The 142,027-nt window shown below is 46.4% G+C and overlaps 1 protein-coding gene across 7 annotated transcripts; it reads left to right on the top strand.

The window, feature by feature from the left end:
* The first annotated feature begins 31,206 nt into the window (after positions 1 to 31,206).
* On the top strand, positions 31,207 to 131,550 carry TP63 (tumor protein p63). 7 transcript variants are annotated; one of them, XM_064721060.1, is made up of 14 exons: positions 31,207 to 31,283; positions 49,562 to 49,690; positions 50,418 to 50,550; positions 82,670 to 82,924; positions 110,127 to 110,313; positions 111,963 to 112,078; positions 112,370 to 112,479; positions 112,724 to 112,860; positions 113,865 to 113,947; positions 114,893 to 115,029; positions 125,183 to 125,340; positions 126,223 to 126,367; positions 127,186 to 127,279; positions 128,512 to 131,550. In XM_064721060.1, exons 1-14 carry the CDS (start codon positions 31,222 to 31,224, stop codon positions 128,806 to 128,808), a joined length of 2,043 nt encoding a protein of 680 aa, XP_064577130.1. In that variant the 5' UTR covers positions 31,207 to 31,221; the 3' UTR covers positions 128,809 to 131,550. The 7 variants fall into 7 exon arrangements, with proteins under 7 accessions (XP_064577130.1, XP_064577129.1, XP_064577126.1 ...); XM_064721056.1 differs by lacking the exon at positions 31,207 to 31,283 and adding an exon at positions 45,977 to 46,108 and having other exon boundaries at positions 112,724 to 112,848; XM_064721054.1 differs by lacking the exon at positions 31,207 to 31,283 and adding an exon at positions 45,977 to 46,108.
* Positions 131,551 to 142,027: the final 10,477 nt, after the last annotated feature.

Here is a 142,027-nt window from a genome sequence, read left to right as displayed (position 1 = left end):
CTCCCCATGTTACCTCTCTCAGTCTCCTGGGATTTTCAGCCATTGTAAATTCAGGGATGTGGTAGGATGTCCATGAGCTGGGAAGGAGGAAAAGGTCCTTCCAACTCCTCTTGAGTCTCAAGGGCACAGTTGCTGAAAATCCAGTTCAGTGGCCCCAGCCTTTGCTTTGATGGTCAAATCTGTAAGGAGACACTGCAGGACAAGAAAATGCTGCTTAAACCACTTTGTTGACCTCAGTTTTTATTTCTGCTTCCACCTTCTGAGGCTGGAAAGCCTCACAGATAATGCACTGGCCATGAAGACTGGTCACTTTGTGTCTTTCTGTAGCTGTTGCTGGGTTTGGAGCTGGTTATACTGCTAACCCTGCTGGCGAGAAAGGTATTGTTTCAGGCTTGGATGCTACAAGAGTATTTCCATGCATAAATAATGATTGAGCTGCCCAAAATAGCCCAGGACAAGACCACCCAACCCACAGCTGATGTATAAGTCAGAACTGAGGGTCAGCTCCAGCCTCAGCTGAGGGGTTGCAGCTGCTCAAAGGTGGTGCTGGGTACCTGGTCCAGTAAATCCCTCCTCAACAAGCCTGGTTTCCTCAGGGAGAGCACAGTCCCAGTGTGCTCTTCTCTCCCTCCAGCAGGTGTTTGGAACACATGAGCAGAGTGGGGCAGTGCTGCTGTCCAGACCCTCCTGGTGAAGCTGCAGCCTGCTTGGGCAAGGCCAGGGTGTGCTGGGGGGCAGCAGGGCAGTGGTGGCAGGGAGACCACAGGCTGCTTTAGGAGCTGATGCCCAGCCAAGCTGCAGCTTTGGCAGGAGGACAAGCAGGGCAGGCAGGAGGCTCTGCAGGAAGCTGAGACCCCATGACACAGCAGTGAGGAGAGGAACCTGCAGCCCTGAGGTCACTCTGTGGCAGCTGGGGTTCACTGAGGCTCTCAGGCCAGGCTGGCTCACAGCAAGCTGAGGGCACTGTGTGACCCTAACGTGACCTGCCTTTCTTTCTAACCCAAGAGCATGAACACTTATTAAATTTTCTATGTCTGGTGGGAAACACCATTCCTCAGCAGCTAGAGCTGATGCAAGAATGCTTTGTGGAAAGTAAAAATTCAACTGTAAAACACCCTGCCCATGCAGTGGGAACTCGCAAAAGTGTTAGCCCAGGGTTGCTTTGCAGCAGAAAGTGGAGCTATCAGACAGGGCTGTATTCACAAATGCAAACCCAGCAAAAAAGAGAAAGTGACTGTGTTTTCTTGAAAGCATTTCCAACACTTTAGTCTTTATGGGTTTTCTGTTCCCTCCCTCCCCCATTGTTCCTCTCTTCCATTTCTCCATCTCTTTCTTTCTCTTCCTTTTGGATGCCAAGTTATGCCTGTTTGTCCAAGCATCCCTGCAAATCCCAGTCTGAAACCAGTCATATCATGTAAGAGCCTCATTTCACTCCATCCAAACCGTGGTCCTCAGAGGGGTCAAACTGGCTGGGGCCAGGAGCTGGATGTTCCTTTGCTGTGCTTGGCCCAGTGCCTGGAGCTTCTTGCTACACCAGAAGTCATCACACACCCTCTCCCTTGAGAAAAATGACCTCGGGCCATGCCACCATCCCCAGGTTATCCCCTGCTAATTGCAGGACATCCTGGGGAAGATGGTGGCGTTTACACCTTTGATCCCAGTGCTGCAAGGCTGGGTTCTCTCTCCTGCAGGCTCGGGAGAGTGTAGGTGTTTGCTTTAGGCTACGATGACATGAGAAATACCTGAGTGAGGCGAGGCGTGGGTGTATTGGGGCGTGACTCAGAGGAAGTCAATGTACAGGGATTTGTTTTGTGTGCAAGAGATCTATTCACTTTAGTTACCAGCATGGGTGTAATTACCTCTTTTTTTTTTTTTCTACATTTTATTATTTTGATTATTAATCATGGCTTAAGAATGGCTGAACCAATGAAGATTATGTATGCAATTTCAAAATGTCCAAGATACATATTACCAAGGGCTGATTTGAGAGAGCCAGGGAATTTGATGACACTTCTCTAGATTCTGATGAGAGACCAATGCAAATCAAAGGGGCTGGTAGCCTGGGGCAGGATATCTTTCTTTAGAAAGAGAATAGTGAAGGATATACTTAAAATTGGGCTTGGAGTAATCTTGTCAAGACAACTGTGGAGAACATCTGTATGGAAAGAGCAAGATTCAAAGAAAAGGAAGCTGCTTGCTTAATTAATCCAGATGTCCTTGGATTTGGAGTTGGACCTCTTTTTCTCTTATTTCTTTTAATTGACAAGATAAAGTACAGTTCTTATACAGAACAAGAATCGCTCCGAGGTTATTCAAGTTTGCAGAACCCTTAGTCTTGTCTTAATACACGCAGAGTCAATCTCTCTACAGGAAAAATCTTGCCACAGTTTGGGGCCCTATTCTGGTTCTGGACCCCTCAGTTCAGGAAGGACATTGAGGTGCTGAAAAGGGCAATGAAGCTGGTGAAGGGTCTGGAGCACAAGTCTTGTGAGGAATGGCTGAGGGATCTGAGGGTGTTCAGCCTGGAAAAGAGGAGTCTCAGGAGGGACCTCATCCCTCTCTGTAACTCCCTGAAAGGAGGGTGCAGCCAGGTGGGGGTCAGGCTCTCCTAACAGGCAACCAGCACCAGGATGAGAGGACAGTCTCAAGCTGAGCCAAGGCAGGTTTGGGTTGGACATTAGTAAGGAATTCCTCACAGAAAGGGTAATTAACATTGGAATGGGCTGCCCAGGGAGGAGGTGGAGTCACTGTTGCTGGAGGTGTTTCAGCAAAGAACTGGATGTCCCATGGTCTAGTTGACATGATGGTGTTTGGTCAGAGGTTGGACTCAGTGATCTCAGAGGTCATTTCCAACCTAATTGTGACCTGATTCCATGATTCTGTGTTCCTGTGATGTGCCAGTAGAGCTGCTGTGGTGTGTCTAGAACAAATCTGAGGAATGCACAAGGACCACACAGCCCTGCTGCAGGAAAGATCCTCTTGTCACCACCCTGCTGCATTCAGCAGTGAGATCACCACAGTAATACAACAATTGATGCCAAACCAAGTCAGCAAGCAGGTTGCAAATCCTATAAAAGTTAACTTGAGAGAAATATTACTTCAAAGCAAAGGGTAATTCATTTTCCGAGAAGAAGAGGGTAGATTGAAGTGAGAGGCCCATGAATCATGCTGCTTGTAATTTGACTTCTGCCCCAGTTTGAGACTAAAATCACCATGTTAGGAGGTGAGTCAAGAGAAGCAGCTGGGCTGTCTTGTGCTGATCAAAACCAAAAAAAGTTCCTACAAACTGTGCAAGCCTGGAATGTTCTAATAGGCAGGTTCAGAGAATCTGATAATGTATTTCTGTTCCTTTGGAAACTCTAAGATGTGTTTGCATTCATCCTAAGAGGGAGAAACAGTGTCAAGATATTCAGGAAATAATGAGGGGATATTTTACAAGTGCAGTATGTTGGTCTGGATATAGTCTATAAAACTTCTGTAATATATTTGATTAAAATGAAACTTTTATTTGGTCTGCAAGTATTAAGAATTCTGAAGCAATTCTCAAAAGTTGGTTTAAAATGAAAGGTTTTGGTTTGCTTAAAAATTCCAACTCAAATTGTACTTGAGCCAAGACGGGCAAGAGCAAGAGTGAGGTCTGGAGGTTTCTGTCATGGGAAGAACTGGGTGGTTTTTCCATGGTAGGACATAAAATGGTCAGCTGGATACATGAGACAGTATGTGCAGGCTGGTAAAGTGCCATTTCAGTGTGCTAACCCTGTTCAGAAAGAGAGTGGGTTTGCACAGCAATGCCTGGAGCTGTGACCAAGCCACCTATAGAGTAAAGCTGGTTGTGTGCATCAGCAGAGGATGATGTGCTTGCACTGCCCTCACGGGTCATGCCAGCCCAAGGCTGCCCCGTGCTGAGCTGCTTGGGCATCTCTGCACCCACTGCACTGACACATCTGTGGCTGCTGTGTGGGAGGAGTGACACTCCCACTGCAGCCTGGATGCTTGTAGGTCTCCTGGAGAATCAACCAATCTTCTTCCCTCGCTCATTTCCAGGGCTGTCACAATGAGGCGCCAGCATCTTCCTCTTTTTTATTGCTGGAAGAATGCATGTCACTGCTGATGCTGAGGAGTTCTCAGCCTGTAGTACAGAATAGATGAAATTACAAAAGTCTCTTATCAAGGACAGAAAAGGGAAAGAGACAGAAAGAGGCCAGTGCTGGTGAGTGTCAGGCACAGTGTGGACTAGGAAAACTTCCAAGCTCATTCTTGCAGTTTGTCAAATCCCTGGTTGACTTTTCCGCAACTCATTCCTTGTACCTTATAAATAATACTTAAGTCAACGCAGACAATTGTGGCTACTGGTGAAAACCACAGAGAGCAGCTAAACACAATGGAAATTACTTATTCCACCATTTGGTTTTACTTTGGAGCAAGCAAAAAACTTATTAAAAGAAATGAGTCATTTCTTTTTTTCATCTGTCTTGGCTTTTGTCTGCTCAACAACATGTCCTTTTTGTGTGTCGTTGTGGTCTTGATGTTTTTTTGCTGTTTTTTATTTATTTACTTTTTTCCTGCTTTGCTTTCTTGGTTTATGATTGTCTCCCAATGACAACTGCTAGCACCACAGGGCTAGAACCTGGTAAAAGACAAAGCAAAACCACCATGCCTTTGGGGAAATGACTCTGCTACCTTGCCAAGAAACATGTTTGGCTGGTTTATAAGCCAAGGTGGAGTTGGAGTTCTCTGAGCCCTTCTGCCCTCCTTGAGAGATGTCAGGTGGGAACCTCAGCAAAGCTAATATCTTGAGTAGCATCTCCAGGGTTGGGTAAACTGGTTCAGGTAGAAGAAACTGCAGCTCAGAGTGAACCTTTGCCCATTTCTTGATGGGCTGAGCCTAAATTTTGTCTTCTTCCATCTCAGAAATCTAAACCTGGAATATGCCTGTCCTCAGAGCTTATCCTTCACAAACATTGAGAAATGTATAGCTGGTATCTTAAAATCTTCCTCCTGCACGTCTGCCCCTCTGCCCTGCCTTGAGGCTGATTGTTTGAACCTGAGCCAGAATTTGCTCTATGCACACCCATCCCAGACTGGTGTGGGCTTCAGGCCTCCAGCAGAGATTTCCTCCCCACAGGACCACAAACTGCTGTGTCCCTCTGGCTCTGCCAGGAGGATGTTAGAAAGTAGGGGCTGTGGGGATGCATGTGGTTAGCCCAAGCAGCCTCTTGTCATTGTTGGAGAGTCTGTGTGGTTTTTGTGAGGAAAGGGATTCATAGTCTTCCTCTGAGTTGACTTAGAAAAAATAGAGGGGCAACAAGGAGAGGTTTGTTTTTGCCCTTAGGGCAATCCTGGTCCATGAAGAATTGGTCTTTGCACAACAGAGTTGTTTTTCAGTTGTACCAGCCCTAGCTCATTGCTGAAAGGGTCACAAGCTGCTCACCCAGCCTTTGTCCCAGCTGCTCTAGGAGGAAGAACAATTAGCCAGGTTTTGTAAAATGACACTTGGTGTAGGGAAAGATGATCTGCCTGTTACCTCCACAGAGGTAACCTGTTAAAGCATTGGTCCCTCCCAGGTCATGGAGAATGGGAAGCACAAGATGGCCCAGTGATAAAGAGATGCCCAAGGAAAGGAGCCTGCAGGGATGTGGCTGCAAGAGGACATGTAGTGTACAGATGGAAGGAAGGGCTACAGGACTCAGAGCAATGGGAGAAGGCACAGAAAAGGGAACAGCTTCTGACAGGGTCATCAGAGGCATTTGCTGGCTCAGCATCTTCTGACATTTCCCAGCCATGGGAGAAAATGGTGAGTGATGAAGAGCAGGGCTATGTACTGTATCCCTGAAATCTGGGATGGGCTCTGGACTGAGGATGTCTGTGTACATTTTGTCAGCAAGCCATAATGAGCAGGACAACATCAGGATTTGTTTTAAATTAAATTAAGAATTTTGGTTTAAAATGTCTCAAATCCAGACTGCTCCAGTCTCTTGTCTTATTTTGCAACTGCAGCTGAATCTGTAAATTCCTGATGCCTCTGCCAAAGGGATGGAGGCACCCTTAACTGCTGCTCAAGCCTATAACATCAGCAGCTCTTCTAAACAGAAATCAAAGTCCTTAAGTTAGCAAAATAATGCTCCTCTGGCCTGAAACTCAGCTCAGAAAATGCTTCTTGGGCTCCTTATGCAGCTGCTGCCCTACTGCAAATCTTCATAGAGCAGAGAGCCTTCTGTTTATATTTTTGCTTGCAGTTGGCAGGGGTTGGCAGGTTATCTGAATACTCTATCTCTGTCTATATTTGCCTACTTCTGATCTGTTGACAGTATAAGAGTGTCAATATTTTTTTCCTTGTAAGGTGATATAAGCAACTGCTTAACTGTTGACTCAACTGAGGATTACTAATTCCAATAGCTAGTTAACAAATCAGCCCACACTCCAGGGAGAAGGTAAGTGCCTGCCACTTCTGAAAGAGCCCTGGGAAGGCAACAGTGATCAGTTGCTTGGAGCCCAGGGCTAAGCCAGGGTGGAGCACAACGATGCTCCCTTTGGGAGGTGGCTCACCTGGCCAAGAGATAACCTGGGTGGGGCAGGAGCAGGAATGGTGCTCCATGGGATGCATTATTTCTTCTTCCAGTTCTTTTCATGGTAGTTTCCAGTTACTCTGCATTTAAATTGTGGCAAGTAACTGTTGGATTGCCTTTTGTTCTCTTAGCATGGTTTTATAAAACTTATCCATCTTGCTTGAATCTCTTCAGAGAGAGAATGGGAGAGCAGGCTGTAGTTAAGGTTTGTAAAAATGTTTGTAGGGAGATTGCCAGCCCCAATCCCACCTGGCTGGGTTATAGTGAGGGTTTTTTGCCATGTGGTAGCTGTGGAGTGCTTTTAAGAAACATGTGCTGAGCTGTCCTCCTCCATGCATAGAGGCATTGGCTCTGAATGTGCAGAGTGTGTGCAGCACCTGTGCCTGCTCAGTAGTCTTTCCACTCTAATTCTTATTTTTAGTAATCTTTGAGATACCAGAAAATATCTCACTAGAAATCTCCTGTTCCATTTCTCTTTGTCTTAAAATGCTATTGAGATGGCCATGAGAACGTGGCACAGGCTGTGACTGAATTTATCTGGCTCTGCTTTCTATTTGTTCTGCAATTATCTTGTAAAACACTGTGTGTGCTTTTAGGTGTGTTTTGTTTTTTTCTCAGCTCTGCTCATCCCTTTCTTTTTCACATATGCACTTACAGTTAATGTTTTCTAATGGAAATAATGTCCTGCAAAGGTCTCGGGTTGAGGGAAACGGAGGAGCTGTGTGTGAGCTCTTTTCATTACACTGGAAATGAGTGTTGATCAAGTTCCACTGGGGTATTTTCATGTAACAATAGCCTGGAGAAAAGGGGTTTTTTTGTCTTTTTTTACAGTTCTGCCATGTGTGTGAGCAAAATGAGCTTAAAATCTAAATAAAAGGTGCGGTGGTGGTGGGAGATGCCCATCTTGGCAGTTTGGGCACATGTCCACATTGCTCTGTTAATAGTTAGTCTGGTGTCCCTAGCTTTCATGAATGTTTTTACCAGCTTCTGTGGAAAATGCCCCAAAATTATCAAGCCTATTCTTATTTTCTGTCAATGCTGAGCGACATCCATTGTACCTACAAAGGTTGCATTTCAGCATTCAGTTACCCACCCAAATGCCCAGTGACACATGAAAAGCAGCTGGCAGCTCTGCAGGATCAAAGCCACAGTTTAGTTACAGGTACTGCTCATCGCCAAAAATTCTGGCTGCCTTGCTGTTTCACACCACCTTTTACATGTGAAAGGACTTCTCACAAGACAAAGAGTGGGATATAGGAAATATTGTCCCTGTTCCTCTGGGGGGGAACTATTGCCCAGACAATTTCATCCATGCATCTGAGGTTGTGTGAGGAGCCTGTAGGGAGCTCTGAACTGCAGTGGAGTGTGAGAACGTCACCTCTTTCTGCACAGCTGGGACAGTCACGGTGTGGATGTGACAGAGGGAGCTGTGCACCAGCTCTGTGGTCAGCCCAGGAACAAAGAAGCTTCTCAAGACCCTCTAGGTCAGTGCAGAGACACAAACTGCACCTCCTGGTGACTCATTCTGGGGCTGTTTTGAGCACTGAAGACCTTCAATTTACAGACTCAGCTGCAGTTTCAAAATAATCCAATAGAGCTGGATTTTGGGCCACTTAAAGTCAAATCCCTAATTTGGATTAATATAAATCTTGATAGTTTGAATCCATTATTTCTCTTTCAGTGATTAAAAAGTTCCTATCCAGGTTGGTTGGGAAAACTGTTTGCTCCTTACCTTCTTTACAAGAACAAGTATTTCCCTGCTTATCTCACTGAAAATCATCTATTTCACATTCATCATCTGAATTCAATTAAAAATAACCTGCAGCTGTAATTGTTAAGGGCTTTTTTTAACTGAACTCCCTTCATCCCAGAGCATGTGGGATTTCCCCCCTACAATTTTAAGAGCAGGTGGTCAGTGGGAAATTCCTATAAGCTCCTCAGTGTAGGATTGCTCTTGGGGGCTGTTCTCAGAGTATCAGATGTGATTTAGCATTCATCCCTCCAAAGCAAAAGACTGATTAATTCCCTGCTGCCCTTTCTATCAATACTTGACACAAGCTATGTGAAAAGGGGGGTTATGGGGTGCAGACCATCCCTGAGTTTTCCAGAGCATGTGTAGGATGCTTGCAATAGCCAGCCAGAGCATCCTCCTGCAAACACAGTGCAGGGGCAAGATGTGCCACAGAACCATTTTGGTTCATTTTGAACACACAGAATAGAAGTTCCCTGAAAAACTTGTGTGACTGGCACAGTTTATATCATACAGCCATTAGAAGTGAATGGTTTTCGAGAGTATGTAAGCATTCATTTGTCATCCATCTCTTATTGTTAATGGGAAGCTTCCTGTTAAGAACTGGGTGAGGCATTGCCTTGCAGAAATGTGTCCAAGCAGCGTGAGAGATTCTTGCTTTTGTTTCTGCTTTGTGGGAACTGTGCAGTGTCTGCAGCTCAAACTGAACTTCTGCAAAATCCACACCTCAGTCATGGAGACAGAACTTACTGTAGATGAGAAGAATGTGATTTGGCTTCAGTTGTCTTAGCTTTTCTATCCCCTGTTCTTTTTTCAGGAATCTTGGTAAAATGTGCCATCCTTTTTTTTGTGTTTAATTAGAGTGATTTTTTTTTTTTGTGGAAACTCAAGGCTCAGTGGTTTAACTCTCCTCTCTGACTAATAGCAGAGAAAAATGTTAAAACTTGTTACTCTTTCTTTTTATTCAACTTGGCACGTGAGGAGAAATAGTTTACTCAGAGAAAATTTGGCAAGGGAGTTATCTTGATTTCATTCAAGGTCTTTGAGTGTTGTAATGAAAATGGGTTTTGATTAGACAAAGTTAAAAGCCCTTGAAATTCTAATATGTACAATGTAAGAAGTGGAATCCTTCTCTTGCAACCTGTCATCACCGTGTAAATTTGAGCTCTTGGTACCTCTTTCACTGGCTTTGAAAAGGCTTTGAATCCAAGAGCTACTCTTAGAGAAAAAGGCTTCTGCTGTCTGCTTGTTTACTTGACAACGTGGTCTTTCACTTGTGGTCCACGACAGAGACACTGTGCATGTGCCACCCCACTGAAATAGTGTGGAGCAACGCTCCCCACAGCCTGCTCTGAATTAGGGATCTGCTTGCACATTCTGTCACTTTTCAGCTGGAGAAGCTCCATTTCTGCTCCAGCTAGGGAACTTGGCCTCCCCCTCCCCTGCTTCCTCATCCCTTAACGCAACACTAAAAGTGATGCTAACTTAGAAAGGTACTTGGCATCCAAAATAGCACACCCACACTGGAGCCTGTCCAGATTTACATCTCCAAAGTAGCTAATGCTATGCCCACCGATGACTTTTATCAGTGGCACAGTGGGTGTCCCTGACATCCAGGGATACATCTTCACAGCCATTCCCTGGAGCAATGTTTGGCTCCTGTTCCCACGTGTGTCCCTCCCAAAGCCCAGCTCAGTTTCACTGCAGTGATGCTCAAGTGGTTGCAATCAGGGCTGCAATCACAAAACCCACCTTGTGTCCCTTGTGTCTTGCAGGGCTTCCCTTGCACGTGCACATCTGCTTCGTGTGTCCCCAGGCCAGCCCTGTCCCTGCAGCAGGCACAGGAACCCAGAGCTTCCTTCTGCAGCAAATCCACCCCCAGATCCCTCTCATGCCAGTGGGAAAGCAAGGCTTGTAAAATGAGTGCTTTTCCAGGCTCTCTTTCTCCATGCTGAGACAGCCCATGACATTTTTCAATTTTAACAATGGGCAGCTGGATTTGGTGATTGGCAGACAATGAAGTCAGATTTCCTAGGGCTTTGTCTGGTGGATAATGAAGGACTGGCTTTGTTTGGGTTTTTTCCCAAAACTTTCTTTCGCCTACTGCATTATATTGGGGCTGCAATGTAATAATAAGCATTATATATGCAAACAGAGAGATCCCCTGATGAACAAAGGGATCCTCTGCTGCTCAATAAAATAGTCTCCCAGGTGGCTACTTCTCCTACATCCTAGTTTTGTAGATGTTCTCATTAAGATTAATTTAAATCTGATGAAGGCTGAACCACTTGCATTCTTCCCTTTAAAGAACATAGGGCACTCATGTTTTCTACCTACCTGATCACCAGGCAGCATAAAATTTGTAAGAATTGGGAATTTTCCTGAGTATCTGTCAGCAGCAGTGGGAACTAACCAGTTCCAAAAGGAAAGTAGGGAAGTTGTAAAGGCAGAGGGAGGAAAAGCATGTTATTACAATCTTCTTCAAAGGTTTCTTCCAAAGACAGTACCACCTTCTGCTGAAACCTTTGTAAGGAGAAATGGGAACAAAGCATTCAGACACTGTCATAGTGCACCAGACCCTGAAGAAAGACACCTTAACTGTTCTCTGGAGGTTTCTGTATGTGTGTTGTAGGGATGCAAAATGGAACACATACTTCTTTTTCTTATGCTTGAGAAAATGGCTCAGTTCTTGCAGGTCTGTCTCTCTCTAGTGGCTTACATTTCCTGTCCTGTTCCCCAGCACCACCACATATCACCCCTACACAGAATGGTTTTCATTCACTGATTCCTAGAAGGCCTTACCAGGTTAAGAAGAGCTTACCAGGTTAAGAAGAGCATGTGGATGTGGTTGGCATACAGATCTTATCTGAGCCAAGGCCCCACTACAGCTCTTTGCCCCTTTCCATCTCTGTCTGATACCTCTTAAGGGATGTGTGTGCATCTCCTAGTGCTGCTTGAATCCCAAGCTACAAGGCTTTACAGAACCATCCAAAGCAGTCCAGTAATGTCCCTTTACTCTGTGCTGATCACATGGCAATTTCAAATGACTGGAGCATTTCACATTTTTGTGTAATCTCCTTAATGTGGGGGCACTTGGGGAGCTCTCGGATTGCAGGGAGTTCAGGGTAACTTGAACTTGTTGGAACACTACAAGTTTCCACAGATCTGAGCGTGGATGTTTGGTGGGGTTGGGAGCTGCAATGCTTGCCTGGGAAATGAGGAGGGGAATCAGCAGGTCCATTTGCCTTTCTGCTGGAGCAGGCATTCACTGAATGAGTAAGGACACTGGCTGTCACCTAGCAGCCACCTTGCAGTGATGAGGGCACAGGGAGAGCTGCATGTGGTGTTTTGCAGAGGTGATATTTCAGATAGAAGTGGATAATGATGCTGCCTGGAAAAGTTAATGTAGGTATTTGCTGAAGAGTTGGACTTCGTTTTACAAGGTTGCCATTCAGTCAGGTTTTATTGACAGCAGATTATTATTGACACACAGATTATTATGTAAATTCTCAGAAATGCTTATCTGTGGTTTGTCACTGTTGATCTATTCACAGTTATAATCTCCTTGCCTCCATAAATTTTTCTGCTCTTGGGAGATGTAAAATGTTATAGGAGTAAAAGTTATTTAGGTGGAGCAGTTACCCTGAGCTTCTTGCTCATTATATTTCCCAGTGAATTTTTGGGAAAAATTTAGGTTTCTGGTAATTTAGTCAAGATTCAAAACAATGAGTTGATGAGTAAAGAGATGAAGCAGTTCTGATAAAAGAGGCAGCTAAGGAGGTGATAATTCCAGCCTCAAAAAAGTGAAGGAAAGGGGAGGAGGAGTCCACTAACTATTGAGTGACATGGCGGTTATCCAGATGCTTCCTGCTCACTTTCTCTCAGAAGCTGGAGCATAAAAGTAAATTTGGTGGCTGTGAAGTGCAGAACAATCCAAAGGAGAGTGCCTGCAACTTGAAGCTGTGCATTTCTTTCCTCTTATCAGAGCTGCTCTTGTCACACTTAGCCATTACATGGTGTAACTTGTTACTAGAGAAAGCTGTGAGTACAAAAAGCTCCTTCCAGTTTAAAATTAGGGACCTAATGAAAGATATATGACTGGGTTATTAAATGCAATATTAACCTCTCTGACTTGACTCTGACTATTCCAGCTTCCTTAAATTAAAGAATGATCAAGTGCTGCAGGTAGGATCCTGGTAAGGCTGGTGTGCTGTAACCCACCCCTTTAACCCAAGGATGAGCCTGGTCTCTCTCCCTTAAGCTTCTCTTTGGGGTCCAACAGAACAGCAGAAAATGTGGGAGGTGAATTGTCCTGTACCAGCTGCAGGATAATGAGACGTGCAAGGCACCAGCTCAGCAGGAAAGATATTGCTGTGGTTGAGATCCCACCACTCCCAAGTGGTGCAGAAGGAAGCCTGCATTGAAAGTTGAGTTCAGCCCTCAGAGGGCAGAACCTTGTGTCAGAATCAGTAGGGATAGGGTGATGTAACAAACTTCAGCCTTCCTCTTGTTTTTTGAAGAAACTGTATCTCCTCCTAGTCCTTCATCCTCTATCTGAATCCCAGAACATGATTCTGTGCCTTGTGTTTGTCCTTGAGAAATCATGAAGAGAACAAATGCTGAGGCCAGGCTGAGTCTGCTCCAGCAGCCAGAGAGAGAGTTTGCAGGGTTATGTGGAACATCTGGGGCTGAACACAGCAGTGACAAAAACCAGATCATGCTGAAATACAATGCTGAATGTGTGTTGTCTGGCTGCAGAGAAGCTGGTTCTCCCTGAGACTATAGTTCTTGAAGCAGAAGACCTGAAGTCCAGGAGGTTTCCTATGTGCCAGCTACCCCCAAGCCTGAGGGCATCCTGGTCCTGCTCCATCTTGGTGGCAGGGTCGGGGCTGCAGATGCTGCCAGCATCCCTGACTCTGTGACACCTGGGAGAGATGTGAGGAAAAGGAGCTTGCTGCCTGCAATAGCTAGACTGCAGCTGATTGTCAAACACAGCCTAATTTAATTAGAGTCGAACTGGATCTTTATTTAATGAGATCTGAGACTAATTAATTTTTGGAGTCACAGTATGAAAGACGCTTTGTTCCTTTTGAATAGGTAATTAAGTGAGGCATATGCAGACAGTCAATGCCCTGCTGCATTTGCAAAGGGTTTGTTCTTCTTCTTATCTTCATCTTCTTTGTATAAGCACTTTGGAATTAGGAATTAATTGTTTTGTTGCTAATGATGTTGGGTGTAATTATCTTGCTTTAGAACGACAGACTTTGTCCAGGTCGTGGGTAGAGAGCAGAAGACAAGCTGCCCAGGATGATGAGTTGTCTTTGAACTTCCCAGAGCTAAAGCTACTTTTGCTCAGGAACAGAGTGGCCAGCTGGGATCCACTGCAGAGTGGCAGGTGACAACATTTCTCAACACCAGCTCCAGCTGGCTTTCCAGTGTGGACAAGTTGTCTTTCATGTGGTTTCTCCTCATCTGGTTCTACCAGAGTTGCATGGTCACACCACAATATTTAGCTGTCTAGTTCTTGGAGAAGGAGATTTTTTTGTCCTTTTTCTTTCATTTGTAGTGGTGCTGTGTGTACCACTGCACTGGATCAGAACAGCTTGGCTGTTTTGATCCTCGCACCCATAAAAGCCTCAGGGGCTCCAACGTTTGCAAGCACAAGGCAGCATCTCCTTAATTGAAGTGACATTCATTTGCAAGCCAGGAATTAATATTTTGAGTTCTGATGTTTATGAATTAATCTTGTGTGACTTGTTCCCCATTGGCACCAGCAAATAACCCACAATGTTCAATATCTAGCAGGTCATTTCCATTAGAAAGCAAACTTGGTGTTTGAGCCCAGCATTTCTTAGCATATCCTTGATGAATCTTTTTTCATTTGTGATGCTCAAGACAGAGGTTCATGGTCACTGGCAGCTGAGTTAGCACATAGATGAGAACAACTTTGATTTTTCTGAGGACCGTCCTTGTCCTGACTATTTTGTGGCCTCTCTTTTCCACCCCACTGCACATTTATGTATGTTATCTATACCTGGGTATGCATCTGCATGAGTCTGAAAAGAAACCAGGTGACATTCCCAAGAGTTTTCTTCCATGTGCACATGTTCTTTGTTGCAAAAGCTCAGTCTTTGAAGGTTGTGGGTTGGTACAAGATCATAGCTGTATGACCAATTCAAGCCATTGACATAGTGTATGTACTAAAACCTCTGACCTCAACTCAACCCATTATTAAAAAAAAAAAAAAAATTGTAACTTCTTGGTGACCCAACTTTATCAGAAAGAAAAGGAATAGTTCAGACTGACAATACATAGAAGCTAGGGCAATGAGAGTGTTTCCCTGTCAGGTGTCAGGATACCACCCTGCCTCATACCTAGGCTGATTTCTTATTTTTTCCTTCCATCCATATCCTTGGAGATCCATTCTCATGTTCCAATGTCTTTCCAAGATTGTAGCAAAACCTCTTCCAGCAGGCTGCTCCAGAATGGCACATATCTTAGGCTTGCAGCACAAACAGGTTAAACCATTTCTGCCAACCCTAGTTTCTACAGCTACATATTCAACTTTGGAGGAGACCTGTACTCAAACACATCATCAGAGGATCTTTACAGCCTTAACTCTGGGACTCCAGACTATCCCCTCTGCTGGGGTCTGTTTGTGCTGAATACAGTTTGCTATAATCATGCTTTTTTATCTTTCATTTCTTAAGGGCTGCTTCCCTATTCCGTGACAGAGTCAATAATTTTTTCCTGCACTTATGAACCTCTTTCTATGCTTTTAGATGGTCCAAACCTCTTGGATTTTCTTCAGCAATTCCCCACAAGAGGCATCTGGTGCTCTTGCCTGTAGGGCACTCTCTAACCACAGGCAGTCGCCTGTGTTAGCTGGCTGCCAAAATGCAAGGCAGTCCTGGCAAAGTTGCCTTCCATTTCATTGAGATTGGAGCCCAAGAAAGCCATGCTGGTGGCCACACCAGCTGTGTGCCTGCTGCAGGAAACCTTGCCCCATATGGCTCTTGCAGGGCAGGGGATGTTTGCAGAAAGGGGCTGCTGTTCCTTTGATCCTTTCCACGTGGCAAACAAGCAGTGACCGCAGGGCTCTTTGCCCTTCTCTTACCCTTTCCAGCTCTGCCCCTCTCCCTGCTCCTGTTCCTGCTCTGCTGGGAATTCCTGAGCTGCCTCAGGCACGGAGAGGTGCATTGGGCTTGCATTGATGTGGAGGGTGAGGTGAGGATGCCGAGGGCTGGAGCAGGAGAGCCTTTGAGCAGGTGCACTGTGGTTAGGGCATATGACTCTCTCCACTTAATCACCTCCGAGCAGGTCTCCACCTATTCCTCCCTCATCTTTTCTGGAAAGTTACTGTAACTTGCATATTTGTGATGCTTTCTGCTGCTGCAAGCAGGATGACTTGTTTACATGCAAATAACTTGCTTTTGGTCAGCTCCTAATTCCAATTATCTAAGGACAGCCTGAATCTGCTGAGTGGCTTCCCCAGCCTGGCTTGCACGGTTCTTGACCTGTGAAGTGCAGGAGTTTCTCCTACAGCCTCTGGTTGTTCTGAACTGATGGGGCACAGAGTCCAGCAGGATCAGACCTGGCTGGATGGAGATGGCAGTGCAGTGTTTGCAGACAGATGTGAGCCCCTGTCTGGCCTGGACCAAAGCCAGCACTGGACTGAGGCATGGCCATGTTGGTGCTGAGTGTATTGGTCTGGGGTCTCAGCCAGACTCAAAAAACTGCACCGCTTTGGGTCCTGAGCTGAATCTTATCTGGCTGGGGTGAGCTTGCCATGGGTCTGCTCAGAGACCAGCAGGACAGCTCAACATACGTCTCACAGACATGGCAAACTTGTCTACAGAATCTAGTAGTTGATCCATCCAGATTGCTCACCATTAATCTTCATCTGGCATCACATATCTTGAGGTCAACAGTGTTGAGCTCAGCCAAAATCAATATAATTCTACATTGTGAGTGTGTGCTCAGTGCAGTGCAGCTGTCCTTGCTATGCAGGGAGCATAACTTCATCTCCCAGAGCGAACATGCTGAATTTATTGCTTGGGATGTTCAGTGAACATGGGGTGGTGGGTGGGGAAAATCCAGGGGTTTGATTCAGAATTTGTGCTATATCTGTGAGTAAGAACACACATCTGACTCAAAGCATGCAGCTCTTGTTTGGGCTCCTGTGTTCCACTGTGCTGCCTCCTCCTCTCTTGGGCTTTGCAGTACAGAACTGCTGGCTCAGGGGTGCAGTAAAGGGAGATCAGGAACAGAAATAATATTGAGTAAAATTGATCATGTGTGGGAAGAAAAACAGGTTTTTATCCTTTTATGCAAGGGGGAGGGGGGATAATTCAAATGAAGAGATTGATTCCCTTTTAACTTAGCTCTTGAAAAATGCCACAGTGAATTATTTGATGTCCTTAAGCAGATCGCCTCATCTGGCTTCCTCACAGGTATTTGCTCACAGTGTCCATGTCAGCCTCAGCACAGGGAAAGTTGTTCACAGCTCTGACTCCTGTGCTAAGAGGGATTTCTGCATATCTGCTACCCAGGCTGCTTGCTTGCTGAGCACTCCCCAGGGCATGAAAAGTGGGAAAATACAAAAAAGGGAAAGATACAGCTGGAGCCTGTTAATTAAACTGAAAACAATGTCCCAGTGGCAAAAACCTTACTGAAGTCAGTGAGAATTCTTTTGTGACTAGAATAAGGACAGTTTCAGCCCAGACCTGGATCCATGTGTCCTGTTTATATTGGTTTTGGGTCATTTAAACCTCTGATGCTTATATTTAGGTTTTTAACTTCATGTTGCACTCTTATCTATGGGCTTCTCTTGTCTCTGGTCATTTCTCAAATAGTTCCTGAATGCGACACCAAAGTCCAAACCAAACAGATCTCTGTGGCAGAAAGGGAAGACACCAGCTTTCAGGATCTTTGCAGAGATAAATAAGACTATGCTTTGCCCAAGGGCATAACTCCACATATGGTTCTGGAAAGCTTTAGGAGGTCTTTGGAGAATGCTAGACTTTGTTCTGCTTCTTCCTTGAGGCTGAAGCAACTGATATTATTTTGCTGTTGCTTTCCTTATGGCCTAAAGTTGAACTAGAATGACAGAGCAGGATTTTCTGGCTCTAGGACCAACTTCAAGGAAGTCATCATGGAGAGTGGCTTCTTTTCATGCATGGTGTCTCCTGCAGGGTTATTCTCACTGTGCATGTTATCACCTTGTGTGATATATAATCACCCAGAGGCTAGGACATGCAAGCACATGGTTATGAATACAGAAACACTGTGATCCCTTGCCCTGATGTCAGAGATAAATACTTTGACTCTGGACTCCATTATATTCTCAGAACCAAACCACTCAGCAAACCTGCCTTGTGATTCCACTCAGCCCTGTCATAATGATTTTAGAAGAAAACCACAAGAAACGTGGTGGTTTTGGGTCCTTGTCAAAGCACAGCAGAGGAGTGTTGGTTGATTACTTTTTAAAAATTCAATTTAACATTACATTCAGAGTGAAAGTCTGGGCGTATACCTAAATGTTAGAAATGTAAAGAGGGTCTTACATATAATTGTGGTGAGAAACCACTGGATATCATTTGAAACTTACTGTGGATGCAGGAGATGAGATATATTTAAATATAACTGTGTGAAATCCCACCATGGAAACTGTATGAGCTTCTGGGTTACTCTACCCTTTCTCAACTTTCTCTTTTGTCTAAAAAGCTATATTCTCTCTGGTACACTAACAAATATAAACATTCACACTTCAGCTCTGTGAATTCAACCTTTTCTTCTCCTCTCCTCTCTGTCTGTGCTTTCCCCAGACACACACATAAACAAAAAGTAGCCCGTGGCATGTACCTGGGCAGGACGTGCCCTCCTCTCCACAACTGGGCACGGACACAGTTGCAGGCAGCTGCTGTGAAACCAAATCTTTTTATGATGAATAACAGCTCTGGAGCTCAGCAGGCATCTGACTGTGACTGGTGAAGGGATTGCTGAGGTCAGTGGCGGCGTGTGCAATTACAAAACACTGGGCAGTTGTCCAGGTGGTTGGTGGAGGCACAAGCACAGCCCTACAGCTACGAGTGTGCTTGGGGCTGTGGACAGGGCAGGGTTCAGCACAGGGCACTGTGGTGGTGGCAGCTCAGGCAGCTGCAGCAGTGTCTCGTGACAGTGAGCAGAGCTCTGCGGAAGTTGACTGAGAGGCTCCAGAGCCTGCAGCAAGCTTCTCCTCCTGGGCTGTCTGACAGCCAGCCCCAGATGTGGAGGGAGAGTGGATAACCATGCTCCCAGATAGGCCAGGTGTGCTGCTCTGGGTGCTTGGGGTGTCTTCATCCAGCCCTCTTCTCTGCTGAGATAATTGTTGTTGCAGCAGGTGTGGAATATATTGGGGGCTTTGCCTTCAGATGCTGCTGAGCACAGTATGATAACTGAAGTCCCACCTTTCTTCATGTGGATGAGAAAATGGCCCATGAAGTGATAGAGCTGAAGCACTTGCAGGGACTTACCCTAGTAGGACGTGTGTGGTGTGAGAGCAGCCACAGCAAGAGGAGCCAGGTGGGCAGCTGGGGCTGAAGCACCTTTAGCATCCACACCAAAAAAACCCCCAGAATTTATGTCAGAGTCCTTTCCCAACGCTGTAACTGCTGATGCATCAGCTGTTCTGAATCATCTGCTCATCTTTCTTTCAAGTCCTTGTGGGACAGGAACATCTGGGTTAGAGGCCACCAGCACACAGCACTGCTGTGGCCCTCTGTGCCTTGGCACAGGGAAGTTTACAGTCCTTCCAAGAGGTGTGACATAGCAAAGCCTCAATTAATAACAGGATCTGCTTCATGGCCAGAGGATCCTCTCCTCTTCCCCAGTGCTTAAAAAGGAGTGCAAAGGGCTCCAGTGAAGCCAACCTTGCACATCATAGATGGAGCTTTCTTAGATCTCTTTAACAGTTGGAATTGTGAAATATTTGTTGCATCTGTAATTAGGGAGTAGAACAGATGGCTAAAGCTTAGTTATAATTAAAGTCTAATGCACAGGAAAATAACCCAATGCAGCCAGTGATTCAGCAGCAACCAAAGAATTTTAATTCTTTTTTTTCTGGGCTTAAGCTTCAATTGTAGGAACTGGGACTTGAGGGAAATTCTGTTGCATCACTTATTACGTAGGGACATGGCTTTATATTAAAGGATGGTGTGGAAAGTTTTGATTGCTATGTATTAAGTTATATTGTGTGGTCTTGCCTACCTTAGTGACTTGAAATCATGTGTGAAAAAGGCATGTGAATCGTTTTAACAACACAGAATCTGCATGTTGCAATTTGTTTTAGAAGAGACTTTCTTAAAACCTGTCTGCCTAGTCATTGATTGCCAATGCTTCAGGTTAAGGTATTTGGAAAGCGGCATTAATTAGGTGCTCTTAGAAAGGAACATATTTTGTTTATAAATCTGTTTTAAAAGAAGCTTTGAGAAATATAATTTAAATTACATTTAACACCACTTTCAAGTAGAGACCTCATGACATGAGGACTGGAAGCCATTGAATAAGTTTCTCATTTCCTGAGAAGCAGAAGACCAGATCATCAGGCAAAGAAACATAGTGTGGTGTTACTGTGAGCTTTGCAGACTCTGGAAATGGTTTATATGTTTGGGGTTGTTTTTTTGCACCCTACTCTTATTAGAGCAGAGTGAGGTCTATAAAACATCCTGCCAGAGGTATGTGAAGCCAGCTCTCCCAGAAGGAGAATATGAATAGTTCTGGAGCATTCCTGAGACTGGAGAAAACAGCAAAGTCCTTATGAGCATTCCCCTTCCTCATCTTCTGAGAAGACTTGCTGGACAGATTCACCTGTATCTCCTGGGATATGGGGACATCCATTGGTCCATTAATGATGCACTTGCTGGGGTACAGCTGCCTGAGAGTCTTGGCAGGTGTCCCCTCCTCCCTTTGCAGCAGGCTGGAAAGAGCAGTGTTAAGGGACAGGTTTGTCTCAAAGCTATCATCAGCCTTGAGTGGCCACTGCTCTTTCAGAACCTGTCCCTGGAGGACCTGGATGGTATCTCTGTGATGGTGAGAATGAAGGCAACAAGGAATGCCAGTTATTTGATATTTATTGTGGATTGTAGGCATGCAGACAGCCCATAACTGCTCAGTGGCCAATCAGCATCCCTTGCATTTTGGCTGTCCCTCAGTGCTGTCTTGAGCCTTGGCAGATTTTGGTGCAGGAGTGGTGTGTATTCTGTGTGGGCTCCACAGGACTTGTAGAGATGCTAGGTTTAGTGGAGTTATTGCTGGGAATGCTTGAGCAGGAGGCAGGTGGTGTTAAGGTTTCAGAACTTGTCCGTTTATCTCGGCTGTTTGAGGGGCCTGGGAGGCCCGGAGGTGGCCCGGAGGTGGCCTTGGGGCAGCCCGCGTATTGAAGGACGAGAAGAGGCTTCAGTTCTTCTTTCTGGTTTTATGTTTATTAATTGTTTATCTAAAAGATGTTCTTTCAGCCAGCAGAGATCTGCTCAGCAGTCAGCCATGGGCACACTGTCCCAACTCCGGGGCAGGCCCCTATCTTTATACCCATTGTGACGTGTACAATATTTATCATTTTTCCCCAATACCATCTATTCTTATAACTCGGTGTACTCTTAGTAATAACCAATAGAAAGGTGCCACCGTGGCCAAAGAAGATGGAGGAGAAGAGGAAGAAGAAGAAGGACAGGACACACCCCAATTCCTCCATCTTACTCCTCTAAACCCCCCTGTACATAAATCTTAAACCTTGTGTCTCACCCTCTAATTAACTAATCCCTTCACCATTCACCCGGTGAAGCCCTCATCCCTGTCGTCTCCTGTGCAGGGTTAAAGTCCAGCTACCAGACCCTTCTGGCAACATTCCAGGAGTCCCGAGCCCCCCCAGGGTCTCGGAGGCTCAGCATCTCAGGACTGAGATATTGAGATCCGACAGAACTGATTGCTGTTTGACCAGCCTGTGCCATGCTTTGGAGCTCTACTCTTAGGAAGGGTGATTTGGGAAAAAAAATCAAACAAAACCACCACAAAAAAATGCAGGAATGTTTCCATCTCTGCACTTGTCTCAAATGTGGACCTAGGGACTAAAATACCCTTGATCTTCAGGGTAGTGCACTCCTGCAAGACAGAGCTGACCTCTGCTTTTACACCCACACAGACCATGGTCTCTAAGTGAATCTGGAGTAGCCCCCTGGAATAAGGTATGGAAAGTTAATGGCCCCCACAAAAGTAGGATTTGGCTCACGCAGCCTTTTGATGCATGGCAATAGGATGGGGAATAGAGGGACCTAGCTCAGTTTCTCTAAAACTCATGCCTGCAGGACTTTCCAGGAGAGCCAATATGCAGGGAGAATACAAAGCACCTCCCTTCACCTTTATCCTTGCTCTGGAGTGCTTCTGATCTGTTACCCCATAAGACAACAGCAGTGAGACCCAGCAGTAAAGGCTCTGTTGAGCACGGTGGAGCCAGTCCCACTGGTACCAGGAGTTTTGGGTGCCACTGCCCAGCTGTCAATAATGCCGAGGGCAGGAATCACCAGTGGCAGGGATCCCAGGTGACAGGGGTCACCAGATGGCAGAGATCCCTGGTGACAGGGATCACCAGTGACAAGGATCCCCAGTGACAGGGATCACAGGATGGCAGGGATCCCAGGTGGCAGAGATCCTGGGTGACTGTGATCACCAGTGACAGAAATCACCAGTGGCAGGGATGCCTGGTGGCAGGGATCCGAGGTGACAGGGATCCCCAGTGACAAGGATCCCTGATGACAGAGATCACCAGTGACAGGGATCACAGGACGGCAGGGATCCCCAGTGACAAGGATCCCGGTGACAGGGATCACCAGATGGCACTGTTACGCACACTCCCTTCCCTCCACGGCGCTGCCTCGGACCAGGCAGCGTTGCCGAGGTTTTTGAGAGGCTGATTGTTCTGATTGTTCAAAACCAACTATTGGTTCTCATTCTTCCCACAGAGTTGCTGCCTGGGGGAGATTTGATCCCCTCAGAAGGAGGGCCTGGGCTTCTCAAATGTGGGATTACCTGTGTGTGGGTACTTCTGGTGTTAGCTGGGTTACCGATGGTGTCACTTCTGGCAGCCTCACCTCCCAGGGATGAGCAATTCTGGCTTCTGCCATCCCATGGCCGTGGGAAAACTACCCCGGTTTGAAAAGCTGAAGCTGAGCTGGGAGTTTGGGACAGGGAGTTATCTTTTGCCTACTACAAGGGTGCAGTGTATGACGTGCTTGGGCTGAGTCACAGCAGAAATTGTTTCTCTTTGGAAAAAGTGAGGTGCGAAGGTTTGATCATATCACATGTGAGGCTTTGTTTTTTTCAGGGATGCATGTATGGTTATTAACATCAAAGCACAAGGATGGGGGTAATGCAAGAAACTCTCTTTTAGTTGTTATCTTCTCCACAAAGACATGAAACACTGGCTCTTCAGCTTTCCTCAGCTTTGCTCTGAGACAGAAAAGAAGGTTTTATTAACTTAAGTGACACCAAACTCTTATTTTATGTCATCTACTCTCAGTGTTTAAGTGGATTTTGTGCTCCATCCTGAGTAGGATGCACCAACGAGCAGAGTTAAGCATATCCCACCCCTAGTGTATTTCAGACTGAAACCCTGGAAAAGGACCTGTGCCCCTAACTTCAGGCATTCTTGGGCTCTATCTGCAGCACAGACAGGAGGGAAATTACTGCCTATGTGAACACACCCACCTTATTGGTGAGCTGGGTTCTGCTGGCTGGGGAGGTGTGGAAGTGCAGGCTTTAGCAGAGGATGTGCAGGTTTGCAACCAGGTCTTCCATCGCTAGTGGTTAATGCTTTAGGGATTTTTGTTTTAATTGCTACTGTTCTTGAACTGGCTTTAATCCCATTAGTTCAGGTATGCCTGCAGGAGCTGTGCTTGCACCTTGGATTGCAGGAGAGACATAGCCTTAATGCTGGGAACTAGAGCTCTGCCAGCCAAGCAGTGAGATTTTGTTGTATCCTGTTTGGAAACGAGAAATTCTTTTGAGACCAATGCTTTTGCATTGAGGATTTATTTTCTGCAGCTGCCAAAAGGCCGGAGAGATTTCTACTTTTGCAGAGCAGGCAGGAGATGGGAAGGTGCAGGAGCAGCAGGGTTGATAGCAGCAACATGACATTGCTACAATTCAGCTCAGCTCTGACTCATGAGGAAGAGTCAGAGGCTGTGAAAGATGAGTGATGCAGCAATAAACTCGGTTTACTGCATTTCTGTGTCTTCCATCGAGGCTGACAGTAAATGCTGTTCTTGTTAGGAACTTTCTCTCTGAGTCAATCTCTCCTCACAGAAAACTTGATTCAGCAAATCTTTTGCTTTGCTTTACGTAGAGGAAGCCTCTTTCATTTGCTGCTGGGCTGGTGCTGCTGGCTGTCAGCAGCACTTCAGAAGCTGATACCCTGGAATTCCATGAACCAGCCTCTGAGGCTTCTGATGTGAACACCTGGAAGATGTGAGCAGAGCGTGAGAAAACTCTGGGATGGGTCTGTGGCGAGAGGATGAGCGTGAGCCTGGGCTAGAGAACAGATGGGAAATTGCAGGGAGCTCCCAGTCCTGGCGTCCTTCCCCACCCCTCACTGCACAGCAGGGCTGGGGCAGACTTTCACCCACAGGGATGTGCTCACTGAGGTTCCTGTCCCCAACCTGGGCCCGACCCTGCAGGGTGTGATGACGCTGTGTGTATTTGTGGCACAGCTCTTGCCAGAATGCCAGACATGTCGTGTGGCAGCTGAGTGGGCAGACCAAGCCTTCCACCTACACAGCCCAGCCACCCCCTTGATATGCAGCCCTGACCCCATGGCAGGGTGCTGGCACCTGTCCTGGGCTGCTCCAGCCTGCAGGCCCGTTCGGGGCCGGGCTGTGGCCCCGCGGTGTCTCGGAACAGCCCTGGAGATGCGGCACAGCTGCGCTGATGTGGAGCAGGGAAATTCCCTCCTCTGCCTCGGGTGGCAGGAGCTTCCCGTGGGAGCTGCACAGTGGCCTGCCAGTTCTCGAGGACAGGGCAGGCTCTCCTGGGGCCAGAGAGAGAGAGAGCTTCCTTTTGGCCTTGCTCCTGATTTATCACTGTAGTCGCTGCTCTGTGTTTTTCCTCCTTCACGTGTGCCTGAATAACCATAAGGCTTGGCAAGGGACATGGAGCAATACTCCAGATTTGATCTCTTATATCTGCTTCCCTCTGCTCCCTCTCCATAGGGCGAAGTGGCCTGGTTTTTAGTAACAGTGGAAAGAAACCTCTCCAGTGCTCACATCTGCTCTCCACTGATGCTATTACCCTTATAGTTAGTTTTGTTTGATGACTCCTCAAAGGGGAGAAAATGGAGACTGCAGCTTCCAAAATACATGGTCGGCTTCAAGTCTGCTCCTCTGCCATCTCCTTCCAGCTTGAGAACAAGGGTAAAAACTTTCTGCTGCCCTGACTTTGGAGAAAACAGACACAGTGTGGCCCTCAGTGGTGGGAATGTCTCCAGGAGAGGGGACATCCATGACTGTACTGAGGCTTAGCCACAGACTGTGGCATAGTAAACTACACCTCTGAGGACCTTGGTGGGGGGGTCAGTGAGATAAAGAGGCTGATGGATTAGAAGTGAGGCCAGCCGCAGGCAAGCTTTTTGGCTTGGCCCAATCCCATGGAAACACACGGAGCTGGTGCTTGCAGGAAGCCCAGAGCACAACTGAATTAACCTGCTGAGATGGGTGCTCTGGGCTTTCTCCTAGAACCAGTCTCTGCCCTGGGACTTGGAAGATAGGAAAGCCTAGAGGAAACAAATGATGCCCTCAGTGTCCCATGGGAGCTGGAAGTCTCCATAAGCATGTGGGAGAACAGGAAAAGAGTAAAAAGTGCTTTGCTAGAAGCTGTGCGGTTGGAGTAGAAAGGGAGGCAGTGGGAAACCCTAGTTGTAGCTGTTCTGGGTTACTTAAAAGTATTAATAGTTTCAGGATTGCTCAAGCAGAGAACTAGGGCAAGCCCTGAAAAAACAACGAAGTTTTTGTAGCTGGTGTAGTTGTAGATGGTGTAGCTGTAGATGGTGAAGGATGAGATCATGGAAGACTTCAGCTTTACCCCTCTGAGGTGGTCAGTCTTCCAGTCCCTGTCATCTGAGCTCCTGCTGAGACAGGATCCTGGGGACAAGCACTCAAGAAGTGGTTTGTGCCTCACAGAAATATCTGTTACCCCTGCAAACTATACTGACCTTTGCTGTGAGTGGATGATGCTGTGACACTACAGATGTGACACAGGAGACACCAAAGGCAACAACCAGAGAGCTCTGAAAGCAGTTCCCATTGTCCTGTTGAGCAAGGCTGGAACAGTGCCCTGCCCTTTGCTTCCTCCTAACTCTGCCTAAGCAGTTGATGGCCAGCATGAGGATTGTGCAGAGCTCCAGGGTGTGGTATTCACATGGAGATGGCAGCTTGAAACTGGTGTATTTAAAGTCCACAGTTGTTGGCACTGAGATGTCCAGGCTGAACAGGAGAAGGATGTGGGGAGTGGTACACTGGGATACCAGATGTGCCTGTGGGGTTGTGCTGCACTGCTGGCTGGCTTGTCATCAGTCCTGGGCCACTCTTGGCCATCAGTGACCAAGCATGACCTGCCCAGATGTTGCACAGATGTGGGGGGAGCTGCTGCTGGGCTCAGCCCCACCAGCAGGTCTGTGCTCCCCAGGCAGGTCAGTGCCAGCGTGGGGGCCCGGGGTGTGAGTGCCCTTCTTTACTGTTTTGTGTCTGCACCAGGGACAAAGGCGCTGGGGGGAACGGGCAGGATCGTGTGTGGAATTGTGGTGGGTTTATTTATTAATTTATTTTTTACAGTTCTCCTCCCATCCCTTGTCTCTCAATATGGAAGGTGCAGGGGTGAAGGCTTGGAAAAAAGCCAGAAATTTGACACTTCTGAAGCAGTGGGATCAGAAATTAGCCAGAGGCAAAATCTGAATTCTTAAGGAAGCTTTTCCCCTACCATCACAGCATTCGGGGAGATCCTCCAGATCCTGTGAGGGTCATACTTCTGTTTCCTCTTTCCCTTCACTGGAGTTACTGAATAGTTGTCTTTGCTTACTTCTGTTCATGAAACTCCTAAAGCCTTAATTCTTTTGAAACCTTTAAACATCCCTAATATTTAGTTAAAATTGAAAAATGTGCTCAAAAGACACGCTGATGTGGCTTTCTCTTCCCTTGGATAGCCAAGGTAAAACATTTTACTGATGGTAGGAGAGAATTATTTCCTTCTCTTCACCTTTTCTAACAAAAAAAATTCCCCAAATATCCCAGAGACTTCTTGCTCTTAAAAGAAATTAATTTTAGCTTAACAAAAAAAAAAAGAAAAAAAAATCCAAACAAACCAACAAAGGACCACAACCACTCCCCTGGAAACCTCAAGCTGTGAATGAATAGTTTCATCCCCTGGCATAAAGGGTGTGTCTGATTTCAGGCAAATCCTGAAGCCAGCAGTTGCAAAGGTGGCTCAGAGCAAAGCATCTTCCTGTATTCTTCAGCTCCAAGTGGTTCAGAGGTTCCCGGAGCCACGGAACAGGGCTGGGAGCACAGAGATGTCAGGAAAGCGCCTCTCCCTTGTGCCCTTTTCAGGAGTGGGGCTCTCACAGCCACCCTGACCTCGGTGGCGGTGCGGGGACCATCGCAAATCCGCCGCAGCAGTCTCCTCCCGGGGATAGAAATGTTTGCCTCTCCAAAGGATAATCTCCCGGTCATTTCAGCGCCAGCCTGGGGCGGGAGCGGGGCACGGAGGGTAACGGGAGAGTGTCCCGCAGCTGTTTCCTGGCTGTTGGTCCGCCGCAGACGTGGAAGCGGCGGAGCGGAGCGAGGCACCGCATTCCTGCCCACCTACACACATGCCTGGTGCGCTGCCTGCTCCGCGGCTGGCTGTAAATCCGCTGTCCAGACAGATCCCCGGCAGCCCCGCTTCCTGCGGGACGCGTGCCTGCAGCCCGCACATCCACCGGCCGCACCGAGCGTGTCACCAGCCCCTCTGCCACTGAAAGGAGCTCCCCTTGCCTCTGCTCCCGGGGTCACAGAGCCCTGGATTGGTTTGGGTTGGAAGGGACCTTAAAGATCATCCAAGTCCCTTGATGGGGGAAGGGACACCTTCCACTAGAAAGGCTGCTCAGAGCTCCGTCCTGCCTGGCCTTCAGCGCTTGCAGGGATGGGCATTAGCAGCTTCTCTGGGCAACCTGTTCCACTGCCTCACCACCCACACAGCAGAGAATTTCTTCTTAAAGTAAAGAATTTCTCCCCAGATAACTTCTTCTTCAATTAAATTTACTAGTCCTCATATACCACCCCCCCCATCCTGAAATCCCAACTCATGTCTCAGGCTCCATCTCCCAGTAGGTTTCCTTTAAGGCAGTGCAAATGAACTTGGCCAAATACCAGGAGCACCGAGAGCCTCCCAGCTATGCACGGGGCACTGGCAATGCACACAGGCACACACCCTGTGCTTGTGTTTCCACTGCTGGCTGTGCTATGCAGCGTGCCTTGCAGCTGAGAGGAGCTGCATGCAACCTCACTGCACTGGTGAATATCCCTGCCCAAATTCCTGGTCAATCAACCATAGCTGTGTTGGCTGTGAGCAGGAAGGCTGTTTGGGTTGCAGGAGAGAAGTCAGGATACTTGCTGGCTTTTGCAGGGGGCTTTTGTACAGCACTGCCACTGGGTTTCCATGGCTCTGTTTTCCAGCTGGGTAAAGCGAAAGATAGATATTCTGAGCTACCTCAGAACATGTCCAGAACTCTGTGGGAGGCTGAAAATGTCCAGTTCTCTGGGAAAAGCAGGCAGCTACTCTGTGCAGTGCCAAAGAAAACCAAATCATGAACAATTTGCATTTACCCAACTCCAGGCATGAGGGGTGGTACAGATCTTAGGCGGCCCCTTTTGAAGTTTTTGGGGAAATGGCCTTGCTAGAAACATCTCTCATCAGTGCCTTGTGAGTGAGAAGAGAGCCCTGCGACAAGCCACTTTTTCTCATCAGAATTATGTGGTGCTGCTTTTTAAAATTGATTTTTTTTCAGGAGAAGTTATTCTTTTGGTGTGAATTGCTAGCTGGAGACTATCACTTAATTGCAGCACTGCAAGATGTGTTCAGCACTGCAAACAGGAACCACAGGATTTTGGGTTTGGGCTGTAACAGACTTGTATTTACTGTGCCTGGGGTACCAAGGCTGTGCAGAGCTAAGGCAGTGTAAAACCAGAGGGCAGCTGCACCCTCAGACAGGGGCCAGCCCAGCAGCAGCAAGGTCAGGAGCTGCCAGTTTTACTTCACAAAGCCCTTGGGATGTGTGATCTGGGCACCTGCTGGGTGAGGAGACTGGCCAATATCAGAAGAGGGTCTGTCTCCAGCTGGGAGTTATTCCCGGCTCCCCAAGCATTGGCCATTGCACCCAGGCCATTCTGGGAGAGACTCTTCTCCAGCTCCCATGAAGAAGGTAGAGCAGGGCTTCTCAAGAACAGCACTTTTCTCATGACATTTCTTTTGCCTTTTAGGTTGAAACCTATGAGGAGAGGCAAACTTTTCCAGGCTGTTTGGAGAGCACACAATGCATAACCCCTCTTCCATGAAGTCAGGCTGGAGGAGGTAACAGCTAATACAACCATGGGCATGGTAGATGAAATCCAAGCAGCTTCTGGTGTTTCTCCACGAGCAAGCACGAAGTCTCAGCAGTGGGTCCAGAGCCCAGCCTGATGCCTGCGTGCATGTTTGGTTATCCATGCCCACATCCATGGGTGCAGATTGAAAGCATGTCCTGGGGTATGGTCTAGGCAGGGAGAGCACTTCCTTGCTGTGTCTGTGGTTAAGGGTGGATGCTCAAGGCCTAGACCAGAGCCAGGCTGGCAGTGTGGACCATGAGTTGGTGTGGCCCTCCTTGCCCATACCCTGGAGGTATTTGCCCACTGCCCCGATTTCAGCAGCAGAAGAGGATGCAGCCCCTCTGAAGCTCTGCCTGGGCTGCTTTGTGCGTGTGCAAACCCTGCTGTGAATCTTTCTCTCTCCTCCCCAGCAGATTTGGAGATTCCCATACCTCTTCCCCAATAAGACAAGCTAAAATTTTTGATGTTTATTCCAGGGTTCAGCCTAAGAGAGAAAAGTGTTTGATATTACTGTTCTTCCCTGGGCCAGGCAGGGGAAGCAGTGTCCAGCAGCAGGGAGGCCTTAACTCCAGTTAATAAACATATCCTTCACTTCCAGCCTCTCTTCCTTGGTGAGAGCCACTTAGTGAAAGCTGCTTGGGCTTGGCTGGGGATCAGCCCTGCGAGTTTACAGGATTCACAATTCACAGATGTTAGAAGCTATCAGGCTGAGTGTGGGTGGAGAATGTCAAGTCTGAAATAGCTCTCCTGCCACCCTGGCACAGGCAGAAAAGAAAATGTTTCCACGTGACGTTCTTCGAACCAACATTTCCTACAAGGAAAACACAGAGGGGAAAAATAAGAGGCAATTGCTGCCATCTCAGAGGGTTCCTGACTTTTGACCCAGGGGTGGCTGGAATTATTGCGGACACTGGCACCAAATATTCACTATAGGTGAGCTATAGGTCAGTCCCTTACACTGCTCCTCATCCACACAAATGTATAGGTCTGCTTGAAGATGCAATCCCTCTGGCGCACAGATATGTGGGTGCTATTTTTTTCCTGCTGGAATCCATTTTAATTTAGCTCCTGATTCATATTTCATTCATTCTCCAAACCCACAAAACCAGGATAGGTTTACAGCCTGTACTATTTGGATAAATCATGGAGGGGGAAAAAAACAGGGGGATAAAACAGGTTGCTTTCCTGAATGACTTTTTGTGTGACTCAAAACAGAATAGAAAAAAAAAGAAAAAGAGGTGGTGGAGAGAGAATTAAAGCCATCCTTTCTTGCTTTTGTGCTGTTTCAGGAAAATCAGATCAGCTTTTCATCTTTGGTAGTTTATTTTGGTGGATTTCACTCTTTTTTCTCTAAGCTTTAATGTGTGACAAAGATGTGATTTCTATTTTCTTACTTTTACTTTCTCCTCAAAGTCATTGAAAATATTGGGGTTTTTTAAATGTGGAAAATGTATGTTATTTAGAGGACACCAGAACAATGCAAAATTTTTATATGATCTCACTTTTTTTTGGAAAAAGTGAAAAGCTAAAAAAGGGAAAAGATTAACAAATATATCTGATAGCTCTCTTGCAGGGAGGAGGGCAGGAAGGGGAGGCAGAGAGGCAAAAGTTTAAAAAAAAGTTATTTTTAATTGAGGAATTTCCCCGTATTTTGTCATTCCGTTTTGAAACTGTGACCACAACAGACTGTGTGAACTGTGTACGGTGGGAGGGAGACAGAAAATTTCCCCAGGCAGCTATAAGCAGGTACCAACCCCAGAGCTGACAAGGGAAGCTTTTAAAGGAGGATGAAATTCAGCACAGGCGCTGCACCCAGCAGAGGAAACTCCGGCCATCTGGAGACGAGGATGACCAGCGGCCACAGCAGTTTGTAAAATTGCAAGAGCTGCCAAAATTAAACTGTGAAGTCAGGCGGGCAGGCAACCAATGACCGGCGAGATCAGAAGTTCAGAGAAGCCCCAGATGAGCTCCCAACAACAAGTGTGGCCAGCGCACACCAAAGTTTATTAAGGATGTTGAGAGGAGGGGAAAATATCTGTGCAGAAGATGCCCAGCTGGCGAGGAGGGAGTGGTGGTGATGCTCGGGTAACGGGACCAATCCCATTGGCCAAGCCCCTGGCAGATCCCACCCATCCGCAAGTGTAAAATAAATCTCTAAAGTTGTACCTCGTGTACCACTTGACCTTATTGCTTTTAGCCTGCCGGCTTTATATCTATTTATTTATTTTATTTCAGTTTGTCCCCAGGGAGGGGCTGGAAGGAAATGAATTTTGAAGCAGCACCTTTCAGCAGCTTGCCGTACTACCCCGATGCCTGCATCCCGCGGTGAGTGACGTAACCCCGCTTATCGCAGCGCTTATCGCAGCCTCCTGATAATCGTTAACTTTCCTGCTATCGGCCGCCGGCAGCTGGGCTGCACGCGGAAAAAATGTGCCGCTCTCTTCATGCTCACTGGAGCTTATTATTATTTTTGGCTTTCTAACAGGTTACTGTTTAATTATAGGCATCCGTTTAAGATATCCCCTTTTCCTCTTTGGCATTAGAGGGGAAAAAAAAATATGTGATAAATAGCACGAAGGCTGATAGTAACTTTCCTTGGTGTTTTGGAGCAGAAGGTTACACTGTGCTTTGGGTAGTACAGGAATGGCTTTAGGTTTCTGTTGTGTGTTTGTTTGTTTCTTTGAGTGAAAAAAACTTCTGGGAATAACACAAGCTGACCTATTGAGCCCTGAGATTTTGGAATTTAAAGGATAAATAATTAATTTAAAAGATTCAGAGAAGAAAAAACTGCCTTCTAAGAGAGAGCAATTTTCCAGGAATATTTTTTTCCTTCTGTCTAACAGCCAGCGTCAGAGCTTGACAACCACTCTTATTTTAGCTTTGTTGTTATGCCGAGTTTTATAACTTTCCAGCAGATAAAAGAGCATGTCCACACGAGGTGTCACAGTATCACATTGTCGGTTTGTTTGTTTCTCCCAATAGAAGATACTATATTTAAGCATGCAAATGACATGTAGATGGTATTTTTCCAGTCGTAAAGTTCGGAGAGGTGAAATCCTCTGGGCACAGTCACTTGTTGAACTCCTTTATAAGACTGGTTTCTGTCTGTGTTTTGTAAAAGCCCTGGCTGGTATCTCACTGGAGCATTAATCCCTGGAAGAGTTAACTATTAACTCTGCACCCTCCACAGCGTGCTGGGGAAGGCTGCCCTGCTGCACAGCTCTGTGTTGGAGAAAGGGCTTGGTCACCATCACCCAGCCCGTGGCACTGCAGGCAGCTTGGTGATGATACCTCGGTTGTTTCCCCACTGTTGTGCTTTGTTACAAGGTTTGTGGGGGCTTTTATCCCCCCCCAACCCGAGTGTTTGGTGGCACTGCTGTGTGAAGGTCCTGGGGAGGAGAGTGGAGACCTGGCAGCGAGGAGGGGCCGCGTTTGGGGCCAGCAGAGGGAAAGGAGAGAGGCTGGGAAATAGCGCACGGTCCTTGGCCGCGCTGCCGGGCACAGGAAGGTGGAATGAAGCCGGGGGTATTGGATTCCCCAGGGAGACCTTCCACAACAGCAGCCCAGGGCTGGCCACGCACATGCAGCCATGCTCTGGCCTCCAGCAAATCCACCCAGCCCTGCTGAGCCTGGCGGGGATGTGCCTGTGGCCAGCAGAAAGTGTGGGATTCACAAGAAAGCAGCACCAGAGCAGTGCCCACTCAGCAAGGTGGGTTTGGGCTGGCAGCTCTCGAGTCTTTAGCACATTGATGTTTCCATGGCTGGAAGCCCCAGCCAGGCAAATTCCAAAAGTGAAAATGAAGAAAAAGGGAAAAAGCAAGAAGATGCACTGGGAAGTGCACCTGAGCTCTGAGACATCTTCCCAGCCTGTCAGCTCCTGCCAGTTTGTATCCCACTTCATGCCAAATAACAGGTTCTGAAAATTGGTGCTGTGGCTCAGGCAAAAAATTCAGCTGGAGCATGAATTAAAGAGAAAAGAATCCATTGGCTGTATTTGGTGGAACTTTTTTAATAAGCCTTTCAACCCCTACAAATCTGCCTCACCCAGCAAGTCAGGCCTTACAGTAGAAATGCTGCTCCTCACCACATGCCTGAGCAGCATGATGAGTTTTTAAGTGACCACTGCAGTGTGGGAAGCCTCAGGACAAACAGAATTTGTGACACCCCTCAGTCATAAAACCTGTCTGAGATACAGCTTAGAGTAACAACATCTCTCAGCTGTTATGCATGTCTGTTTACATGAGCCAAGAGTGGCATTTGTTCAATTGTTAGTGACTGTGCTCTGCCACAGGTCAAAATCAGCTCAAAGCTGATCCCAAAGATATTTTTCTCAGTCGGAGACATAGAGGGTCTTCATCTTTAAGCTCCATTGGCTGCACATTCATAATGTGTTATGTGACATTTCTCTGACTGCTTTAACATTCAATAGTTTCAGAATTGCATTTATTTTACACAGTTTCAAGCACTTCTGCTTTGATGTGGCCAAAATACTTTATTTAGCTAATACCAGTGTGCTTCTTTGCAACTTTAAAATTACATCTAGTAATTATCTAACCAGCAAACTGATAACGTTGAGGTATGCTGGCAAAAAACCAATCGTGAAAAGTGTTTTAAACCCTGTTAAACTGCTGGGAGGGATGCATGCCACACAGATTTCCCTGTAGTTCAGTGTGGAGGGGGAATAAGTTATAAATCCCAGTTAACTCTATGATTTGTGGCTTTGATTTACCCTCTGCTGTTGCTTCATCTACTTACCTCTTCAATTTGGGGATGTGCAGCAGGAGGACACATGGGAGCCAGCTAAAACATTTCCTCTGTCAAGAGGTGAACGCAGAGCACAGTGAGGAGCATTAGTTAATGTGCCTCTATGATGCTCATGTGCCTTATGCCTGCCATTTCACATGCCACTGTGAAATTATATATCCACAGAACACAGTAATTCAGTGCTACAGATGAGGAAAAACAGCTGAGTGCCCAGACTCTGTACTGTATGTGATTAAGTCACTTCAGCCTCTGTCTCAACAGCCCAGCTCCCTCATTGAGGCTATTAAAAATGTGGGTATCAAAGCAAAGCATCACAAAATCATAGGGAATCAGCTGCGTCACAGCCTCCTCCTTCACAGCCCCACTCATTGCTGAGTGCTGGAGATCAGTGCTGGAGCTGCAGCCCAGCTGGCACAGGGGCAAAGGAGCAGTGGCTGCTGAGAAGGGGATGTACATCCTTTTGCAGAAGTGAAGGATGCAAATGTAGGTTGTGACTGCAGTGAGGTTGTTTGGACAGGTGTATCCTGAGTCTGCCCATCTTTCTTCTTCTTAAACAGAAAGAGCTGAGGGATGCTAAAATTCAGCAGACCTTTAACTCTTTCTCCTTCTACTTTCCTTGTAAAGGGAAATCCTTGAAATCAGGAATATACACACTCAGTGCCCTGGCTCTGGGACTTGGGAGGTGCTGCTGTAATGACAGAAGCACCTGCACTGAAGGGCCAGGCCATTGACCCCATGAATTGCTGCCTTGGATGGCACCGTGGGAGCTCATCCTTTGCTGCACAAAACCCAGGTCAACTCTGAGTCATAAAAAGAGCAGATTATCTGAAACGGGTGGGATTTCCACCTTCCAAGAAGTGCCCACCTAGCTGCAGCTGAAAGCCACTAATGTAAGATGAAAAAGGCACTGTAATTATGATCAAAGTCCAGCTGTTGAGAGCTGTGTAATTAGTATCTCTCCCCAAAGCTGCTTTTTTTTCCAGCTAATGCTTGGTTGGGGGAGTGATGTTTACAGATAAGTTACTTGTGTTCTTAGAAATAATGGTCATTAGGCTGTGTTTTACCCAGGAGCCCTCTGCTGTGGGGGCTGTAGGGAATGCACCTGCTGGTGCACTGCACTGAAGTCCTGCCTGCTCTGCCCCTCCCTCTCCCCATGCCCAGGCTAATTGGTGGCCTCAGGATTCCACATCAGTGCTGTGTTGAAGGTGTTCACCATGCCTCACTCTTCCCTTCTGAATGAAAGGGCTCTCACACAAGCTGCTCTTTCTCCTTTCATTTCTCACTTTGTATTCTCAGCACAATGTGATACAGTCCAGCCTCCCAATTCTCGCTAATAACAGAGGAACAGCCCTGAAAACCACTGCTCTCTGCAGCATCTGTGCTGGAAACCTGATTTCTCAGACATGGTCCTGGGTTTTGAGGAAGTTGCTGAAACCAAAAAAATCAAACAAACCCCCCCCAGCCAGGTATGTAGGGAAAAAAAAAAACCTATTTTTAGAAACCAATGAGGAAAACTGTAAGAAATTACTTCAGGGGGGGTATTAGAAATTAGTTGGAATGGAGAGGAGTGTTTGGACCATGCAAACATCATCTATTGGGTGCTAAATCTGGATGGATTGTGGTGAGCAGGGTGCAGTTCCAGGCAGCCAGAGCTCCAGGGTTCAAAGACATCTTTCATCAGGAGCACTGCATGTGTCACTTCACCTTCCCTCAGTGGTTCCCACATGTATCAAACAGGGCTGGTGAGCAGACTGCAATGATCAGACAGGAGTCTGGCCAAGGTCAATGCTGCAACACAGCACAGAAGTGGAAACTCACTGCACCCTGTGCTCATCACTGCCAACAGGCCCCAGGGACACTGCAGGCTTCTGTCCCTTGGGCTGGGAGGGGACAGACCCAGACCAAACCTGCAGTGCTGGCAGCAGAGTGCTGTGCCCCTCATGGCTGTGAATCAATGCTGGAGTCATCCTTTCACTCAGTATCAGCTGGGTGACATTGTGACAGAGATTTGCTAAAGTTGTCACAGGGTCATGTCCCACAGGAGCATCTCATCCCACGTGCAGGCTCTGCAGAATCCTTGCATTTGGGCAGCTGCACATTTTTCCCTTTCCTCATGCTATGCTTTGCTGAGGAATAGCTGAACTCCTGCTATGACAGAGTGGACAAATTTCAGTTGCCTTCACCTATGCAATGGGAGCCCAAATTTGCTGTGTTGGCAGAAAGACCTGAAGTCAAGTAAAGAAAGATGCATGACTGGGTATAGATCTGTTTGCAGAAACAGCCAGTGATCGTGCAGGTACTTTCCAGAGACTCAGAGAGGGCCCAGAAATTGTTGTGAGCAGCTTGTGGTGTGGTCAGGGCAGCTGGTGACCCCTGAAGGAGCAGAATTGGCTGGATGCAGGAAGGAGACGTGAGAAGGTGCTTTTGTTTCTGGACTTTGTGAGCTCTCCTGTGGTAACACTCACAGCTATGCTGCCACCACTGGTAAAAACTCCATGGGGGAAGGACCAGAGCTGGAGGCAGATGCACATGAGGGGACAGCATTCCATGTGCCATATAACTTTTGCAGAGTGGCCTCCTTGGCAGGAGGGCTTTGCAGAGCAGCTCTGCAGTGGATGCCAGCATGGGACCTCTCAGCTGCCTCCAGCACCCCATCAGGCACGTGTGCTGCTCGTGGTGAGGAGGGGAGGGTATTTATCTCATATGTGAGGTCTCTTCTTTGGTCACCGTCCTGTTCTTGCACTGCAATCTTATCAGAAGAATGGGTTTCAATACAGAATCTTTGCAAAACAGCACTCAAGAGTTGCACATTAAACCCTCTTCAGTTCTCTCTTCCTGGCAGAGCCCAAAGTCTGCTTATCCCTGCTGCCCTCCTCCATTCTGTCTCTGCTGCACCCTCCTTACTCCACAGTCACTGACAGGGACAGCACTTTTTCCTCTTCAAAACTGTGGAGGCTTCTCAAGAAAATACCTGTCTGCTTGAAGGTCCTTTTAGTGCTGCTTAAAGGATTAAAGTGGAACCAAACCAACCATTTTTTTTTCTCACATCCCAAAGGACTGCAGGGAGAATATGTGAAATCTTTCACTGGGTCCTTTGTACTGTGAGGAGATAATACCTGATTTATAGTGCCTTGCCCAAATTTCAAAAATCCTGAAGAAATCAGAGAAGCAAGTTCTTAATAGTTCATCTGTTCAGAGGTGTTTAGAATGTTCATGGTAAATGTTATAATTCCGTAATGATTGACATTGTACCTTCTGCTACAAGCTAATTTGCAAAAGTTCCGCTCAACAAACACCAGGATTTTTGCTCTGTTACAAAGCAAAAAGGCTCAGCTACAATTTGGGGAAAAATAAAACCCTCTGCAGTTCAACACGTGTCCAAAAGAGTATTGAAGCCTTGTGCATAAAACATTTCAATAGCAGTAATAAGGTATGGGGGAGGAAGGAGGGGCTTGGATGAGGAAGAAATCAAGGAAACTTGGCTTTCAGTTTGGTGCCTGGCTCTAAGCTAGTTTGGCATTTGTGTGAAAACCTTCCTGGGAACGTGGACATGATGGTGAGAGCCAGTGGTTATTCTGCCATACAAATTTTGACTTCTTTTTACCTTAAAATTTTGTAGCCCATGATCGCCACTGAAATAATCAGAAGGAAAATGTTTTGCTGTAAGAGATTTCTGAGGTTTGACTAGCTCTGCTGGTAATAGATAACATCAGCTCAGACAGTGTCATGAAAACATCTGTATCTGTTCTTAGGCCCTGCTTGGGAGTTTTTGGTGCCTGTTTACAATCACTCCTGTGTAACAAATCACCTCCCCACAGGATTTTGCTGCTGAGTCATTTCCAATCAGGTGTTTAAATGCCACAGGTGGTCTGATGTGATAAATACCAGTACACACAAGCAAGGGGAATTCAGTTAGTGCATGGAGCTATAAAGAGAACAGCCAACTCCCCAAGTGAGAAGGGGGAAACCCTGCAGTAAGTGATCAGGGCTCCAGCAGGTTCTTTGCAACATAAAAATAAGCCTGCTTACAAAACCTTGCCCTGGGAGGTTCAGTGCCTGTGTGGTTTAGTAATGTTGATAGGCACAAAAGTCACTGCAGGCTGAACAAATGCATGGAAAGAAGCTTGAATTGTGCTGCTGAGCTGGATGCTGCAAACAGCAGTGGCTCAGCTTGTATTGCCAGCAGTGTCTGGGGAGCAGGAGCTGGGGAGAAATATCAGTGGGATGGCTGGAATTGCTGTCAGTGGGGTATATGATGTGGTGGCAACAAGTGTGAAACTGTAGTTCAGCTGGCTTTGCGAGTTAACATGGGCATTAGGTGGTCAAATATTGCAGGGTTGAAACTCTCCATGTAAAACAACAAAATTTCTTTACACAGCTTTCCAAGTTTTGTTGCTCATATTTGTGAATTTTCTTCGTAAAATATACAGGCTGGAAACATCATTCCTGTTTTTGATGAAAAAGGTGATGCTCCATGTATTCATAGCTCTGCAGCAGCTACAGCTTTAAGATTATCACAAGCAAAAATCATAAATCACATTAGGTGTGGCAATGTATTGATAAAATTATAGGGAGCCAACCCTGTAATTTCTCAGCACCCGGCACAGTTACAAAAGCAGAGATGCTGTGAGCGCTCCAGGTAGCATTGCCTTACACCAGCAGGGTTCCTGACAAACAGTTCATTTGTTCCTGTCTTCCAGGACTATAATCTGCTCTTAATTCTTTGTCCTTCATCTGCCCTGTCTTGGAGCTATTTTGTGACACACAGGAAGGTTTCTGTAAGTGCTCTTATTTTTGAGAGGAGGATTCTCTGCCCTTGGGCTTAGGAATAGCTGCCCTGCCACAGAGTTGCTACACGCTGAAAAATGCAGCCCACATGTTATTTAGCACAAGAGCTCCTTTTCCTGTAGGAGTATTACTGGTGGCAAGGGTGAGGAGTGGGTATTAATGCTTAGTATCCAAAATACACCAGATTTCACAGGCTGGCTGGGGGGGTAACAGGTTTGGGGAGCTTCAACGAAATTCATATTACAGGAATCTGCACCTAACATCTGCTTTGCTGGTGTTTCTGTTTTGCATTTTAATTATTTACTGAAACTCAGGATGTTGCTGTTTACAGTTTCCTGCTTCTAAAGAGTTCTGGGGACTTTCTGTATTATCATGATGATTTCTGATATTTTTTAAAAATTCAACCGGTGAGAGAAATCTTGTGAGAAGGACTTTATAAGTCCCCTGAGCAGTTCATAAGGAGTTTGTGTAACTAAAGATAGAAGCAGTTTTTGTAAGAGCAGGTACCTTAGGGAGCCAAGTGTCTTACCTGGCTCAACACAAAATGTCACAAGCCTTTTGCAGCAGTCAGTGTGAGAAGCCTCCTGTCCTAAAAAAGAAGCATGTATTTCGTGCTCCCTGTCTGTCCCTCTCTTCTCTCACTATATTTATATGACTAAATGCCCTGCAATGCATAGTTTCCCAGGCCTGAAAATCAGCATGGGCTGCATGGTTTCTCTTGCTTTGCTTCCTCTTGGTGGAGGGACCATCCTGAGACAGCCCATGTGGGATGTCCTCTCCCTGCTGCCTCCTCACAGGGGCCACATTTGGGAAATGCCTGTCCTGTGTGCACTGGGCCAGCAGCAGCTCAGCGCCTGCTGCTCAGCATGCAGGGGTGCCCAGAGCCTTCCTGGAGGCTGCAGCTGCAGCACACCAACCACTTGGCCAAAAACCCAGGAGCTGCTGGGCCACCCTGGCAGAGGCACGATCTGAGTCCTTGACATGTCAAAGTTCAAATCTCAGCAAGTTTAAAAGAAGCTTCACTGTTGGCAGAGTGTGTTACTGTCCTTGGGACCACATGCCCTTAATACTGCTGATAGTGATATGGTGCAAGCAGGGAAGAGGCTGCAGGCAACATGCCAGACTCTGAACAGAGCTCAGAGCATGTTACCACCCCATCAGGAGCCATCAGGGCCACAGCATTCTGCTCTTTGCACCACAGAGTCTCCACCTGTGTTACCCAGCAGGGCAGCCAGGAACTCACAGAGATCTCCCTTGAAGGGCCCTGGATTGGAGGCCCAGCCATACTTGTGATGGACCCCTCATCTGGGGGTTTCTCTCAGGCAAACAAACAAACAAATAAATAAATAAAGCAATTTTTCATTCTGTGTTGTGGTCTCTGTATTGGTGCGATGGAGGTAGACCAGTGAAAACTTACAGATGCTGGTTGCACTCAACACTGCAAAAGTTTGGCAGACAATTATTAAGAAAGTCCCATTTCTGTGGGAAATGCTGAAAGCTCCTTGTAAAAAATAGCAATGAAATCCGGTAGATAATTTTACTGGGTAAATGCTGCGATAGCAGGAAAAATACTAATGACCAAATCTCAAAAGAGGGGGATTTGATTTTGCAAGCCTCAGGAAGATGAGACTTCTGGCCATTGCCTCCCCAGAACTTTGCAATTTTCCTCATTAAATATCTAAAACCACTAGAGAAGTGCAGTGCTGAAGACCTGTCATAGCTGTATTTTTCTCATGACTGACACCTCCTGAAAATTACCTCACCCTTTTTCATTTCTGTGTCTGTTGCTTTATTTCTTTTAAAATTCCCTGGTGCTACAGAGATCTGAGTATCTGAAATTATATGGTTAAGTGGTTTAGGCTGCTTTGGGCACTTAACACTGCTCCTCCAGGAAAAATGAGGGGTCTCCCCATCTTTCTGTGCAGCAGAATTCAACAGCAGAGGTGTCTGAGTTCCTACTGCTCCATGTGCGCCCAGACACCTGCTGCAGATTATTGATGGTGGATGAGTGGGCCATGGAGTGATTTTGGGTTAGGCACTGACCCCAGAGAGACAAAAAATGGTCTTTGTTGTCTTCAGCTGTAGCTGCATCTGGACAGCAGAGGTTGGCATGTGGCAGCAGGGCTGAAGGCAGCACTGACCCAGCGGGAGATGCCTCAGCAGAGAGCTGTGCTCGTCCTCTCCTCTCCTGAGAGGAGGATGCATCACTGCATTCATCCTGCTGTGAAACTACCAGGGCTGTCTGGCTACAAAAGTCCTGTATCAACTTCCAAAGTTAGACCCAAATACATGTTCTCAGATGGGTATTTGAACGAGAGCAGATAATATCTAGTACTCAGACCAAAGAGATTTATTATTTTTTAAAGGGACTTGCAAATGTTTTGTGGCTTCTAGACAGTTTGCCTGTAAAATTTTTCTTACAACACTTATTTTTGGACTTGGACCAAAAATACTTCAGAATTTTGAGGGCTGGGCCTGGATTTCCCACTTGTGCTGCTTTTTAGAAGACTTTCTCACTTACTGCAGTAAAAGATCTCATCTCTGTCCAGCAGCTCTGACTCTTCCTTCTCCAGATGGGCACTGCTTCTCACCACCACTACAATAGGTTTGGGAAAGGGATTGACTGGAAAAGTGAGTTACAAAATAACGCAAATGCTTTTAATTGGTTTTGGGTTCAAGGCTTTCTTAAAATGGATTATTTACATTTTATTTTATTATCTAAATTTGGAAAGTCTTGTTTCCCTGGAGATGCACTAATTGTTAGGAAGTCGCTATGTGCTTTACCAGATTGGGGATTATACCTTAGGAATGGAAAAACAAAGCTGGACAGGTCACCCAGGGGCTGGGGGTTGAGCTTGGGTGTCCTGAGCTGCAGGTTTGCATTCTAACTCTGGGCTTCCCCACACAGGTGGTCTTCTGTGGGTTATGAAGAGTTTGTACCCCAGACTAGAAAGCCCCAATTGCAGTGGGCAGGTGGGGGAATTACTGTGGCCAGGGCTGAGAAAGGGAGTGGGTGTCAGGGCTGAGCAGAAAGGAGGGGATGTCCATGGCACAGCTTCTGAGGATGGATAAGAAGGGGGTGTCAATTTGAGTGGGAGATAAGAGATGTCTGGGAAAGTTCATGAGATGCTGAAGGAAATCCTGAAGGAAAAAAAAAATAATAGGGTTTACAGTTATGGGAGAGAATCTCAAATGCTGGTGGAGTGCTGAGCTGCCTGAAGCCCTGAGGATGAAATCTCTGTTATGCAAAAGTGGTCCCTGTTGTCAGGCTGACAATGATGATATGTAGTTAGCTGATTAGATGAGCTGTTGATAGGAAATGCAGTGGGTTCCTGGGCTGTGGAGGTTCTGAAATTGCTCAGCTTCAGGAAGCCACTCCCAGCCGTTTCCAGGCCATGCAGGGCTCATTCTGGGAACCCTGGTGGCAATGCAGAGGGAGTCTGTTCCTCCCAGAGGGGCTCTGCAGCCAGCATGGGAGCAGCGCACTGGTGTGGGACACAGGGCTGCTTTGAGGGGCTGCCACAAAGCTGCAAATGTTGCCTTCACTGCAGGCAGTCTTACTCAAGATGAAAGGAGATGATGAAAGGAGAAAAATCCCCCTTGTGTTTTGCAGCATGGTGAATTGGGAGGATTACTTTGTACAGCCAGTTTCACTTTCTTGATTACGTCAGTATTGCCTGTGCACTGAAGACTTGAGTCAAGAGCAGCCAGGAAGCTGAGCCATCCCTTCCTACCACTTTCCATTCATCTCACACACATATGCTTCCAAAAGACAAATCTAAGTCACAGAGAGATCAGGAGGCACTGTTAGAGTAGACCCTAGCAGAATACTCAGCATTCCTGTGAGACAGAGCTCCTTTATTTCCTCCCAATAGCATGCAGCTCACAGTTGAAACAGGGTGTGTGCAGGGCAAGCAACCTTTGTCTGGAGAACAGGAGAAGCTAAGAGTCTTCCCTGGTGTGTCCTTGACAGATGCTGTAGGACACCAGCAGTGTCATAGAGCCTTTGCTGCTGCCACTCCCTGTTCCTTCATGTGTTCCCTACATCTCCTTGGCTATTGGCCACTTCTGAGATCAGGGTTCACCCTTCTGGCAGTCAGCTTCTTTCATTTTCTAATGCATATCCTTGTGCGACCCGACCACTTTCTCACTGCTGCCCCTCCCCATAACCTGTGCTGCTGTCCACATCTTTTTGAGAGAGAGCAGATCAGTGAAATGTGGGAACTGGGAAAAAAACTGAACCATAGGTGGAAGTTATATTCTGTCTCAGGAGAATCCGGTGTTGGTGTTTGTTATTCCTTACATTTGTCCTTTCTAATCCATGCATGTGTCAGTATTCTCTTGGAGTTATTTTTTGGGACTGACACATAGGAGCAGCATTATGTGCAAAGACAATCTGAAGGGTTTAAAGAACTTGCTGGAAGTCTAAATTTTAAAATGCTAAACCTGAAAGCTCGGCTTAAAATCGAAAGGAGAATAATGGCTTGTGAGCTCAGTTCAGCACAACCTGCCTCTGCCAGGATGGGAGTCAGTCTCTTTTGGGCTTGTGTAAGTTAATGACCTTGGAATATGGCATCAGGCAAAGAAAGAAGCAGGAAAATGCATTCTACAGCTCAATTCATGCTGGGAAGAGAGGCTGCTTGTTAATGAAGTAGACACAGAAAAAGGTGCAGTAGAGGCAGATGAAATTCAACTGCAATCTTCTCCGAGGGGAAGAATCTGCCTGTCTCCCATTTGGCTTTCATTCTGTCCCCCTTGTTTAGGGGGTAGCAACAAACCTGTTTGATTTCCAAAGGCCTCCAACCTTTGGGAAAGGGTTACAAGGGGGTGCTTCCAGGGTGTGCTCTGCTGGCATAGGGTGGCTGCTCCAGGCTGGGGGACAAGAGCGCTCCGGGGAATTCCAGATGACATCGCCTGCCAGGCGCACGCCTGTCCCGTGCTGCCAGACCCAGCATCCTTCTCCTCTTGCACAGCTGTGAGCTTCATTAGGTACCGATGGCTACAAATCACTGCAGCATTACAATGCAGAGCAGGGGAATTCCAGCAGGACGAGGGCTGCCAAGTTCCTACAGTTTTAACGGTGTGATCTGAACAGGAGCCCCCTCCCCACGCAAAAACTAAAAATACAACTGACTCCAAGATTCAGGCATTTAGGCATAATGCTCATGAACTTTAAATCGTTTACCACTGCTTTTGATGCGCTTCAAGGTGTAACTGGAGAAGGCAGGGACGAGCATGTGGATTGGGATTGCTGGAGCTGAAGCTGCCGACTCCTCTGTGACTTGAATCTCTATCCAGCTCATACCCTGTGGTGGCTGAGGGCTAATGTATTAATGTGTACACAAATGAAGGGATTAAGGGGTTAATTGCTGTATAAATTCAGGAAGAAATATTAGGTTTTAGTCTGGACTGGAATTCTCATTCTACCCTGAACTCTGTGTGTGTCTTAAAGCTGGTCACAGCATTTCTGCAGCCCCTTGATTTTCATTCCTGGGCATCAGCATTTTGGTGTCCGAAGATAAATGAAGTTTGGGAGTTTCTTAGTGCAGGAGGTACAGTGTATACTGTACCAGAAGAAATTAAGGCCTTTCTGAATTTCTCTATGTAAACACCCAAAATCACTAGTTCCTTTTAGAGCAAGCACCACATTGCGACTTGGGTGACCAAGGTTGTATTTATGGCTTGCTGACTAATGGTGAGTAATTCTATAACCTCCTGGTGTCTTCGTTTTCTTACAGGTAATATGGGGGTAATCACACTATCTTCCTTTGTAGAGCACATGAATAAAATGAGACACATTCGATATCATTATTTAGACCTTATTAATAATTTGTTGGATACATTTGTATAATGTGGAAGTGCTGTCTTCATAGGAACAGATGTTTTTCTCTCTGCATCAAGGTTTCCTGAGTACTTCGCTAGCATATTCTTTAGGGCACTGTAACCTGTGAAAAAAGAGAAAAATTTGTAGCTTACAGACAAAGACTTCGCTGGTTCCATCTGCATGTCCACTGACTGAGAACTACAGGCCAACGATAGAAAATTGTACATCATTGATAGACATCTCATAGGGAGAAGCAGAAAGGGACACTGTAGTTTGGGAACAAGCAGAAAGAAAGCTCCGAATAATTTTACTCATCCCTACTATGAAAGATTTTATTTTACAAAATTTTACAGTGTAGCTTTACACCAACATCAAGCCACAAAGCTCTGCACCCAGTATAAACCATACTGATAATTTCTGAGAACTTGCGTACTGCTGGAGAAACACAAACCAAACCAGAGCTCCAGTTTTTGAGGGAAGTTATGAAGAAATGGAGGTACTTGGACCTCTTAAAACCCAACACAGCAGCTTCACTGAGATACTTTATTCATTTCTGGCTTCCTCACAAACCATGATATCACCCCAGAGTAGCTCAGAGTGTTGAAGCACCAAGCCCGTTTTCAATGAAAACACAAAGGAAACCAGCTACCTCTTGGTTGCGACAGCCTTTATTTTTGGAAGGGGGTTGCTGGACTCACACTTGTGCCAGCGGTGCTGGGGCTGCACCCTGTGTCAGATCTGACTCCTATCAGTGCAAGCAGGTGCCATCTGCCTTTAAGGTCCAAAACCAAGAGGAGAGGCTGGGCTGTGCATGCTCAGTCTCAAGCCTGGGTCTTGTTTTCCTCGGGAGCTCGTGGCTTGTCCCCAGTGGTAAGTCAAACCTGGGTGTTTTGGTTTAAGCCCTTTCTAAGAAAGATTGCTTGCAGTGGAAGGTGGTATTTGGGGTGAGAAGTGTTGCTGTGTTACAATAGTTGAGTTTAATGGCTTTCTGTCATTGTTTCCTGGGGTGGTGAGTGGCTTGTTTGCTTTATCTTTAATGTCCTTAATATGAAGGTAGGAAAGGGGGTAATGTGGTGAAGAATGGAAGGATGTGCTTTAGACTGAGCAGCGGGAGCAGAAATGGGCTTGTTTTCTCTCCACTTCACCACCACTTTTATGTCATGCTTGGCAGAGCCGACAGGGCTTTGTTTCCTCCCATGATGGGACACTCACCTCCAGGGAAAGGCAACAGCAGTGTGGCCACAGCTTATGAGAAACAAATACTGTGCTCTTCCCTTTTTGGAAGGGTGAGTTGATTTTGGTTTGGGATTTTTTCTGTAAACTCTGAGCTGGAGTGCTGTGTGGGCACAGATACAGGTGCGTGTTGCTGCTGTCATTGCTGTGTTTCCAGAGATGTCACTCATCAGTGGGGTGGCAAGGGGAATCAGCTGGGGCACATCCCCACTCAGGGGCTGTAATACATCCCCTGGGTAAGGGGGATCAGCTGGGGCACATCCCCTGGGCAAGGGGGATCAGCTGGGGCACATCCCCACTCCGGGGCTGTAACACAGCTCTGCTGGGGCAGTGCTCGCTCAGGAGGCAGCACAATAATCACCGTGCCTGGGGCTCCAGCCCACCTAGTGAATTTGGAGAAGTGCTTTCACCTGGACTCTGGGCTGCTCCTGTTTCAGCAGATAAATGGGAGCTCAGTGGGAGGGCATGGCTGCCTGAAGCCTGTCCTGGGATCCTCTGGCTCAGTGTGCCAGTACTGCACGAAGGAACACTGCTGCTCTTGGTGAGGTGCTGCTTCTGGGAGAAGACTTAACTTGCTATTAATAATCCCCTGGTGGTTTTTAAGGGAGGGGCTTGTGGATGCAATGTCCTATTCAGCTTGCAGTTTGATGGGGGCTGTAAATCCCCCTGTAGTTCCTGGTGCAGTTAATGCTCTCTGTTTGTGAAAAGCATCCTGCCAGATTGTTCAGCAGTTGGTGTGGGGACCTTGCAGACTTTAAGACAGAGACAACCTAGACAAGACTTACTGCTATGCCTTGTTCTGTTCTAGTCAGTATTTTGGTATAAGAGGTTGTGTTCAGTAGTGCTGTTTCGGTGATGGCCTTTGGGATGATCAGATGTAGGTAAAAGGGATGTTGTTTAATGCTTGTTAATAAAAAAAAGCATCTGGTTCATAGAAGCAATTTAAGCAATGCAATCTTATATTTAAATTTAGGCACTCAACAGTTATTTTGCTGAAAGTAGAGCATTTGCTGATGTGGGAAAAGACAATTAACTAAAGTAGTGAAATTTATGCACAGATTTTATATAGGCTTTAGGTGTTTTTTTCCAGTGGAAATTCTGACACTTAAGTATGTGTTTGGTAGAATGAAGCTTCTCCTCTTTGTTGAAGGCTGTTAGTTAAGGAAAATAGCTCTAGGTTTGGATTTTGTTGAGACCACAGGGAAGGGTATAGTTCATCTGGCATGCAGTTTTGAGCTGAACTGAAGTTGGTTTTCTTGCCTTTTGATAGCTCTTTCCTGTTTGAAACCAAACTGAGTTTACTGCAATGCTATGGCCTTGTCACAGCTGCCTTGCCAAGGCTGACTGCCTGATCTTGCTGCCTTCTTTGGAAATAGAGCTGTACAGGTGGTAAAGGTATTGAAGGAGTCTCTGTGAAAACATTAAGCAGTGGACTCCTTGTGCTTGGTATAGGGAAATGTGCCCTTTTGGTCATCAGGTAAAATCTGGCAATGCTTTTCCTAGAATCACTAAGCTAGGAGCTTGTGTGGCTACAGGGATAAAGATGATGTAGCTGGAAAGTGTCCCTCTCTGGAGAAATTCAGAGTTGTGTTTAGCAGAGGGATTCTCCAGCTGTGTCCTTAGGTGGAGCAGTGCTTTCCAACAGCTCTGTTAGCTGCAAAGGTGTAGAGGAACAAACCTGGCTGTATCAGTTTGTGCAGCTGGTATGTCCTGCACTGCTTGGTTGGGGCAGGTTTGTGGAATTGCATCTGAACAGGACCCCCAGGAGCAGAGCAAGCAGAGTGAACTGGGACACTTTGCCTTTTTGAGGCACAACTTTGTCCAGCAGTGAACCAAAGCTGGGGTGTGCTGAGGCATGCAGGAACCTTTTGCACTGAGGTTTTTTTGAAGGAAAGGTCTCTGAGAGAGGTCTGGTTTGGTATAACGCTTTTTCCCTTGAAGTCAGTTCCTGTCTGTGTAGTAATGAAATGTGATTTTTAGTGTACAAGTCAAAAGCAGTTGTTATAAGCGGGAAATAATTGTTAGAAATGAGCACTTTGATGGTTTGAGAGAACCCATTGTGGGGTTTCTCTGCCCATTCCTGGTGGTCAGGACTGGGTGCAGGGTGTTGAGCAATGCCTGTGGTCTGTCTGGGTGTACAGCAGAGGAGGTTGCAGGGCTTCCCACTGTGCCCCTCCAAGGCTCGTGGTGGCATTGATCTGCAGTTTATACAACAGGCTTTAGGCCAGAGCTGTTCTTCTGGGTTTCAGTGTGGCATTCTTGAAAGTGCCTTACCTGACTGAAAGGCTGAAAGGAGCAATTTTGGGTTCTTTGTGGGATAACTGCTGTTCTCAGAGGATTTGTGATTATTTTTTCACATGTAGTGTGAGCATGTGCTCCCATCTGTGAGGCAGAGCTATTACCCATGCATTTCTGCCTTTCATTTTTGTTTCTGGCTGTTTGTGAACTTTTAAATTAGGCTGGAAGTTTTTTCCCTAATCACAAAAAGGATGAGGGACTGAAGTGATGCTTTCACCTATTTTGAGGCATGCCCAGCACTGGCTCCAGGGGGCTTTTAAGCCACTTTTATTTCCTTTAGCTTAGAATAACAATCTGCTCTTTTCTGAGAGTAGAGGGGAGGAAAGCCCAGCTTTTTGCAGACCAGAGTCATCCTCAAAATGAAAGAGGCTATAAAAAATCAGTAAAGAGAGCTAGATACCTCTATGACAGCAGCCAGAAGTAAATACTTCACGAAAAGTGGAGTAAAAGCACTATAGTGTGATCCTGCCTCTGAAACACTCTTTCTTAATTTTGGCAGCTTAATAAATTAGGGTCTTCCATGCAATTTGTTTAGACCATTGTGTTAATCAGGACCAATATGTGCCAAACCAAATATTAGTTCAAGTCTCTTTGGAATTCAGTTGTAACATTGGCTCCTGCCATGGCCATTCCCCTGGCAGAGAATGTGGCTGTTCACTTGCATTGTGCTGAAATAACTCTTCATATGGAAATTTTGCAGGACACCCCCAACCCTGTAGCAGGAAAGGTGGTCACCTGCCTCATACTCTGAAGTTGAACTGAGAGTTTTTGTCAACTGCAAATATAGTGGAGAAATTCCTCCCACCCCCTTTACATCCGTCAAGTATTTTGACATGGGTCTAAAAGCTGCTGTGTTTGAATTTAGAAATTGGCCAGTGGGATGAGAATGTGCAGCTGTGGAAGGCATGAGTGCTCCAGCTCTGTCACTGCTCCTCTTGGGCCCACCTATTTCTGTGAGGCTTGTGGGAGCTTAAGGGGATAAAAATGGCCAAGGTAATTAGCAGATCTGCTGGAAATCAGTTGGTCTGGCTCAGAAATTGGCAGAGGTGAGAAGGCAGTAGACAAGCAGATAAAATCTGATGTGATTTAACTTCTTTCCATAGAAAAGAAAAGAAAAATATTTTATTATTATTCAAGAAAAAAGAGAAAAATAACCAAAAAAACCCCAAACCAAGCAAAACCACAATCCAATACTTAGTTCATGACCTCAATTGCAGTGGCTGGGTGTAGAAGTCACCTAAATCATTCAAGGGCATGCTATTTAGACAGGCAGACAGCCTGGCACAGTGGAATCCCACATTGCTTAGCTGCTTCAGCCACTGCAAAGACTACCTACTTCATATGGGAAATTGATTATTTGAGGGAAAAGGGAAAATGGTTTGTTTGGGTGTTTTTTTTTTTTTTAAGAATCTCTGGGATTCTAATGACACAACATCCCAGTGGACCCTGATGGGCCAATTCTCTCCCATCTAAATGCAGCATCTGCAGCAGTGTGGAATGTGTGTTGTACAGCTGTGAATGTCTCAGGCATTCAGAGTGTCTCCTTTTTCACACAATAGCTTCTATTTATGGGTTTTCATTGAGCTGGACACATTAATTCAACATGTCTTTTTATGTGTGTTTTTCTTTTTTTTTTTTTTTTTGTTTTTTTTTTTTTTTGTTTTTTTGGGTTTTTTTTTTGCTTTTGTTTTTTAAGGTTTGTAGAAACTCCGAGCCCCTTCTCCTGGAAGGAGAGTTACTACCGGTCAGCCATGTCCCAAAGCTCTCAGCCCAGGGAATTCCTCAGCCCAGAGGTGATCCAGCACATCTGGGACTTCCTGGAACAGTAAGTAACCCTTATGTGGAGCATATGGAAGGTGTTTTAGGGCAGGATGCCTCTGTAATTAGGCTGCTCAGGGATTGATGCTGAGGAGTTTGGCGTCTTCTGTACTTGTTGATCAGCTATGGCTGTGCTGGTTGGATGTGTCAGTCTGTGGTGTGTGACAGTTCTGGAGCTCCCCAGAGGGCCTGCACCCAGCTGTGGGCACCAAGTGCAGGGTCAGCAGTGGCACTGATTGTCTGCCAGGCCTCTGGTGCCTGAGCTGGCTTCCTGTGATCGTGGTTGGCATTTCCCCTCAGGAATGGGCTCATCACTCTGTGTCCTGGCTGCATGTTTGCCCCTTGCTGATGCCAGGGAGGGAGAGGAGGTGAAGATGGTGCAGAGTTCACCCTGTCAGGTCCATTGGCTGAAAGAAAGCTGACTCCGTTCCCATTCCTGACTTGCCATGACTGATGCTGAAACAATCACTGCTATAAATCCTCCATAAATTCTGTCTTTGAGTTATCTGACTGTTCTGCTCTTGCCTCAGAGCAAGTGAAGTGTCCCTCAGGGCCCTGTCCTGTTTGGGGCTGCTGTAGTACAATGGTGAGGAGGGGGCTGCTCCTCAGTGGTTCCTGACTTTGCCATGAGACTGGCTCATGGTAATGCCCAAGTCCTGGGCACGGAGGAAGGTGGTGGGGTGGTGGAAAACAGAACTTGGCCAGTTTTAACTCCATTACTGTGTTCTTTCCAGGCCAATATGCTCGGTTCAGCCAATTGATTTAAACTTCATTGATGGCCCATCGGAAGATGGCTCCACAAACAAAATTGAGATCAGCATGGATTGTGTCCGGGTGCAGGACACCGAGCTGAATGACCCAATGTGGGTGAGTAATGCGGAACTTCCTCAACCTTTGGGGTTAGAAGGGGAGATTTTGCAGGAGCTCTTCCAGCTGCATTGCCCCAGGGCCATCTTCCCACCTTGGCTGGCTCCTCTCCTGCAGCAAGAGTGGCAGGAGAGAGGGATGAGGCAGCTGAACTGGCAGGAGAGCTGAGGAGCCTCTTGCACAGGCTGCTCAACCATCCCTGCACTCTCCCTGGTTAGAGCTGGTTTGACCTCAGGGTTAAAATAATTCTGGGCACAGCTGCAATTTTGCTGACCAAGGCCGGAGGTTCTTCACTGGTTTTTCTTCTCTTGAGAGTCATATATGAATGAAAACTTGTTTTCAGACCATGGTTGGATTCTTTTCTCCTCCAGTTTCTTCAGACTAGAGAGTGTTTGTAATGAGTCTTGGCCATGGGTGTCTCAGGGGTATGGCTCAAGACTGGAATGCAGATGAGGCACTGGTGCTTGCTGGTTCATTGCCTTTGGCACTAACAGACTGGCTCTTTCTTAGCAGTAGCTCTTCTGAAGAAGCCAGATGCTTTTCTTGCAGGCTGGAGCAGGAGGTATTTCTGGAGTTTGAGTTGTTCATGTCCTGTTTCTGTTCTTCCTGGGTTTTGTATACTTTGGGGTAAAAATGAAGTGTAGTTTGAAATTTGTGATGGTATCTGTAAATTTTCTTGTGGTTTCTCGGGATGTTTCCATCCTGAGAAACTGATGTTGTTTAATTCCCTGGCTAATCAACCACAATTTTTGATGTACCCAGTGATGGTGTGTTGGCAGTCTGTGTCCTGGTAGCGTTTGTGACCTGGAGGATTGTGTCTGCAAGGAAGGAGCTCCTGGGTCACTCTGGTTGCAGTCCTTGGTGAGGTTTGATCTGTCAGTGGTGTGACTGCTGGGGAGGCTGCAGTGCTCTTCCCTTTCCAGGAAGGTTAAAAAGGGTTAAAAAGCTGCTTTGAGGTTGGGCATGTGCCTGGATAATGTGGTGAACTAATCCAAGTGCACAAGGAGAGGTGACCTATGTCACGTCTGGTTATCTTTTGATTCAGCATTTGCTGGGGTGCAGGCCTTCCATCAGCATCTAGATTTTGGCTTTTTCCACTATTAGAGCACAGCTCCAGTGAAATGGTGTCTCCTCAATAGTTCAAAAGATTCTCCGTGTTTACAGAGGATTTGGATTTTCAAAGTGGACTATAAGGGTCTGTTTCAACTATGTCCTCCTGAAAATCAATTCCCAACAGTTTAAACGTCATTAGCAGTAACTTTTTTCTCCTTCCATGCTCAAATCTGGATGTGTGGCATTGAGCACAAGCTCACCTCCCATCTCCTGTCCCTCCAGGCTGTCTGCAGAGCCCCGTGGTGGCTGCTGGGCTCACTGAAGGTCTGTTCAGTCTCCCCCTGCCTCAGTGGTGCAGTGAAACATGAATGGAAAGTCCCTTCCCCTTGTTCTCTCTGAGCACTGCTGCCTGGGAAGGAGACAAGAAGCTTTCTCTATGCAATTACTTCTTGCTGATGATGAGTTTGAGCCCAGCCTTGCCAAGGGCATTTCTGGAGAGGCCAGGCTGCAGGGTGACTTCTTTTTCAGAAGTGTTTTTCACTGACGTGACAAGCTGAAGGGGGAGCGGGGAAATTCCATCCCATCCTCACCCTTACTGTAAAGGCAGCAGCTCGGAGTGCATTAATGTATGTACATTAATAAATGTTCCAGTTTGTCTTCAGTGGAAGACAGCACCTTCTCTCAGTTGAATGCTGGACAAAAGCCTTCACAAAGAAAAATATGCACTGCAAACCTGTGCAAACAGCCCATCTTTTAAAATGAGGAAAGCTCTTTTTACTCCCCTTACCACCACCACCTCCTCCCTATAAATTTGCAAACATCCCTGACAGGTGACAACTCCCCTTGCAGAGAAGTCTGTGTTTGCTTTGCTGTTTCTGGGGCTCGCAGCGGCTGCAGCTTTCATTGGCAGAGAATGTGTAGCCTGGGGCAAGGTGTTTGCTTTAATCTGAAATACCTTACAACTCTCTTCCCCTCCAGCTTCTCTTTTCCTTTGGATGGCTGCGGGGCACGAGCTTCCCTTGCACCTGTCTCTCCTGTAACCTCAGCCATGTCACTCCCAGACACGAGGTGCTGCACGCAGCTGATTGCAGCAGAGGGTTGAAGAGGGCAGATAAACACAAAGGAATGCAGCAGAAACAGAGGGGCCCGGGGAGATGAGCACTGAGATCAAGGCAGAGTGCTTTATAGTATTACATTTGTCTTAGGAAAAGAGCAAGGCCAGGTTTTCTCCAAAATGCAACACTATGTGAGACTTAAATCAGTGCAGAGCAGTTAAGAGTGGTTTATTTAAAGCAATTGTCCTTGTATGGACTTTAAAGCACTTCCAGTCAGCTTTTAAAATAAGATTTGCACCTTCTTGCAATTTATGGCTGAAAAGTGAAACTTGCAAAGGAAATGTCTTAAAAGATGCTCATCCTTGAGCCTAAGAGTTGTGTTGGTGGAACCTGTGATTTTTAATATTTTTTTTTATTATTTGACTTTTGGGAATACAAGTGCTTGTTCACAACAGAGCTAGTAGTGGGGAAGGAGCTGCAGAGCCTGAAGAAACTGCCAGAAATGGGCTGGAAAATGAGCCCTGTTGAACACCCATCAGTTCTGTTCATTGCCTTGGAAATGCAGCTCTTTGGGGAGAAACCTAGGGAGAACATTGGGACAGAAACCTGACACAGAAACCCCTCTTGTCTGGGCTGTAGCCCTGTCTTTTGCTGAGACCTTGCAGTTCTCATGCACTTGTTTTGAGGAAGAAATAATCTGTGCCTGTGTAAGAAAGGGGTAAGAGAAACTGGTGATCTGCAGTAGCTTGGGATGAAGCGATCTGAAGGGGAGCAGGAAGAGGTTTCTGGCTCTGGTATAACATTAGAGAGTCAGCAACCTTCCCCAGCTGTGTGACCGGCTCTTTCACAATGCCCTGGGTGGCCCGTCCTGGCTGTCAGCTGTGGCCTTTCCTGTCCCCTGGTGTGAACCACAGGCAGCCTGGGAAACCCCAGCAAAGATCTGCCTTTTTTGCATAACTGGAGTGAAGGGCTGGTGGTCCCTGTGGGTGTGGAGAGCACTTACTCTGTGCCATGGCCCTGGTGTGGGACGGAGCTGCGGATCGCCAGGAAGGTGAGCTGCATGTGTGTCCTTGTGGGCCTCCTGCCATTCATTGAGTGCACCAGAGAAGGTGATCCCCAGCCTGTCCTCTGATCAGGGATGTAGCCAGCAGCCGTGGGGTGTGGTGGGGTGATGTCTGGTTCCCTGCATTCAGGATGAACACTGATTGCAAAGCCTGTATCCTGCAGTCCTAGAAATCAGGTAATGTTACAGTGATTTTATATTTGTGTCTGACTGGTTAAATGCCCTGGGGCATCAGGGAGCAGAGGTCTGGAGATCCCTCGCTAGGAGTGGGTGTGTGGCAGTGCAATAACTCCTGCATTATCCTGGAGCCTTCTTAGTGCTGTCTTAGCCTGCTCTACCAGGTGCAAAATTGCTTTCCCTTACTATATCTCAAAAGTCCTGCAAACTCATTGATGCTAAGAGATACTGGTCTGGACCCAAAGCTGTTTTGGGCTAAGGATTTCAGCAAGAGCCTCGTGTAAAGTAAAAGTGTTATTTGAGGGGTTGGCAGAGTTTGAAAATCTTCTGCCACCACCCCAGCAGTGTGGCCAGGCCCTGGGTATGCTGCTGGCAGGAGCCTGAGTGCTGTCCCCAGGGATGGAGCAGCTCATCCCCTCCCCCTGTACATACCTTCCTGTCATGCCCCTGAGCGAGCCTAGCGTCCTCCCTCCCCAGCCCCTTGCCTAACCAGTTCAGTGGAATGCCTGCTCCCCAGACACTGCCTGGTCAGAGTTTTCTTAACCTGGATCCATCCCTCCCCATAAAAGGCAGAGAGAATTCCTTGTTTTTTTTTTTTTTTTTTTTTTTAATTTATTTGTTCTCCTTCATCTTCTGCAAATAATTGTGGGGATTTGCTGTGTGTGGCTTGGTCAGGCAGTGCTGAGCAGACTGGGGGGTGGGTTTCTAACCTGGGGATGATGGTGTGTGTAGGGCTGTGTTTGGGTGTACAGCTCATGGGCTGTGGGTAGCTACAGAAATTTTGGAAGTGCAGTGTGTTTCATGGTTTTAAAACTGAGAGCTTCAGCTCTGTGGCTCTGCTGTTCTTCTTTATGCACAGAGGTGGAGGTAACAGTAGGCTGTAGGGTAGATAGACTGAATGCATTTGGTTTAGGAAATGGAGGTGTTGAGGCTCTCACCCTCAGTCCTTTTACCAATGGCACACCTCAGAGTTGGTGTCTGATGCTTCGCAATGGAAACAAGCAACCTTTCCCATATTTAATCTGCTGCAGGCTCATGAAAGTGCCACCAAACCACCTTGTACACAATACAAGGACCTGGGAATCCAGGCTGCAGCGCAGCAAGCTGTAGAGGAGCTGTTCTGGCCCAAGGTGGCTGCTGGCTCTCTCGTGCATGCTCTCAGCCTTAGCACCCTGTAAATCAGTAATTCATATTTGATAGCCATGCACAGAATTCCTGGTTCCCATCACGTGGGAGCTGTGGTCAGGACCAGCTGTGCACCTGATGGAAAGACACAAAAAGCTCCCCCCCTCCTGTCCTGCACGACTGGTGCATTCTATCCAGTGCTTTAATGTTAAAGTGCAGGCTCTGAACTCTGTTAATTTTAATTGCTTCTTTAAAGTGTTTTTCTGATCAGGAGAAGAGAACTGCACTTGTTGCAAGGTAATGGCTGAAGAAGCAGATGGAAGCTGGTTATGGGGTGGTGGAACTGTGGGATGGAAGGACGTCCCTGTGTGCCCACAGCAGAGTGGGGAGCTGATGTGGTGAGCAGTGCAGGGACTGGCTAACGTGATATGTGCTGCCATGGGCTCTGGCAGCTGCCACAGCCCTGCATTTTGTTGGGAAATGGTTTTGCACCTGGAGGATGAGGCTGATTTGATAAGGAGGTGCAGCAAAGCACCTTGTGTGGCCATCCGTTTCCATGCCTAAGTATTCCAGGACTGACCATAGCAGAGAAGGAAGGAAGGACTTTGTACAGCACAGGGATGTGATCAAAGCTTTTATTACTGTCTGGCTTTTGTTTGAGAGAGTTTGAGGCTTGCCAAGTTTCTCTTCTTTGTGGTTATTTATTCGTTCCATAGCTGTGCAAAGAAAGTTGAGATTATGCAGAGACATTTCCATAATGAGCAAAGGCATTATTCTATTGGAAGCTTCCCTGCAGCACCTCTCCTGTTTGCAGTTGAACTTAGCTCTCCTAATTTAGGCTTGGCTTTGTAAGCCTGCTGATGTTTAATCTTCTGCTGCACAGGTCCCTCCAAATGATCTAATCATCACATTTAAGGCTGCAGATCCAGATCTAGAAGTGGTCAGTTCTTTCAGATAAGAGTGAATGTAAAGAATGTATCTGTATGTTCAGTTTAATCTGTATGTTCAGAGTCTGAAGACTTCTTGTCTTGTGTGTAGTAGGGCTCTAAAGACATATTTATATTTCTTGTAAATAATTTTTCCCTAGATCCCTTTGCTGTACTATTGGGCCCTAGTTCTGGCTGCAGACCAGGGATGGGTACATTTCTTCTTGTAGGAATGTAGCCAGTTGTGAGTAGTATCCCTAAACCAAGTGTTTTGTTTTTAATGTCACTCCCCAGGATTCTCAATGGTACTAAAGAAAACTAATGGGTGATTTTTGTGCTGTGTGATCAATTTTAGAAGCATATTTAAAATTCTTTAAATATTTTTTCCCTTTCAGCATCTTGCTGTACATTCATCTTGGGAAGGGATAAACTAATTTTAAGCTGAAAAGCACAAACCTACAGGGTTTGTCACAGTGAAATGGGGTGTTTCAGGGGGTGTGGCTTTGACTCCCCAACTCTAGTTCTGTGAGCACCTGATGTGGAAGAGTGTGGTAACTGGATTTCTCTGACTATATGCAAATGCCTCCAAACAAAAGAAGCAGTCACTTCAGAAAACATCTTCCTCAAGCAGCTAGGCCTGCCTCCAGAGGTTTCCATGGTGCTACACGTGCTCCTTGAGCAAGTATGGAGCAATAATGTGTTGGTGCTTATTTTACATCTTTAAAAGGTCTGCACAAACACCTAATTAAAAGGCATCTTGATCTTGAAACAATAGGTTGTTGGCACTCTTTCCTCTGGAGAAAGTTTAAGGCTTATGCTGTCTTGATGGGAACTTCACTCATTGTTTCTATCTAGTTTATGGGATCCTCTTTTTTCCCCAAAATTTACCTTCCTCTGGATGTTTTGTTTGTTTTGTGTTATTTTTTGTTGGGTTGGTTTTTTTTAATTATAAACCAAATTGTGTGAAGAAGCAAAATAAGGTCCTTTTCTCATGTTAGCTGGAAGGATGATAATTGAGCTGTCCATATCCAGCCAAATGAGAACTCTGTGGAGCTTTATGGTACCCCTCCTTGTGGGGTGAGACGAGTAGGGGATGGGAAGCACCTCACAGTGCTGTTTCCAGGTGCAGAGCTGACCATGCCAAGGAAGGATTTCTCCTTCCAGACTCAGACAAACCCGGAGCACAGCCCTGGGAGTGTCCTGCTCCCCTTCCTTGTCCAGCACAGCCAAGTGTCTGTGCTGCAGCCAGCTGTGGGGTGTAGCTTTTGCTTTAAAAGTTCTCTCTTGCATTAATTGGGATTCTTGCTTTGAAGAGAGTCTCAGGCATCCAAAGTCTCACTATATATGTTGCTTTGTGGTTCTGCAGATTCTGCCCACAGTCCTCTTAATGACTATTATTTTTTCCCTCCAATATTTCACAAGGAGACTTCTGGACTAGGTAATGTTTTCTACTGAATGAATTTCTACCACCTGCTTTCCACTTCACTGTCACTGATTTGATAGCACTGAGATTAATGAGGGAATGAATTGTCAGGCAGTCACAAAAAATTAAATCTGTCTCTGTGAAGCGTGGATTTAAGGAGTGGTTTGTGGCCTGGGTTCATTTGCTCACTGCTGACTGAACTCTTCTCTAATCAGTAGCTGAATTTGCAGAGATTAATGAGAGATCAAAGGAGTTTTCAGTAGCAAATATAACTGTCACTCTAAAAAGTGTGGACTTCTATCTCCAGCCTGTTTAAATAGAAGGAAAATGTACTCTGAAGCACTGTTATTCCTCCTTGAGAGCATGGATGGGTATAGTGGACCTCATAGTGATATCCAGACTGGATTAAAATTAAACAAGAGTGAAGCAAAAGTGATCAATCTTCTGGGGAAGACCAGCACTGCAAAGTGCAGCCTTTCTTCATAGGAAAAAAAGGCATAAACAGGCTTCCAGGCTTCCTGCCTTGGGAAGTGTGTTGCACTCCAGAGCACCTGGGCAATATTGGATAACAGTGATGTTTTAATAGGAGAACTGTGAATGACCATAGGTTGCAGGGTCAGGGTGTAACCAGGAATTTGGAAGACTCTTCTTGAATTATTGCTAAGTGGTAACTTTCTTTTAAATACTGGATTATTGTAAAAGGGCTTGGGTGGGAGGGAGTTGGCAGCTGAGCAGAGGCTGGTTAGAAGGAGCTGCTGTGGTTGTGCATTTAGAAACAGTGGTGCATTTCAGGAGACCTGTGTGTAGTTTATATAAGACAAGGGACTTTCCCCTCATCTGCTTGTGCAAGAACAGCCCTGGTCTGTCAGCAGTTGCTCCTTTCTCTGAGTGAAAACAAAAGCTCTGTAATCGGTTGCTATCTCCTTCTCCCTTTCCCTGGCTGAAGTGCTTGGTCTCTGGGGATGTAGGTTTGTGCCATGACCCTGTCCTGTCTCCAGCTGGAGGGATGAGACTGTTTATGCCAATTAGGATCAATTTTCATGAATTTTCTTGTGTAACTTCCTCTCTCTTAACTTTTGAAAAATGTTTTATAAATGTGGCGAGTTGGGGGTGGTCAATCATACTGTGCTGAGCATCCAGAGATCCTTGTGAGGCCAAAATGTGGTTTGAGTATTGAGGGTTGTTACTCCAACCAAAGAGCTTCCCTGGCTTGAGCCCCTGGACGCATCTGCATGCATGAGTGTCTGCTGACCTGTGGGTTTTCATTCAACAGTGTGAAATTATCTGCAGGCTGGTAGTTTTGTAAGCTTAGTGCTGCCTTGCCAAGATATGTGTCCATACGGTTTTACCTCTAAGCTTTCAGAGTGAAAGCAAATTCCTTTAAAAAGAATCACTAGGGTACAGTAAAAGTGGGGAAATTAGATGAAAGATGTGCCAGGAATAAGCAGAAACACTCTTTGATAATGTGTTTGCTTTGTCTGCCTCCTATGCCATAGCCCAACTGTGGGAGGCCAGTCACTGCTGGCACTTGGGTGGGAATGACCCTTGATGGGGTTACAGGGTTTTTGGCTGTGCAGACAGTGAGGAAGGTGTGGGTACCTTGCATCACCTTGGCTGGAGAGCTGAATCTCTCCAGAGGAGTGTCTTGCTCTCTCATTAAATGGAGCTCAGCAGCCAGAGGGCAGAGGCCCCAGGGGCTGTGTGAGCCCTTCCTAAACCAATATTGCACAGCGGTTGTGAAGGGAACTGGTTTTGTTTCACAATTCCTTTCCACCTTCCCTCTCCCTGCTCCCCCACCACGTAGCGTTATCTCTTGACATGATGCCATTAAGTCTCTAATTAGCCCTAGGGGTGTTCTGGGGGAGATAACGAGACTGTAGGAGCTCAAATAAGCAGCGTGCGCAGATGTTTACCCAGGGTCGGAGGGCAGGGCTGTTGTGACAGGGATTGCCTTGGGGAGGGCATGTTCCTTGGGAAGGAGAAGCCAACCTGCACCATGGGCAGAGCTAGGAGCTGGGCTCTCCTCCTGCCTTTTACCCTGCCTTTTTAAAATGTGGGGAAAAAAGTGAAGTTAGGAGTCCTTGGAAGAAGGGATTGATCCTCAGTACTAAACACCTGCAGACAGGGCGTGTTTCTAATGTGAAGGTTTGTGCATTTGAGTGCATTTCAGAGAAATTTTGGGACTTGAGACCTGTCTCTGGGTCAGTGGTGAGGAACCAGGAGGTTTGAATTTATGCTTCAGCTGCACGGAGAGGTTTCTCTGAGAGCTGGGAGTGCCTGGTCCCTCTCTTGTGTGTGGATCAGCTGCAGTTCCATGCAGTGCTGTGATGCACACAAGGCTGTAGCCAGTCAGCATCCAGTATGATGCTGCCTTTTATACCTCATCTCTCTTTTATTTGTTCTGTCTTGCCATAAATGGTTAGATTAAAAACAAAATAGAGGAAAGTACCTATTTCAGGGACCACATTGTTTTTTTGCCCTCTCTTCCTTGTGGTTTGAACAATGAAGATCAGCTCTGCATGACTTTTCAAGAAGGCAGGTTGATTTTTTGCCTTTGTTTTGCAAGTATTTTCTTTTGGCTCTTTATCCTGGCTTCCTGCTATCGCAGAGTACACATCTGTCCCTGTAAGATCTGCACTGGAAAGCCTGTCAAAGTCAATTGGCAGAGGCTTGTTTTTTGAGCATTCAGCAGTTATTCAGAGGTAACAGAAAAAAAAATCCTCCAAAAACTATGTTCTATTTTTTCCCTCCTCCTCCTGTTATCTCAGCCCTAATTTGTAAACATTTCTGAGTTAAGTGAATGTCACAGTCTGTGGTGACGCAGTCGATCCAGATGCTATTTTTGTAAGAGTGGAGAGGTCTGAGCAGATTTTTTTTGTTTGATCTGCAGGAAATTCTGCATGAACTGCCTAACACGCAGGCAGGTGTGCATGCACACACCCCCCTTCTACAAGAAATTACACAATCTCCAATTAACACTGCAGTTGTGCTAATGATATTTTTAATTGTCACACTTTTGCGTGCTTACCTTGGTACTGGAGAGGGTTATTGAGAACTTGCCCATGTACTGGTGAGAGGAGCTGGGATGAGCCATGTAAGAGCACGGGGAAAAGCATTCAAAGACTCTGAATCAGCAGTTTGACTTGGCCAACAGCTCGTTTTGGAAACTTAGGGGTCTTGTTTGTATTTTATTTTGTTCTTCGGCATACCAGCAGGAGCCACAAAGCATTGCCAGAAGCCTTCTAGAATATCTGAGTCAGACCTGGGAGGGTTGCAGTTGAAACTTTCAAATCTAACTAGCAATTATTATTTTTAGTTTCCTACAGTATTGGAGGTAAATTACTTTAGGACTTCCTTTCCTGAGGCTGAGCTACTTTTTTAATGTCAATCCAACTAAGCATCCAGAGCCTAAGTGCCAGGCTCTTCTCTTGGCACTTTGTTTTCTACTTTATTCTTTTCCTGTTTGGGATGGGAGAGACTCTAAAAGTAGAGTTAAACCTTGTTCATCTGCCCTCAGTGTGCAGTCATTCTTACAAATGTGTGAAAGGAGGGCCTTTGCCTGAATCTGTTTGCTTTTTCTGATTAGGCTAATTGGTATGATAAGGCATAATCTCTGTTTACAAAGGTTGTCTTGCCATGACTTCAGACCATTACAGATGATGATTCCCTTGAAGACCTGTCCAGAAGGCTCAGACAAATTATGACTATCACTGTCCCACAGCTGAAAAGTGAATGTGCAGTGTGAGGAGGGTGGGGGTGTCCTTTTCTTTTTATGACTCAGCCATTTAAACATATGATATTTCAGGAAATCAGGTTTTCCTCTGAGAATCCCAAAGAGATACTGCCTGGCTGCCATTAGGTTGTTGTAAGCTCGTCTATATGAAAATTTTGTACCTGCAGAAGGGGAGAATCAAATGAGGGTCTGGGAACTTTTCTTCCTCATGATAAGGCAGAAAGGTTCAAGCTTTACTTTTCTCTGGTGCCAGTGTGAATATCCAGAGGATGGCATCAGCCAGGAGAGCATCTTAGGAGGAGAGTGCATTTAGATCTTAAGCCAGTGAAACAAAGTTTGGGTCTGTGGGGGGATGAGAGGGACACACCTGTGCCTGGGCTGCAGCAGCGTAGGTGGGCACAGTGTCTGGTGCCTGCCCTGTTACCTCCTGCCACCCCTGCTGGCGTGGTGGTGTCCTTTTTTGTGTCCCTTGTGGATGATGGATTTGCAAAAAGCCATTCGTCCAGCATCTGATCCAAGGTGACCGCACAGGGTAATGCATCTGAAACACTGAGCCAGGTCGGGGCTGTGTGTACAGAGGGCAGGGATTTGTGCTGACATGTCAATTTATTCATGCTATATACTCCTCTCCTCGTGTTTGACATGCAGATCTCTTTGGATAAACTTTGACGTATCTCTCTGTATCTGGGTGTTGCTTCACCCACAGCCACCTCCAGCCACCTGTGGGGCAGAAGATGGCAGATACCTCACACAACAATGCTGCATTAATGACCTGGAAAAGGAGGATCTTCTGAGTTTCAGAGCATAGCTATGAAAGAGGCTTTTTTACAATGACCTGCGGAGGTTGGGAGATTTATGTACCTTCTCCTGCTGTCTCCTTCCCCTCCATAGTTTTTTGAACTCATGGGCCAGTATGAAAACCTTGGCAATATTTAGGGATCAAAATGGTCATCTGAGCACAGCATAACTTTTCCTCCCTGTTAGACAGCAGAAGATTCATGGGTGACATCAATGTCCAGCTCTGTGTAAACTTTGCAGTAGTGCTGCAAAGTGCCCGTTTGGCTAACGGTGCTGTGGCTGCTCCCTGCAAACTTTCCCTGGATCTCCAGATTAGTACTGGTGTGGCTTTTTGGCTCGTACCCATCCCTGGTGAGATCAGATAATTGCATTGGGCACAGTCCCTGGTCTAAGGTGGTGCTGGGGAAGATGGAGAGGAGGGCAAGGGGCCCTGGCAGTGGTCTGTTGAGTTGTTCCTGTGCTGTGGGAAGCTGTCCGTGTGCTCGGCAGCTCTTGCTGCAAGCTCAGGAGCGCTGAAGGTGTGTGTGAAGCTCAGGTGGCTCTGACCTGGACTGGGATATTGCTGGTCCTGGTAGGTCAGGAGTGCTCAGTGCTCCTCTCTGCAGCCTGTTCTGGGAAATGCCTCCTTGCACTGTACTTGTTGAGGAGTTGGGAAGCACTGGGAATGCTCCCAACCTTTTACTTGGACCCAGCAGCTCCGGTGAGCTGTGCTTGCAGGGTGACAGCTACATCAGACCCCTGATTCTTGTGGCAAGGGGCTGCTGCAGGGGAAGGGGGGACACCGTAATTCTCTGCTCTGTGTTCTTGTTTCACATCCTGCCTGAAGATGGTTTTGCCCCGTTTTATTAGTGGCAGCCTTAGGAACGTGCTGGCCGCTCCAGCCTGGAATACGCTGGTGAGCTTGCAGTGTCCTTTAATTTGCCGGGAAGGCAGCCCAGGAGCCGCCAGCCCCTGAGCAGCGCAGCGTGCTCCACGTCGCTTCCATGTCCCCCGAGCAGCGCAGCGTGCTCCACATCGCTTCCATCTGCCCCGAGCCCCGTGAGCAGCACAGCGTGCTCCACATCCCTTCTGTCTCCCCCGAGCTCCCTGAGCAGCACAGCCTGCTCCACATCGCTTCCATCTGCCCCGAGCCCCGTGAGCAGCACAGCGTGCTCCACATCCCTTCCATCTCCCCCGAGCCCCCGTCCCTCCCTGCGCGCCCGGAGAAGCCGGGGTTAAATGGTGCCCGGGGCCAGGCGTGGCAGGAGCAGCAGCCGCTCCGGGGCAAAGCGGGGTGGTGCTGGGGCTGCGTGTGGGTGGCAGCTCTGCCCAGGACCCTTGTCCCTCCCTGCAAAGCCCCTGTGGTCGCTCGCTCGCCGCCCGCAGCGAGGCTCGGTGTTCCCGGGCAGCGCTGGCATTTCGGCAGAGCCCTGCGTGAGCGCCGGTGCTCAAATAAAGCTGGGAGCGCTGTCATTAGGCTGGGCCGCGCTCCGCTCGGGATGTTTGGTTTCCTCTCTCCCCCCTCCTCAGCCCTGTGGAAAGGTGTTCTGTTTCGCCTGGCTCGGCGGCGCTCCGGGAGCAGCCGCCTTTGTTCTGCCGTGCATCCCGCTCGCCCGGCGGATCCTCACGGGGCTTGGGGTGCTCCAGCCCAGCGCTGAGCTCCCATCCCCGCTCCGGGGGACACCAGGGCAGGACAGGGGGCTTGTCTGCTTGTCCAGAGTGAAATCATAGTGGGAATCTCTCCTGCAGATCTTGGCTAAGTGCTCTTCCTATCTTTTGAAAAGTTTGCCTTGGGCATCCTGTCCAGGTGGTTTTTACTGAGCAGCAGTACCCGAAAACTTGTCCCATATATTAATTTAACACCGTGAATTCCTTTGGACGGGTCGAGTCTTTTTAAACTTGTTTTTAAATCATGATGCAAGTTCGAAGCAACTGCAGAGGATGGGAAAAAATGTAGCTGAGGTGATGCCCTGCAAACCCAGGACCTGTTGGCTGTGAGTGTGGATGTGAGCACAGAGGTGACGGAGAATGCAGCTGGATTATGGTGCACAGAACCAGTGATTGATTATCAGAAAGGTCCTTGAGGCTTTTGTCCCAAATCTGCACACAGCAGCAGCCCAATGCTCAGCTGCATTACCGTACCACTGGTCTCGAGCATTGCGTCTCAATCCCTTTGTGAATATTTAGGTTCTTGGTAGCAGCAAAGCTAGTGCCTGGAAAAAAACAGCCCTGGAATCTTTGTAGAAAATAAATAGGAGAAGTTTCTTGGAGCAGCACCTTTAGAGCAATTCCACAGCTCTCTTTTAAGTTCCTAAACTTGTAGAAAAATGATAGGGGAAAGTTATTGTTTCCTTTCTTTTCCCTGCCTGTCTTTTCTTTCTTTCTTTTCTCTTTTTTTGGCCATTCCCCCCTCCTTCCCTTCCCTTTGCTTTTTAGAGATTGGTGATAAGGAATTCTAACTACTTAATGAGCTGGGAGAGGCCTCTCTCCATTGGAGTGGAGGACTCCAGGTGGCACTTTGACAGATTGGACAGGTAAGGCAGGAGAGCCCCACCTCCTCCTCCTTGCCTATAGTTAGGTATATAAGGGAAACTTCAATTATGCAGAGAGGCACACTCTGAGTCCTGTTATCTCCACAGTAGCATCCCATATTTTTAGGGTCTTCTAGGGGGTGGGAGGTGTTTGTCAAAATCCTGGAGCCAGAAGAAAGAACAGCAGCGTTGATCAATTTGACTGCTAACATGTTGTACCTGGAAAACAATGCTCAGTCCCAGTATAGCGAGGTAAGGACTCTAGGTTTCAGCTGTGATATCGCTAATGTATTTTCATTTTTAGTGAATACGTGCAGTTTCTTCACCCCTGAAGTTAGGTGTGGAATATACACTTGTTTTTGTGAGACTTCTGGATTTTACAATGGGAATCAGAGTTTGTAGGGCTAAATATCTAAATGAGAGCGAACGTCAAATCTTTACATTTGGGACAGCAAATTTGTTTTGGGAAGCCTGATCAGCCAACATAATTTTCTCTCATTGGAGAAGCAAGGCAAGGCAGTTTTTATGGTGGGCAATGCACACAGATTGCATTCCTGTAGCAGTCTGAATACTAGCTGTGTTGTCTGCATTATAACTCTTTTACGAGTCTTTTATTGCCAAAATTACTGCTTGTGGTTTCAAGTGGATGGTATCTAGGAAATAACTAAAATTGTGTTAAAAATACCTTCTTAGGTTACTTTTTAAAGCAAAAAAAATATGCAAACAAAGGTCCTCTGCTGTAAATGCTGCGTTAGCGTCCGCACCAACACCTCTTTTACTCAGTGCTGTTTATACCTTGCCTCATAACTTGCAGCAGCAAGGTATTTTACACAGGGTGTTTGTAGAGGCATATTATATAAGGATAAATGAGTGTACAATAGATGCATTTTACTTTCTACAGCCCTTTGCACTTCGTGAGTGTGAGCGGGACGCAAACTTCAGGTGCAGCTTTGATTTCATTTTTTAAAGTTATTTATTTAATTGCTTTTAACCAGCTTGGGTCGACGCTTTGTAAGGTGGCAGCGGAGAGGATTGCCACACGCTGTGCAAATCTTGGAGGAAGTTACCGGGGTTGAGGGAGATCTAACGACAATATTGGTTTACATTCCAGCGGAGACAGCAGCTGTGTTGACACTTGCCAGAGTGGCAAAGCAGCCAGAGCTCTGTGTGTGTGTGCGCGCGTGTGTATATTCCTGAAGAAAAGGCTTCAAGTGGAGGGCACAGGGTACGAGCCCCAAAGCAGACAGAACCTCAGCCACTTGGGAGAGAAAACAAAGTAGAAATTGAAAGGCAGAGAGCATAGCTGGGAGATGAGGCAGGTGGTGAGGAGAAGCCTGTTGAAGGTTTACTCAAGGCTTGCACGGCTGGGATGGCGGGTCTGTGACTGGGGAGAGCGAGAGGTAAACTGAAACCAGCGTGCTCTCCCCGTCCCTGTCTGCAGGGAGCCCAAACCCCCGTGCGTGTGCCCGCTTCCTCTGCTGCCTCCATGCAGGGGAACCAAGTGGGTGACTTTTGTTTTTTTTCCTAGGTTAATTATAAACTCTTAAATGTGGAGAGAGCACTTCTTGGAGTGTTTGCTTGGTGTTATTTGTCTGCTGCTATCTGATCAACTTTCGCTGAATAGCAGCAGTGGGGCTGTGGAGTCCCTATGGTTGACTGGCTGGGCTCATCTGTCAGGAGCGATGCGTTCAGGAGCGTTCTCGCTCTGCTTTAATGCCACTCGTCACTGTTGCTGTCAGGGGAGGTTTTTAAAAGGCTTTAGCACTGATTTTTTTATTTTTTTTTCACCTCCCCTTGCTCTCCCTCTTACCTCCTTGGATTTGAACAAGGTGCACTGACTTTGTTCATGCAGTGGAGCATTGTACTCTGGGGAAGGCAAACTCCATTAGCATTGACTTGGCTTCATTTCTGAGGAAGAGCAGCCTTGCTAATGACTTGTTTCAAAAGAGAGGGAGACTTGTTAATGCTCAATTAAAATATATTGGTGATGATGAACCTCACCCATCTTAAGCTTGCAAACAAGGAGCAGACTTTGGCATGAATTCCTTAGAAAAGAAGAAAAAATAAAAAGCTCCCAATGTGCAAACAGAAGCAGAACGTTGTTGTCACTGGTAACTGCAGTTCAGATTTTAGAGCTGTTGCTGGGCTGGTCACAAGGCACATACCAACTCATGAACAACTTAGTATCGGTGACTTTCTGGGTAGAAATGGACCTTATTTTAGGGAAGGAAATAATTTCCCCTATATTAAAGTCAAGTTTCAAGATGAAGAGCAGGGGTTCCTCTCTGATTCCCAGCCCGTTTCTTGGGGTGCTGTGCCCAGCCACCCCAGGATGCTGGCTGCGTGCTGGCAGATGCTGAGCTCTGCTGTCCTCACACACTGGCTCTGTGGTGCCTTTGGCCCTGGGAATGCATTCCCAGCCTGGGAACGGACCCTTGCACAAGCCCCAGTGCAGGCTGTGTGGCCGGGGCGGTGAGTTTGCACCATCGCCCACAGCCGCCCGTGCCTGTGAGCTGCAGGGTGCCCAACGCCATGGGCAGATGGGTTCCTTCCAAATGGGTCAAATCTGCTTGGGAAAAGCTGAGAGAGGGGAGAATGGTGTTAAAGTGAATCACAGCCCTGGGAGGCTGGAGGTGGAACCTGTTTGAACCACTTTTTCAGCTTAATCTATCCCAGTATTTGATCTGGGTCAGTTGTAAGAATAATTAAGCTCTTTGTTGGTAGAGCACTGGACTTGATGACCCTGGAGATGTGTTCTTGTGTGCGTATGAGTAGGTGATGTGAAAAGGAGAGAGACTTTGGGTGGTTATTAATAGGATGATGAGGTACTGATTAATAGGAACCCTTTGAATGTCGTTTGTCGTCCTGCCTGATCTCCACATGTGGAATTGTGTTGTGTACAAACGTTCGTGAGATAGCATGCACAAAATTGGATGTGAAGGAGAGAACCTGCAAGTTTGTCTGGTCTTGTCCAAGTTTCCTGTGTCCTTGTGAGGGGAGATGAGAGCAGTAGAGATTCCCTTTAGGGACTCTTGGGTTCCTCTGCAGTTTGGCTGAGTGATGATGCAGAGTTTGGAGTGCTTGCGAAAATCAAATTAAATCATTGCCAAAAGAATAAACGCATCTTGTTCAAACACTGATAAGAAATATGTGCCATGACTTTTTATTATATCCGTCATCCTTCCCAAAGATCTTCCTGCTCTTTGTGGGAGACAAATTAAAGAATCTCTTTCCGTTAAGATTTTTATCGTTGTTTTGGGAGGGGTGGTAGGGGGGAAGCTAGTTTTATTCTAAAAGAACTTGTGCACTGCTTTATGGGTTTTTGGCAGCATTCCTTCACGCTGAAAATTAAGAAGAGCAATATACATATGACTGCAAATATCTTTGAGGGTTAGGATAGCCTCTTCAGAAGGGTGCATTTTGGTTTTGTTTTTCTTGTCTCTCTTAGCTTTTAAGTAATAATTCACATGTGTGTGTTTGAGCTGCAGTGACCTGGGTGTGAGTCCTTTCTTTGTAGGAGCAATTCAGTAAACCTTAGTTTAAGGTGAAAGACTCTGGGGGTTGAGATATAACTGGTATTTTGAGCATCAGCTTGATTTGTGTGCAGTGAAAGTGTGTCCAGGGTTTATCATGCTCGTTGTCAGCTTGGATTTGGCTGAGAACTACCGGAGGACAAAGCCGTGACTTTCCTTGGCTGATTTTGCAACATGGCACAGTTGTCATTTGACAAAGGCTCTTTCCCTCTTGCTGCCCCTTCTCTGTGACCCTCAGCCAAACTTGAGGTAAAGGAAGCAATCTCTCAGAGATGCTGCCTGGTGCTGCCCAGAAGAGAAGCCCATCTGCTTCCTTCCTGGAGGTATCAGGAAGAAAGGATTGTCTGTGCATTACCCTCTGAACCCCACATGTTGTCTAACCCATGATGAAAACACTTGGATAGATGCTGTATAAAGCCTATTTTTTTTTTTTTTTTTTTTTTTTTTTTTTTTTTCCTCAAGGCAGAAGGCTTTGGCTAAACCAGATTCTCTCTCCTGCTCTTCTATTTGTGATGCTATCTTGGAGTTTTGGTGGCTCTGAGCAGGCAAACAGTTCCCAATCCCCGGGGAGGGAAATCTCTTCCTGAGCTGTGCAGGATTCAGATGTGAGTTCCATGCCTTCCAGTGGATTCTTTATTTAAATGGTATCAACATCCCACATGGGTGGGCACAGTCTATCGTTAGGTGCAAGAAACAGGGACATGCATTGGAGGTTGTGTTTCATGATGGTATCCCTGCAATTCCAGCTACGCTTCTTGTGCATTCATCCTTCAATTTTGCTGTGATTGCACTTAGGGGATTGAAGTTTTTGTGATGTGGCGACGTCTGTGCAGGCTGGAGAGGCATATGTCTTATCCTTGAGCTGCAGAGTCTTCTGCAAGATTGCAGAGGCCCTATATAGCCAGGTTCCCTTTTTCAAAGAGGTTTTCAAACTGCATTCCAGTTGCAAAGGTTTAATCTGAAGAGGAAAAGCCGAAGGTTGGAAATGAGCTGATATTTTGTTTGGAGAGACTAAGTGGGTGCTACTGCCCTGTTTGGGTTTGCCAGGGAAGAGGGTTAAGTAGACTGGAGAGATGGGTAGTGGGAAGCTGAGACCTGCCTCTTGCCATGTGCCCACCTCCCTCCTGGCTGAAACAAGGAGATCATCCTGCAGGAAAAACACAGGGAAGGGCAGGAGCTGAGTATGCTTCCAGTAAAGATCCACCCCTCACTGCAGCAGGTTTGTCATGCCATGGATCGCCTTTTGTTCTCTCCTAGGGTACCAAAAATTTCCTGGTAGTACAGGTAATGTGACCACCATGCTGAGCAGCAAGTTGGGGATTTGGCCTGGAGAAATCCTCACCTTGTTTAGGTGGAGGGATGAGACCTCAGCAGATTGTAACCTGCATGCGGATGGAAAAAATAAAATGTGTGCTTTATCACACAGGCATGAAACCTGCTGACATTTGACCATCTGCACTGCTTTAACTGTGCAGTACTTGTGCAGAAATCAGGGCAGTCTGGCTGTGTGTGAAGCATTGGTACCGCTCAGTTACGTACGTGCTCTGGGGTTTGTGCAGTCATGTAATTACATTTGACATCAGATTGGAAATGGCAGCTCCGTTTTACAATTTTCCATGGTCAAAAGAAAGATTAGTAAGCACTATGAAATCAGGGACAGATGATCTTCTCAGTTTCTTGTTTCACTTGGCAAAAAAAAAAAAAAAACCCAACTAAATATTTTCTAGTAGGAAAATACAGTTTTTCAGTGTGAGAGATGAAAAAGAGCTGCCATTGCAGCGTGGTCAGGATGTTTTACATTCTTGAAGTGGTTGCAACAGGTGACCCATTTTCTTTGCTGTAAGTTGACATTGGTTGAGAAGGGATGAAATTATCCATATATATATATATGGGGGGGGGGGGTATGTGTATATCTCCATAGTCTGGTAATGTTTTTTCCTTGGGGACTAGAATTGCTGTTTTGACTAGTTATTTTTATTGGTCTGACTTGAATCTTCGATGGTGTCACCAACACCCAATTTCTGATTTTCTTCTTCCAGCGTGAGCCCAGATATGCTATTGCCTACCTCCCTCAGGAGCTATTTTTCTTTCTTTTTACCTGCTTTGTTTTAAATAATGATCTAATGGCTTTAAGTTCAGTGAAATAGTCTTTTTTTCTCCTTGGGCATAGAGAAACACCAGAAAGGAACTTTTCCTACCTTGTGTTTCGGCCCATCTGGTGGCAACCTTTTTGTTTGCATTTGTCAAGTTATGCCTTGTGGAAAGCATAAACTCTGTGGAAGGGTTTATTTCCAGTTGCAGCTCTGTTTACTGTGAGACAGAAGCTTCAGTAGATCTATGAAGAAGACATAGCATTTGCAACAGTAAAGTTGTGGATGTGGGATGTGAGAGGGTGTAAACCATTTGCTTTGCACTTTTTCCTCTGGAAGGCATTAGTTATAACTAGTGGAGAAACTACTTATTTCATTATCGTGGAGGGCTGAATAAAAGCGGGTGTTGCCTGGCTCAAGGCAAATTTTAAATTCTATTTACAAAATGTTCCCACTGGAAAAAAAAAAAACTGGAAACGCTTCAGAAAGGAGCTCTTGCACCGATGGATTTGTGCTAGACATTGTTAAACCCTGTTATTTTTCTGGCACTGCCTCCAACGCCTCTTGAGAATGTGCAGAGTAGGCAATAAAATGAATGCAACTCTTTTAAAGCTAGGTTGCATAAATCATGAGAAAGGAGAGGAGCTTCTTGTACTCCAACAGCAGCACTCACTCCATCCTCTCCAGCACAGAAGTGAGCTCAAAGCTCTTTGTGCCACTTGGCCTGGATTAGTATTAAGTCACTTTTGGTATCAAGTAGAATTAAGAGGAAAATAATTACTCTCCAAGGGTGTTAAGGTTTGACTTTTTTTCCCCTTGCACGTGCTTTCTGGATTCTGTCTCAGTGCCATGATCCTTGCAGTCCCCTGTCAGCTCCCCAAGGCAGTGATCTTTAGTGTGACATGCGAGCTCAGCCATGGTCAGGCATGTGGGTGGGTCTCTCCAATGAATAAACTTGCTGTTCTTAAAAATCTCCCTGTTTTATTTTGTCTTCTTCAGTTACAGTACTAAATTATTTCTGAGAAATCTTCCAGTTTTCAGTCTCCCAGAGCTGCCCATCAGAACTTTGCTGTGCTGGGTGAAGAGGCTGTAATTGTCAAATGGGTTAAAGAGCTGTAGGAGCAGACCATGGCATAAAGCTTTTTGTATAGCAGCCCAGAACATACAAGGCTTTGCAAGTGATGATTTGGCTGAGGGCTACTGACAAGAAAGTGCAGAGAAACAGGGGTGGACCTATTTCATATAAGCACTCTGGGTCCTGGGTGAGAATCTTGGCTCTCTTCTAAAGGAGAGCCTATGAGAGCCTCTCCAGCATTAGCTTAGCTGCTGGGGCAAGGAGCAAAGAGCAGGATGGCATTTAAGGGGATTGGGGTTTTACTTCTGTAAGGCTGCTAATATAAAGAGTAAGCCCAGTAAGAAACAACTGTTCAGGAAACCTCAGATAAGACACAGAAAAGGTTTAGGTCCTTGGCATTGGCAAATGCCTCTGTGGAAACTTGAATTTAAATTTGGTGATTTTATTTGAAATTACTGGCCATTGTTATCAGCTTGATGTACAAGCAAGCAACAAAAACCATGGAAGATGTCCAAGGCAGCTTTTTTGGTGGTTGCATGTTTGCCTTTTTAATTTTTTAAAATTTTTTTTGGTGCCTGTTGTGGGTTTTTTTTTAATTTGTACTAGAATTGAGTCACCTGGGAATTGATCCAAGAGTGCTCAATGATCTCTTGTATTTTTGCAAATCCCTTGCCACTGCTGTTTCACCAGGGGTCTTAGTGGAACAGCTAAAGGAGCAGTGTTTCAATCAGGACGTGTGTGTTCTATCTTGAGTGGATGGCTTGAGGTGTGATGTATTTCTGGGCTTGTGCTCAGTCGTCCGCTCATTCTGGAAGTGGACCCCAGTGGCAAGGCTGAGCACGCTTGAAAATTAATGCATTGATTGGAGCCCAGCAGCCTCTTGGGATCAATTCCAGAGTTTGGATCCGGATTAAACTTCCCCCCAAGGACTTTGGGAAGTGGTATACAAGGGGACCTGGTGAAATTTGAGACGAGTCCAACTTCCTCAAGATGGCAAGAAGATGAATGTTTTAACCAAGGGCAAGAAAGTGGGAGGAGACGCCCAGTTTAGGGAGGGAAGGGGAAATATTTTATGGTGGGGTAGTATCTGGGAATGAAAGGGATGGATTGTGTCTCAGCAGATATGAATCTTTCAGTTTTAATCCACATCTAGGAAGTAAATACACAGAATCTTGCCAGCTTCGGGGAGAGGGGAGGAGGTGCTGGGCTCCTGGGCTGTGCTGCTGAGGCAGAAATGCCTGTGCTGCAGAGCCCTGGTCCAGCTGTGTCAGGGGATGATGCACAGGGCTGCAGCGCGGCGCCTCGGGAGCCAAGGGGAACAGAACAATAGGAATAGGATGATGCCAGCAGAAGTGTTGAGTCAGCAACTGGATCTCTGCTGATGGGAAATGACTGAAAAGTGTATTTAATCATTTAACTTGTTTAAGCTTTTTTAGGTAATGTCATGGGGTCTTCGGGAATCACAAAAGTATTTTTTGGAGAGCGATGACACAAAAAAAAATTTCTAAGTGCTCTGTAAAACTTGGATTCTGCAGATTTAAGTTATGTCTCTGAGATTCTCAGTAGCCTCTGCAGGCCTTTACTGTGATTTCTCACTGCTGCAGTTCTGTTCTGCATTTCATCCATAGTCAAAGGACTGGCTTCTCAGGAGTGCTGGTGGTGATTGCCTAGAACTGAATAGATGAGTAAATCTCCCTCCACCTTCTTTCAGCAGCAGGAAAGTATGCAAGAAGTTCTTTTAAAGGAAACCATAATGTACCCTGGCTAGGTGTCACCAGGACTTCAGAAACAGGAAACTGCTGCTTGATACTGAAGTGGCAAAGTTGTTGAGATGAGCCTTGATCAGTCCACTGTGTTTTGTGTCTGAAAGGAATTGTGAATGTTCAAGTGGGGGGATAGGGAGTTTAATGTGGTGTCTGATGGAAATTAGTAGGTATATTATTACTCAAAAATCTGGAACAGCTTTCTGTATGCACAGGGAAAGGTCTGTGCATCTGAATACCTCAAATGGAAATCTCTGAAGCTGTGCCTTGCAGAAATGACCACGGCACCGTGTGTTCTGGTGCTTGCTGCAGTCAGTAGTATTGGACAGGGAGGGAAGTGCTGAAAACTGAGTTTAGTTTTGCTGTTAGACATTGGAAGCCCCAGACCAGAGAGCCCATTGGAAATCCTGCATGTGCAGCATATGTGGCAAAGTGATTTCAATAGTTGGGGAAAATATTCTTGATGTTTATAAAGCTGATGGAGCGAAGCCACTGTGCAAGAGGCAGTGCCTTTGCATGGGTGTTGTGTCTGTGTGCACTCACACCCCCCTCTCTCAAAGACAGCTTTTGTGTTTCGTGTATGCACAGCCTGGCATCTTTGGAAAACACCACATAAAGTTCCTGCTCACCTCTGAGTAAGCTGCAGTAGAGATGTGAAGCTGTTTCTGATACAGGTCTCCTGGCTGTGTGTATCCTGCTGTACTGAACCCCAACAGATCCTTGGGCTCAGGCAATGCCAGCGTGGTGCAGCCCAGGAGCTGCGTTCTTACAAAAACTAGTGTTGGAAGGCAAAGACCTGCCTCCTTTTGTTCTCTGCAGTTGGGATTGAATCCAAATTTGGCATCCAGTCCTCTTGACTCCCCCCTCAACCTTGAAGGATTTTCAGTCTGCTGTTTCGTGTCCAGGCTTTCGGGAACACCATCCAGGAGTTTTCTTGCTTGATTTGGACAGAAGCAATGGCCAAATACATTAGAAAATCCAGTAGATCTTCCTTTTACCTATAAGGACTCTGATGCTGCTGTGTAACCCTTTTCCTCTGCTTGCTCTAACTTGTTTTGATCTGCCCTTTGCCCTCCTATAACTCTTCTTATGAATTCTTATATTCCATAGTTGCACCATGCTTCAAAGAGTGGGCGTGGGGGGTTTATGTGTGTGGCTTTTTTTTTCTCTTTTCTTTTTCTCTTTTTTTTTTTTTTCTGTGTGTTTAACTGCTTGACTTATTTAACTTGCAGATTATCTGAATTTCTTGTTCTGACTAAAATGCTACCTAGCTGGAGTATTTTACTTTCATGTCTAAAAGATGATGCATTTGGATTTTATTGAGCATAGTGATGAATTTGGGAGCTAACTTCAATTCCTTGTTCTATTCTGACCCTGGTTATTCACTGTCCTTGTGCCCTTTGGCCATACTTTGTTGGTTACTGTGCCTGCAGCCTTTCACTGTGGATGACACACAGATATCCTGTCCAGCCTAAGCTGCCCTCTCAACACAATAAAATGCTGCATGTCTGAGATGACTGATAACATCAATGGTTACTGTCCAGTAAAGAGCTTTAGAAACAAGGCAGCTTTAATCAACTACTGGAGTTTTCCTCTCCAGCCCCTGCTTCTCCTCCCCACCTCCCCATTTGTATTTTAATTGGTCCCTCTTAATGTTTAAAGTTCTATTTTTATTTTTTTATCCAACTTTTCAGCATTGCTGTACGAACTCAGCACATAGGATTTCTGGGCAGCTGTCTGAGCTAGGATCTCACAGTTGTTCTCAGCCACTGAAATCAGGCAAAAAAAGCCTTGCCAAGATCTTGACATTTTTTTCTGATACAGGTCTTTGTCTTGAGTTATGTTTACATCTCCTGGGAGAATGAGGGTGTGCTTTTCCTATTTGTCTGTGCTTTATGGCTCTTCAGATCTTTGTTGTGTTGTCCAGCTGGTAATGGGAGAACGTAGGAAACTCTTGGCTTCTCTTTCAGTTTTAGGAAGCTGAGTGTTTGGGTTATTAATCAATTTCTTTTAAGATCATGGACTTGTAATGTCTTGTGATTTCATGCATTTCATAGAGATGATATTGTATGATTTACTTTTTTTTTTACTGCCTTCTCTTTTTTGTTGGTATATTTTCAAATTACATGTCAAATAAATTGCTGAGCACAAGCTCAGGGTCAAGAAATTACTGTGTGCAGCGGGGGTGGGTCTTGGACTTTCCTGTTTTAAACTGTCTGAATTTTCAAAATAACTGAGCATAGCTGAGATACTCTAATGAAAGTGGTTTATGTTTATGAAAGGGATTTTTTGTTTTATAAAAGCTTTATAGTCTAAAAACCCTAAACTGTTCTGACTTTCAGAAACACTGTTGCTTTCTACGCAAGTAGAACTTTTTTCAAGAGCCCGATTTTGAAGTTTTTTTAAGAGCCTAAAATGCTGCTCTAGGGAAATCAGGGGTTTTATTTTTACATGCACTGGAAAATATTTAGATGCACTTACACAGTGTAGTGTGACCAGCCTTAATATTTCTGTGGAGTGGGATGCACTGTCACTCTGATAATCCTTGAATTAGACAAGGTCTCTTAAGTGAACCTGTGGCAGGTGATAGGAGTCAGGAATTACAGGCATTCCTGCTTTGGGCTGTACTTGTTTTAAAAGACACCCTGTTCCTGGCTGAAAAACAAAATTAATTAACCAAGGGGCAAAACTCAAAGTTTAGCTAAAACCAAAAACTATTACAGCTGGGGGGAACAGGACGACTCCAAAGCTTACAGCCCTTGGGGGTGGACAGGAACTTGCCCTCACGTTGCTTTCTGTTCATTTGTCTCATTCTCTGCGCCCACAAATACTTGCATATGTGGACTCCAACTTGAACATGAAGTTCTGCTGTGTTTGACAGTCCTGTGGCTCAGTGAAATGTGACCTGCAGCCATACAGGGTATAGCTCTTGAAATTGTGCTGCTTCTGTGAACCGGAGGGGTGTAGATGTGGCACTGTGTGCCTGCTGGAATAGCTCATCCCAGTGAAAATGGCACAGACTTTTCTGCCTCCTCCAGTGTACAAGCCAGATTGTTTTTCAAGTGTGATTCTGTGTGTATTTGCTGTGCACTGATTTCTCCTGTTCAGCTTCTGTGGTGTATTGTTCACCAAATGGGCCATAGGGCTATTGGGGATGGCTGGGACAGAAGGAATGCTCTGGTAAAGTGGGCAGAGCAGTCAAGTTTTTAAGCTTGAAACATAGTGGTGGGATTTGAGTTAGTCATTTAATGGTGGGTTTTTCGAGGGGAAGAGAGTCGTTCTGGGGGCTGGGTTTGGTTTGTTTTTTTCTCCTCCCCAGCTGGTTGAAATGGAGTGTCTTCCTTAGGCTTTCCTATGTGTTTAGGTGGTGTTGGAAGCTGTCCAGGCAACTGCTACGTTTATCTAACTACTTAATATGAAATACCTGTGCAGAAGGATTGTATGTGTCACTCATGGGGTTTTGGTTTTTGTTCTTCTTGGAAAAAAAATTTTTTTCTTTATTAGTCTTGAATTTAGTTTCTTAAAATTATGGTGGCTGTATATATTGCACAGCCCTGCAGATCTCAAATAGATTACCTTCTTAATAGTACAGGAGGAAATATGCAGAAATATTTGTGCTCCCTGCTTGCAGGTGGGATTGAGCTGAGGAGAGGCTGTTAGGTTGTGCTGCAGCAGGTCTGCTATCCAGAGTGATTGACTCCAGGGCTTCTTTTAATTCAATGCCCTCCATTGCACTGGGAACTTGTTATACCACTGGGATGGGAAATAGCCTCCTCTCTTCCTGGAAAAAGCAATGACCCAAGAGTGGGATTACTCAAATCAGATAGGTTTCCGGGCACTATACTAGAACAAATCAATCTTGATAACTGTTGGTATCTTTGGTTCAACCGAAGTTACTTGTCCCCTTGCTTTTTACATTGACTGTATGGTGCACATTATAATTTTATCTGAGGGTTTCTAAGTGCTTGGTGTACTCACTCCACAGTAGCTTTGTGGAAAAGCCTCTGCAAAATAGACCCACAGGATTTATTTCCATTTTAGAACTGGAGCTGGAGGGAGTGTGGCTAAGCTAGTGTTGAAATGAGCTGTGCATTTCTTCCCCTCATTGCTTGAAGGGGACCAGAGCAGTGTCCAAACTGAGTTTGAAATTTTTCAGTCTTTGTCTCCCTCTTTTTTAATTTTTTTGTTTGGTTGAGGGGTTTTTTTATGTGAGAAAAAAGACTGGAGAGGCAAAGCAAATCACAGCTTTAATTGCGATGAGTGAGCTGTCTCTGCTTCAGCCCTGATCTTAGCTGAGGGCCATGGGTGGAGCCCTTTATTTCTTGGCACTGCTCTGCCATGGCACAAGCAGAGTGCTGACATTGGGTATTGTATCAGCTGCCATCAGAGCAGCTGGCAGTCAGCAATATCTTAGTTAATAATTGTGATAGAAGCCCTTCTGTTGAGCTTAAGGGACTTATTTCCACCTACTAAAATCCTTTGCTAGGAAGGCTTGAAAACTTAGGTGGATTTGAATATTTCTGGATATATTTGAGGTGCCTGTCATCTGATTTAGATAGGAAGCATTTATCCTGCTGCTTTTAAAGTAGCTGTTGTCCAACAGGAATCTGAATGTTTCCCTGGACCAGCACTGCAGTATTGCTGTAAGTTGCTTGCCAGTCCTACAAGAGTTGGCCCTAGTGCATCATTGTGGTGTGGTTAAGGACAAAGCACAGGATGTCCTAAGTGCTGTGCAAATCTTCTCGTTGGTAATAACTAAGGAAGTTTATTTGTTTCATCACCTCCTTTCTTTGGAGAATAAGCACCAGGTGTTTTCCAAGGCTTTTAGGTAGTTGGACACTGTTCTTGAGCTGTGTAGATAGACCCAGTGGTGAGAATTAAAATGCAGTCAGTAGGTGTGTATGGTAATGCTTGATCTTTTGGTATTGGGGAGAAGGGTTTTGATAGGGGTGGAGGCATCTAGGTGTTCTACACCTGAAGATGGTAACTTCTTGTCTATTTTCTCAAGTGGAGAAACCCTCAAAACTCTCTGAAATGCTGCTAAGTGGGTAGTTAATGGCTGGAGCTGTGTATTTTAGGGGATTTTTTGGCGTGGAAGTCCCCTTCAGAGCTTTTCATGACTTGCACTAGTTACTTCCTTTCCAACGGAGGGTCTTTTTGCAGATCTTTCTCACAACCTTATTAATTTACACAATGGGCTTTAGGCTGGAGAGCCAGGGCTGAGTTCTTGCTTGCAGGGCAGGGTGAAAGAAGGGTTTGGGTGGGCTGGGGCATCTTCCCCTGCTCGGGCTGTGCCGTGCCGGAGCATTTGCATTGCCCTCTGCTGGCAAGCGCCCCGGAGCGGCTGGTTCTGCTGTCCCCTGCTGTTCCCCCGCGCTCCCTGGGGACATCCACCCTCCCGGCAGCACAACCGAGCTTAAACCATCGCCAGTTTCCAGTCTGGTTTTAATTCAGCAGCCCCTCCTGCAGAACCCGCAAGCATGAGTTAGCATGAGAACCCGAAAGTGAAGCTGATGGGATGTAGGAAGCGAAACTGATAGTTCAAGATGCGTTCTGAGATGATGTTCCGAAATACATGGTCTGAGATTTAATTGTAGCTCTCTAATTATTTTCTATTAGACTTGCCTGAAGGTTTTTATAATGGTTCAGTGATATTAGTAGTTTCAGAAACTTGGTGGAGGGAACAAAATAGCAAACAAAGGCACTGAATATTAGATAATCCATTCTTTCAGCTTTATATGCAATTCATTTCTTTCCACCAAATAGTTTTCTCTTTATATCAGGAATTGGTGGTCAGGCTACATTTCAGTCATTTAAAATGACTGAAAAATATGAGCGTGTGTTAAATTCTGTGCTCCCAACTTGCCAAGAATTAATTTCTGGATGAAATGCTGTTGTGTTCCTTTCTGTGACTGGTGAAAGGAAGCGGTGTGTGTGCAAACACACGCCCTGCAGCCCCCTCCGGAGTGGCAATACCTTGCAGACAGTCTGCAGCCTCTCTTTGTTCTCTCACTCCAGGGGCCAGGGGGGTGAATTCCTGCGTGTGCCTTCCCCGGGCCTGCTGCCCCTCTAATTGTCCTGTTGTCAGAAGGCGTGTGCCTCCCCAAGCCTTATCAGATTCCTCCAAAACCTTGCAGGCAGTTCAGGTGTTGACCCCTTGAGCGCAAACAACTCCGCGCCTGCCTTGGGGCAGAGCTGGGAGACCGGGCTTAGTGCCGGGCTGTGCAAACCTGCTGGCTTTGTCACAGGGATGGAGCACCTGCCTGGGGAGGGGACACAGGGGCCAGGGAAGGTGAAAGGCTGGCGGGACTCGGCGCAGCAGAAGGGGAGTCCAACAGCTGCTTGTGTCAGCATGAGGATAAGTGCAAGGAGATTAATAGTTATTTAAAGAGCAAATGGGGACACTGTATTCGGCTGTGGCATGTGAGTGTATAAATGCACTGGAATGGCTGCTTCGCCGATAACATTTAGACAGATGGTCCCTGGACTGAAAGGAATGAAAAGGATCTTGGAATATCTGAAGGATATCTTACGTTTTAATGGGGCACTTATTTTATTATTTTTATTTAATTGGATCCCAGGCAGCACCTTCAGCATCTCCAGGCTGTGCAGTCTTGTTAACACTGACCGCTTGTTTGGCCATCTTTCCCCATTAGCTTAAGTGGCCTGGGATTAGAGAAATAGTTTTTAAGTGAAAGCTGAACCACTATTGTTCTGCTGTCTGTGTGTCTGAGCTGGTGTAGGAGACTGTTTTCATCACAGCTGTCTTCTCATCATTTGCTGGTTAGGGAGTGTGTCTGATTATAATCTCCATGAGGAATGAAACAATTGAATGATACTTGTATATTTTTGAGAAGTCTTCAGGTTTCACTAGGATATTCTGGGGCAGGAAGGTTGTTTTTTGATTAAATGCAAAATCATTGATAAGGTAAAAGACTCTTCCTGATACAGCACATGAGAATTCTGGCTCTTTCCATATGGAATTAGCCTCGAGGGAAGATGTGTACCAAAAGTCCGTTAAATAGGTCTTGGTTGAGTGAATAGCCTGCAGGAGATGAGACATAACTGTCATCTGTGTTGCCAAAGCTGCAATCTCCTTTTGGAGAAGAAGAACCAGTCTGGATTGCTCTCTCCCCCATCAACTGTTTAGCTCTGAATCCAATTAAGTACCAGCTCTCCCATCTAACAGGGGTGCTGGGCACTAATAACACTGCTCCAGAGGGGGAAACTGAGGCAAGAAGGGCAAATGACTAACCTGAGTCACTGGTTCACCCAGGATTAGGACTCAATATGTAATTGCTTTTATTACTGTGCTGCCTGCAGGCCTGAGACAAAGGAGGCCCATTAAGTGCAGGGCTTTTTACAGGGTGAGGAGCAATCCCTGCCCTGCAGACCTTGCTGCCTGCAGTAGGGTGAGGGTGGAGGGGGAGGAGAGGTGCCTTGCCCAAGGACATAGCAAGTTACCGACAGAGTGAGGGAGGGAACCCGCTCACCAGCTCTCCCTTCTCTCTGCAGCCTATCCCAGCTTCCAAAATGAAGTTTTCTGTGCTGTTCCCTCCAACCAGACCTTCACAGCACAGCTCCTGTGAGCTGATCCATCTCTGGAAGGTCCCATGTGCCTTACTGAAGACCCCAGAGCACCAGCCTTATCTTGAGTGTTTAATAAAATCCCCATAAAATATTAGCTTGTTCTAATGAAACAAAAACCTAAGGAAGAGCTGCATTGGGTGGTTTAAATTTCTCTACTTCCATTCTGGAAGTACAGCTGAGAGTGTGAAGTCTTTGTTCGCGTGGAAGACACTTCATCCTTGCAAAGGGACCATCCTGTTTTCCTCTGTGAAAGGCTGAAGTGACTGGTAAAGCTGGATGTTAAAGGGCTTATCTAAAGTTCCCAAGAGAGCTCAGCAGATAGGTTGTGCCCTTCCCTTTCAGGTCTTTGGAGGAGTGTTGTGCTACTCAAAGCTTCAGTAGGGCTACTGAGTTTCCCAGTATTGAGAAAGCTTTTTGTTATGGATCTTGTGGTTGGTGCTCTGACTCAGGGAGCCTTGCTTTGTGGCTGATAAGAAGAGGAATAACTGTTGGAAAGGTGAGGGAAGTTGTGAGCAGAGGAGCTGAAATACTGACAGATAGCTGAGCTTGATCACTCTGGGTGGGACTGGAGCTATAGGGTGTTGAGGGACATGAGCTGCTTGTAGCCTTGGATGAGAGAAAAAGCCAGAGTTCCTTCTGCTGTGTCAGCAGCTAACAGCAGAACCAGGTGCCTTTATTGCTGCATGTTCTTGGCTGATCCCAGAGCTGCTGGGAGTGAGCACCATAAACCTTTGTGATGCTGCTTGCCCTGAGATGGGCACAGTTAGTGCCCTTGGGACACCCACTGGGTTCACAGCCTCATCCCTGTGTATCTGACTGAATCCCACTTGCCTGCTGTCACTAAGGCGAGTCCTTCAGAGGATTAAAACTGTGTGGCAGTTGTGTAACTTTCTCCAGAATACTTTCCCAGCTTCCAGGAATTGGTAGTTCAGAATTTTTAAATCAGATACACTTGTTTTGATGGATTTTTCTCAAGCAGAAGTTGTCTCCTGCCTTTTTGAACTTAGGTTTTTAGTATTGTGACATTTTTGTGGCAAAAAAAATCCATGTTTATTTGTGGATTTTGTGAAGCGTAAGTCCTTTATGAAGAATAACTGTGTGTTTAAGCCAAAATTCTGCTCAAGATGTTTGCTTATTCCACAGCTCCTCTTTTAAGATAACATGAAAATTAATTTTGTATTTGCTGTTTTTCCATGTTGTCTAGGAATTTGTCACCTTCTATCATGCCGAGTTCCACCTTTCTTCTTGTAACTTTTTAGGCTGGATAAAAGACTATCTACTGTCACGTTACAGGATGGCATTAAAAGAATTTTCTTATTCTTCTCACCTTCCTCTAAACTGTGTTCCCCTCTCTTTGATATGGGGGACCATGGCTACCCATTGAATTTAGGGTGTTAGATGGATTTTTTTCTTTTAACCTCTCCTTAATCTAACCTTTGCCCTTTCTGTACTCTATTCTTAGAGGTTTGCAGTTTTGATGTCTTCTGGTTGTTTCATATATTGTTTGTACTTGAAAGCTTTTAAAGTGCTAAGTAGCACTTAACTACTACTTAACTGTACAACTGATACTTCTTAAGAGAAGAAGCCTTCTATGCTGTTTCCATTCTACTTGATGAGAACTTTAATTCTCCACCACCCTCTGTGACTGGTCACTGGGAGTTGAGTGCAAGGTGCAGATAGTGGCACCTAAACTGTTTTTCCAGTGAGTCACATTTCAGCACAGTTACCACCTGAGTTAGAGGTCCTGATGTCATCCTGTATAGTGGGGTCAGATCCATAGCCTTTGTGTAGGGCATCAGGCTGTTGAAGGTGGTGTAGCCTTGTACAATTTGCACTGTATAGGGGACCTGCTGACTTTTGTCAGGTTTCAGCAGTACCTTTGAAAAGATCTGATTGTGTTGCTAGACGTAGCAACCCTGCCTTTTTGTGATGGCTTTCTGCCTTGCAAATCACCTCCTGGTTATGCACAGGCTATTTTCCCAGCTCTGCTGTTGATCCAGTGTGTGACTGAGGAGCTGTGCTCCTTTCTGTTTCAGTCACCAATGTCAAGTGGGGGATATTCTTTGCAAATCTCCCTCCTGGTGTGACACAAGCTGTGGTGCTGAGATGATGCTGTGCATCCTCCATGGTGGAGGCTGTGCCATGTCTGGCCAGCCCGTGCTGATGCAACTCCTCTAACATTTCTGTGCATCTTTCTGCCTGCAGCCACAGTACACGAACCTGGGGCTCCTGAACAGCATGGACCAGCAGATCCAGAATGGCTCTTCCTCCACCAGCCCGTACAACACGGAGCACGCGCAGAACAGCGTCACGGCCCCTTCGCCCTACGCCCAGCCCAGCTCCACTTTTGACGCCCTCTCTCCCTCGCCAGCCATCCCTTCCAACACAGACTACCCAGGACCTCACAGCTTCGATGTATCATTTCAACAGTCCAGCACAGCAAAGTCAGCCACATGGACGGTAAGGACACAGCATCCCTTTGCTGCCTTTGGTCCCCCTGCCCGTAGTGACTTTATCGTGTAATACATACCCAGGCTTGTGCAAGAACAAAGTGACCCGAGTGCTCTGCAGGGCGTGATGTGTCACACAGAAGGGAGGCATTTATCTTGGTTGCTCTGAGAGGGTGTGGTGGGAATTTAACCCTCAGTAATACCACTAAATCCCAGGAGACTAAAATGCCTTGCAGAAAACCAGTCACGTAGAGATCACGCATGATGAACGAGTGGCTCCCTTTTTGGGCCTAGCAGGAGCACTGGAGTAAAACCTGAGGTGGGCATTAGCATTGCCTCAGTGCTTCCCTTGGCTTTCTCCAGCATCCGTGGGTTTGTGTGAGGTTTGGCACGCAGGGCTGTGCCAGCAGGGTGGAGGTGGTGCTCCTTGCTCAGCCTCAGGACTGTGAGGCTGTCATTTTCTGTGTCCTTCTCCTCTTGCAGCTGGTATGGGAACCCCAGTGTGTCCCCAGCTTGGGTCAGCCCTGTGTGTTGTTTGTGGTTTTGTTGAAGGGAGTGGGATTGTCTTGTTGGTTTGGTGTTTTGGGTTTTTTATTTAACGCTTTGCTCTCAGAACACTTCTTTTCTTAACAAAAAAAAGGCAGAAGCTTGAAGCCTGAAGCCCAGCTCTTGATCCTTGGTGGCGCTGGCTTGATTGTTCAATCTCTAGAGACTTCATAGCTCAGAACACAGCACTGCTGGAGCTGAGAGTCCAGCTGTTGTGGCTTAGGGGCTCTAGAGCGGAGATGTTTACAATGGAGAATATTGCTATCTTAAAGATGTTCAATATTTGCCTTCCTCCCCTGTTGGCACTTGGAGAAGGTGCAGTGAATAATGTCCTGCCCCACGCTATCCAAATAAAAGGAAGGATTTAATTTTATTTTTTTTAAGCAAAAAAAGAGACTTTTTACCAAAAGCTAAGAGCATTAAAATAGTGTGGGTTTTTTATTTTTCTTTTTAATCTGAGGAACTGCTTTGATCTGAGATACAATCTAGCTGCAAATGCAACTAAAAAAACCCTCCCAGCTACTGCTGCCAGCAAAGCAGCAGAGCCCTTGTGCTCTCATGTGGAAAAAGATGTCATATAACCACAGATCACTATAAGGTTATGTCCCTTACATTTTAAAAGCCTTTTCTAGTAAAATTTGTCTATAACTGACATTAATGATGTTGTTCAGAAAATCGTGTTAAGTGAGGTTAAAATGTGATAGGTCCAGTCACAAACAGATTTTCATTTGTTTATTCATAAAAGGGTGAGGTATTTCTAAGTAAGGTTGAAATTGCATTTTTTTTACTCATCAGCCTGGGTAGTGATGCTGTGCTGTACTTCGCACTTTTTTTTATGTCCTTGTTTCTCCTATTACACTACACAACAATATTTATTTTCCATCCCTTTAGGTAAGGAAACTCCTGGTCAGTTCTACTTTGCATTTCTCAGGGCAAGAAAATGCTGGCTTGGATTTTTGCTAGCTGTTCTGGAGAGGGTCCTTTGAAGGAGATATGAAAAGATGCTCTCTTTTGATACGTATGGTACAAAGAATTATCTAATGCAGCTGCAAGGAGCCAGAGTGTTTGATGCTGTGCTTTCAACTACGAAAAGCAGTCTTTTGAAATGAGGTTTGAACGTATGTAGTAGGTTGCTCCAGCAGAGATGAAGGCAAGAGAGCTACTAGCAAGCTTAAATGAGATGTTTCACCTCAGTGATAGTGGCGTTTTGGGGTGGAAGTGAGGGCTGAATTTCAATGTGGATCTAGGCAGTGGTCAAAGCTCAGATTACCTGCTGACTTTGAAAAAGAAATTAAATTACTGTTTGGTGACTGCTGTCATCAGATGTGTGCAACCTGGGAAAAGGCTCATTTAGCCTTCCTTACTTTTTCATTGCCCTGATGTGGACCAGCAGATGAAGGGGTATTCCCCATGCATGTTGCAAGTCTGTTCAGGTCCAAGTCCATGTATTTTACTAAAGGAATGGGCTCTTAAACAGCTATCTGATTAGGGAGGAGGGAGTGTGTCCAGGTGTCCCTGCACTGAGCCAAGTGACCCAGATTTAGCTGCTCGTGCAGGAGCTGGCAGTGAGCTGTACGTTCACAGTGGATTATGACAGTCCTGTGGTGCTGGCTGGGGACCTTCAATCAATACACCTTGTGAAGTGGAGCATCTATCCATCTTCAGAGCTCTGCCCTTCTGCTAATTAATCCACCAACTCATTTCACATGAGCTCTTGAGCAGTCGGTAATCTGCGTTCGACAGCTTTATCAGTGGGGTGGGTGGGGAAGGACGTGAAGGCTCTGCTTCCCACTGTCGTCCTGAGAAGTGTGGAAACACGCATGAAATGTTGATGAAAGCAGGAGTGATTGCCCCATCCTCTCAGCAAGAGCAAGTTCTTGGAGTTGCTCCCCCCCCTCCATGTGACTTCATACACTTTGATTAATGCCTGTCGTCTTTTTTTAATGATGGATTAGGAACTTACCCAACTGGAAGAGTTTCTTCCACTGCAGTGACCTATTAAAAGTGTAATTACTTGATGGCCTCACCCTTATTAAGAGTCCAAAACTTGAAAGCCTTGTTTCTTAGTTTGTTTGGTTTAGTTTTTCTATTTTTTTCCCCATTTTCCCTCTTGCAGTTCCCCAGATAACAATATTGAGTAAGGAAGTCCATTGTGTTCCACTTTCCCCTTTTGTGGAGGGAGTCTGTCTGACCCACCTTGTCCTTCTGGGAAGGGGTTGGTGGTGCCTGGCAGAGGATCAGCTGTCCTGGCTGACAATGTGCTGCAGCAGAGCTCCTCTGATCTTCTGGGCTGAGTCATGTCAGATTAGGTCATGGGAGTGAAGGCAGTGAGCTGGGTAAGGGGAATGGATTATTTCTCCAAAAAGCAAGAGCTGCTTTCATGACATGATTGCAGACCTGTGAAGGTGCTTCAGGTTTCTAGGCCACTTTGTGCATTTAGAACCCAAGGTTACTTCTGTGGGAGGTGGGGGAAAGTAGAGAGTGTACTTGGTGGTTATTTAAATGCTATGTTTCTGGAAACAGACCTGGAATCATTTTTTTCTTAAAACTTTTTGGTATTGTTTTTTCTTCTCCAGATTCTGCCGAGGTGTAGGTTTAATGTCCTAGGACAGTGGACACCCTTTGCAAAATCAGCAGTATTTGTGTACTATAGGCTGGGAGGGAGATGAGTGTGACAGCTTCTCTGCTCAGGGGTGTGATGGGCTCCTAATTAAAGTGGGGGGGGGGGGGGGGAAAGAAAAAAAAAAATGCCAAAAATTACAAAGAGAAACACTAGCTGATGCTAGGTGACAGGGTGATTCCATATGTATGAGCAGTTCACTTTGAAAATATTGCAGATTTTCTCTCTGAAGTCTTTCATGACCGTCAGTAGGAATTCCAGTAAAACATGCTGTCTAATCAGGTTCGGTCTCATTTGTATGCAATGTTGATCTAATTAATGATGACAAATTGAGATTGGATTGCAGAGGACTTTATAAGCATCCTTGATTTTTTTTTTAATTAATGACCTCAGAACGTGAGTAAGGATATAAGCAGGTTAATCAGCCTTTTCAGAAGGAAAATCTTTAACAATTTAAACTCTATTGAAGTGTTTGAAAACAAAAGCCTTTATAGTCTAAATTGAACAAAGTTTCTTGCATGCCCCCTCATACAACAAAGCCTTCTTGAAAACCATGCTGCAAAGGAACAAGCAGTGATTGTTTGTAAAGATGAGACAGAGTAGATTTTTGAGGTTGAGGGAGAAGCCCTCTGAATTGGGTGAACTAAGAACTTTAGCAGAATAGTGTCTCATTTATTGTGGGAGAATTCCCATATGCCCATGCATTGCAGTATCTCCTCCTGTTTCTGCAGCAGAAGAAAACAAGGCATTTCAAAAGTGTGCCACCTCCAATTGTTTTTGCTTTGTGGAAGTTGCATGCCGATCTTCCCCACCTGGAGCTCAAATAAATAAACAGCTGCACTCCCTTTTCCCCCTAAAAAATATTTGGCAATCACCTGCCACTAGCAGAACCTGTTAAATGGGGAAAAGCATGATTGCAGTAGGAAAGTAAAAATTAGAGTTGTATGTCAAGGTAAGTAAAAGTTAACATTACTGCCAAATGCAAGCTATCAAAAAATGAATCTGATCCACCCATCCCCAAAAGCAAGATACCACCTTATAAGTCATGAGACTCTTTTTTAAAAGACAAACAGGTTCTTCTTATTCTCTCCCAGGGTTTTGGGCCTTTAAAGGGTGCATCTGCTAAATATTTTAAAACTTTTCCTGATAATCACAAGAAGGCAGAAATTGCTTTAAGTTTTTAAATGAAAACTGAAATTTATTTGTCATTTTTTGATTCTGCTGAAGAAAGACACCAAGCCCTGCAAGACTTGCATAATTCAGGTGTTGGCAATACCTGAGTTTAGCAGTTTATTCTCATGCCCTGCAGTAGGTTGGAGCTGAGCTGGGTTGGTGCTTTCAGGGTTTGTTATGAAACATGGTGCTCTCCAAAGCTGCAATCCATGTTCCAGGCAGGCTCACTGGTTTTCCTGTTCTCAGTAAATTCAGCTGTACCTTCAACCATCAGAAAATGCTCAGATTTCAAACTTTCTTTGCTAGCAAAGCTGGATAATAGTGTGTGGGACATGCATGAAAGCAACTAAGTGGATTGTGCTGGTTGGGGTTAGTGAATTTGGAAAAGCTGCATTTTAAGGAAGCTGAAAAGAATGTACTTAAATTAGTCCACACAAGCAATAACAGGTTTTTGTGGTTGAGAGAACAGATTCCTTGGCTGGGCTATCTCAGTATTTCTATTTCAGATTGACTCATTCAATTTTTTTTTTTAAATACATTCTGTGTTCTGATCCACATAGTTAAATTTGGGATATTTTTTGCCAGTCTCTATAAAATGAATTAGAAGACTGTGCATAAGCATAGTGAAGCAGTGAGAGGGCAATTGGAGGTGTACGTTGCCTTGACTCAACAGTTCCTAATGATGTGTTCAGTGTTCTCTTAAATAATCTGTTCAAATAGTGCATCATTTCAGTAACTCTGGTGGTGTCCAGTATGTCCTGACTGCAGATTGTCTCTCAGTATCATAAATGAAAACTTTTTTTAAAGGCTGGTGACTGTCTCAGTGAATATACCTGAACGCTGTGCTGTGTTCCTGTGGAATCTTAGCTTTGTGATTGCTTGGTGGTGTTGGTCAGTGTCATTTGAGCTTTCCAGTTTCACCTTTAATGTTGTTTTTAAAGCTGTTGGGAGAGAGGGGTTGAACATGGCCTTGTTAGAGGATTTTGGGTTTGCCTCTCCTCAGAGGCTCCTGGTCAGCAGGGGTGTAGGCTGTGCTTGTTTGCACAGGGCAGTTGAGGAGGGTCCTTGTGAGATTCATTTGTCCAGGGGTTTGCAGCCCTCCCTGCGCAGACAGACTGGGCACCCGTGGGCCGCGCTGGGAGTAAATGTCTGCAGCCCAGTAGGTTCCCCAGCAACATTTATTTTACTGGTGATAGCCTCACTTGTTATGGCAGAGAGGAAGGGAAAAGATGGTGCAATCCAAAGGGGAAGAAGCCACCTGGAAGGAGAAAGCAGCAGATGAGAGAATGGGTTGCAGTTCAGGATGCAGGCGCTGCAGGCTGGTGCAGTGCTGGGAGCCGAGGCCTTCATGGCAGATCAGCAGAGCTGCTGTGCCTGGGCACTTGTCTCAGGTGAGAAGTGGCTCAGATTTGGCTTCTTTAAGCTCTCAGCAGCTGTGCCTGCCTCAAGAGGCTGCTTGCAGCACGTGTGGGCTCTTGGCCCAGGGCAGGTGTCATTTGTCACCATGCAGGGAGAGGTGGCATTTGTGTTTTCTTGCTTGAGGAGCTCCTGAGGTGTGTTTCCCTCTGTGTGACATTACAGGGCCTAACACCAAGGCTGCTCAGGCATAAGTAACTTGTCCTAGGTCATCTGCCTGGAAAGAGAGGAGCCAGGTTTATTGTCTTTGAAGGAGGTGCCTTTCTCACGGCAGGGAGGTGTTTTCAGGCTCACAAAGCTGGGAAGAACCAGCTCACCTGTGAGAACCAGTCAGGAGGGGACTGCTGGCTTCTGTTTGGGTTTTTATGCTTGAGTAAAATGAGCTCTCAGTGCATTCGGTTCCCATTAGACTGTAATTGTGTTTTTTCTCCATAATATCTTTGTCATGTATATTTTGTTTTTATTACCAGTTATCTTCTGTTACTCCTTACAAGTAGCTGTACAGACCTTTGAAGCAGTTTCTAGAAAATGCCTTGTGATGTAAGCTGTCTTGCTTTTTTTTTTCTGCTTTTTTATATCCCGTATTGTTTTGTAAATCCTACTAAGGCAGTGTAGCCTCTCTGTGTGAGCAGGAGTTTTGCTCTATGCTGTTTGACCAGTGCCCTCCATGGTGACAGAGCTGAACTGTGGTGCAGGACTGTGCTGTGAGGGACAGTTTGTACCCCATGCAATGAGGAGGGAAGTTATTTACTTAGTGTATGAACTGGTACTTGTCAGCACTGGGAACTGAAAATTTGACTTTCCTGCTTTGAGTGTGATCTTCAAACAGCACAGTCAGTGTGGGGCACCCAGCACGCCTGTCCTGCTGGGACAAAGCATCAGATGGTGTGAATGACCTCCTCTCCCCACTAGGATTTAGCTTCTTGGTTGCAATGTTTGTGGCTGATTCCCTCCCACTGTAACTGGAGATGAGTTAGAGCTCACTCCAGGGATCCTACACTACTCCTGGGATCTGCAAGTGAAAAAGCATGAGGCATTAGAATGGAGGATGGGGAGAGGTTGTGTCCCCCACTGGGAAAGAAGATCCCTCTGCTGTTTTGTACAAGCAATTTCTAGTTTTGCTGGCATTATAAATTTTTTCTTCTTTGTAATTTTAGTTTTAAAGTTTTAGCTATTTTTGAAGGAAAACTCAGAGGGGAAAAATTAGGAGCAAGCAACTTTTTTTGTTTTTATGGAGACTTTTTTGTCTATGTGGAGAGGAAAAAGCATAATTAAACATAATTTTCATCATTGCAACTTGCACAAAAAAAGCCCCACCTACTTTCATGAGAAAGGAATAAAGAGAATCATAATCCTGGATTAGGTATCTTTCACTACACATATATAAAAACAACACCGTGTGAAAAGGGCGAAAATATATAGTGTACATACACACACCAAACATACCAATGTGCCTCCAGCAGTATTACCAAAGGAATTAACTTTACAAGAAACAGCCACAGCCTGGAAAGAAGCCATTTTTCAAATAAAAGCTGAATGAGATTTGTGGTTTCTGAGAACTGTGAGAAGGAAGGGTTAAAAAAACATTTACAGATAAGAATAGCTGATGTTGGGAGATGAGTGAACATCTTCAAGTAGGGGAGGGTCACTATTTAAATCAGCTTTTCTCTTTTTTTTCCTCCTCTTAGTTAAAAATTGGCTTCTACTAAGAACAACATGTAGGATTAATGTAGTACTTTAAATCTTCAAAGTGCTGCACAAACATTACTTCCCTAATCAGCAAACACCTTTGCTTGGTAGGCAAATCAGGAGTGGAGTCGCCATTTTAGAGAAGGGAAACCGAGGTGCCAGAAGTGCCAAAGTTTCTCAACCAGTAGTTTTTGGAGAGGAATTTTTTTTTCTTTTTAATGCTTTGGTTTTTTGGTGGAGTGGTTTGTTTTTTTGGGGTTTTTTTTTTTGGTTGGTTGGTTGGTTTTTGGGGATTTTTTTGTCGTTGTTTTTGTTGTTTGTTTTTGGGAGGGGTTTTTTTTTGTTGTTGTTGTTTTTTTTTTTTTTTTTGTAGCATTCAACACGGGGACTGCCTCTGGGCTGGCATGTAAAAGCTGCTGAGCTCTCCTGGATTTCACAAGTGCTAGGCATGCAAAGCAGCCTGGCAGAGCTGAGAGAGGCATCAGCACAGTTGCCTCCTTACCTTTCCAAAGGTCACGGGTGCTGGCCCAAAGGGAGGCATCAGCTCCCAGGCAAGGAGGGTTTCCTAATAAGTTGTCAGTCTCCCCCATACCATTGATCTCTATAACCTAAACTTCTAACTTAGCACTGTTAGAAGATATTTCAACCCTACCAAAAAAAAAAAAAAATTTTGTGCAAAAACTATTTGAGTGGCTGTTGAATAAGTTGCTTTTGGGTAAATTTTTTCAGGGAGGCTGGTGCGAGAGATATTGCTCACTGTGTAGACAAAGACTGCCCTTGGAGATGATCATTCCTTTCTTTAGGTCGGCTGAAATACCGCATTTGTCATAGCTATTATGTGCCTGCCAACTCTGCACAGAGCACACAGCAGTTTGGAAGTGTGCTGAAGTGAGAATAATTGTGTGTTGCATTGATGATGCTCTGTGTGCTGAGGGTTTAGCTGCAGTGCTTGACAGGCCATATACTGTGAAGAAATTCCTACTTTGTTTTAAAAAGAAGTTTCCTGAGTAGGGATGGCTTCTATATAGAAGGAGCATGAACTTTATTATGCAATGGAAGTCTTTTCATGAGGTTTTGCTATGTGCAGGTGTGTCAGATTTGTTACTGTAAACACAGCAGGATACCTGCCCAAGTAAGAGCTTAGATCCTCTTGCAAACAGAGCTGAGTATTGATAAAAAAGTTACCATTTCCAGTTGTTCAAGATAACACTTAACACTTAAACTTTGGAACAAAACTTGGTGGAGCTGTAGGAGGAGAGTGCTACTTCTCCCTCATTTGTATTGTTTCATTTCTTTTTAAATACGTTCTGTGAGAGTTTTCTTAACAGAGCAAAATACTACATGTCTCATATGAAGCAGTATTTTATGGTCTGCTGATACATGTCAGCTGCTGACGTCCATCTGAATTCAGCTTTGTGGAAAGGTGAAAAATGTGCTAGAGGAAAGAGGAAAACAGCCCCTGAAGGCTGACCTGGCTTTACTAAACAAATGAGACAGGACTTGGGTCTACATTTTGTGGCCCTGTTGTTTTCCCCATTAGCCATGATGGCCATGCTGCCTTGGGGCTCTCCTCCCTGCATGTGTTGTGCCCTGAGGTGCACCAAGCTCTGCTCCTGGGGAGAGGAGATGATGCCCTGGAGAGGAGATGCCCTCCCTGCTCAGAAGCAGCCCTGCCTGTGTTTGGCTCCCAGCCCAGCCTTGGAGCCACTCCTGCCTTGTGATTTAGATGTGATCTGGGTAACATTGTGCAAGTCATTCCCTCTGCCTCTGCTCCCCCTCTTCCCTCTTTCCACATACCCACCCTCAAATACAGAACTGTGATCCCATGCTTTAAAACACTTTGACCCCTGATGTGAGATGTCTGAGGGGGGCAACTGGACACTGCTGCTTGCTGTGTGTGCCCTATCACTAGCTTTAGCTTTCATGTCTCTTATTTTGCTTTGTTTACAGGACATCAGAGTCTTTCTACAGACTAGCTTTTGAGGCAACTGAAACATGTCTTCAGGCTAAAATTTGCTGCTTGGGTTATTGCTTCCCCTGCTTGAGATACTGAGCTTTACCAGCACTGGGCCTGCCAGGTGTGAGAATTCCTGACACACAGGCCATTTGGGGGCTGTGGATAGAGGGAAAGCCTGTTCCTGTCTCTAGGCAGAGCACAGGGCTGTGCCAGTGCTGTGTTAGCTGTGGTGCTGAGTCTTATCAAACTCACCCTGCCACTTGTCAGGGCTCATTAGCTCAACTGTGTGAGCTGTGGTTGGGAGCTGCCTCCCTCCTGACCTTACAGTGGGAGAAAATGAGCTCAGGTTTGCTATCTGACCTTCACCCAGAGCTTCTTGGACCCCCCCCTTAAAAGGCAGGGCTGGAAGGGATTCCCATGGGGAAGGGATGTGAGCAGTGCCACTGGGCTTGATGCCCAGCCTGGAGAGTGTTTGCAGAGCCAGAGCAGAGCAGGCAGTGCATCCGCTCTGTTTGCATTTGAGCATCAGCACTGCCATGGGTGGGAGAGAGAGAGTCTTTCCATGAGATGTTTGTCCAGTGTCTGAAAACTGAATGATCCCTCTTTGTTAATCAGCAGGGTGGTGGCTGCTTTTGCAATGAGTTCCCTGTCTCCCATCTCTTCTCTTGCAAACCACTCATACAACTCATTCTTAGTCATTTTTTTAGACCCATACTTGGTGAGTTCTTGTAGGCATATGAGCAAACATGACTTCAACAACAGGGAGTCTGTGCCCCTCAGATATCCTACTAAAACCTCTTATGGTATTGGTACTCAGAAAGAAAGTGGTGAGGCCCTAGGGAAATCTTCAGAAGTGTTATCATTAGTTCTGTACAGTTTGATGAAGACAAAGCATGTGGACTGATCAGTTTCTACAGGGAATTCACAAATTTGACCTTTATTTGGCATTCCCTTTGTGTGCTGACTTCTCTGATGAGTCATTTTTGCCCATTTCCTTTGCCATGCCTCTTGAGGTTGGAGTCTGTCTTTCTGGGCTTGTTTTTCAGCAGCCTGATCTGTGCAAGATAAAGATGGGGAGAGCCGGGTTGTGCTGATGCTGCTGGCACTCAGAGGGAGCGCTGCAGCACAGGAGGAGCAGCTGCATGGGCGAGATGAGTTCCAGGGTGAATTTGCAGGGACACGTGCTGGAAGAAAACCATTTCCATGCTGCATGTCTGGTGTCAAGAAACAAAAATGCTCTGATGCTGTTAGTCACCCTGCTGATCTCAATCTGTTTAATGGTGTTATTTTGTTTCAGTGCAGTGGTATTCTGATGCATGTTTTGCAGCTTATTTCAGAGAAGCTTCTGAAACACAGAATTCATGGGTGCCTTTCGCTTAAGGAAGATGGCTTAGTAGCATGTTAAATGTTGATAAATCACCTGGCCAAGATTGATTCTGTTATTGATTGGCAATGAATGTCTCTTGACCTCTTTCCACCACACATATCAGAGCTGTTGGCAACCCTTGCCTCTGAGTGGGGGACTCCTGGGGTGCCCCTTACACTGGACCCTGGGATGGCACTGTGTCCACAGTGTGACCTCAGTGTGACCTGCTTGCTGGGGAAGTCAGCATTTCTCTGCTCCCTGGAGGGACAGAACTGAGCATGCAGGCAGGTGCTGGCTGCTGGGGGTGGTGCAGGATGGCCAGGTATTCCTGCATGCTGGGGTCTCAGGGCAGCTTTGCTGCCTTCAGCCTTTCCAGCATGGCTCAACAAGGGTGTAGCAGTTCACTCAACCTTTTAAAATGTTTTTCTTTTTTTTTTTTCTTTTCCCCTTTTTCCACTGGCCATACCAATCTGATTACACCTTCGAGGGATCATCTGCCCCTAAAGCTTAATTAAGGAGCTCGTCTGACTCGTCACTGACTCACCTGCCACTGTATGAGCTCATGTCTGACTTGTCCTAGGAAGATAGTGAAATATGTCAGGCTTCTCTGAAATATAGCAGGTTTTTTTGTTTTATTGCACCCCTGACATTGCTATTGGCTCCTGCAGAGGTGAGCAGAAAGATGACTGCCCCAACTTTGTTACTTTTATCTAAACTTAGTCGCTCAACTCTTTGTGCCTTGAAAAACCAGATGGAGTTTTGCTTGCACAGCTGTAGGTATGTTAGAGTTAATAAAAAAATATTAAAAATTAAATAACCTTTGAGTTTTGGCTTCAGGCAAACTAGGTGAAATGATGTGTTTTGGAGATGAATGCTCTTGCAGGAGGCAAGATGTAGCTTGCAGGAGAACATCTGCAACCAATCCATTCTGTATGAGATGGGGCCAAGACTTGTTTGTATCTCAGTACCTGTTCAAACATGTTATACCATAGCAAAAAGAGATTTTGAATGCATTGAGGAAGGGTGGGTAAGAAGGAAAAGAGACATCAAGCTGAATGTTTGCTTAATAGCCTTGATTTCTTCATTAAACTTTTAAGCACTTAAATTATCTGATTAGCTGCTTTCAGAGCACGGAACAGTTTTTCCTTTCTTTCTTTCTTCTTTTTTTCTTTCTTAAAAGAGGAAAAAAAGAAGAAAGAAGCATCTTGGTGCTGTGAGATGAGCTTGCTTTGTAACCTGGAGCAAATCCGCTAACTGTTTGCTGCTTTTCTGTACTCGCCCTGAGGACTGTTGGTGGAAGGATGTTCTGTAATACATCTGATCAAAGGCAGTGCAGAGGTTCAGTTACCAGGCTGCCTGCCTGGACCCTGGAATGCAGCTTCCCATCCAAAGCTCCTTGCCAGCTACTCCCATCTCCCATTCCCTTTGTCCTGTCGGAACTGCGTGGAGCATAAACTTCTTGCAGCTTGCAGAGCTCATTTGCCTGCCTTTAATTGTGCGTTTGAAATGCCTCTGAAGGCCTGTGGCAGCAGAGAACAGTTAGATGACTCAGGAGTGGCTGGAGTGGTGACACTGGCAATAGAAGCTCTAATGCTGAGGTTCTCTTATCATTGCACTGATGCTGCTCATCATCATATTGAGCTCTGCATTGTTTTGGGGTTTTTTTGTAAGACAACCCCAGAGATGTATGTGCAGCTGTATTTCTGGTTTGCACGTGTAGCTAATGTGGGTGTTGAAGGTGCGGGCTGTGTGTGACTGGGATTTGTTGTCAGTGGAATGTAGCAACTGTAAGTCAGATCTTTTTGCTTGTCTAGCAGACTGAATTCCTTGCTGAGGAGATGAGAGGACTGATTTGGGCTGATTCAGGTGGACATTGTGAACGCAGTGTCTCTCAAATATTTTCAGAGGAAAAGTGCATGCATTCCAAGTGGTCTGGTCTAGGGAGAGATGCGGTTGTAGTACTACATGGGTAGTATTTTGCTAGTGCTTAAAACCAGCAGACTGTTGGTTTTTTCTACCTTTTTGTCAAACCAAATCCTGCTGTGACTTCACCAAAATTGCTTGTGTAAGTGGGGCAACCCTGGTCATGTTCTGATCTTTGTCGAGACCTCAACACAGAAGCAAATTAAAGAATGGCAAGATGCACATGGACCTGTACCTCTGCTTTTGATGTCAACAGGGCTCTTCCACTTTGCACTGGCACTTCAGGGGTAGGTTATTCTTACTGCCAAGTCTCCATGCCTTTGTCAAATCCCTGATGACTCTTGGTGCTGCTGTTCACATGTGACAAGCTATCAGGAAGGCCTCCTACAGCTTGTCCACACTTGGTAGATAAACACCCATGGGAGGAATGGCCTTGCACTCTGTGCAGCGTTGCATGGACATGCAGACGCTGTGTCTGTGTAGGGCTGCAGCAATGGGCAGAGTCATTGGCTCTGGCACATTGCAGCTGGAATGTGATGGTTTAGGGGCTATGCAGAGATGGCTTCCTGTGCTTGAACAACTTCTTCTGCACGTCACACATGGGATCAGCATGTGACCAGCCAGCAGTCCCTGTAGCTGCACTGTGACAATGCTTTGAGCCAGGAGCACTGTTTGCCTTTGCCTTGCCCTGCAAGACTCATCCTGACCTGGAAAAAACAGTCAGGGTTCTGTTCAGGTGCAGATTATACCTCACTCCAGTGTGCTTAGGGCTTCAGACAAGAATTTAGGTAGCCCTCTTGTCCTTCCTTGAGCTTGCCCTTGCTGGGGCTGCATGAAGTGCCTGATACATATTTCAAGCTGCCCAAATGGGTCTCTGTTCTGATGCTCTGGTGGCTTATGCAATCTTCCATTCCTTCTTTCAGAGCTGAGTTGCCGTGACACTTTTGAGAAATAGCAGGCTCATCTCTGGAGAAATCCTCTTTTAGAAGGAGTTTCTGAAGTGATTGACTGTCTGGGGTGCTGTTTGCTTGCTTAGGAGCTCCCATCCCAAAATCCCTGAGAAAGATGGCTGAAGCCACTAATGGCACTCTTTTAGCCAAGCATTGGCTTAACACTCCAGTTTTATCCCTGTTGTGCGCAAACATTGCCTTGTTCCCAGAAATCTCTTTTGGCTCCTTATCTGAATTGGATGATGTAATTATGCCTCCCAGCCCATTATTGCAATGGGAAAATGGGTTCCTCTTGTTGGAATTTTCAAGGAGCTTGCTCCTTGGAGAAGCACACAGCCTGTGTGGGAATGGGGTGTTGGGGGTGTGTGTTTTGTTTAGTGTTTTTCCCCTTGGCTACACAAGCAGCTAAAACCTGTAACCTACAGGAGTTGGAAGCTTCATGCAGAAAATTAGCTTAGGTTGGTGGAAGAGTTGAGATCACATTTTTCTTGGCTAATTAAAGGATTAAAGGTGCAGAGATTTAGAGCGAACTGTCGGTGTGCTACAGGAGAGAACCTTTGATGGTTGAATCCAACTTGAGATTAAACAAATTGTATTTAAATAAGAAATACATGGCAACAGTTACGGTCTATCTGGGCCTCTCTATTCCTTGGTGCCCTTCAGGGTCAGGTAGATGGTGTGCTGTGGCTAGGGCTTCTCCTCACTCACCAATTTCCTTCTTCCCACATGCTTCCCTCTGGAGTGTTTGAATCTGTTGCCTCCACACTTTGTAAAATTGTCATTTTTCTCCTTCTAACCCAGTGCTTAGTGCAAAGGAGCCTTGCACTCCTCCTTACACAATAATGAACGGCTGTCCATCGTAGCAGTAGCATGGTCACATGCTTATTGTGTGTTTTGTAGTATCTCTGATGCTCTTTAGGGTTTTTCTGCATCCTGGTGCTTTGTTGTCTGCAGCTGGAGAGCTAAATGTTTACTCCCCTGTGAAATTTTTTTCTGTTGTTCAGTTGAGAAGCTGGTGGATGGAAAGAGTTGATTGTTCGATGGTGTCTTCCTCTACATAGTGGCTGGTAAAATTCTAGAGAGGCAGTGAACTTGTGCAGGTTCCAAGTCCTTGACTTCTTTGATTCCAGTTTATTGTATTCAGCGGGCTGCACTTGAAAATGGCTTGCTACTGTTAGTCCAGCCCTTCTCCTGCCTTTTCATTTGGACAGCATTACTTTCAGAGCTGCTAAGGGGATGCTTTCAAGTGTTGCCCTTGATAGCAGTTGCAGTGGTGCAGGCTTATGAGATTGAGGGTAGCTATCCCAGAACAAAGCTTGCTTTCTGCCAGGGCAGGAATTCACCTGCACAGCATGGTGCAGGGCAGCAGCGTGTTCTGCCCGTGGAGACTTTGCACCTTTCTCTGATGCACCACATATGAGCTGTAAGGAAAATGGGAGTGCCAGACAGTGTGAGTGAATAACTTCTGATGTTGCAACTCTGTCTTGTTTTGTTCCATTTTGTTTTACTCCTTTTTATTGAGGAGGGGACTTGCCTTTTGTTACCTGCCACCTATAGAAGATCATGACAGGGTTTTGTTTCCTTTTTTTTGTTGTTGTTGTGGCAATAGAGAAAATCACAAAATTGAAACTGGTAAATCATCTGCTGAGATTCCATAATCAGTCAAAAACATGGCATTACTTACTAATTGGGTGTGGTTAGTTGGGAAATCTGACTTTAAAATTATGTTTCCCAGGGAACTATTCCTGTTCTCATTGTTATCCAGTAACAAAGACTGCTTTTTGGTTGGGAAAGCAGTCTTGCTTTAAATGGGCTAGGTCTTCTCACAAAGCATCTGTTGCTTGGGGTCTTCAGAGCTTGCGTTTGCAAATGAAGCAGTGCAGAGTAGTGAGGTCTGCAGGGACAAAGGGCTGTTTGGTGTTTTCCTTGGAAAGCTATCTTCAGGTTGTGGTTGCAAGGATTTGCATCTGAAGTCCACATTAATTCCTTTTATATTTCCAGTTAGATCATGCAGATGGCATTATTATCTGTGCTACCAAGTGAAATAAATCAATTGCTAGGTATTGAGAGACTTGATGTTATCTATTTCCAATAAATTATAGATCTGTTGCTGTGTCATGGAGTATTTGGGTAGTCATTCCTTTGGAGTTTACCTAGCAGGCTTTTGAAGATCTGCCTGTGAAGTGCATCCAGCTCCATGCAAGCTTGTTTTATACATTTGTGCTTTCTTGCTGAAATTTCAAAGCAGCCTAAAAATCACAGATCTGGACTATGCTGTGTCCAAGCCTTCAATTTCTCCTGTGACATGTTACCGCACAATTCCCTTTGGCTTGCATGTCCTCTGGGATGTGGTTTTACATTCTACTCTTACGGGGCAGAAGATGCAAAACTGAAGATTACTTATTTCTCTGAGGGGGTAGGAAGGACTGCTGCTAACATTTTCTGAACTCGTTGCAAGCCCTCCTCCCTTCCTAAAGGCTGCTCTGTGGGACACCTTTCTTCCCTTTGCTGCAGTTGTGCAGCTCCAGGGAGTATGAGACAAAATGAAGGAGTACCCCAAACCTGGCATGGGCTTGTTGATCTTCCTAGCAGAGAGGATGCCACAGCATTGACCTCACTGGCTGGCTGGGGGTGAGGTGCTGTGTTTTTGAGCAGGGAATGTCCTGATGGCTGCTGCAGCAGCTCTGCTGTGTTCCTCAGCATGGAACTTGATGAATTGTTTCCCACGGTACGTAGGAAAATCAAGGTCTCAGTTCAGTAAGGCACTTGAGTGAGTGCATAACCTCTAGCACGTGAATATTCCCAGTGAAATCTCTTGGGTTCTGTTGGAGTCAGCAAGGCTGCTCCCAACCTTAAAGGTAGGCATCTGCTTAAACACCTTGCTGAATCATGTCTTGACTTTGAAAGTAGGCTCAGGAGAAACCACATGAGTTGACTCAAGGACTGTGCTTAGCTAGGTCATCGAGGATGGAAGGAGAAGGCTGAGGAGGAAGATCTGGGTAAAATAGAGATCCCAGAATTCTGCAAATGCTGGTAATAGCTGACTTTCTTGCTACTCATCCCCAAAGCTTAACTGCATGAATAAAAGATTTAAAGGTTTGACTTAGTCACCATTCATCCTAAATATTCTGGAGCTGCTGTCATGCTTCATTGACCTAAGATATGAGTTACTGCATCTTTATGACTTGCTCAGTTAGGTTTAATTTTTCTTTCCTAATCCTTATGTTTTCACTGTGACTCAGATCTAGAGTGTGGCCTTGTTTGGTCAGTAATTCCAGAAAACAGAGTGGTGTTTGCAGAAATGGTTTGGTTCAGTCTGGACTCTCTATTGCCTAGGAGGAGGAGAGGGCCCTTTTCTGCTGGTCTTCATACATGGGAAGAACATTTGTTCCTGCTTGGTGTCTCTGAGTTTGTTGCCTTGCTCACCATCCTGGACAGAAAAGCCTTGCTGACTTTTCACTTTAATTATCAATGAAATGCTCAGCAAGCAGGAGAACAATATTTGCATAGATGTAATTCTGGAAGTTGAGCGTAATGTGATCAGGAAATGGGACAGGCCCTGGCTGTTATCATGGAAGAGACTTGCTGGTACTTGCACTTAGCTTAAAATGTAATAACATCTGACTCAGGATAGTTTCCTGGACGTTAACAGAGAAGACTCAATGCCATTTGGCAAGGGTCTGGCACTGTCCTTTCTGCACAGGAACAAAAGAGATTTCTGGTGAATTCATACATTTGTTCTGAAAGGGCTTCTAACACTGCACTGACGATTTAGAGGGAAATGGTGTCCCTTGGAGCAGAAAAGCAGGGGCGTGCGTGTGTGTTTTCAGGACTTTTTTTCTGAGGTAGAAGCCAAGGAACAAGGCGCGCTTGCGTGCTGTGCCAGTGAAATCTCCCTGGGAAGACATGATGCTACTTGCAAGGTATGCACAAGACAAGACCAGAGGCGCCGCAGTGCTTGATTACTGTCAAGGACTCAGTTGGAACTTGCCTTTGCTCTTTGGCCTGCAGCATTTATGTAGAAATTGGGGACGCTGCTGCTTGCTTCCAAAGCTTTGCCTTGATGGGTCCTGCCCACATCTAGGCAGGGAGGAAGGAGCGGGGGGGCTCAGAGCCTATGAAGTAAACAGGAAAATTACTCACCTTAATGATGCATTTCACTGGCATTGCCACTCTGAGAGCCTGTCAGATTTAATATTTTCTGTCTTCCCTTCCATCACCTCCCATCGGTGTGATTAATAGTCTATTAGAAGGATGAAGTGGAGAGGTATCCACACCTTCCCTCAGGTGGAATAAACAGGAGGGGAAGCCAATGAGTAGGAGAAAGGGTATCACCTTTGTCCATCTGAGCCATTTGGTCTTTGTTGAGAATGCACATCCAGAAGAGTGCTCATTTACTGACTTGGTTGGTAGCCCTTGGATTTATTCCAGTTCACAGGTGAGCCACTTGGCCTCCCAGTTAGCTACCAGCCCTGCTCCATGGGGTACACTGGTCAGTTCCCCATCCAGAAACTGTCAGGGAGCAGTCCTGCACTTGGTCACAGCACAACAGCCATAGATAGCACTATAGGAAGGCAAGGGAAAAAAACCTAAATTATTTGTATGTGAAGTTTTTCAGGGATTATTTGCCCTTTTTGTACAGTACATTGAGTCTGAAAGCCAAGTCAAGAAAGAACAAATATGATAGAAAATTTATCTGGACAAAGGTGTTTAGTTTGAGAGGTCACAAGACACTAAACCTGTTTTTAGCTTGGAATTGCTTGAGCTTTCTTTCCTATATCAGAATGAATGAGCAAAGACTGTTTTGCATCTCCTGTGACTCTGTCCGTGCCCCAGCTAGGAAGCTGGGCCAGTATTTGACGTAAATACTTTTACCCTCACAACATGCTGACCCTCTGGTATTTTACAAGTAGGCCAGTCCTTTGGCATGAGCCAGAATTTGGGTGGAAATCTGTCACCATCTAGTAAAGTGTCCTGCTTCCCAGGGTGTTGAATGGCTGGTGCAGTCTGTGGCAGAGTGCCTGATAGTTCTGAGCCTGACTCTGACATTAATGTGCAGGCTTAGGATGTTGCTGATTGAAAAGACTATATTGCCAGACCAACGTTGTTGTTGTTTTTTAATGTGTTCTCGTGTCCAGCTTGGCTTCCCCCTGGTGTAACAGATACTGTACGAGTGACTCATTCACTTTCCTCTGAGTTATTAATGAAATCCCCTTATTTGCAAATGGAGGAACTAAAAGGAGTTTTGTACTAACATCTTACATTGGGCATTTGCTTGTACCCTGCTTCTTCCCCTGATCTTTAGCTGGTGTGGAGCTACCTGAATCTATGGCTGTGTCACAAATTGCAGAGGACGCAAAGCCTCTATCTACTCTCTATAGGGCTGCAAGACCTGAACCGCTTCTCTGGGACTTCTACTGCTGGCTCATGTTTTTGAAACCAGGTTAGAATTGGTGGGAGCAGACTAATTTTTGAGAGCTTTGGGATTTTTGCTTTGCTGTTTACTTTGTCTTAATTGAGCAACCTTTGTGTATTGCTGTGCTTCTTCCCTCATGGTTGAGTTCATCACCCTTTGACTTTCAGCAGGGGACAAAAGTGACAGGGAGATGCACTAAAAATTGGTGTCTGGTAACTCCAGACAATGTTTCCTCTAGCTGATTAGAGTTTTTGGAGTTTGGCTGGTAGGATGGAGCATGCTGCAACATGTGAACTTGAAACAAATGAGATCTGGAGGGCTAATAGGAAAGAATACAGCAGCTTTCCTCTTTGGCTGAGCCTGGAACACATGACTGTAAGAAAGTTGAATCCCCCACACCAAGCTAGGAAGAGGTTTGAAAGGGCCAACCTGGACTTTAAATAAAATAGTCAATGAGCAGAAGAGGTTCTGGTGCTCAGTATCAGAGGCCAAGGCATGTGCGTCAGGAGTAGTATGTGATGGGGAGGTTTTGCTGTTGGGAGCCTGAACACGTTCTTTTCAGTTCATTTCTGCATGCCTTTATAACAGAAATAAGATATGCATTAAAATACAGGTTGAATCAGATCTTAAATTCAGCTTTGAGCTCACACATTCCCTTACACAGAGGCATGCTGGCTTGAGCAGGCAGTGGTTAACTGTGCTACCAAAAGTTAAGCGAATGCTGAAGATTTTTTTTTTTTTACTAAAGCAAGTCCTGGAGGTTTTTGCCTGCAGCATTGGAGTATTCATTCTGGTGTAATGAGTAGAATTGCCTGGAAGGACTATTGCTGGTTATGTCACTGCTGAGTGTTCATCTGCTCTGACACTTGAGGTCATAGAATCGGCTTAGTTTCATGTAGGCAAACATGTGATATGTGTACTGTCCGCTCACTTGCATTACCTGCAAGCAGGTGAGTGTATTTTATAGAGATGCAAATATTTGTAACTCCAGTGTAGTGCTTTGTTAGCAGTGGGTTACCCTCCTGCTAGGAGGATGTGAAGTAGCCATGTGTCTTTGAGAGTAGCAGGCCTATAGAAGGAGGGGAGAAATGCAATGGAGTTATCCACAAAGCTGCTTTGGTGATCACTGTAATGATTAAAAATTTTACCATTCAATTTTGTTGGCTTACTAATTAATACTTAATAATTGAAGTGGATGTTTTCCAGATCCAATATTAAGTAATTCTTTAGACTAACGTTGATCACCCCTCACTATTCTGCTGGAATTTAACACATCATAGCCTGTAGGTGAGTTTGGGTAGAATGAGAGTGAACCTCCTATAGAGTATGTTTCTTAATGTTGTATATTCTGTGGTAGGCAAATAGGTTGCTAATTGGTTGTGCATTCATAATGGAGAAGTTGCTGACAGATGTAGATATTGAGGACGATGTTCAGCATCAGATCAGCTTGCCTTTCAGGAGATTTGCTCTCATTTCATACTTCTGCATCAAAAAAATCTCTGCTACAAAGCAATCTATTGGAAATGTACATTACTAAACATTGTAAGCATCTGAAACTTGTTTGCTACTGCTGAAGTTTTGATTTAGAAACTGGCAGAGAGACTGGATACAATACACAAGCAGGGTGTGAGCTGGGTGCACAAGCTAAGGCCATTTCACTGCAGGAGTCTTACGATTTTGGTTTTTAAATGAATTAATTTCAAAAATATTTAAATAATAGACTAGCAAAGGAAGGGAATTCATAGGTAAAGCTTGCCTCCAAAGTTTTGCATTTGAGTTTTCTTCCTCTTGATACAGGATACTTTTCAGTTGAATCTTTGTTGTTGTTGTTTGTTTTTAGAATGGTTTTCAAGCTGAACCTCAAGAGGTTTTCATTTGTTGATGAAGTAAGTCTGTAGATATGAAACTGAAATGTAAAAGCTGCCATATGTAAAGTTTTCACAGTTACAACAGTTTCATAGTGCAAAAGCAGTATGGGAAATGATCAGTGTTACTGCTGTCACTATCGTGCCTTTGCTGACAGTGTTAGGTAGAGGTGATACATCCTAATGGTTTTGAATTAAAACCCCCGGGGAGCCTCAAGTGAGATGCTGAATATTGTCATATAAAGAGTTATCTTTATTATCGTAAAGATGTGAGAATCTAGCAGATGCTCTCAATTCGGTATTTTTGGGAATTTCAGGGGGTGTTCTGTGCCATGTCCAGCTGTGCATATCCCCTTTTCATGCCGCCCTGCGAGGTGGGGTGTGTTGGCGGGCGGCGGGGCCCGGCAGCGCTGCTCACAGGGAGCTCCTGCAGGCAGGGCAGCGCGGAGCTCTCAGTGTGCCAAGGCCAGAGGCGGCTGTGCCTCTGCAGAGGGGCAGAGCTGCTGTTCCCCTTCGCTGCCCTGCGGCGGGACAGCGCAGGAGGGGCCCGTGAGGCTGCTCAGGGCCGGAGCAGCCCGGGGGCTGTGCAGGAGCAGCCCGGGGGGCCGCTCAGGGCCGGAGGAGCCCGGGGGCCGCTCAGCGCGGTGCCCGCGGCCGGGGAGCGGCTCCTGAATCCCTGTCCTCAGGCTATGTTTCTGCGCTCTCCTCCCTGCCACCCCTCCCCTTGCCCGTTTACCTAAGCAGGTCAGCACACACACACGCGCACCCGTATATTTATTTTTTCGCTAAGGTTTGCAGGCGCAGCAGCTGCCGGGTGGGAGTGCCGCCCGCCCCGGGCACCCCGCGCTGCCCGTGCCCGCTGCCCTGCGCTGTGCGCGGCGCTCCGGGCCCCGCACACCCGGGCTCGCTCGCTCCCCCCCCGGGCGCGGGGGGATGCGAGGCCCACCTGCCTGATGTCAACATCCCGGCGGGCGAGGCCAGCAGGAATGTGCCGCTCCCCGCCCGGCGCAGGTAATTAATCCCCGCGACTGACAGGTGGCAACAGGCGGCCCTTGGCTGCGGCTCCCGGGGAAAAGCGCTCGGAGGAAGGATTTTAATAACTCATCAGCGCCGTTCGTGAGCGCCTGGAGAGGCGGTGGGGACGGGGAGGGGGCAGGAGAGCCCCAGGGGAAAATGAAGTTTAAGTCTTTGCGAAGGCGAACCCCCTAGGGTGATTCACTGCCCTTCCTCAAGAGGGAAAAGAGTGTGACATGGTTTTTCCTTTGCCCCGGGGTGGAGAAATTTGGTAAATGCCTGCAAAGCACTGGTGGGGCAGCATCAGCATCCTCTGCTGCTCCCGTGCTCCAGGACATCACAGATGGAGGATGCTCGCAGGCATGCCTGGCTCCCTGGTGCCCGGGGCTTGAGGCTAAGGGTTGTTGCCACACCTGGTGGATCTATATCACTGGAACTGTTGGCCGTGCCCATCCATGGTTTGAATGCCAGCTATGCCCACTAGCAGCAAGCTATCCACTTTTCTCTGGAGCCTGGTGGGACAGAGGACTTCAAACTGAAGCTGCAACAAGTCAGCTCACAAGCCATGTGGTTAAGGTTATGCTGAGCTGAAAGTTGAATCTGAAAGGAGGTGTCCATGTGTGCATCACTCCTCTTTCACTGAGTGTCCTCTGGGTACACTCTTGGTTCCTAAGAGTGTGTGTGCATGTGCACACATGTGTTTGACGTGCCCCCACATGCTTCCAGCAGTTTTTTGTAAATGAAAAGTTAAATCATGGTCAAGCATAGCAAAAATCTTTAAAGTGGTTGTGTAAATTTCACTTTTTGTTCTTAGTTGGTAGCTTCCTTTCTTCCCACTGCCTTTTGTTTTCCTAAATAATTAAAACATGTTCAAATTATTTTCTGTTTCTTTGTGACTCTCCTTCTTTTCACCTGTGAATACTTTGGTGCAGGTAGCTATTCCGTTCCCACTCTTCTAACCTGTTCTTTTTTCCCCCCATCTTAGGGAGTTAATTTGGTAGGGGAGAAAGCATAGCTGATTGACAGCTTTGAAAACATCAAGTAAAATGAATCTAGTTAACTGAGTTGAACTAAAACATGACTGCTTGAAAGAAGCTTGCAAAAGATTTGAAAGACCTGTTGATGTGAGCAGGAGGGGCTCAGGGAGCTGTAATGCCTTAAGCCAGCCCCTGGGATCACCTTCAGGCTGACATCCCTCAGCATTTGTAGAGCTGACTGAACCCCACTCCTTTTAAAGATTTAGGAGCCATAATCCCTCTGCTGGATCAGATGGTAAAACAGATATTAGGGGTAGATTTCGAAAGTAGTGTTTGGGGGATTTCACTGCATCAGAGTTTTGCAGAGGAATTGAGTACTCAGTAAAAAGCCATTGTGGCTTGTATTACATTGAGCACTTCCTTTCAGGAGACTACAGTCCCTTCTAGCAAAAATTCTCCATTTGAGAGTCAAGAAGTGTTTTGTTTTTGCCTTTCAACTCTTTGTTGACACACCTTCAGTAGAAGGGGCTTACTAAAAAATCAGACAGGTGTTGCCTGATGGTAGCTGGCATGTGTATTGTGATACTGAATTACCAGCTAGGGTGCCAAGAGTGGGTAATACAGTATGTCTGCACAGGCAGGTGGGGAGAGCAGAGCTGCAGGCACTGGAACGTTTGCATCTTTCATTTTAAAATGTATTATTAAGCAAAATGCTAAATTTCTGACAGGCAGCAGTCAAACTCCAAGGAAAAGTTCAATGCCAAAGCTCTTTCCTCTCCCTCTTGAGTAGATAACACATTTTCAGGCTCAGCTCTTTTGTTTTAAATGGCTTTCACATCTGTTCTCTGGTGGAAGTGGTGTTGCACTCCTCAGGCTCCTCACAGCTTTGTTCCTAGTGCTAGATAATGGTTGTTGTCATCTTGTTGCCTGATAGGCTTTTTTGTTTGGTCAAACTCATTTTTTATATTGGTACTCCTAATTAATTTAGTTTTCCTGCTCGAGTGTGTTGATTAGTAGTCATGCTTTGAGTTGCTCACGATCTTACCCCTCATACAGTGAGTGTAAGTTCACAGCAAAGTGGTGAGCAGGGGGCCTGTCACCTCCTGCAGGGTGGGGTGGGGTGGGACCACTGAGGAGCAGCACCTGTGCCAAGAGGATGATCCTTCCTTTCAGGCACTATCTGAGTGCACAGACAGCTTCTGCCTCGGGTTTTCTTTCTGAAGTGCCTTTGCTTTGAAATCTATATACAATATCCTGTCTTCCTCTGTGGATATAGCGATTATCACTGATCCAGGACGAAGTCACTATGACCTAGTTGTTGGCATCTATTTATGCCAGTAAATGGCTGTGCATCAGGTTACTCCTGGTTGCAGCAAAGTTGGCGGGGTGGGGAAACTCAAGCCCATCTCTGTTTGACAGCAGGTACCCCGTGGACAGATTTACACCGGTGTTAAATGACTGTCCCTTCAGCGATTACGCGCTCACAGGCGGCTGTGCCTGGGGTAGATGTGAAATCATGGCTCTGTGCCATGTCCCCAAGCCCTGTGCAGTGCCTGTGAGGCTTGAACTCCTCCTGCAGTCAGGTGACAAAAAGCTCAGGCCCCTGTTGCCTCTTTTGACACTGCTGGGCACTGCCACTAAATCTTCCCATGTCCTGACTGTGCTCTGAGGCAGAGGTGGGCTCCTGGGCACCCTCCTCTCCTGACATGCCAAGTTCAAGTTGTTGGCCAGAACCTGCAGCTCTTGAGTCTGCCCTGTGTTTCTTTGTTGGATAGGCTTGTTCATCATAACCCATTAGCTCTTGGCTGTTTGCTTTGTGTGAATTTGGGGTGTATGTCCAATGCTTTCCTTGCTGGTTGTAGCCAGAGGAGTCAAACAGTTGGGGTGCCAAAGGGTGGATGAAGAGCAGATCCCTTTCTTGGCTCACAGAAGGGCTGTGCTGTTTGATCATGAGCCTCAGTATTCGTGCTGGTTTTGGATACACCTCAGTCCTTCTGAAAGCAGTGATTTTTGGTTTTCCCCTTTCTTGTAACCCCAGCTTTCTGTCTTTGAAGATACTATATGTAAAATTACAGTCAGCACCAGGAGTCCTGGTCAGTGACTGAGAGTGTATATCTCTTTCCATTTGTTCAATTCTCAGGATGCCTGCAGACACTGGACACGTTGCCTCCTGGCATATGCCATGCCCTCTGTGCACCCTGCTCTTCAATATTTATGCTTGCATTTCAGCCCATCACCTTTGGGTGCTCAATTCTTTATGCTTCAGTGACATTAAGGCATCCAAGTGATTAGTTGGCTTTTTGAGATTTTTGAGGCTTTCTGTACTTGAAACCTTCACAGTGCTATGAGCAAACTGATGTGTTGAAGGAAACAGTGCTTTACAGGTTTTCTTCCTTTTTAAATATAAGTGATTCTTTTTCTACCTCTTGAGACGGAAAGACAACATGGTGAGCTCACTCTTACCTTCAGTAAGGAATTGCTTTTTAATTAAAAAACAATAAGGAATTTCAGGTTTAAAAGATGTATGATACAAATCACCATCTAGATGTGTTTCACAACTTTTTTTTGTAATTGTTTGGCATGTTCCCCATTTCCGCAGGCTGGGTAAATCCTTTGTGGGCTTAATCTCTAGCCTGCAGGCACATAAAATACATTGCACAATTTGGCCTTTGCATTTTAAAGAAATCTTTTTATGTATCCTAAATACCTGTAGCATCTTTTCTGCCACATGGCGGGATGGTGTTGAGTGAGGAGGGAAGGGACTGGCTTGGCTTGTGTTTAATCCCTCTCTCCTACCCTGTGTCTCTTGCAAGTTTGGTTTTTCCTATGTTAGCAGTGTGTACACTCTGAAATGCAAATAATCCCTGACTATCACTAGCTAATCCTTTTCCTGCTGCATCATCTGCCACCCACCTTTGCACGCGCTGGCTCTCCCTGTCCCAGTGGGGTCCATGGCCACAGGGTGCTCCTGACCAGTATGAACCTGTCACTGCTGTGTTTGAACAGCTGGGAACGGGGCTCTATTAGCCCAGGGCTGCTAGAGACCTTTTCCTGTGAGGAAACAACCACCTTGGGCCTTTCACTTTTCCATGTCTGCAAGAACTGAGGACAGGGAGATGGGGAAATGCCAGCAATTCCTGTGGGTTAGGTTGTTACAGGGAGAGCTCTGCACTCAAAAATGTCTGAAAGCAGGAGAAAACTGAATGCCTCTGGAGCAGGGTTCTGAAAAACCTGCTGTGTTTTGGAGCAGCCTTACACAGGAGGGGAGACTGGACAGTCTCCTTCATGGGAGATATCCAGGAAAATGGGTTTAGGTTCTACAATACTGAACCACTTGGGAATAAGCAGATGCCTTTATTTTGGTGAGGGATTTTGAAAAGAAACCACCAACTTCAGCCTTGATGTTTTGCTGAGTTAAGGTTTCCAGATGTGAACACATGCCCTGAAAATGCTGCATTAGTTTACTGTTGTAGTGGAGAACATCTTAAGAGAAATCTAATATGCTCCAAATTAGCACAGTGAATAAGAGCATCTTGTTCTGTTCCAAGGGCTCATTGCATGGCCACAGCCTCCCTTTTGGAGCCAGCTGGTGGGTTATGCTCTAGGTTTTGGTCACTGTGGGCTGGTCTTTGGACTGTTCAACTCTTCTGGCCTTGGAAGAACAAAATACTGGATTTTATTTACCTCATTTTTGGATGTAATGATTTGAGTTCAGAAGTGAGGAGATTACTACAGAGATGTAGGAGATGATTTTAAAAGATGGCTGAAATGTCAGATTTGATATAACTCTCAAATTGATCAGGGTGTTGTTTTCGAGTACTGTTCAGTTCCAAGGTTGATGTTTTTGTTTAATCCTTCTGCAAGAGTAGGAGAGCTTCTTAGAAAACAGGATGAAACACTTTTATGTCTGTGGTTTTGAGTGCTTCCAGGATTACAGGATGCTGTGAAAAGAATAGCATCTGTTTTGTTAGGTGGGTGTTGGGTGTCCTTTGCAAGAGGGAGTGTGTGCCCAAGAGAAATAAAGGCTTTATTTGTTCGAGTAAATGAAGTGCTCTTTATCTGAAGATTTCTGCCTTTGGGGAAGTTAGGATGTAGATTTATGCTCTGCTGTTTTACAGCAGGTAAAGGTCTAGGGGTTTTGTCACTTCTCTGGAATTGTGGCTGTTGTACAAACAAATGCAGTGCGTGTGTACCAGTGGCTGGTGCTTTCAGTTACATGTACAAAGCCATCTCCATGTTACTGGCGTGCCTTCATCCCCAGCTGAACTTGTCTCTCTCTTTTGCTCTGTTCCCCATTCAGTATTCCACCGAACTGAAAAAGCTGTACTGCCAGATTGCCAAGACGTGTCCCATCCAGATCAAAGTGATGACCCCACCACCTCAGGGAGCTGTCATCAGGGCTATGCCAGTCTACAAGAAAGCTGAGCACGTCACTGAAGTGGTCAAACGCTGCCCGAACCACGAGCTGAGCCGGGAGTTCAACGAGGGTAAGGAGGGCAATGCTGTGCTGGCAGTCCCTCTGCAGAGCTGCTTGGCTGATGAGCAGCCACTGAGGGATGTGACAGCAGCTTCAGAGCAAACCTTCTGGAAACAGACCTCTCTGTGACACCTTGTGCAGCTTTTTATTTCCTATGCTTGGCAGGAAGGATCATGCAATCAGTGCTTTAGCTGTCCCTGTGCATGCTCGTCCTTGGGAGGAAAGCACTAAATAAACCTCGTGTCTGCCCAGGTCGGATGGATGTCTGTCCCCATGGCAGGCACTGCCCCTCTGGCAGCTCTGCTCTGCTTTTGCTCCTGCAATGAGAAGCAGCTGTTCTTGTGCTCAGGAATGAGCTTCCATGTGGCTGGGACTGGGATCTAGTAACAGGATGCAATATCATCTCCGTCCTTAATCCACGCCTCAGAGACAGAGGGGCTGTTTATCTCTGCCAGGGAAATGCTAAGTGCCAGCATCAACTGTAGGCAACGTTCTTCTACATGTAACACTCCCAGTTCAGTATAAATGTTTTAATCTTTTACTTGCTTCTCCTCACGTTGGTGAAGGAGCAGCTGTTTTTAAAGTGTCCTTTGGTTTTCTGCAAGCTCATGGGCTGGGTTCCATTTTGCCTTGGTCATTTAAGTTCAGATGAGCATCTGTTTTATTCTACATACATTATTTATCTCCTACTGTAAAAAACCCAGTTGGTGTCAGTTAGCAGCATGTCTTAGGAGTCTGGATCTCATTGCTGGTTACAGTGCAGCCAGCTAGACAAGCCCCAGAAATAAGCAAGGACTTGGGAGTGTAAAATCAGAGTGGAGTGAGACAGTTCTTCAAAATAGTTTTTTATATAAAAAAGTGCTTTTCTGACAGGACTGGATTTATTGAGGTTTGACACCATTCAATAATGAAGCTTTAAGAAAGGAGAAAAAACCCTATAAATTCTTATTCTGAAATAATTATTTCTGTAGAAATAGGCTGTATTTTGAGTAGGAAATGAACAGTTAATACCCAAAACAAATTCTTGAGATGAACCCATAGCAGGCTCCTCTCCTCAGAATTTAGTTGTGTGTTGTAGAAACACTAAAGATAATTTGTAGGAAGGAAGCTTTTAATTATTGGATAGTGGCCTAGGCACCAAGACGATCATGTTCCCTTCTGCTGCTGCTGTAAGCAAGCATGGTTTTTCAAGCTGACCATTAATTAAATGCATATTTCTTTTGCTTCTTGGTTCTTTTTTTTTAAGGCTTAACACTGATGGAAGGGAGCAGAAGAGGCCTAGCAACTGATAGGGAAATGAGTAGGAATTGAAGTAATTTGCCTTGTATATGTATTAGAGGGAGGAAGATAAAAGCTTTCAGCTGGTGTGAAAATCCAGCAGGAGTTATCTGCTGGAAGAACTGCTGTGAGCTGCCATTCTGTTCACATTTTGGCTCACTTCTTCTGGGATCTTGGGAAGTCCTTGCTCAAGTTTAGCCACAGGTGTCCAGAGTGAGCTTCAGAAAAGCCTGTGTTGCCTTTGGTGTCTGGCAGCTGGGATCTTGGGAAGGGATGCTTCAAGGGCTGAGAGGCACTTGTGTGTGCTCTGATGGACCTCTGGGGCAACATGCATGACCTTACTGAACAGTCTCTTGTTTTTTTTCCTCTTTGCCTTTGCAGGGCAGATTGCACCTCCCAGCCACCTGATCAGAGTGGAAGGGAACAGCCATGCCCAGTATGTAGAAGACCCCATCACTGGGAGGCAGAGTGTGCTGGTCCCCTACGAGCCACCCCAGGTATGTTGTGAGCTCGAGCTGCTGGCATCGTGGCCTGCAAGGGGCTGGGCGTTGTAACCTTGGTCAGAGGAGTTGGGATCTTGGACTTTTCCTGTCCTCATCACAATGAATCTTCCTTTCTGTCAGAAATGAGCTGTGAAACACCCTCCTTATCCCTTTAAAGGAAACTGTGTTGGGAACCTATTTCATGCTGATCCACTTGCAGCCCAGCTTGGGAAATGCAAGAGGAGGACTTGGAAAAAGCAGAGTTTTCCATCCACCACCTCTTCCTCTCCACCTTTGTCTCACCAGGTCGGTACTGAGTTCACCACAGTCTTGTACAACTTCATGTGCAACAGCAGCTGCGTTGGAGGGATGAACCGCCGCCCAATCCTTATCATTGTGACCCTGGAAACCAGAGAGTGAGTTGTGCATCATGAGTGTAACCCTTCTGGCACCTCTTCCACTTAGGACAGCATTCCATATCCTTAGAACAGCTGAATTCAAGGGGCTATAGGATATTTTTTAGATCTTTGCAGCTGGGAGTTGCCCAGCACCTGGGAAATGCTGGGAAATGGCAGGTGCAGAGTGTGGTGTGAAGCTGAGGAGAGCTGCTGGGCTGTGTGTGAGATGCCAGCTGATGTTTGTCCTCACCTCTGTTCGCAGTGGGCAGGTCTTGGGGCGCCGCTGTTTCGAAGCCCGTATCTGTGCCTGCCCGGGCAGAGACCGCAAGGCAGACGAGGACAGCATCCGCAAGCAGCAAGTGTCTGACAGCACAAAGAATGGTGATGGTACGAAGCGCCGTAAGTAGCTGCACAGCTGGGCAGATGGGGCTGTCTTGGGGTGCTTGTGCCACGGGGACAGAGTGGTGCTGTGCATGGGCTTGCAGGCAGGAGGGCATTTGCTCTCCCAGGGTGTATCAGCCTAGAAACTGAGCTGGTGTTCACAAAGCAGTGTTTGACAGTCTGGGTGTGTGGACTCCCTTGCAGCATTGCTGGTGTTAGATTAGCCCTGCCATGGTGAGTGGAGGGGGTGTTTATTTGCCACCTTTCAGTTGTATGTCTGGAACTCTAACCTTTTGAACCTTTACTGCTTGTTTGGGGTCGTGCTGTTATTCTTTGCTTCATCTAGCTAGTGTTCTGTGCTGTGGCAGGTGTCATCCAGCCACAGGGATCTAGACTGAGACTGCATACAAACCCTGCTGTGCATTGCAGACCCCCTGGCAAGTGGCCTCTCTGTGCTCTGAAGGGAGCCAGGTCCTCACTGCATATGCAGGGTGTGGAAATCAACCTTTGGTTTCCCCTGTACTCAGTGGAGACAGCAGGCTGAACAGCAGGCACAGGTTATGACTGGAGGCAGACGAGAGAGGAGCTTTGTTTTCTCAGTGAGTTCTGCTCCCTGCCAATGGTCTCACCTTCATGGATCACTGGTTCACCAACAGCTTGTGAGCCTTGTAATACCAAAACTTTCTGTAATTTTCCTGTAAAGAGCCAGCACTTGTTCAAAGTGTGGCTTGCCAGGGTTTTGTCATATATCCAGTACTCCTTGGCTGATGTGTTTCTCCAGGTGACATGGCCAGCCAGCATCTGCAATCATGTCTGCCTTAAGGAGCCAGGAGCTCTGCAAGGACAGTTCTGGAGTGGCTCAGGCAGAGATCCCTTCAGAGCACTGCAGATCTGAGCTGGTCATGCACTTCATATCTCTTTTGTATCTCTCTTTTTGCCTTTTGCTTCTTTGTATGCTACTCTCCTCCCTCTCCCCCCCTTTCTTTTTTGTTAATGGGGTGTCTTTGGGGTTTTTCTTCCAGCTTTTCGACAAGGAACTCATGGCATACAGATGACATCTATCAAAAAAAGACGTTCCCCAGATGATGAGCTCTTGTACTTGCCAGTGAGTTCTCTCTTTTTATTTACCCTATGTCTAGTATCTTTAATGGTGATTTGAGGTTCACCTAGACTTCAGAAAGAATTGAGGATGGGTTTGAGGTGTGACAGAATAATTTTTATTTTCTTTAATTCCATGACTACTAATTTTAAATACATATTCCAAATAAACAATATTAAAAATCCCACTAGGTGCTAAGAATGGTTTATGCAAGTCATATGAGAATATTGCAGGGGATCTCTCTGTCCTGGTGGAAACACTGTCTTTGAGATATAACTAGGTTTCCTCCTCAGGTCATGTGCCACAGACCCAGAAATGACATTCTCTAGAAGACTGGGTGTTGTCTTACTGATAGGTGGATGCTTCTGTGGCTTTTATCTGTATTGCAATTGTAATGCAGTGATAGAAGTGAAATATGCTGTATTAAGTGCAGACTCTGAAAGGGCAAGAAATGTCTCTAATTGGCCATTTAGCTCCTTCCCATGAGCCATGTTTAGTTGCTTAAATCACAAGTCATGGTGTGCTTGGAAAAGAAGGGAGAGCCAAACCCAGCTCCCAAATTTATGTGATGTTTTTTCTGAGGGCATGTAAGATTCAGCACCAGATCTGCTTACATCTGAGGCAAGTAAAGACATTTTCTGTCGAAATAGGTTGGATCAGAATGTTGCTTTTGGCTGGCATAGATTCACACTGAACCGTATGACAGCCCCAAGATGTTCATCAGCCTGCAGTGTGAGATTATCACTCTTCAGCATTATTTGCTGCACCACTAGAACAGAGCTAGCATTTTTATTGTGTGAGCAAACAGTATAAACAGATTATTTGCATCCTGCTCTGGTTGTTTACTTGACATTTTGAAGACTTTCTAAGGCGACTGTCAATGAGGTCTATAAGTGCAATCCTTTAAAGCTTTTCTTTCCCCCTAATCCCTGTCCTTTTCCTGTGACCCAGGTGAGGGGACGGGAGACCTACGAAATGCTGCTGAAGATCAAAGAGTCCCTGGAGCTGATGCAGTTCCTTCCCCAGCACACAATTGAGACCTACAGGCAGCAGCAGCAGCAACAGCACCAGCACTTGCTCCAGAAGCAGTGAGTACCAGTGTGCTTGCAGTGTCAGTGCAGGGGGGAGAGAGGAGAGAGACACAGAGAAGACACCCTCTGCACAGGTGTTCACAGGGACGCGGTGCTCAGCTGAGGGCTGAGCAGTGGGACAAAGCAGTCCTGCTTCCCCCAGTGCGTGTCCTGACTGCTGGCAAGGTCCCTCTCTAGTCTTTCATCCCACATATTTCAACTTCTGGCCCCAGAGGGTGAATGAGGATGGGCTCAGTGCCTCGTTTGACTTCCAGCCAGAGCCCAAGGCAGAGCCACTGACAGCCTGTGGTCAGAACCCTGCTGTGTGTGCCCATCCTGGCTGGGGCATGGGTGCACTCCTGTCCCATTGCTCATGGGAATGGCAGCAAACATGAAGCATCTCCAGGGTATCTATCTGACCACCTTGCTAGGAGTGTCTAGAGCTGGGACTCTGAGCATGAGCTCAGCTGAGCTGTGCATTGGAGGGCTGGTGTTTCAGTGGTACAGCAATACTTCAAGTTGTTCAGTTCAACTATTACACTGCCTAAAACAGGCAGCTGAAAGTTGAGAGCGAAGCTGAAACACAAAAAATTTCCTTTGCAGCTAGTGGACACTTCAAAAAAAAGATTCTATACACACTTCTGCAGTATTGTCACAAACTCACTTTGCCAGATGACACTTACTTCACATTGCTCATGAAAAATTTTCCATCCTTTCCAAGGTCAGCTGACAGGGATTGCTCTGGGTGTTGCAAGTGTGAGGAGGATGGGGAAAAGAAAGGCCAGATAGGTGTGTGGGTTCCCAAAGCTTTGCAGTCAGAGGCTTGGGCAGAGAATGACTTCCCAGGTTGCAGTGAGCAGTGTCATCCATGGGCATTGCTTCACCTGCTGTCTCGGGCCACAGCAAATGGCCCCAGGCGGTAGGTGGCTGCCAGCAGCAGTGCTGGGATCTCGTGTCAGGAGGCTGTGGGTATAACTCATTCCTCTGCAGAGGTTAGTGTGGGGCCAAGGCACCACATAAGTCCCACTTGAGCCTGTAGGGATTTATTTCAGTGCCTTGGCCTTGTCTCAGAACTTCTGCAATACCACAGCTTTCTGCCAGATCTCTACATGTGTTCACATTTCGGCCTGTGTGTTTTTAGTGTCAGCTGGAGTCTTGTGGAGGTGTGAGAAAAGCCTTCTGCCAAAAGGTCTGGAGCATCCAGGGGCTCTGGACTCTTTTTTTGGGGCACTTAAAAATCTCATTATTGTTATTTACTTTTATCAGTCATCTGAACTGTTTGTGTATACCATAGCTTGTATTTACTAGCTCCTAGGCATTGTGGCATTTGTGTGCTCTACTGCTTGTATTCAAAGCTTCACCTGAACCACAACCATTTCAGCTGAGAAATGGTTTTGTAAGCAGAAATGGACAGCAGCAGATGACAGCTTTCCCTTGGTGCTGACAGTTGGCTTTGCCATAATTACTTTTTTCATTCTTTCTATATCAGTAGAATAGGTTCCTGGCAAATGAAGTTGGTATTTGTGTTACCTTTAAAAGCAGCATGTAGAACTTCAGCCATTTAATTTAATGAAACTTCTTTTGGCATGTCTCCTGGCACTTGTCCAGTTATATACTCATTTTTCTCAGTTGCTGAGTGTGCTCATGCAGGGGAGAAAGATTAAGAGCCTTAAAGGGTGCCAGGAGCATGGAGAAAAATAACTTCTAGTATTTGTCCAGAGCTGCTGCAGTTGTCTCTGTCCACAGCCTGCCATCAAGCAGTGTTCTCTGTGCTGAAATGCATATTCAGGCAGTTTCTTAGGTGTACTTTGGGTTTTGGTGCTTTTTCTTAAATAATCCATGGTATGGCTTAATATCTGACGGAATGTGTTCAGGGCAAAGGGATGTTTAGGCTGAAAAGACTCTAAGATGCAATTGCACCTCAAAAAAGGAGCCTCAGGTGAGAATGGGGAGAGCAGCTGTTTTGTAGGGAATGGTTGGGATAAGAGCAGCCTTGCATGCGAGCAGGTTGCTGGGAGATGTCTTGCCACTGCTTCCTTGTCAGAGTGGCCAAACTCAGGAGCACAGGGGCTCCTTTTTGAGTCTGTTCTGGCCTTTCACTTTGTATGCAGGGATGCACTTTGAAGTTTTGGTCCCGGTTCATGTTTGGTCACTTTCCCATGTGAAAAGTGGGAGTGGGGAAAGTGTGTATGCTGTGACCAAGGTGGAATAATGTGCTGGAAGCTGTGAGTTCTAGCTAGGGCTCTGTGGGAATGGAATGTTTGAAAGTTGCCTTTGGTTCTTCCTTCTCAAAATGGAGCAGCATCCACATGTGCTCCAGAGTCACCTTGGTGGAGGAACAGATAGATTTTTCAGTTTACTTTTTGGGGCAGTCTTTAACATAGAGAAGCTATCTAGGTGTGTGGAAAGAGTTTTCCCTGTCACTCCTATAACATGGAAAGGTTCATCTTTTTTGAAGAGTAGGGAAAGTAAGGTTGAGATGATCATGGTGAAAGACTGTTCTCCAAAATGACAGATGAAAAACTACTGTATAATGGCTCTTGTGCACATACAGACCAACATTGCATTTGACAGGCCAGCAGATGCAGCTGTCTGACTGTTGTGAAATAGCAAGGACAAATCTGGTGACAATCAGAGTTCTTGTGTCCCACTAGATGACCAAAATACTGCAATGCTCCACATTGTGCCAGACCACAGTATTTCTCTGTCTCATCTCCTCTCTCTGCTTGCTCCTTTGTGCATGGTTTTTCTCCTATTTATTGTTATTCCAAATACCTTCATGATCATAGGTGGGAAGTTGTTGGGATTTTTCCTTTCAGTTTCTATTCTTCCTTTATCACTGTCAAACCCTGGGGCCCTTACTTGAACTGCAGCACACACATTTATTTAGAAGAGTTCATAGTCTGCTACCATTTGTGTAAAACACAAATTTGCCAGATGATTACTGCTGCCAGAGAGATCAGAGGTGGCTCGTGCTTTGAGGAGGAAATGTTTCCTCATTACCCTGAAATACATTTGCAATCAATATTCCCACACAGCTACCTGCAGAGTCTTTGAGGGTTTCATTAGAAAACACTTTTTCATGTAGTGGGTTTCACTCTGCTGAGCACTGTTTTCAAAACTATCTGTATTTCAGTTTCCTACAGCAGAGAATCACAAAATATTTCAAATTGGAAGAGACCCATAAAGTTCATAAGTAACACCCAGCCCAACTCCTGTGATTGAAGGGTTTTCCAAATAGCTACCAAGAAGGGGGCTCTTACATCCAAGTGAGATCTTGTACCCCAGCAAACATTTCTTTCCAATCAGCAGGGCTGCAGCTAGGAGCCCACTGGCTGCCTTTCAGTCTAGTGAGCAGCACAACTCACTATCCAAATGAGAAGGAATTAACCTCATTAGTGAGCTGTGACAGAACTGAGCTATCCAGTGCCTGGAGTACTCCAGCTGAGCTGCAAGGATGCCAGTGCTTGCTGTTGTGGGAAGGGGGCTGGTGCGGAAGGCATTTTTTGTACCTTCACCTCATTAATCTCACTTTTGGTGTGAAAGCTAACAGTGGATTTTGCATGGTTTGGTTTTGTAGTGCTGTGCTTGCATGTGAACTCCAGGCACCTGGATGGTGCTCTCATTACAGAATGGCCAAGATGAAAGGAACCAGGTAGAAGTGCTTTATGGGCTCTGAGGATGCTGTGCCTTCTGCAACAGATGGTGATCCCAGGGACCCCTCAGCTTCTCAAAGGAGAGTAGTTGAGCTGTAATTAGTAAGGCCCATAGGCACTGTTCTCCCTCTCTAGCACTAGCTTCTAGGTTTGAAGTGATTGTAGTTCAAAATGGACTCAATGGAAGCTGCTACTCCTTTTCCTCTTCGTTGAGTGCTTTTATTCCTCCTACATTTGTCACTGGAAACATTATCAGGGCCTTATTTGTACCCATGAGACTAGGACAGCATCAGGTTTCTCTATCAGCTGGTTTTCCCTTCCTTGCCAAGCACTTGCTTGTGCCTGGGGCTTTCCAGCTTCCTAAATCTCCCTGTTACATACCCTCACTGTAGGTGCTAAGACATCTGCTTTTTCCCTCTTTGAAAGCCCATACTGTGATCATGAAGGTGGAAAGTAACTGTTTCTCTCTTGGTGGCTGGCAAAGGGTCCTGTACATTCATCTTTTTCTTTTCTCTGGTTCCTTCTTTACAGTCTCCTTTCGGCCTGCTTCAGGAGTGAACTCATGGACTCAAGGAGAGACCCTCCCAAACAGACTGATGCCATCCTAAAACATTCCAGCCCCCCAAACCCATCAGTATATCCCTAAACCGAGCTGGCAGGGTTACTCTGCCCAGCTGGCAGGACTAGGAGCAGTGGGGCAAATACACAGCCTGATAGCAGCAGAGTGAATAGTGAGAGCAAACTTCTGAAGGGACTCAAACTTTGCAAAAACAACAGACACTTATACAGACCTCTTAGCTGTGACCTATAGCTTTGTGAGGTCGGGAACCACAATTTCGTCTGTCTTGGTGTAACTTTTCTCCCCTTGGTGTAACATTTTTGTAATGTGTTAATACTCTTTCTTCTTACTTCTGTATTTGTGAAACTTGGCAGGGTTTCTCTGAGCAGGTCTCAATTTTAAAATGCCTTTTGTCTTGTTTAAGTTAAAAAATGTGTCCATGGACTGGGGAGATGGAAACAGAGGATATGTGTTTAAATGGTCTGTGGTAGTCAGTTTGGCCTGTTTCAGTGCTGGTCATGCACTAGTATAAGTAGCTGATGTATTTTGTACTGCTGGACAGGGAGAGGTAATAATTATATGAATTGGCACTGCTAAGAAAACTTTTTTTTTTCTGCAGAAAAGCCCTCGACTTTGGCATCATGAGTTGTTTCCACTTATTTCCAACCCTAAAGGGTCTGATGTAAAGTTCATCAGAATTGTAAGGATGGCCATGTAACCTTGACTTTGCACCAGCTCTGCTGACTTTGATCCAGCTTTATTGAACTTGGGAGTTCTGACTCTGTGGGCTTGACCCAAGTGGTGGGCTGACCTGCACAAGTTGAATGTGTGGTAGAGTAGTAATGCTATCCATGTGTGCCCAGTCCCTGTCCTTTTGCAGCCCAGGGTGTCCAAAACTCCCTAGTGCCCTAGCTGTGAGAAGGGGTTGGAGCTGGCCCCTCTCCTTATAGATGTTCAGAAGTTTAGATGTTGCCTTAACATTTTCATCAACCCTTCTATCTTTTGCCCCATCTCTCCAAGCCTCATAGTTCAAAGGAAAGCAGTGTCATCACATGTTGCAGTTGACTCAGCCAAGTGGCCTCAGGCCATGTCCACCTTGCACATTAATTCTGCAACCAGAGGGTCTTGCTGACTGTGTCTGAAGTGCTTCTGGGTTTAGCAGTTCCTGCACAGAAGACTTTTTCTCAGCAAGGACTTGCAAATTCTCACACTGCTTTTATTAAACTCTGTCTCTGGGAAAAAAGCCTGATGCAGTTGGAGAAGACTCTTCTCTCTGACCATCACAACATCTGCTTCCAGGGAACAGAGCAGGCATCTGAGCAGGTGATGAGTTGTACTGACATCCCCTTTGGGAGCCATATCCCATCTCTGGCTATCTCCAATGTCTTAGCAAGACTTGCTCTACCATAGCAGTGTGGAGGAGGGCTGATGGAAAAGAGCCCCCAAAACTGGGGTTAAGTCTATAAATAACAGGTAATTAAGCACCAGCAGTGCCTGTTTCATACAGTTGCAGCTCTATGGTCGTTCCTTGTGTAAAGCTAATTAAAATCAAGTGCCTTGTTACCTTGCCTGGAAATTCCAAGAAGTTCTTTGAGATCACAAAGCAGGTCACTATTATTCTGTGCCTTTTTATTTGGGAAAAGAAAGGCAGTGTGATACCTTTCACTGTCAGAGGTGGGAACCTGAACTGCAAATGCAGCCCAGAGATAGGATTGTATTTGGCACTATTTTCTGTTCTTCCAGTGAAGGTTTATTCTTGGATTTTTGCTTTTTCTGCTTCTGGATGGCAATATGGAAGTACTGTGACAGGGATATACTGATCTATATTTAGAGCACTGCTTCTGGACCTGTTCACCAGCAAGTTTGAGGAGGCATCCACACCCTGCACTGGAAGATTCTAGTTCATCATTTTTGGTGTGGCCTCTAGGAAATGCTTTGTACTGTAATGGGCAATACAACATCCCAGACTTCCACTGAACAAGAATGTAAATTATTTGGATCCTGTTGTTTTCTGGAAAGCCTTTCTGATTTGTCCCACTTGGCTGTAAGAGGATGATGATTGTGATGCTGATCTTAGTGGTGACTTGATTTGCTTTCCAACTACAGGTAGTTATATTAGAAGGTGCTATTCTTTTTTTCTTTTGTCAAATACCTGGAGCTGAAAGCAATTTGAGTTGCTTTGTAGTCTGTCCTCTGCAGATAAAATGAAAACTTTATCCCAGCTGTCTTTTCACTACTTCTTTGCCATCCCGTGTCTTCAGGAAGATAAGCCTTTTCCTTTCAAGGAATAACCAAGTGGACTAATTAGGCCTTATCAGGTACTCAGGTCATATCAGTCTGTGTCAACTGCTTGATATATATCCACTCCCTGTATTACAGCTCCATTCCCTGGAGAGCAGATTGCATCCATGGCCTACCTTGGGAAATTCCCATACCTGAAATCTAAGGGGAGTCATTATTGCCACCTCTGGCCTTGTGCTGTAGTTCCTGTCTGCCCAGCAACTGCTGGAGCTCCTCCTTTCCCTGCTCCCAGTGAGGTACCAAGGCTTCAAACCACTGGAGTGATTGAAAAGATGCACTGTTGTTTGCTTTAGAATAGAAGCAGTTTGGGATGGGGGCAATAAGGGCATCTCTCTGCTTTTCAGTGCTGTGATGCTTCATGGGCCTTCAAAGCAGAGGAATGGAACTGAGCAGCATCTGTGTCACTTGTGTGCCCTTATTAGACTACACCAGTGACACCCCAGTGTTACACAGCCCTGTGGGAAGCCTTGCTTTAAAAACCACTGTCCATGAACAGTTTGGCCTTGTGTGAACCTGGGATGTGATCCTTGGTGTGGCTGCTGAAAAAGAGGGCAGACACAGAACTGGGCAGCTCTGATTCTACTTGTGTGTCTGCACTGACTGGCTCTGGGTCTGCAGGGACAGCAAACTGCAGGCATGGGGCTTGGGTGAAATCTTAAACTCTGAGCCTGATCTGCCCAATTGCATTTAATGAACCTTTGATGTAATTTAAGGCTGCTGACATGGCTGTATGCTCCTCTAGCCAACAAGGACTCTGGTCTGCTCAGTCAGGTAGTGTGTTTGTCCCAGCAGTTTGTTGCCTCTGGTGAAGGGCTGGTATCCAGTGAGCTGGGAAAATGTAGTTATACGAGGCTGTGAACTGAACTTTGTTCATATATGGGACAAGAAAGTTCCTTCCTGACCTCTTGAGATGATCAGTATATGCCTTGAAGCATGAGAGACTGATTGCCCTCATATGAGCTTGCATAACTACAGATGTTATTTGCTAAATAATTACATAGCCTCTTGAAGAGAGAAAACTCAGTTGCAGAATGTGACTCAGTGCCTTTTGTATCAGACTGTTCCAAGAAGTATAAGTCTCTTAATTGAAGCCCTTATACCTTGATATTAAAATGCATTTCATTGGCATTGATATCAAAGAAATGTTAATGCTCTGACTTCTAATCTTTCTTGAGACCTAGTAAGTAAAATTTTAATGAAAATCACTGTGCATGACATTCTTGTATCTGTTTTTAAAAATTGAGGAAAAAAAGCAATATATTTTAAATGGGTCCTCAAACACCATGTAGTCCTTGTGCTTAATACCAAAAACATTTTCTTGTGTTTCTAAGGCTCTTGCTATATTGATGTGTGACATTAATTTTCAATAAAATTTTGCATCTTGGTTTATCTTGAGACTTCTCTTTGGCTAGATGTCCTTTTAAACATCTGCTCATGGGATGGAATAGCTTAGTTGAAACTAGTGTGGGTACAAAGAAAAATGCTTTTGTTTTCTGTTTTACTCCCTTGAACTTGATGATGGTAATCTTGACTCTTATGAGTATGAATGAGATAAGCATGGAGTCCCTAAGCTATATGTTAAAGTATGCCTTTGTTTTCTAAAGTTTTGGTTGGCTTGTGTTTGATTGCTTTTTGTTTTTCTTTTACCCCCAAGTATTTTGTAGTCTCCTAATTAGCTTTGCTGAGATCACTACTGGTGGTGGAGAGGGCAAAGGTAGGCCCACTGCTGACCTCAAACAATGCAACTCAGTGTCCTTTGGGAAGCCTTTGTTGATTTGATTTGGAATTTTGCTGTGTTCATTGACCTCCTCACTTGCAGATCATGCAGATTTTGCCTTAATAGACTCTTCAGGTGTGTGTTAATTTCAGCTGGATCTTAAGATAAGTGCATGAACCCATGAAGTAAAATACTCATTGGTCCTAAATCCAGAAGCCTTTTGGGCTAAGGGCGGTGTCAGCTTGACTTGAATTTCATGGCTGGCCTCAACTTTCATAATTGGGGAATTGAAATGTCAGATCTGAATCTTTCCCTTCACTCTGAAAAGTCAGGTCTGAACTTCATGGCTCAGTTTCACTTCCCCTTGGGAGCTGCTGCCATTGTTAATATTAATTTGTGAAGCTTCTTGTGCTTTCCACTTCCTTGAGTCTGTGAAGTTTGCTGGATCTTGTCCTGCATCTTCACTGCCAAAGGACAGTTCACACCCATCTGCACCTCCTGTAATTGTGTAATTAGGTAACATTTCTTCAGGGCCTTAGATACTCTAGCCTGTTAGCATAGATGTTTTCTCCACCCAACACTGCAAGTCTTGAAAGTGCAGGAAGCTGGAGACAATGTAATTGTGTGGAACTTGACATTGAATGCTGAAGGTTTTAATAAATTGTCTAGGAATAAGCCTTTTCTTTCCTTTTACACTTTGCTTATTTGGAGTAATAATTATTTTATTTGCATAGAAGAAAAGCCAGTTCCCAGCAATTGGTGTAACCAGTTATACCCAGATGGGAACAAGTTTCCCAGTGGGAACGAAGATGGGAATGTGCCCTTGGACACTCACTGTGGGGTCAGTGTGATAGGAGTGCTGGGCTCTGTGACCTCTGCTCTGCAGGGTGACCACAGCTTGAGGGTACTTGTGCCTGGAGAGCAGGCATATTCCCAAACCTTTGCCCAGTCCTACAAATGCCCCTGGTGTCAGAGAGAGAAAAACCTGCTCCCTTGTGGCATGGCAGTGCTATGCCAATTGTGCTGTTGGGCCAGCTTTAATGCTAATTTTCTGCATGTCCCACATAGGACCCCACTGCAAATGGGATCCCACAGCTGTAACTCGATCTTGGAGCTGGGCTGCCCTTCAGAAGCAGCCCAGTCTTGGCAGTCTGGATCACTGACATGGCAGGATTGCAGCTGGGACCCTCGGCCTGGGCAGCAGGGAGTTTGGCAAGCTTCTCTGGCCCACTCCATGAGTATGCCAGGTGGAGTTTGGGGCTGGATGGACTTGAGGGAGGCTAGTGCTGTTGTCAGGTGGTAGCAGGAACCTGATCCTCTTTGCAAGCAGGCTGCAGGGCTTGGATACCAGGTTTGCATTAACACCAGCAAAAGCTCCCTGTTGGCATCCCAGGCAGCTCTGACCATCTCAGTAGTGGTCCTTGAATTGCATGGAATCTGCCTTGAGCAAGGAGTCTCTGGCTGTTGTAACTAGGAATTTTGGAAAAGACAAGGTGATAAGCAGACCCAAACTGAAAACTGTTTCTTCAGTCAGGTTTCAGAAGTGTTTAGGACGGTTTGAAATGGTTTCTTCAGTTCTTTTTCCTATGAAAAAGTTTTTGACTACAAGGAGAGTTTAAAATACTCTTCAAATCTTGGCACATGTTTGCTGGCATTCCATGTATTCTTTTCAACTGAAAAACTTGCATACACACTTCTCCTTAAATAAAAAGTTTCAGCTAAAATTTAAGCTTTCCTTTGTTTGGTATTTCACATTTTTAAAGTGCTGAGAATATCTGGGAAACCTCTTATTTCCTCTTGACTCATTTTCCAAGGATCTTTCTCTGTGATGATCCTGTGGTATCAGTGATTTCCCTGGCCATGTAGCCCTTTGGGTGCATACTCTCAACAACCAGCTGCTGTGTGTGATCCCTGTCCTAACATCTCCTTGGTTTGCAGGACTTCCATGCAGTCACAGTCCTCGTATGGCTCCAGCTCTCCACCTCTCAGCAAGATGAACAGCATGAACAAGCTGCCCTCGGTCAGCCAGCTCATCAACCCCCAGCAGCGCAATGCCCTGACCCCAACCACCATCCCCGACAGCATGGGAACCAACAGTAAGAAACTCTTATTCCTCCTTCTCCTCCCTGCTAGTCTGGACAAGGAGACTTGGCATCTCCACATGGCTAGTGTGAAGCTGGAGAGCCTGGAGTCATTCGCTGTAAACCTGCAGAGCCAAATAAATATTGCTCACTAGTGTGCCACAGGGCAAGGCTTCAGCATCCTGCTCAGAGCCTCACAGTGTGATCAGAGCTGCTTCTTGCTGCAGATCTAGCTGGCTGCACTGTCCTCTGGCTTTCGAGACTTGTTTCTTCTTCTTTTCCCAGCAGAGGAGATGCAAACGTTGGCAGCATTTTTTCCCCTCAGTTAAATTAAGACCGTTCTTAATTTTAAAGGAAACATCTCACAGTTCTGTTCCTCCTGGCTGCTGCTGTGTGCTCAGCAGCCCTGTAAATTCAGGATGACAGACATGGTTCTGGGGCTGAGTTTTATTGGGGCTTTTTTTGGTTGGTGTTTTGTTTTTTAATTTATTTCAAAACAGCTGGACTCTTGCCCACACCTGTTGCTGAGCCCCTTCTGGTGCTCTTGCTGTCTCTGAAAACAAAGCTGTTTGGCTGCTGTATTGGGTTACTCTGCTGGCTCTGTCCTGCTCCTCTTCTGTGGCTGGGCAAGCCAGGGTTTCTATCCAGCCTGTCTGGGAGGGAAGGTGACGTGACAGTGGCACTTTCTCCTGTGAGGAGAGAGCTCCAGAAGGACTGTCTGTCATCTGGTCCTTGGCTCTGCCTGAAACTTCTCATGAGCTTGTCATGGGCAGGGTTTTACAGGGGATTTCAGGCTGCTTCAGCTGTGGGTGCTGTCCTTGGGTGCTGTGCTGGGGGCAAAGCCAGGGTCTGGGCATGCCTGGGTAACAATGTGCTCCTCCTTCTTCTCTCCTCCAGTTCCCATGATGGGCACCCACATGGCCATGACCGGTGACATGAATGGCCTCAGCCCCACGCAGGCGCTGCCTCCTCCCCTCTCCATGCCTTCAACGTCCCACTGCACCCCCCCTCCTCCATACCCCTCAGACTGCAGCATCGTCAGGTGAGCGGGAGCAGGCTGCCCGGCACGCTGCCCATGCCAAGGGAGAGAGCCCTGAATGGGTCTGGAGCCTGAATGATCCTGGAGCACCGGATCCCACTGGGCTCTTGGCAGTCCTGAGGCTGGTACCCTCTGGGCACCAAGCCTCAAATCCCCACCTCTGAGGAGCTGAGGAAAACAGGGTTGTTAGGACTGCAAGAAAGCTGAGGGATGCAGCATCTGTTGGACTGGTGGAGTTTGAGGGTGCCAGGCTGTCTTGCAAACATTTCTTTTCTTTTTTTCCCCTCTGGCCCCTTGACAAGCTGTGGCAGGGGTCAGAAGCCCCTCTGCCCTTTGTGAGGTCAAACCAGTTGAAAGATGCTGCCTGTAAATGAGGAATCCTTTACACTCAGAGAAGAATGTGCTGATTGGCAGTGCATGATGTGTTTGAGCCCTAGACCCCATGCCTTGCTGAAGCCCTCTGTGCATGCACCAGGCTGCCATGGGCTCAGCCACCTTCTGGGTGACGTGACCTGGCAGGAGGGTCTGTGTGAGCCCTCCTGCCTCAAGACCCAGGCTGTGCAGCACTGGCTCTTGACTTAGGCAAGATGCTGCCATGAGGGCTGTCTGCTGGGTGCTGAGCTGAAGGACTCCCTCGTTTGTTTGATGTGGCAGCGATGTGGCTTGCTGGCCTGGGATATCTTGGAGGAGGTCAAGCCAAGGGTGAAAGCTTTGTTTCCTGTTGCTGCAGATTGGCTGAGTGTTTGGTTTTTCTGTGGTTTGGGCTGTTGCAGCCAGGGTGATCCTATTTTCTCTCTCCTTCCTTCCTTCCTCCTCTGCAGCTTCTTAGCGAGGTTGGGCTGCTCATCCTGTGTGGATTATTTCACGACCCAGGGGCTGACCACCATCTATCAGATTGAGCATTACTCCATGGATGTAAGTAACTCCTCACCATTTCCTTTGTTTGTGCTCTTGGCCCTGCTTTAGGAACAGGTCAGAAATCCAGACTCAGTATACTTTTTTTTTACATTATTAGTTTGATTTAAGGCTGTTGCACATAGAAAAGAGATGTTGCCAGGTGAAGAGCAGCTGGACTTGGGGCCAGCACTGTAACTGCCTTGCCTGGCACAGAGAAAGAGTGTCTTCCCTTCCCCAGCTCTGTCTGTCTGAGCCCCTGAAGTGGCCCCAGCCAATGCGCCTGTTAATTCTGCAAGGCTTGGTTTCAGTTTACACCTCACTTGCCTGCAGACAAGTAGGCTCTCCAGAAGTGGTCTGCAATTTTCCCTCCCTGCTTCTGTTTTCTGGCCTTACCTTAATCATCTTCCCTTGCCACTGGCATCTCATCCCTGTTTGTTGTTTTCACTTTTTTACTCTTGCATGGCTTTTGCTGCAGGGTTGCTGCTTCCTCTCCAGGGCCATTGCTCTCTTCTGAGCTGGCTGTCCCATTATTTTTCCCCGAGACTTTGGGAGACTGTGGTGCTGTTGCTCCCTAGCATGGGCTGCCTTCCTTTTGTTGCTGCTGTAATTAGAAAAGCTGACCCAAATTAACTGAAGTTGGTGGCTAATTTTTTCAGAAGCTAATACTGTGTATCCCAGAGTTTAGATAATGCAACTCCCATGTTTTGCACCAGAAATGATGGGACCTCAAAGTACAGGTTTTCTAAGGCTATGTGTCTGTTACTAAATTTGGTTATGTTAAAGTAATTAAGACAGTTTCTATAGAGTCACACCCAGAGCTCTGGATACTGGAGCTCAGCCTTGGGTTCTAAAATCCTTTTACAGGCTTTGTAATTAACATGGAAATTTTCAAGGCCATTGGCCTTCAGCAGCCCAGCATCCCCCACCACTGACAGCCAGCAGATCTACCTGAGGTTGTCTTGGAGGCCTTGCAGTCCAGTTACGCTTCTAGCTGTAGGTCACCACGTCTTATGCATGAACAAGTGTTTTGTGCTACTTAAAAATAGACTTTTGTGCCTTCAAAACAGGCTGTTGCTGCCTTGTGGCCACAAATGCCTACTTCCAGGAGTAATGGTTTGTCTTCTGCTGTGCATCGTGCCCCCTGGGTTTTAGCAGCTGTGGTGGCTCTTGGTGGCACAGAGGCTGTGTTTGCTCCTGGAGCCCAGCTTACCCTGGGACTCCCCTGCTAAGCCCTGCTCTTTGCCTTGCAGGATCTGGTGAGCCTCAAGATCCCGGAGCAGTTCCGCCATGCCATCTGGAAGGGCATCCTGGACCACCGGCAGCTCCATGACTTCTCCTCCCCTCCCCACTTGCTGCGCACCCCCAGCGGCGCCTCCACGGTGAGCGTGGGCTCGAGCGAGACGCGCGGGGAGCGCGTCATCGACGCCGTGCGCTTCACGCTGCGCCAGACCATCTCCTTCCCGCCCCGCGACGAGTGGAACGACTTCAACTTCGACATGGACGCCCGGCGCAACAAACAGCAACGCATCAAAGAGGAGGGGGAGTGAGAGCCCCGGGCCCCCCTCCACCCCGCCCCAGCCACGAACTGCTCAGCCCTTCATTTGTCTTCCTTCTGCTCGGTACTGCACCCCTGGATGGAGGGCAGAGGAACCTTCTTGCTCACTCCTGCCAAGTCATGCCCTGGGTGCTGTCTAAGTCATGCTCCTGGACTGCAACCTCCACTCCAGCTCTTGCAAGGGGAAGAGCTGAGCAAAGGGGGAAGGTGGGTGGTATTTCCTTGACTGCCATTGACCTTCTTGAGAAGGCCAACTTGTTTTGTGTTTTCCTTTGGGGAGAGGGCTTCTTTTCTTGACTTTTGGATCCTCACACACCTTGTGGGTGCCCTGACCTGAAATATGCTTCTCTCACCCAGCTATCCCACTTTGTAAAGCAGGAAGGTTGAAATAAAATTCTAAAAAGCCTAAAAAAAACCCAAAAACCCTGGAAAAAAAAACCCGCCAAGCACCCAAATGCACTGCAGCAATGAAACCAAATGCAAAAAACCCAAAGCAACCCAACCCTGAACTGACAGTCAATCTGAAAAATAAATGGGAATCAGTCTGCTGAACGCTGCACTTAAACAGCCTCTTCTCATGGAGCCGAGTGCTCTGTTCATGTGTAATATTCTCCAGCTGAGACGGCACATGCACTTTGCTGGGCAGGCCAGCGCTGACAGCACCTCCATCTGATTTTTGCCTTGTCCTGCACTTTCTCTGGAAAAACCAAGCCAGCTGTGCTTCCCTCGTTTTGAGTATACATTCATATGTATGTCCTGGTTTGCCTCTTTCAGGCTTGAAAGTGTAAATAAAACTACTGGTCACTCCAATTGTCCCCACTGGATCTTGAACCGTATACTGTAATCTTGTACATATAACCATATGCCGCGATACTACTGACATTTAAGCTATAAAATTAGGCTTTGCCACACATGCAGCCTGCCTAGTTTAGCATAAGGATTTTTTGCCCACCTAGCCTCCAGTTAAATGGAGGAGTGAGAGCTGCACGTCAGTTTGTAGGACTTTAGCTACCCTAAACTCAGGCTACCTTTTGTTTGGACCGTGATAGATTACTTGGGAGGAAGCCAGACTTTTCTTTAGATGTATCTGTAAAAGGGATAGAACGGGTTGTGGTTGTTGCTATAGGTTAAGTGACAAGCAACTACAAAAATAACCATATGTGCCTTAAAACACGGATAATTTCTGGGAATTATGAGTGTTGTGTTTCTATGAGTGTTGTGATCGCAATAAGCCATGTTTACATGAGAAATTGATTTTTCTCTGTTTTTTCCTTACTGGTTCTACCACAGTTGTGCTTTGAGGCATTTCCTCTGACTGCCAGTGGTCCTGTGGATGAATAACTGAACAATGTGTGTTTTCACATTTTTATTAGCCAAAGTACTGATACTTAAAGGTATACAACCTAAGCTGAGGAGCAAGGCTCTGCACAGCTGCTTTCAAGTTGGCTTGTTCTTTTTAACAGTAAGCCTGCCTTTTTTTTTTTTTTGTTTTTGGCTGGGGAAAGATGTAAAAAGCAGCTTAAATGACTTGTTATCCTATCTTACTACAGCTAAATATTCCTGACTCAATGCAGTGGCTGTTTGTGGGCCCTGCTTTGTTGCAAATTTCATGGGTACAATGTGGTTAGGGTGCCCCGTCTGTTGTGCCAGAAGTGTATTGCATTCAAAGACTGCCTTTTGGTGGCTCTGCAAGCCTCTTGGTTAGCTATAAATGATAATGCCACATGGTTTATTGTCAAGTTTGTATATAAATATTTTTTGTATGTGTATTTTTTTTTGTTTTCCTACGGTGTGTCATGATCAGTTTTATTTCGTTTTGGGCAACTGGGTCTGACAGAACCACAATTAAATGTTGTTGTTTGTTTTTCTGGTTTTTTAATTATTATTTTTATGCAGAAGGGGTTACAAATAATGTAACAAACAGCCAGTCACTGGATGAATAATTTGTATTTTTCATACTGATATTACTGTGTTACTTTGCAGTTGAGGGGGGAGTGAGCACCTACTGAAAGCCTGTGGTATCATTTTATTTTGTAACACTTCAAAGAGCAGTGTCCTAGATTTCAAAGTATTTAACATGCTCAGTGTGAGAACTTACTATAGCTCTTTATTTTTTTCTATATGGTACAAAGCACGAGAGTCATTCTGCTCTTGACTCGATGCAATGATTAATTCAGCAGGGCAGTGTTAGTGTGGGGAAAGAGTTAGAGCAGATACTTTACAAATCCCTGGAGGTGAATTAGGCTGTGCTCTTCTCACCTCCAAGATTTTGCATCTCCATTGTGTAGTCCTTCTGAGCTGCTTCAGTATTGTACATACATTGATGCAAAAGACACTGTCATTTTAGGATCTAGGGAGCTTCTGACTATAAAGGTTAATGCAGTTAATGGTGTGCCCAGAATCGGTACAAGATTTCAGTATCTGCTTTTCAACTCAGCCAGCGAGATGGAGCTTTTCTGCTGCATCACTAATGATTCAAATATATGCTGTGAAAACATTTCTACTGTATGCCACTATGGATACCACTTCTGCATAACTGGAATCTTTAAGTAAGTTTGAACTGCTGTAGCTTTTGCCCTCCCCTGTAGAGCTGTGATTTTGTTTTGTTTTGATGCATCAAAGTGTTGTGGCTTAATGGAGCTGAGAATCTGCCAATGCTTGTAGCAATGACCATGTTACCTGCACCAAGGCGCCTCTGTGTTTTTGAACACCTTGTTGTTGAAGTGAATGACAATAAAAGCCAGAACTGAAAATGACACTGAATTCCCAAGCACCTTCTTTTCCTTGTCCTCCTCTGAGCACCTGGGGCTTAGTGTCACCCTTGCCCATGGGTGCAGTTTTCTGTCCCCACAGACTCTATGTCCTGAGGGTGTGGTCCAAAGTGCCATCACACATTTATCTGCCGCCTTTCTGACAGATACAGCAGGTCACCTCCCTAAGCCTCTTGCTGAACTGTGAGGTCTTCAGCCTTTGGCATGGCTTTATTTTGGCCTTTCATCAGATTTATGTGATTTTTTTCTGAGCAGGGCACCAGTTAGTGCCCCACATTCGATGTCCTGCTGGAGGGAGGGTGTGTGTGCTTGGAACAGACAGGGTCAGTGCTGTCCTCTGATGTCCACACTTGGGAAATAGCCTTACACGAAAGGCTTTGTGCATCACCCTATGCATCCTAGAAAAGCCATTTCCTTCTCCTTTGCATCTCAATTTTTCTTTCAAGGATTTGAAGAAACAGGTCAGAGCTGATGGGATGGTTGTCCTGAAGGGGATGGGAGTGGAGTCGCCTCCATCAGCTGAGAGCTTCATTCTGTCCATGGACCACCACATTAACATCCCAGCTTCATCAGTGGTTTCTGACATGGGCCCCATGGCTGTCTTACAGTTTTTATGGGTTATGGTTGGGGGATGATGCTTCGGAATGGGGAGAGTGGAAAGAAAACCTGTCAAAGGTCTTAAAAGAAGAGGCTGCCCCAACCTCCCTTGGGAGCAGGTTTAATTGGGGTAGGGAATGCCTGCCTGATTTCTTTGGTTCTGATTGCTGTTGCTTTTCCCTTTTTCCAAGTTACTAGAGAAGTAGTTGACTCCAGATATCAATATCCAGTGCTAACAGAACCCACGTTGTACTCTGGCAGAATGAATGAATGTGATATTAAAAATTAGTATGTTGGTCTCAAAAAAGAGAAGTGCTACTAGAACAGCTGTGAGAATTTGCTATTTCAGCTGATGGATGCTGCCTGTAGATGAGTGAAATGGATCACATAAAACAAGATTTCAGTTTCCATTGAACAAGTAGGTTTCAAAATGGTTGTCATTTCTGACTGCTGTGGTCCACTGCTGAAGTGGGGAACCTCCACATTGCTTAGGTTACAGCAAGGCTTTCAGTGCTGAGGAATCCCAAGCTGCTGCTCTCCCTTTGGCCCTCCACCCATACCCGTTGGAATTTTGGATATTGGGATGCTTTGTAGGCAAGCACAAAGTTTTCAGGGCAGGGATTCATGACAAGCTTCCAGCTGTGTTTTGCAAGCCTGGGTGGACCTCTGAAGATGTGCATGCCCTTCTCTGCTGTTAGTCCTAAGTGTGCTGAAGCTGGCAGTCCCCTGGAATGAAGCTTACCTGGACACAACAAAACTTGGCAAGTACCTGAGTGGAGCCTGTGGAGGGTGTCTTGCTCATCATGTTTTTCCTGTCCTGTGTGCCTTAGCAAACCCCCTTCCTGATGGCACAGCAGCTGCCTGCGCCATGGGGGAAGGATTGCAGGACCTGCCTCCCACTCTGCCTCTTCCCAAGTTGTTTCTCCATGGGAAAACCATGTGGGCAGCCCAGCCCTGCATGGAGTCAGAGCTTGGGCTGTTTGCCCTTCTGATTTACTGAGCTGTGGAATGTGTACCTCATGTCATTTGCTGGGCGGGGGGTGCTGGGGAGCCGTGGCAGGCCCTGCAGGGCTGCCCTGCCTGGCCCCTGTGGGCTGAGCCTGTGCCACAGAGGCTTGGCAAACAGCTCTCTCTGCCTGCCAGGCTCCAGCTGCTGGTTTCTGGGTCCTGGGTTATTTTGCCTCCCTGTGACCCATGGCAGAGTTGTCTTCCTGAGCACATAGCAGAAGGTGCAGGCTGGAGTTTTGGAGCCTCATTGTTGATATTTGGATACACTGGCCATGAAGGTCAAATAAACAGGAAGGAAGATAATCTTTATGCTCTGTTGGCAAGGACTGGCTGTGGCTTTCTCCCAGCTTGCTTCCCTAAGGTGAAGGAGCCAAAATTATATTCAGAGGTATATGATAGTTTTGCCCTGCTGCTGGGTGAGCGTTGCTATGGACTTCCTTGGCTCAAACTGGTCAAAGTCTTTTTTTGGGGGAGGGTTTGGAGGATTAAACAGTTTTGTAAAAATGCTTTTACTTCCTTGCAAACGCTCCTAGTGTCGTATGTTTTATTCTTAGGAACATCAGCTCTGCCTGCATGAAATAAAAAAAACCGGGTGCCTGGGGCCACAGGTGAGTAAAGGAAAGACTTTGTGGGATTAGGGGTCAGGAGATGCAGGAATTGGGGCAGGACAAGGGAGCTGCAGCTACAGGTCCAGGGCATGGATGAGCACTGAGAGGTATCACTGAGGGTGCTATGTGGTGGCTGTGTACCTGTAGCATTGAAGCCAAGGCCTGAAAGGTTTGCTACACCTGAGGACATTGATTGTGCCCAGTGTGCTTCTGCCTTGGTCACTGCAGTCACAGCAGTGCTGTGCCCCACCCTGCTCCCACAGCCATATCTGTAAGAGGCCCATGAACCACTGGTTTTTGATTTCAGTGCTCTAAGATTGTTTGGGAAGGGTCTCCATGGACCTCTCAGCTGATTTTCTCACCAGTGTTGCAGTGCCCTGCCCTTTGCCTTTGTGGCAGTGTGGGCACAGCAGCCAGTGGCTTTTTGGCTGTGCCACTTCCCCGGATGATGGGGATACGTGCTGCAACAGGAGGTGTGTGCCTGCTGGCATGCTCAGCAATTACTCACCAGCAGCTGGGCTGATACCAACCATTACAGCATGCAAGGGAGATGCTTACATTGTCTCTCACAACAGCCTAGGGTAGGAGATTAGGCTCTCTGCATCAGCAGTGGCAAGAAAGTCCCCAGGGAGCCATTCAGGGGATATTAGATTCCCACTCTGAATCATGCCCTGGAAGATGCAGTCTCATTATTGCCTGCATCAAGGCCAAGGGAAGACTAAGCTTGTCAGTTAATACTTAGCAGGGTGGCTCTGTCCATACAATCAGCTTTGCTGAGTTCCAAAAGGTTGAGAGACACCATCATGGCACAGCAAAGAAACTGGTGTAGCGCTAAGGGGAACAAGGAAACAAATCAGCAGGCCTGGGGAAGAGATGATGCTTTTCCCCTTCTGTTCAGCTGCCAGCAGTCTCAAAATTAGTGTCTCAGAGCAGGCTAAAACAAAAAAAAACCCAACAAACAAACAAAAAAAAAAAAAAGCAAAAAAAAAAAGGAGAGAGAGAAATCAAGAGAGGAAAGAAGAGAAATCCAAACATATATTAAAAAAAAAAAAACAATTGAGACCAAGTGAGAGCTGGCTGCACAGAAGTCAGGACTCTCCCGTGTCCATGTCTCCCGCCTCGTGGGTTCCCCGTCGAGGGGATTTGCAGAGCAAAAAATCACAAAAATGACGATAAAGGGGGCAGAGCCCAGCGCCGTGCCGGGCAGGCAGTGCCCCCTGGCGGCCCCGCGCGGCCCCGCAGCCGCAGCCCGGGGCGCGGGCTTCGCTCCAGCCCCGCGGAGCCGCGCGTCCCCCCCGGCCACCTCCGGCGCTCACAGCGTGGGCACAGGTTTATAAACCCGCCTCTTCTCACCCCCTGCACCCCACGTGCAAGGGCAGCAGCAGCAGCAACTCCTGTTTGTTTATTTTATATGGGCGGAATAAGCAAGTGACTTGTTGGTGTTGCAAAACAAATCTTCCTGCAGCTGCCTCTTGGGAAAGCTGCTGCTCCCCTGCCCTTTGACGTGCACACTGGGGATCCCCCAGTGTTGTGCCCATCCCAACCCACTCCAGCACAAATAGGAAATTCAGAAGATGAAGACCAAAACCCATCACCTGCCAAAGCATGAGACATGACTCCTCTCACCCCAGGCAGTGAGCCTCTGCCCAGAGATGCCTTCAGAGCCAGGAGTCACATTGGAGGCGGCAGCCCTGCATGGGTGCCCCGTGCTGCAGCCCCCCGCAGCCACAGCCCCGGGCTCGCAGCACCGTGCGTGCCGTGCCCGAGGGCAGCAGGGCGCTCCCCCTTCCCCTCACGCACACACTCGGAGCTCGGCTGCAGGAGTGCTCTGCCAGAGCGATACACATCGCTTCTTCCAGCTGAGAAAACACCGGCGGGTGATTGCCCAGAGCACACGCCGCAGTCAGGAACTCCCACAGCAGCACCTGGCTGCAGCTCCCACGCCACAGCCGGGCTGGGTGGGGAGCCCGGCACCCCGCCAGGCCCGGCCCGGCTCCCCGGCACCCCGCCAGGCCCGGCCCGGCCCGGTTCCCCGGGCGCACCTGTGCGGTTCCGGGCTGCTGTTGCCGGCGGCTCGCCCGGGGGCTGCGAGCTGGCAGCGCCTCAGTTGGATGGTGCTTCTTTCAAAGCTCACCCTGGCACATGTGGGTCCTGCTCTGCGGAGGCCAAATGTGAGAAGAGCCCCCAGCTGCTGCAGCTCGGGGCTGTGCCGTGGAGACGGTGTGCAGCTCCCAGGGAGAAGCTGGAGAGGATGGCATGCACCTTGGCTGGCAGGTGGAAAGTGATGCTGTGCTGGCGGTCATGGGCAGTGCTTGTGTGGGGCCATGTCTCTGCCCGGCAGCAAGGCACCACCACTGCTCAGCCCTGCCTCGGGCTCCAGGTCCCAGTTTTCCTGCTGCCACAATATTCAGGGAGCCTGGAAAGAAGTACCAATTTACACTGAAAGGTGTAGAAGGGCTGCTCCACTCTCAGGTGTGGACCAGCATTTTCCAGGCACTTCTGTTCAGGCCCAACCATCTCCAGGCTTTACCTGGACTTCCCTTTTCCCCATCAGCAGCATCAACGTAAAGCTAGGCAGAAGAAGGTTTGAAGGGGGAGGATGTTATGGTGGCCCCTTGGAAGGGATTTTTAGCTCTGTCCTAGAACAGTGAACTCTAGCAAGGTGTTCCCCAGTTTTTTTAGGAGATTCTTTGATGTCTTCCAGTTTTTTCATGAGATTCCTAAATGAAACCCCAGGAAATCTGCTGACTTCTTGTTTTCTTCCTGAGGTTGTTTTCATTTCTTGGCTGGTTCCTTTTTGTTTTTGTTTTGTTTTCCCAAATGTCTTTGTGAACCTCTGATTAATTCAGCTTCTGATTCCTTGGCAGTCGCCTCTGGAGACAACACTGAAGATTTCCACACGTGTGATCTATCTTCTTCTTGGCTGCATAGCCTTCAGTGCTGGAATTGGGTAAGAAATGTTACAACAGACCCTAGTACACCAGAGCAGGGGTGTTAGGAAATAAAATATTGCACAGTGCTCCGTGAAAAACTCTTTGATTAATTAAAGGCGTGGGTGGCTACACAATTGCATCAAATTATCCACGCGCCGCGGCAGAATGTGAGATAAAGGCAATGATTTCTTATTCCAAGGACACGGTCAAGCAGCCCTTGCCAAGCCTACAGAGAGCTGCTGGCCTGAAGGTGAACAGGAGTATTTCCATGGAGATGTTTTCCACAGAAACAGGAGGTAAGGGATCCCCTCCACCATGCTGTGCTAGAAGGTGCCACAACGCCCGTGTGTAAGGAGCCTTGCCCCAGAGCAGTGCCCAGTGCCCTCCCCTCAGGGCAGTATTTGCCTTCTAAAGGCTGATGCTGAGCAAATCACTGATGGAGGCCAGTCCTCTCTCTCTGGGGAGCCTCAAACCCACAACATCCTTTGAAAATCCTGATCAGGGCTTCCCTTAGCTGGAGGAGCAGCCTGTGGTGGCTTCTGCCTGCCATTGAGGGTGATTTGTTCTCCTTAGAGAAACATTTTATTCCAACTTTAGGTGACTGGGTAGCAATACAATTGCCTCTATTATGGTTTATATTCTAGTTTTCCTGCTGCTTAATTAGTGATTGAACAGGAGGAAGTCAGTTGTTTAAGAGCTATCATTTGTTTAGGAACTATCAGTGGGCAGGATTGTGCTGTGCATCGGAGGTTTAGGGCTCACAGTTAAAAGGCAAGCACCAGAACCACACACAAACTTGATTTTGCACAACTCTTAACAGCAGAGACTCAGCTTGCCCTGAAGAAGAGATGTCTGAACGTGTTTCACCTGGCCCAGAACCTTATCATTTCACCCAGGGGTAAATATGAGTGAGTAACCATTAAGCCAAGTACGTTAGTCAGGCCATGGGCAGCAGCTGCCTCAGGTGGTTTCAGCCTTGCCTTGGAGGTCAGGAAATTGGACATGGCTGAAAGCCCTGCCAGGGGTGCCAGCAGCCACATGAAGATGGGCAGGTGAGGAGGTGAAGGCAGCCTGGATCCTACACAGGCAGTGACAGCTGCTGTCTGAAGAGACCCCAGGAACCAGTGAGCTGAATGAAATTGGAGTTTGTTTGTTTGTTTGTTTGTTTGTTTGTTTGCTGTTGTTTTTGCAGTAGTGCCCCCATGGCCAGGAAGCAGAACAGAGATGTTTCACAGGAGATGAAGCCCATCCAGAGAATCTAGCTGGAAAGAAACTGTAGCTCTGGAGTCTCACATCTCCATTTGAAGTGAGGTGATGCTGGGCCCAAGGAGAGCACAGATTAATCCTTGCATGCCTGCTTAGGCCAGAGCATCTGGAATAGCTTTGACAGTTGAGACACACAAATCAAACCTAGAGAGGCTGCAGAAAAGGATGCCCAAGACAGACATCTGTACTAATTCTGGCCAATTTCTTAAGCCTGATTTTCTTCCCATTCTTGCTGCTGTAGCTGGCAGTGAGCATCCCCCCTGCAAGTGAGAGAAGAGCTGGCCGGAGTGGCCAGGCATGACAGGGAGAGAAAAGGTCAATGTGATGCTCCCAGAGCTGGCCTGTGTTCCCAGGCAGCACTCTGCCCTTTTCCCCCTTCTAGAGTAGAACAGAATGATCCCTTTGGTGCATTTATCCCTGTTCATACAAGTGTGCCTGCAAGGCAGAGCTGCCTTCAGCCTACCATGGACTGGCACAGGGTGACTATTGGCTTGCAGAGCTACTGAAGGAGGAGAAAACAAAAAGTCCTGTTGGGTTTTCTCCAGAAGCTGCAGGTATTTAGAAGGAATTAGCAACAGCCATGTCATTTCTTGGGAAGGGTGGAAATGCTGGAAGAGAGATGAAGTTTGAAAGCAGCAGGGGAGAACCCTGGGTGCAGCACATGGGTCTCCCCAGTCCTATGCAGTGCTCACCATGGGAGCAAAATGGGACTGCAGTTCTTCCCCATAGCCTGGAGCATGGGCTATCCAGCAGGAGCTTCTGACCTGGAAATTTCCTTTTGCTGCTAGGCCCATCACAGGAGCAGGAGAGATGTTTGTTATCTTTGCCTGGTGGCGCCAGCAGTTGAGCAAGAGGAGTGGGAGGCTGGCTTCTGGTTCCTGTACCCGTGCCATCAGGAGCTCCCACCTCATCCCGCTGGGTGGGGGACTCAGGCTCGGTAGCATTCCCGGTACGGTGCATCTCCCCTTTTGTTTCAGTGTAATTAGTGCGAAAAGCAAGAAAGGATGTGGCATCTTGCACCTCAAGTGGAACTAAAGGCTCATTAGCAGGGAGCGGGAGGTGGCTGCAGGGGCAGCACCGAGGCAAACAGGGAGGGAGGGATGTGCACGGTGCCAGCTGAGCAGGGCAGGGTGTGTGTGCTCATCAGCCAGGATTTCTCACTCCCTGCAGCGCCTGGCTTTGCTGCAGGAACGTTTACTTTCCCCACAGCCTCTCAGGAAGCTCCAGAAGGGTGGGCAAGCCCAAGATGCCAGGAAAGCCTTGTGGCAGCATTTTGTGGGCTTGTGGCTGGCAGAGTGGACCTGGCAGGTTGCTAGGCACAGAAGAGCACAGCGCATCATTTGCTTGTGGCTGAACTTTTGGAAGATGCTCATGTACATCTGTCTCTTCACAGCCATGAGTGAAATGGAAAACCCCTTCTGGGCTGCTCTGCCTGCAGAGATGCTGTGAAAGCTCTGTGAGTCACTTGGGGAAGCCCAGGGTGCAGCCAGGCTCCAGAGAAAGTCCAGATGCACTTCATCCCATCCCTGAGAGTCACTGGAACACAGTTTGGTGTGGGGGTAGGTATTCTGAGTGTGTTTGCCCGCAACACCTCAGGGTGTCAACCACACATGGCCCAGGGCTTTCCCTGGGCACTGCAGGGACAAACCCCATCCCTGCAGCTGTGCAAAATGAGAGCAGTGATCACCCCACTGCTGCTGAGGAGTTCACAGCCTGATCCATCCTCTCCCAGGGCCATGGGCTGACTTCCTTTTTCCTTTGACCCGCTGGCCAGAGGAAAGTAGGAGGGGCTCACAGGACAGCCTTTTCCAGTGTGCTTGGTGGGGAGAAAAATGCTGTGGGAAGTGGCTGAGAGCTCTCCCCCCCTAGACAGGGAGGCCATCCACCCACACCCAGTTCTTCTGCCTGAAGGAGCCAGGCTGTGCTGTAGGCAGGTAACTGTCACAGAGTAGATAGACGTGAAACTACTCAGCTTCTTCTGCCTCACCCAGGGCCAGAAGGGTTTTTTGAAAACAAAAATAAAGAGGAAAATACAGTCTCCACCCTTCCACCCATTTTGGTTGGCAAATCAAATAAAACAATCTCAAAGTTGGCACCACAGTAGCAGTGAGTGCCAGCTCCCGGCCTCTCACATGAAGTGATGAAATGAAAGGAGATGAATAAACAACCGCCAGGTGCCTGGGGGCTGCAAACTGGTTTTAAGATGCTGGTGGGTTGTTTTTTCCTGTGTGGTGGTGGGAGCAGCTCCCCACAATCACCACATGACTGGGAAACTGCCCCCTGTAGCAACTTGGTCACCCCTGGGCTATGGGCAGATGTTGATTTGGCTCAATGAAAAGGGCTGAGTGAGAAATGTGTGTCACCACAGATGGTTTCCATGGACATTCTGGCTTGGAGCAATGCAGCCAGTGACAACATGGTGAAGGGGACATGAGGCTCAGCCATCACCTCAGGTATGCCCAGTGGTGGCAGGGAGCCCTGCAAGGATAAGCTGGGTGCCAAAGTGCTCCACAGCAGCTGGAGCTTCTGCCCTGGATGGATGCACTTTGGCCCACAAGTGTTTGGTTGCTATAACTAATACAAGTATTTAAAATACAGGTGGGGGGGTTCAGTGGTTTTACAGACAAAATTCCCCTGTTTAGGGCTATGCACACTCAGAGGTGGCTCTGGGTTTGCCATGAACAGACCTTGTCATGGCACTATGAAGATTTTTTTCAGAATTGGTCAGGGGATCCACATTCTCCTCTCTGGGGTTGGTAATGATAAGACAACTTCTTCTCCACCTCTGCTACAGTCCAGTCACAGCACTGTGAGCACCTGGGAGATGCTCTGCAGGGCAGTCACACTTCATCACAGCTTCTGCCACAATGCAGCCAAATCAAACACTCATTCCTTGCACTGGGGCTGCCCAAGGCATGCTGGTGGCCAAGTGGTGGCCTCGTATCTCAGCAGTAAGGCAGGGACAAGTGTTTAACCTGATGCTGCCAGCTGACATCGGGTGCAGAAGCACTGCAAGGAGGGGATGTCACACTGGGATGTCCTGCCCTGGGATACCAGCACCACTCCTGGCACTGCCAGAATCAGGCTGGCCAGTCCCATGCAGCATTTTACCCCTGAGCTTAGGACAGTTGCAAGAAGGCCCTGTGTGGTGGAAGGGTGGTTTTCACTGGTGATTTCCCCCCATGGCTCAGCTGCTGGGCTGGCATGCAGGGCCAGGCAGGAGGTGCTTATCAGCTCACCCCATCGGGGCAGCAGGCAGGGGTGCCCTGCCATCTCTGCTGCTAATGTCATTACAAATAAAGGAGGAGTAGAAGCTAAACTGAGCCCATATAAATTCGCCCTGCCCTGCCCTGCTCAGCTTCAGGAAATACCTACTAGAATTGCCATTCTCATTATCCGCACCATCCCTGGAAACAATCACTAGCTGACTTGTCCCTTTGCCAAGTGCTCACCAGCCTGCTCTGTTTGCCCACAGGGCCCCCAGAGTGCCTGCTCCCACCAGGGCTCCTACACACTGCAGGCTCCTGCACTTGTGCTGTGCCACCACAGCCCTGCACGCTGCTGCCCGGCCAGACCTCAGCTGGACCCTCTCCCCTGAAATTCAGGGGTGCTTTCAACCAGAAACAAGGCGAGGGTGGCTGGGCAGCTCTCTGAGTCACCTGTTTAGCTTTCTCAAGTTCCTCAAGTGTGCTGCAGTTATTTTTGGTGGGGTTGGATGCTAGCCAGGTGGTTGGGACCTGCTGACATTTATGATTTTTCTTTTTCTGCATAACAAAAGTTTTGCTAAATGAGAAGGAAACAAACTCAGTCCCAGGTTTCACCACGTGTTTAAAATAAGATAAAAGCAATTCTGGGCTGGCTGTTGTATCCTCTAGAGCTGTGGAGGCAGCAGTTTCCACTGGGGGGATGGTCAGGTGCCCCACACATGCTGGGCTCCCAGAGGATACTGGGGAGCTCTGCTGCTCTCAGTGACATCGGGTCCATCTCAGTTGGGCCTGTCCATGAGGAGTCCCAGGCCCCAAGGGAAG

Source organism: Zonotrichia leucophrys, chromosome 9, assembly GCF_028769735.1.
Source record: "Zonotrichia leucophrys gambelii isolate GWCS_2022_RI chromosome 9, RI_Zleu_2.0, whole genome shotgun sequence".
Lineage (NCBI taxonomy): Eukaryota > Metazoa > Chordata > Aves > Passeriformes > Passerellidae > Zonotrichia > Zonotrichia leucophrys.
The sequence above is the reverse complement of the archived record's forward strand: the minus strand, read 5'-3'. Positions and strand labels throughout refer to the sequence as shown.

Excerpts from the sequence above, each read along its gene's own strand:
- TP63 (XM_064721060.1), top strand. The coding sequence starts at position 31,222 with ATGAATTTTGAAGCAGCACCTTTCAGCAGCTTGCCGTACTACCCCGAT. Across the intron at positions 110,314-111,962 it reads GAGCCGGGAGTTCAACGAGG|GGCAGATTGCACCTCCCAGC; the intron begins GTAAGGAGGGCA and ends TTGCCTTTGCAG. Across the intron at positions 125,341-126,222 it reads CGACAGCATGGGAACCAACA|TTCCCATGATGGGCACCCAC; the intron begins GTAAGAAACTCT and ends TCTCTCCTCCAG.